This window comes from Protopterus annectens, chromosome 4.part0, assembly GCF_019279795.1.
Source record: "Protopterus annectens isolate FY-2018-M chromosome 4.part0, PAN1.0, whole genome shotgun sequence".
Classification (NCBI taxonomy): domain Eukaryota; kingdom Metazoa; phylum Chordata; order Ceratodontiformes; family Protopteridae; genus Protopterus; species Protopterus annectens.
Genome location: NC_056733.1, coordinates 1,923,069,851 through 1,923,214,029, shown reverse-complemented (window position 1 = coordinate 1,923,214,029; position 144,179 = coordinate 1,923,069,851).

The following is a 144,179-nucleotide window of genomic DNA, read 5'->3' as shown; positions in this document are numbered from 1 at the left end:
AGAAGGAAGGTGACCTATAACCTGATGAAGGAATATATACATAGTAAAGTATATACATATATACAATAGAGGTGGTAGGAAGAAAGGTCACAATCAAACTCCTCTAGGTCTGTCCAGGCTAGGGGGAAGGAGGGTGGGACGCAAGAAAGAAGGCGAGAAGAAGACGACTAACATGGAGCGTTATGTTAAGAACATAACTTCTATATGTTAAGTTGTCCATCTCGCCTTCATTCTTGCTGGATGGGACCGCGTCCCTAGCACCTTGTCCCGGGTGGCCTATCGGAACAGACTCTTGAGTACAGTGGAACCAAAGTTAGCTCTACGTCTAGAAGCTAAATCCAACTTATAATGAGAAATGAAAGTGTGAGGAGTAGCCCATGTAGCTGCTGCACAAATCGTATCAATAGGCAGCCTGTCTTGGAAAGCTATAGAAGTAGCCAAAGCTCTAGTTGAATGAGCCTTAGGTCTGTTAGGCAACTTTTGGTGTCTAATCTCATACACAAAGTAAATCAAGGATGTAAGCCATCTGGAGAGTGATACTTTCGAAACTGGAAGGCCCTTTCTGCCTTCTGCATAAGAGACAAACAATTGGTCAGTTTTTCTGGTCTGTTTGGTCCTATCCAAATAATACCTTAATTGTCGATGAACATCTAGCCAATGTAATTTTTGTTCAGACCTGTTAGAATAGTTAGGAAAAAACACAGGAAGGTCAATGTTTTGATTTAGATTTGCCGCAGAGGCTACTTTAGGTAAAAAGGATGGATTGGTCCGTAAGGATACCCTATCCTTATGAAACAAAAGATATGGTGGTCGACTGCTGAGTGCATGAAGCTCTGAGACCCTTCTAGCCGAAGTAATGTCTACCAGAAAGAGTGTCTTCCAGGATAGCAATTTCATTGAACAGCAAGCTGCAGGTTCAAAAGGGGGAAGAATCAAAGATGTGAGAACTAAGTTAAGGTTCCAAGAAGGAGGAGGATTTCTTATAGGAGGCTTGAGAAGAAAAACTCCTTTCAAGAAAGCTTTGCAAAGCTTGTGAGACATGATGGCAGAATCCGAGATGCCCACATGAAAGTTAGATATGGCTGCCAATTGAACCTTAAGAGTAGAAGGAGACGAACCTGCGTGGAATAGTTCGGCTAAAAAATCAAGGACCAATTGAATGGGAGCAGTGAAAGGATCTATGTCCCTTCCATGAGCCCAAAAGGAGAAACGCTTCCACTTACTAAGATAAATCTTCCGAGTGGAGGATTTATGGGAAGCTATTAAAATATCTCAAACTGAGTGAGATATTAGCGGAAGCCTGGCTAGGGTTGGAATTGGAGGAACCAAGCAATGAGGTTCAGGGAGGGAAGGGAGCGATGTAACTGACCCGACTGATGGGTCAAAAGATCTGGAACTAGGTCCAGATGCCAGGGTTGCTCCAACAGAAAATGGTGTAGAAAGGGGAACCAAACCTGTCGAGGCCAGTAAGGGGCAATGAGGATCAAGGAAGCTTTCAGAGCGATGGCTTTCTGTATCACTTGAGAAATTAGTGGGAAGGGAGGAAATGCGTACAGAAGTCCCCGGGGCCAAATCTGGACCAGAGCATCTCTGCTGGGATGGCCTGGTAGAGGAAAGAGGGTGAAATAATCTCTGCACTTGCTGTTTTGGGGAGTAGCAAAAAGGTCGCAGCAAGGCTGGCCCCACTTCAGAAAAAATTTTTTCAATACTGAATTCTTCAGAGACCACTCGTGAGGCATAAGAATAGCTCTGCTCAATTTGTCCGCTATAATATTAGACTTCCCGGGGATGTGCGTTGCAATCAGAAACCGCTGAGAAGAAATCGCCCATTGCCACAGTCTGAGTGCCTCTCGACATAGGGGGTAGGATCTGGTTCCGCCTTGTTTGTTGATATACCACACTACAGACATGTTGTCCGTCTGTATTGCTATCGTTCCCACCGGAAGAGAGTCTTGAAGGGCTTGCAATGCTAAAAGCACTGCTCTCATCTCTAGAACATTTATATGCAAGTGGCATTCGTGAGGTTGCCATATGCCCTAGACTGTCCTTCCCTGATAATGCCCCCCCCACCCGATCAGGGAGGCGTCCGTCGTCAGAGTAGCAACCGGAGGGGGAGGGACAAAGGGTCTTTCTAAGAAGAGCTGTGGGGAAGAAATCCACCAACGAAGATGATTCCTGCATGCTTGGGTTATCACAATGGTGTGGGACATCGGAAGTTGTTGGTATGACCATTGTGTGAAGAGCATCCATTGTAAGATTCTCATGTGAAATCTGGCTAATAGAAGTAGAGGGATAGCAGCTGCCATTATCCCCAGAAGTTTCAAGACGAATCTGACTTTGATCTTGTTGCTGTGGAAAAGAAGAGAGACCAGTTTGTGTATGTCTGCGATCCTTTGATCTGTGAGTCTCGCTGACATGATGACTGTGTCTAGATTTGCGCCTATGAAGGTAATAGCACGACGAGGCAACAAAACAGACTTTTCGCAATTTATTGAGATACCTAGCTTTCGAAAAATGCGAAAAGTGTAGTCTCTGGCAAGTAGCAGAAGATGCTTGGTGGGAGCTGTAAGGAGCCAGTCGTCTAGGTATGGAAACACCTGGAATCCTTGGCGTCTCAGATTAGAGGCAACCACTGCCATGCATTTGGTAAACACCCGGGGGCTGTGGTGAGTCCAAAGGGCAGGGCCCTGAATTGAAAGTGACTGGTTCCCAGCCTGAAGCGGAGGAATCTCCTGGAGCGTCTGTTCATTTTTATGTGATAGTACGCATCCTGGAGGTCAATAGAGCACATCCAGTCTTCCTTCCCCAGTAGGGGTAGGATGGATTGCAGCGTGACCATCCGAAACCTTGTTTTCTTGACAGACTTGTTCAAGATACTGAGATCCAAGATGGGCCTCCAGTCCCCTGTTTTCTTTGGAACCAAAAAGAATTTGGAGTAGATTCTGGATCCTTGCTGGTCTGCTGGAACTGGTGGAATGGCTCTTTTTACAAGCAACTTTGATATTTCTAACACTGCTTGTTCCCTTTGAGCGGGTGGAACATCTGGAAGGGACTTTTTTGATTGGGTAGGAGAGCAAAAGAATGGAATGGAATAGCCTTCGGAAATGATGGACTGTACCCACTTGTCTTGAGTTAGAGAACGCCAAGCTTCTGGGTACAGTGATAGTCTTCCCCCGACTGCCTCCAAAGGTGGACAGCCGGGCAACACCTCAGGGATGCTGAAAGGGCTTATCGGAAAAAGTTTCTCGATTGCCATGGTTCTGCGGACCCCTCCTGCCTCTAGGGCGGCGTCTACCATTATTGTTCCCCCCTCTGCCTCTAGAGGGGAACTGACTCTGTGCGTCAGGCAAAGCCCCTTGAGATTGCTTGCGGAACCACATCTTTCCACTTTTCTGGCCCTTGGGGTAAGGCCTAGAAGGAGTAGAAAAACGGACTCCAACGGCAGAAAGAGTTTTGCCATCAGTCTCGCACCTTGTCAAGGTTTCTTTCACTTGAGGACCAAAAAGGGATGATCCGTCAAACAGGGAATTAGTGAAAGACGTCTTAAAGGGGTCCGCAAAATTGCATAGCCGCATCCAGGCATGCCGGCGCAAGGCCACACCTGTACCTGCGGCTCTGCTCGCTCCATCAGCTGCATATGAAAGGAGGCGCATGGAGGAGTTTGCTATAGAATTTAGGGTAGCCAGCTGAGCGTTCATCTTGTCCTGAAAACCTGCAGCTGTAGGATCCTTTAACATCTCACTAGCTTCCTTGATCAAGTCTCTTTGAAGACGAGTGAAATGACAGAGGTAGTTCAGCGAACGCATTGAAAAGGTCGCTGACGAAAACATCCGCTTCCCGTACCTGTCCATAGACCTAGATTCCTTGTTAGGGGGATGGACAGGCACTGAAGGATCAGCTAGTTCCTTCTTAGTGGCAGCAGCTACCACCATAGCATCCACAGAAACTCCCTTAGTCAGAAATTGCTTGTCTGCTGGTGCTGTAATAAACTTTGAAGGTCTCCTGGGGGTGGGGTCCACAGAGTCAGGAGCCGTCCAAGCCTTTTTTGCTACCACCTGCATAAGGGGGTCAAAGGAGGGGGGCAGCCAGGATGTGGAAGGGCGAGAGCCGAATGCCTCAAGATACACAGATTCATCCTCCGAAGGGTTAAGGGCTGGCCAATTTCCCCTCTGTCTCAAGATCTCCAGGATGTCTGCAAAGGAGACATCTTCAGAAGGGGAACCCTCAGAATCCTCTAAATCCGTGTCCGAGGTGACAGACTCGGGTGAGTCTATGTGCTTCCTCTTGCACTTTCTCTTCCTCGGGGGCTCCCCTGCCAATTCAGGAGAGGCCTCGGAAGAGGATGAGATCCCCACAGGGGATTCTTGAGGAGCTGGCTCTCTGCAGTCTGGGATGAGGGAGTGAGTAGACCTTACCTGAGGCACCGAGGAGGGAGGGGCGGACGGAGCCGACTGTGGAGTTGAACCAGGTTCCAACACACTCCGCATGACCTCAAAAGCACCCCTGTCAGGCAGAGCCAGAGGTCCCTGCTCCGAAAAGCTAAAAACCTCTCTCGGCACTGACAGTGATGGTTCCGAGGCTGATGTCGGAGCCGAACTCACCAGCGCCGAAGCGCCGAGAGGGAGAGCGGGGTCAGACAAGGGTCCGATGCCACTCACTCCCTCGGAGCCAACGAGGGAAGTCCGGTGCCAAGAATCTTCCAAAGAAGAAATCGGAGCCAACGACGGCACCGAAGACAACTGTATCGGCTCCGACGCTACCACAGTCTCGGGTCCGAAACGCCCCGGCTCCGAGCTCAAAGGAGTTGGAGGAGGAACATTTTGAGAAATAGGATTAAGCATCGACTGATGAGTCGGGCTCTGAAGCATTTGGGCCAGTGCCTCGGACTTAAGAAGTCGACTCACTACCCTCTGAAGGTCATGGTCAGAAAGTCTCGATGACCTAGAGGAGTGAGATCTATGGCTCCGTTCAGACAGCAAGGGAGATGCTGGAGCCGAATGAACGGAGCCGAGAGACGGTGACCTGGACCTCTTTCTAGATGTCAGTTCCGATAGTCTGATCGGAGCCGACTCAGAGATTTCCAATACCTCGGCTCCAGCCGGAGCCGAGGGAACCACAGAAATAGGAGTTCGAGTCTCATCGGCTCCAGCCGGAGCCGATGTTGTAGCAGACTTCGATGTCTTAGGTGTCGACTCAGTTGCTGGAGTCGAAGACCTAGAAGCCTTAGAAGGTTTGCCCGAAGAAACAGTCGGGGGACCCTCAGGCTTTAGCAAGCCCTGTAAAATGAGCTTATTTTTTCTTTCCTGCAGGACTCTAGGGCTGAAGCCATGGCATACAGCACAAGAGTCCTGCAGGTGTAAAGGTCCCAGGCAGTACACACAAGAAGTGTGACCGTCTGTCAGAGACATTTTCTGACAGCACGAGTCACACTTCTTGAAGCCTGAGACCTTCGAATCCTTAGACATTTCAAGGAACAAGTGCAATCACACACAAGCACAAACACACCGATTACACTATGCACTAAAATAAAACTAATTTAAACTAATAAGTTTAGATAGTCTTAAAAAAATCTTTAAAAGTCCCTACAAAAACACATACACTCCAGGAGGGATGGGAGGGCCTGAAGGCCTAAGGGAAGAACATACAAGTTCTTGTGGTAAAAAGAAGAGAAAAACAAGGAGGAAGGGATAAAAATCCTTTAAAAGTAAGGGGATACTGGTCAAAAACTAATTTAGAAGGGATTTTCTAAAGTTTTTAAACTGTTTTCTACACTAACCCGAAGCCGGTTGAAGCAACACACCTCGATAGCTGTAGCGGCAAATGAGATCTGGGGTATTACCGCCTAGATTGTGGAATATAAGGGGAGCCTCGAGCCGGTGGAACCAACTCTCGAGCTTTTGAGTGGCCGAGTCGGAGCCGAGGTTGGCTCCGAACCCATCCAGCAAGAATGAAGGCGAGATGGACAACTTAACATCTGTATTTTAAAGCTCAAGAAACTTCATATTTATACATATTGGGGCAAAAACCTTTTATGACTTAATATTTGAAACTGATGAACTGATGATAATATTTCTGGAACTGTGTAACAAAAAGAAGGGCATCTATCTGTAAAACAATTGTTTGTTTTCTACTAGTAACTTAAATGCTAAAATGTTACTTTGAAGTTTAAAATTGATCAACTGTAAGAAAACAATATAAAAAATATACACAGGGTCTGTGTGAAACTGACAATAATATTGTGATACTGAAAAATGAGAGAAACACATGGAATGGAGAGTGGAAGCTTGTTTTGAAATATTAAAAAAAATGGTGAAACACTTGCCAGCTGTTAGTTTTGTTGCTGGTCATAGAAGGACATTAAGATATGCTGGCCAGCGCAAGTCATGGCTCTTTTGTGGGGAACTTTTGTCATTTAATTAATGATTGTGACAAAGTACAATGTAATCGGTATGGGGGAAAGGAAATGCAGCAAGGTGTGTGCCCTAATGCAGGTTGTGTAAAAAGGGACACTTTTGGAGAGATTTTCAAAAGCAAACAGTAAATAATGAAAAATAAGGCAAAAGGGAAGTAAACATACATGAGGAAGGAGAAACAAGAGGCTGTGGGAGAAGGTGAACTAGGTGAGGGAGAAACTGTGGAAGAAGAAATAAATATGCAGGAGAAAATAAGGAGAAACAGTGGGAATGTAGGGAGACAGGTCAAGAGATAAGATTGATAATATTTTTGAAGTTCTCGCCAGTGAAAAATCTGATTCTGAGAATCAAAGTATTTGCACAGAAACCCAGAAAAAAAATAATATGGGAAAAGAGTAAAAATAAAAAAAATAAAATTTAAAAATATTTCCCCTAAAATAAAACAAAAGGAAAAGTAGCAATTTTAGAGTAATTTCAGTAAAAGTAAAAAGTATTATTAGCACTGTAAGAAGGATAGGGATACTGGAATGGTATGCTGAATGTGATCTAGATGTCATTATGTTAGAGATGTACAATTCTTAACAAGTAAAGAAAGACTGCAAACTAAAAACTTGTAGGGTGAAAATAGAATATGGAACTTAGGAAGTGAACATTAATCTGGACTGACTGTGCTGTGTAAAAAAAACGTGATGATATTAGACATAACATTGGTAAGGATCAGAAGGTTAACTGTTGCAGATGTGAGGTGGAGGGAACATGTTTACAGAATGATAGCATTATATGCATATATAACTAGCAAGGAAAGACAGACCCTAGGATTTAATAAAATCTGTGTAGGCACCATGTTTAGCTTACATGGAATTTATCCATGTAGATGCTCACTGTTCCCCTTCGGCAGCATGCCATGCATATTAATGATGACATCTTGCTGAGGAAGAGCACAGGAACAGGGATATTGAATCTATGTAGGAAGATGTGTATCAGCTACCCGTGGTTGTGGATGCCTGGTTAGATGTTATATACAGAGTAAGGCTCCCTGTAATGCTCCCTGCTACTGTTGAAATGCTTTGAATTATTTCAAATGTGTAATATTTGATTTTATTATTATTTTTTTCCTCTCTGTATGTTTGCATGCCACAGCACAGAGACCAGCAGTGCCAAGCTGTTCTCACATACAGACAGCTGACACCTGCTGCACATCTAAAAATAGAAATCAGATGTAATTAATTATCATAATTATATATTCTTTTTTTTTAATTGCCGTTTGTGTGGGAAGGTGTGCAGCACCTCAGAGCCGAGTAGTGCTTATATATATATATATATATATATATATATATATATATATATATATATATATATATATATATAGTCAACAGCTGCCAGACATCTAAAAATCAAAACTGGATGGAATTAATTGTTTATTTCTGAGTCTGTTTAAGTGTGTTTGAATGGTGCTGTGCTCAGCAATGCTAACAGGTAGCCCAGTAGTATATGGAAAGGTATGTTAGTTTTCATAATATCCAAGTAGCTAAATGGGTAATTTTACAGGTTAATGCTTAGTAGGTCATGGGTTTGAGTCTGTAGCAGTCATAAGATGTATGTAATTTAATTCAGTATATATATATATATATATATATATATATATATATATATATATGTTTAATTTTAAAAACATATTTGTGAAATATGGCACTGTTGCACTGTGCTAAGGACTGCTTAAACATGCTAATGGCTATTACTGTTTGCACAGTGCTATGCTTCGCTAAAACATCTGTTGTGTGAGTTTTCACAATCCTTAGCTCTGCTTAGCTGGTTTGTGCGATGCTAAGTGATGCAGAGCTTTTTTGAATGTTGTCCCATGATGTATAAGGGCAGGAAAACAGCTTATATTATGTGCACGAGGCGGAAATTCTGCACCATTCTTTGGAGTCTACTTATCTCCTGATATGCCAAGTAGTGATGGAGAGGGTGTGCACTTTGGGTGCAAAGGTGGGGTATGGAGGAGGCCAGGGTCTTTGTTGGGCTCCTGGTAAAGAATTATGAGCCCAGGCTGATGCAGGCTGGTTTCTGGAGCTTGGAATGTAAGGCGGAGGCCTGGGACCGGTTGGCCAGGGAATTTAACTGTGCTACAGGTATCCCCCACACTGGTGAGTAGTGTTGTCACCATTATGACAACCTGAAGAGGAGAAAGAGGGGAAACTTGGATACCTAGGTCCAAAAGGCAAGAGCTGGGCATGCCCCACCAATATGTAAGCATATTTTCCACTGTTTTATTAAAATGCATGCTGAATGTCTGCAAAACTGGTATGTATAATGGTGTGCTTCTCTCCTAACAGCTGCATCTGAGAGGACTTGGAATGTTGAGTCCCATGATTGGCACCTGGCCAGGTTGCACAGTGAGTCTGGTAAGTGCAGATTTATTATGCTAATTGTAGTGCAATAAACAAGAAAGAGTAAAGCATTTACTGCAATAAAGTATACACAATAAAAACTGTATTGCATTAAATGGGGAAGTAGAGCTGTAGTGTAATAAATGGGAAATTAGAACTGTAGTGCAATAAATGAACAATAACAACTGTATTGCAATAAACAATAAACAATAGCAATAACAGTAAGTGAAATAGTATACAGCAGGATTATCTTGTCATAACCATTGCAGTAGAGCTGTATGCATTGCTTGTCTATGGTAAGTTTGTTACATTCAAGAGTAACACTGTCTCCAGGCCAATATCAGTCACGTAATGCTCTCTGTTCCTCCTGCTCTTGGTAATAAAGGTATATGGGTAAGGTAGCCCACTCTATGGGCAGATAGTGTGTGTGGACTTCACAGACATTTATCAGCAATACCAATAAAGTGTTAAGCAGCATTGTTGATTCCTAAAGAAATCTGTCTTAATAAATGCAGTACGGCTTTATTCTGTGCATGTGTGTTCTACTGTCACTGTAGTCAGGTATAACACTTTAATAGTTCTAGAATGCAAAATGAATGTCCTGTAACATGTATTGCTGAACTCATAGTATGGTCCAAGGTTGTCTACAGGCCAATATCAGTCACGTAATGCTCTCATTTTCTCCCACTCCAGGAACAAAAGGTATATGGTTGAGGCAGCCCATGTTATGAGCAGATATTGTGTTTAGATTTCACAGACACATATCAGCAATACCAATAAATTGTTAAGCAGCATTGCTGATTCCTAAATAAATCTGTCTAAATATGTCCAGTACAGTTGTATTCCTTGCAAGTCTATGCTAAGTTGCTGCAGTCATTTGTTACATTATTTGCAGATGTCCCCTGCAATCACAGCTATTGGGTTCTATTCCCATGCCTACCAACTAAGGCATGATGGCTGTCTAGTTTATGTACTGCCAACACACATGCCTCTCAAGTGTCATGATTTCTCATAATGTAATTAAAACTGCCTAATCTGTCTCTCACAGGATTACTAAAAAAATGATTACCTGGAATGCAATGTATTACCAAATCCACTTATAGAACACCTTGGTAGTTATATAAGTTCACATTATGTGAAACTGTTCTGTGTAGTAGTGTACCTGCATTTGTTATTGCTTGGCCCATGCTGACTCATGCTAACAGCTTGAGAGGTATGTACATGTTACATCAGCTATAGTAGAATTCTAGTCACTGTACTCCAAACTCACACTACACACCTGTAGAATATTTATTATCAGTGTTTTCAGGGATATAGCCTGCATAGTCAGTAATGGAATGTTTCCCTGTCTCTCCCCACCCCTTATCTTCATTTATTTATTATTGTTATTTATTATTATGATTTAATATTAAAATATTTTGTTAAAGTAACTATATTTTGGTAAAATGTTATTTGTTATTGTTATGTTTTATTATGATTCAATATTAACATATTTTGTTAAACTGTTTTGTTGGCCTTGTGGTTTAATTCTTACTGGCATGCTGTTAACATACTGACTGTTATGTTACTTAATGCTGTGTTACACATAATATACACTAATATGTATTTGGATCAGTAAATATGATGTTCTATTCTGTTAATACTAACAATAGCTTGGTTAATACTAACCTTAACTTATTGATATACCTAATTTACCACAGCACATCAAGGTAGGCAGGTTCCAGCTGATCCAACTATCTTGCCACTTCTGGCTGTGGTACCCAGCACATCTGGGACCCAGACTGGTGGTAACCCCTCTGCTGCTCCTGCACTAACTGTGGCATTGAGTTGTACCACCCTACAGGACGGGGCCAGCCCCCCTCTGGGAGCAGTGGTGGAGAGTGAGTTTTCACCCTAGCTGAGCTGCTGGTTTTGGTGTGCAGGATAGTCTACCATGGTTTGTTTTGACTGCTGACTGCAACATATTGAGGACATGCTGGCCAACCTGGTGGGGCAGCCTCATCCCTGTGCCCAGGCTCCACCACTGCCATCCCTAAGGCAGTGATGAAGCAGTCCTAACAGGCCCATGGGGGGGATGTGAGTCATGCTGTTGCCTTGTGGAGGCACATGGGACTTAGATTCCACAACACCCTCCCTATCCAAGGTGTTCACCCCCTCATGTGTCACAAACCACCCGTGTCTGCTGCTTTTTCTGCAAATGCATCATCACCTACCCAACTTACCTCCCCAATACATCTCTATGTCCCTTCCCCAACATTCCACTCTCACCTTAAAAAAAAAAAAAATGGGGCACCTGTCCCAAAAAACATTATCCCATACATAGCTCTCCATTTCACACACATGTCCACTGGACACACTTAATTTGGTCCCTCTGGCTTGACAATGCAGTTATGCTGTCCTCAAGCCTCTCTCTGGGGGTGAGAGTTCAAAGTCATGTACAAATTCTGTCAAAGTGCACAGCTCTTGCTGTACAAGAAATGTATAGCTATGGTTCTTTCCTACACCCTTCATGCACATCTCTACCTGCCTTTCTCTATGTTTTTTCCCCCTGATTGCACCCCATTTCACCACATACTTATCTCCCTATTTTTCCTTTCTTTATATTTTTAGCATGACACTGTGTGACAAGTTGCATCACACAGCTTCGCTCACCTCAGCTAGAGCTATATTGTCTATATGTGTTTTTAAAAGTGTAATACAGAGTAACAAAATAAACACCTGTCCTATATTTTGAACCTAAGATCATCACACCTGCAACCCACTGCATTAACCTGCCATATCACACAGCTTTCAGTTAAAACAAGTGGTTTAAACAAAACATAGTAATTGCCATTTACAGTCATTAACCACGTTTCAGCAGAGCTGTGTGCTGTACCACACCATGCAAACTTGATTAAAGAGTAACGGAAAAAGTAGGAGTGTACCTTGGACTCTGGTGCAATAGTACACCACTAGAAAGCCAAATACATAAAAATGGATGTAAGTGAGGCATGTGATAGCAGGTAAATGTGCCCTATTATCAGCAACATGTAGAAAGACACCTGCTAAAGTATTAATGGCAAAATACATGTTCAGCTGGGACCCTGGTGCAGAAATGCATCCATATAAACCCATGCACATACTGACAGATGTAGAAAATGTTTGTCAAAGCCTGTATGTGTGCACATATATCTTGCAAATACACCTGCTGTAGCGGTGACTGAGTAGCTGAGTCTTTTACATGCCTTGAAAACAGTACATTTTGCCACACACAGTCCTGAGTTCAAATCCATTGGTGTGTTGTAGTGGTATTATAGTATTGTGAAGCCAGCAAACAATGACTGAGTCATGCACTCTTTACCCACACAATGCATATCAAATTAAATGTCTACATTTCATTGATGGAAGTGACAGGCTTGGAGACAGAAACACACTTCATATATCCTTGTAGCAAAGGTATAAGTGCATAAAGTGTCACGTCATGTATTAATATGCATTCACAGAGAAATTCAACTCAGGTACTGCGAATGAAGGCCATTCATATCAGAGTGCATCACACAATTCTTTCAGACTCACAGTGCCAACTAGCACAGCTGCACACCTAACATACACATTTGAAGTATCTGCTTGTAGCATTGACTGCCCTCATACGTGCTCCAGATTACTACTAGACTGTAACACATGACCTGACAGTCACCCAAATGGTGGCTGTATTGTTATATTTATCCACATGTTGATCAAGGACACAACAAACATGTGGCCTAGTACTCTGTTAGTGATACCATTGCCTAACATTCTTACCTTAAACACATGCCTAAATTGGACTGGAAAGGGTAGCCTCACTCTGGCTCTGCTTCTACAACAAGGCTGACACAGATCTCACAAGTAGTCCTACAGCTTGTTGCCCTCCAAAGTGTTCACACTCTCTGCCTATGCCTATTACCTGCAGCAGCAGCTGATGCAGCCTGTAGCACACCCATCTGTATGTTTAAGTTGCTGCTACAGACCTACCTTCTGTGATGAAGTAGTCTCCTCACCCCAGTAATGTCCAGCACAACATATCAGCAAGGGCCCCTAATCTACATGAAGGCCTTATATGTTGTACTGTGGTTGCATGTGATTAGCTGATGATAGTGCAATTCAGCTGTACTGGCTGCAATTAGCATTTCAGAACCATAGATTGGTTAGGAGGCAATCATCTGCTGATGAGAAGCATGTTAAAAAGACAAGCAGCTGGCTATGCGGAACCATTTTGTATGAGACTTTCCTCACACAGACCACGCATATGCAAAGTATTAACTATCAGCACATATCAGCAGAGGAGTACTGCACTCTATCAGGTATGTAACCATCTTATTTACATCATTATGCAGATGTCTGACTATACTTATGAGGAATAGGGATTATAGCATTAAGCATTTCTTAGAACTGTGATAATGACATGTCAATGATCTCCACATTCGTTACACATGCAGAGGATGGGAAAGACCTCAAGGGTGGGATGTATATTGTCAATGTGGCACATGGGGCTCATGGAACTCTCCCTTTACAGTGGTTGTAATAGCACACTGTTATTTGTTTGGCACAGTTGGCTTGACATATTATTGGCTGGGGTAGCCCCTTGGGTACACACTACAGTAGACTCCAGTGTTGGCTATATGAACATGCAGCAGTATCTGTTGTGGCACACATGGGAATACCTGACTATCACTAGTAACCTAGTTGTATCCACAGGCTTAGTATGTTTGCACACTGTGGAATATGACATTGTGATCAAGCAGTGGATATTGCCAGGCATTTTATCCTTGCTGTAGCTCTACATAGTGTACTTCCATGTATGTGATTCTGGCATGTGTTCCCATGTTGTTGTCTTTCTGGGAAACATGTATGCAACATTGAGTGCAGCTTTCATGGATGCAGAAAATGAGTTAATATTGGAAGAACTCGATCAACACTATGAACTCCTACTGTTCAGGGAAGGCACAACAGGGAAAATTGGGAGGTATTGTGGGTGGACCTTGTCCATGATGTCAATGCCACTAGTCATCAGAGCAGGACATATAAGCAGGTTCAACACTGTGCAATGGACATGATCAATATGGCATGCAGAAGCACAGCAGATGTAGCCAGGGATTGTGGGGCCACTGGTGGAGGGCCTGCAGAGGAACAACCACTCTCAGCCACTGAGGAATTCCTGGCAAATCTAGGCTCACATGACAGCTCCCACGTATCCATCACACCCTAAATTGTGGATGTAGTGCCACAGTGTCCATGGCAGAGGATCATGCAGGTAAGCTTAGCTTGATCAGCATTGAAATACTGTAGTATTCAGTGTGTCAGGACATAAATAGTCTTATGTGGGTGTCAGATCTGTCTGCTTTTGGGGGAGAGAAGGGTTTCACTGCAGTTTGACTACCATGCTCAGACTTTGACCAATATAACAATTAGCACAGTAGCTACTGTAAATGTGATATATATGGATATATAACCTCGTGATGGTGGAATATGTGGTGATACTGACATTACCTCACCCTCAACTTTTCACGGGTCCATCAAGTATTAGCCAAGCCCGTGGTCCTACTCCTAGTAAGTATGACAATGTTTTGCTATATATGTAAGTTTACAGCAGTGTACTCCCTAGACTGTCATCACAGGCCTGCTGCCTGCATTGTTGTACTGTTGACATGATTGCCAACTGCACACATATATTCTGATTGTACACAAGTTAGAATCATACCTATGCCTTGAAGGTGTGACCACACTGATAGATGTGACGGTATTGTCAGGACATTACAGAGTTTCATATGTGCCAACTGTGCAGAGTCTACACAAATATCAACAGTGTACCGCACTGTTGCTGATGAGATTGCAGTGTAATGAGATGCTATTTTCAAATACCTACAGCTGTTAGTGGGAAGAGTACTGTCCTCATGTCCTACTATATGAGGTTGGGTTTTCAACATGTCAAATAAATCCAAACCCACGGCAAGCAGGACTGCAGATTCCAACAAAATATTTTGAATGCACAGCAACCAGTCCAAAGATTCACAGTACACAATTGTACTGGTGAATCTTGGACTGGTTGCTGTGCATTCAAAATATTTTGTTGGAATCTGCAGTCCTGCTTGCCGTGGGTTTGGATTTATTTGGTTTGTATTTGTTTGAGACTTTTCAACATGTCAATCATAGTGATGACAGTGTATACAGCATGACATATATCACAGCATAGTACTACAGAGCATAATACTGCAGGTATTAATGCACTGTTTTTTCCTTTCTTATCACAGGTGAAAGAGGGGGAGTTGTTGTCTGTCCCCTACAGAACCTGATGTCAGAGTCTCCTCAGACTCTGACAATGATGGTGGCCACAGTGTGGCATAGGCAGGAGTTTTGGGAGTTGAATCTGTCCCAGAGGTTGACACCCTCATTGTCACTGCACACACTCAGTATGCTCACACATACTCAGTCCCCGGAGGCCACAGATATTGGACAGTCAGAGGGTGGGGACACTGAACAGGAAAGTGTGACAACTATGGCTCCAGTGAATGTAGACACTGGCCATAGCCAGAGAGCTGGTGAGGTCCCACACAGGCAGATTGACAGGGGTGCTTGTAGGGGGCCTGCTGGCCATCCACCACCTGTTGCAGGTATCACATCATGGGTCACTCATTGCATGTTTTGGGCTCTCATGGAAGCACGGGCACATTCTGAATGGAACACCAGATGTATGCTTAGGGTTATAGAGGCAGCACAGTTTGACATCTGTGACTACCACCACCGCATTAGGGACACCTTGGATCGGTTGACTGATGCAGAGGATAGAAGGTGGGCTGAGACAGAGTCTGTCTTGGACCGCACATTGTCTGTGCTGGAACTTTTGATTGGAGTTGAGGGTTGGACTTCTGGATGTAGTTCGGCAACCCCATCTGCTGAGAACCCATGTGGCCATGCACAATCATGCTCCCAGGCCAGGGGTTTGTGGTCCTGGGCATTCCCGTGGGGACCATGGTCCCAGCAGACAGAAGTCCCCATCAGGTACTAGCACCACGTCTGACCTTGGGCATGGAAGTGCCAGTGCAACTCCTGAAAGAGCCAGTTCCCATGTTCGGGGCTGGAGACAGTGAACTGTCAACTCTACCATGTACAGTCCAAAGCTGTTCAACATACACACATGTAGGGCTAGCACTGTCAAATGCAGGTCACCTACAGACATACACGGCACCTTTACATGGTCCTTCTTACCTGCTTTCCTTCCTGACTCACACACATGCTGTCAACTGTTTGGGTCAGCCTAGGCCTCCTGCACCCCCACACAACACCCTATGCAAGTGATAATACCTGTGCCCCATCCCTGTCATCCTTGCCATTGATGCAGGAAAATTAAGCTATTTGTCTGATGCACAGAGTGACTATATTAGTTAACATCTACTTGTGTAATGCAGTGTTGTTTTGTCATGCCACTTGTAGTAGCTACTGACAGATACTGTATGCTGGCATTTGTCACAAGTACGCTACATACTTTTGTGTATCTTATGTTGTATGATGTAATGGCTGTATAATTACACAATGACAGGTGTATCATGGATCTGTTTCTGTTTCTGTTTCAGGAGTCTTTTGGCATAACCTATGGATACACAGTGGCAATAAAGCAGCGCAGGATGGCATGCCAGCATAGCAGAAATATGTCTTCAGCAAGGTAAAGCACTATAGGTGCATGGCTCCATAGGTTCATATCTGTATAACAGGCAAGCAAGGACAATGGTAGCATTCAGTGTACTCATGCATCCCTAATCTGTGAAAAAGTCTGCCGCCCTTGATAAGTGTCACGAGGGTTTTGGGAATTAACACATCTAGAAGCTGTGGTGATGGAGATGACCCACCTAAAAATATCATGTGTCCAGTACAGACAGATGCCCTACACCAGTTATGATTGTCATGTTATGCATTGCATTTTATAACCTGCACATGATGTGTGTCACAGCTGATGTGTATTTCACATGCATGGGGTGGCTGTTTCATGTAGGGTGTACTGCCTGTGTAACATACCTCTCTCTCCAGCATGTACTATGTATACCACAGTAATACAGGCATGTAGGACAGATGAGACGTGTTAGTCCTGTCATGGATATGCAGGAGGAACACAGTGGGAACTGGTACCTCCCTGTATGGAGCCATACACATCCCCTCCAAAGCATTTAAGAGACAGGCTACACATGTACGGTCATGACATGTTCTCTACACTGTGTATTGGTGTTCATGGAACCTGTGTGGTTGCTATAGTTGCATGATATGCCTGTGCACTGACATAGCAAGGGTGCCATTGCACACAATGATAGGTTTGATGACTGCCACATTCAGTATAGCAGTGACAGTCTGGGATTTACATCCCAAACCTGTCGGTATAGGTTGTACAACAATGAATCCATCCCCACATCTTACTAACCCATGAAAGTCAAAGGAAACATTACTCTCTGTGTCCATAACTCCTTGTGTAATGGCTCACTGTGTGCAGTGTGCAGACACTACAGTATTTTGCAGGGGTGAATGATTTCCCACAGGGTAGTATTGTGCAGTCATTGGCATTTAGCCTTTGTCAGTGGCTCAGTGAACAACTAACTGTGTCTTAGGCCATCCTGGATAACTATTGATTCTCTGTGAGATTCTGCTCCTAATATGCAATCACCTGCTAATATACTCAGTCAGAAGTTACTGACAGTGGCTGTGACTGCAGATAGGGAATAGGTAGACAGGGTATGCCAATAATGGAGGATGGGGAGCTCCACTGGTGACTGGTGTCATTGCAGCACAGGTCTCCTAATGTTATCTTCCCAGAGTATGACTGTCAGACACTTGCTTATCCACCAGCTGACATAACACTCTGTACATGACATATGGAATTTCCAGCAAGGCCTGCTGACCTATTATTGTCATACACCTTGTCAGCCCATGGTTGGTGGAGACAGACCTATGTCCGACATTCATTGCATAGTGTAACAGTCAATGGACTTGGCTGGTTACAGTCAGTAGGCATGGTCTGGTCTTGAGCAAAAGTAACAGTGTTTGGTCCAGTGTCAGTAGGTGTATGACAGTGTTAGTGCATGTATCCATGCTAACTCCTATCATGGCATTTCAAGTGACATAACTCAGAGTTCTGGGGACACCGCTTGGCACTACATGCTAGTTGTCCTCTTTGCAAGTAAGTATTGCAGTTACTTCCAACAGGTTGCAAGAAGAGAGACACACAAGGTGTCTGTACAGAGCACAAACACATTAGGAAAGTATAATATGTATACACTGTGCTGCTTAGTCATGCTGCAGTTCACTTGCCCAAAGGATCGCCCAGGTCTTTATCTACAATGCCCTACAGCAGTGCCTTGACATCCCCACATGGGGAACCAATGTATTGCAGCATGTGTTTAACAATATGGGTGACCAGTACATCCCCCCCCCCAATGTGAGGTCCTCCCTGGTGGAGTCTGGCCACAGATCAGTCTCCATAGAACTGCCAGGGTGTACCCCCCAAGCAGACAATACAGGCATATATGTCAAGAAAGCCATTTATTACCTCCTGTTTGCTGGTTAACATAGCATGACTGCACCTCCCCTTTCAGATGGGACAGGCAAGTATGTAGAACTCTACAGCCATGCATTATGTCAGCAGCATTACACCTGCATGTACTCAGCTGTACGTGACAAGAGGGACACAGGCTATCATGGCTCAGTAAACCTGACTGGTGGACAACTGCCATTAGCAGGCTAATAACAGGTGGACAGTATTGTGTAACAGTTGGAGTAAGGGTGCCCCCCCCCCCAACATGGCGGCACTACCTCCTCAACTAAAAGAAGCACATAGTATTGCTGTGTTGTTGTGTAGACATGGCAAGCGATAAAAGTAGCCACCCACATAAAGTAGAACCACAACTCACAGTATAGTTACATGTGTGACCTCAAAGGACAGGCCCAGATTGCTGGTTACCTCATACATCATGGTGCCATATATGATGGGTCTGTACTTGGATCTACTTCAAAACATTGAATTGCTATAACATTGAACCACAAAACATTAAGACCATAACATCGAAAATTCAGAACACTGAAAAGTTAGAACATCGAAATTACATAACAATGAATTTATTTATTTATTTATTTATTTTGCATTTAGCAGTTCTTTACAATAGCAGTTCTATTCAAATCTGATCTTCAAATAACCATCTTCAACCAAAAACCTCCTCAGGACTCTAATGCTGAGATAATTATTACCAAGCTTCAGCTAAACTCTGTCAAATCTATCTATATTATCTGCATCTATGTTCCTCCAGGCAACAACATTTCTACCATCAAAAACATCCTTTGCTGGTCATCTCAAAACCTTCCCCAAGAAACCATTATCTTCGGTGATTTTATCATTGACTGGAAATGTTGCAACAACAACTTCCCTACTAGCTATATTAATCTCTATGGGTTTACCCAAACTATTACCTCCCCTACTAGAATAAACAAAACTAATAAGAAAGAAAGCACCTTAGATTGAATACTCATTAATAGTCAACCCCAGACTTACGAATCTGGAACTCTCCTTGATGACATAAGCAACCACTCACTAACCTACATTATCAGGCTCAAAACCAATGTTCCCAATCAACCCATATTTAGGACAATCAGAACTAAGAAAAACTTCAACTTGGATCTATTCCAAAGTGAACTTACAACATGTAATTGGTCCCCCTTAAAATACCTTTCTCTTGATGAAGCTGTTGATTACTTTAATACTAATTTCCTAGCCATACTCAACCACCATACTCCTACCCACTCTATCAGGATAAGAACTAAATACGCTCCTTGGCTTTATAAGGAAACTAAGCAAAAAAATCCATCTCAGAATAAAAAACCCTGGAATAAATCATGCTTATCTAAAAACCTCGCTGACCTTCAAAACTACAAACAACTGAGAAATGAAACAAAAAAAGCTATACTGTCCGATAAAGAAAACTATTACCTACAATCTCAACAGACCCACCATAATAAGCCACAGAAGTTCTGGGCAAGTAATAAGCAATTATTACATCCCGGTCAATCTATCACACCTAACCCACAAGGCACTGACAAGGAAAATCCCAAACAAACTGCTAATGCTTTTAATACCTTTTTGACCAATGCAATTCAAACTCCTGCCAGTCAGCTCTCTCCTCAAAATGTAACTATATCTAATTCTGACACTAACTCACCACCTCCATTTCACTTCCAACCTGTCCCAACAGCATTCATTCTCACCCTGATCTGAAAACTCAAACCATGCACTCCCTCTGCTGACCAACTACCTGCAGAATACTTACAATTAGCAGCCAAATCTATTGCTTACCCCATCTCCATTCTCATCAATAGAACCATCACTGAAGGATATATCCCTAAGCTTTGGAAAGTCTCTCATATTATTCCCCTTCATAAGGGGGGAGACTCCACTGAACTCTCCAACTATCAACCCATAGCCCTACTTTCTCCTTTATCTAAGATTATGGAATGATGTATCCACAGGCAATTGCTAGACCACCTTCTCCATCATAACCTGCTTTCCAACTCCCAACATGGTTTCAGACCTTCCCACAGCACTACTACTGCCCTCCTCTCCTTTATAGACACCATCAACAAAAACCATAACCTTAACAAGCTTTCCTCTGCACTTTTCATTGACCTATCCAAGGCTTTCGACATGGTAAATCACAATATACTCATAAACATTCTCAAATCTCTGTCACTTGACAATCCAGCTATAAAATGGTTCCAGTCCTACTTAAATGACAGACACCAAGCTGTGCTCTGGAACACCATTCTTTCTACCCATCTACCTGTTAATATTGGTGTCCCTCAAGGATACATAATGGGCCCTCTCCTGTTTTCTATATTCATCAATGACCTTCACCAAGTAGTTCCCCAAGCTACATGTATACAATACGCAGATTACTCTACACTTATATGCTCAGACACTTCTGTATCTGAACTTCACTCCCATAACACAAGACATATTTAATTCTGTAGAATTATGGTTTACAAAATGTTGTCTCTTACTAAACCCTAAAAAAAATAAACTTCTCCTTTTTACACATACCAGTAAATCTCCCCCAATAGACTTCACTGTTGCATCCAATAATAGTACTCTTATATCCCAAGATCTTACTACCAAACTGCTAGGTATCACCATAGACAACAACCTTAACTTTGACACCCATATCAACAGCACTCTGAAAACTACTAATAAAAAATAGGCTCTCTTTATAGGATCAAACCCTTCCTAACTCCTGCAACCAGAATAACATTTGCCGACACCCATCTAATCTCTACTCTTTTTTATGCCTCACCCATATTTACTAATTTGTCAAAAAATAACCTTAAGAAACTAGAAAACTCCTACAATAGTATAGCCATATTTGCCACAGGTAACCCTTACAGAACACACCACTGTATTAATCTAAAGCAACTAGGGTGGCTTGAATTACAGCAGCAACTGAAATTCAGTCAACTTGCCATCGCCCATAAAATACTTTATCAACCAGCCAAGACACCCATCCTATCTAACCTTATTCACCCCTACTATAACCTGAAGTCCCTAAGATCTTCACAAAAACTTCTTGTAAATATCAATAAATCAAACAATAGAGCTGGAGACTCTCACTTCTCTAATACTGTGGGAAACACCTGGAATCTACTTCCCTCTGAACTTTCTACACTTCCCCCTACTACTCTGTTCAAAAATAAACTTAAGCTCTATCTCAAAACACATTGGATGTGCCCCTGTACTAAACCTGACTGACCAACATGCTCTTGTTACTTGATGCAACTTTACCTTCTCATCTCCGCAACAATTTCATCTTAACAGCCTCTATTCTACCTCTCCATAATTTTCTTACTTATTACGGTATTCTCAAAAGGTGGCATATTGTACTACCAGATGTATTACTCAACTGCTACATCATATTACCTTCTTTTTTTATCTTCCTTTTATCTACACTTATACTTTACTTTTTAGCTATTAATCTTTTGAACATTAAATTGTAACTTATTAGTAATTGTATTAAGCCTAGTTAGATAGTTTCATTTTTTTTATTATACTTTATAAATGTGTGACCACATAAAACATTTTCTTTTTTTTGCAGTTTAAATATGTACTGCTGTATATGTGAGCTTCATCTGAACTGATTGGAGCTTATCTCCCCGGGCCTCTACTGAAAATGGACATATATCCAGCTAGACTAGCCCGGTCAACAAATGTAAAATAAAATAAAATAAACATAACAATGAAAATTTAAATCATCGCATCCCATAACATTGAATAATACAATGCACAGATTAGTAATACCCCCTCCACCTCAAACATAACTAAACCAACATACACACTTGTTTCAACATTTCCACAGGGGGGGCAGGCCCTGCTGTACACCCCCTGCAAATTTAATGTACCAAGATCACACTACAGTAGAGACAAGGTAAATTTCCCATTCCCCACTCTATTGCAATCTCCTCTATTTTTCTGACAACATGTACATACAGCCAAAATAAAAACTTACTCTCCTACTCACTTATCCCATCACTTTCCACAACACTAAAATGACTTTTTTCAAAATAATAAATCCATCACTCAAGCGCAATGATACTTAACCTTTATCTGATAAACTTTTACTATACAACTAAAGAATGTCTCTTAAACTGTGAAACATACCATCTGCCATGTTTTATTTACTGCATACTATAACTTCTTTAAGTGATACTACAACATTAACACTTGAAATGATAACCATGTAACACTTTTTATGATATAAGACTCAATGATTTAAATTTTCATTGTTATGTAATTTTGATGTTCTTACTTTTCAGTGTTCTGAATTTTTGATGTTATGGTCTCAATGTTTTGTGGTTCTATGTTATAGTAATTCAATGTTTTGAAGTAGACCCTTGCACTCATACCTAACCTGTACTCTCACACTGTCTGCGTCAACTACACTCTCTTGCCCCCACCACATGACACATGACATTCCTACAACATGTCCCATAACTTCCATATTTACAGAGCAGTTCATAACTGGCATCTCACTGGAAGATACACAGAATCTATTGCACATGCTAACATTCTAGGCTGTATCTCATGTGTAATCTGACAAGGATTCCTAACACCACTGGGAAACCCTTGCAGTCATACTGACACCACCGGCTGCACACCAGCTGAGTGGACAATGGAACTGTTATACCCTTGCAGAGAGGTGGTGCATCCAATGACCCACATAACTATACACCTCTTTGTCTAAGTATCCATATTTGCATGCCCATAGTGGCAATCATGGAGCTGATCAGCACACATCTATGTGATCTATACACAGTTGATGGTACACAGTTTGTATGTGTGACAGGGGGAGCATGATTGTTACACATGGTGGACATTTCCGAGGCAGTCACCAAGGACCTGGGTGAGGGTATATCAGGGGCAGGTGTACAAACCTCTAGAGTAAGCCAAGCTGTCTGACTATATCCCTTGCACAGGCAACATTTACAAAGCACCCACTTAGGCAAGAGTGTTCAACAGGGCACAGTCCTGGGTCCTCTACTGATTGGAAGCCATTTAACCACAATACATGCAACTACTGATTGACTGTGGTTAGAAATGTTGGCTGATGCCTGCAAACTTTGAGCACTCATAGAGTCTCTGTGGTATATCACTATCCTGCAAGTGGGTATTGTAAACACATTTCTATTGGAATAATGGCCATAAACTACAAGCAAATATATATCTAGTATCATTTCCATCAATTAGACCTATGTACCTGAAGTAGCACATCAGTTTCAACATGTGATGTACATATTCAGGGGTAAAAGAACTGGGCACACAGACCTGGCCACACAGGTTTACAGCTAGTGTGCCTCAGATCACCATGTTTCTACAGTGGTATGACAGGAATCATATGGCATAGCTGAGACCACAGTCACCTATAAGTAACATACTCATAACCTCCAGGTACTCTTCCCTCAGCATGCCAATATCTGAGTACAATGGCCAGTTGCTGATGTACCTTTCCAGTACAGGCAATTGCACACAACAGTATGGTCCCTCACAAGGATAATCCATATCTTCAGTATGTGTTTATGGAGATCATCTGCAATGAGTTTCATTGTCACCTGTGGCATATAGACTACTCAGAGGTGATCTGTTCCTTGCATACAGGGCAATGTATGACCCTGCTTAATTGCATATGCTGCCTATCTATAGGAAGCATAGTAGATGGATAACTTACTGTAAGGACATTAATGTATGTGTATGTGATGTTAGTACTACATTCTTGTGGGAAGATTTGTCTAGCAGACTTAAACACACCCTTAAAAAATAACCCTTCCTAATGGCACACAGACCACCTCAGTGCACCTCAGAACATGCCATTTGTATGACTGGCTGGGTGACCATTATCTCAACACAGGGCATCTGCCTGTGTCCCTCTTGGTCTTGAGCAATATGTGCTGATCCTGTAACTACAGATATAAAGATGTCTATGTTTGTGAGGGCTATATGGCCATTATTCTAGTGAAGTTCAAATGTCCTATGGTTCCATAACATGATGTAAAATGCTCTAACAGACTCACACGCAAACATGGCTACATTGAGGCTAGCGCCACTTCCAATCACTGTGTGCAGGACACACCAAGGCACACACATAGTCCAAGTTCCCTGTATGTAGATGAGAACACTTACCTATGTAATTGTACACACTAATGATCACAGTGTGTGATGCATGCAACACACCTCATGTCCGCTACTACTTTCAGTTTAAGACATACTATGCTTAATGACATCAGCAGGCCTTGTTGGGATCAGTCCTTTGGAAGGGACACATCACACGCTACAAATAAAATACTGCAAAACCTACCTCTTTCTAACTTACCAAGGTGATCATATGCCATGTGGACATATAAACACACACACCAAATAGCCTGGAGTGAGAGGAGAACATCTAACTGTCTAGTCTTACACACTATAGTTCACAGTACTTATCATACATGCCACAGCTTAAGTCTGATACTACACTGACAACTGGTAGCCTTAAGGTGGATGACATCATCAGGCCTTGTAAAAGAGGGCAGTTTGATAGCCAGCAGCAAGTTACAGGGCCAAGAACTGCATAAACATTGCAGGTGGATAGCCCATGAGGGCATGTCAGTTGTTTTTCAGAGGGATACACACACACACACACACACACACACACACACACACACACACACACACACACACACACATAGAGGGCATGTCAGTTGTTTTGCAGGGGGATACACACACAGGGCATGTCAGTAGCTTTGCAGGGGATACACAAGCATATACACACACACACACACACACACACACACACACACACACACACACACACACACACAGCATGTCAGTTGCTTTGCAGGGTTTACACAAACACACACACACACACACACACACACACACACACACACACACACACACACACATATGGGGCATGTCAGTTGATTTACAGGGAGATACACCCCACACACACACACACACACACACACACACACACACACACACACACACACACACACACACACACACACACACACACACACACACACACACACACACACACACACACACACACACACAGAAGGCATGTCAGTTGTTTTGCATAGGGGTACACATGCATGTGCACACCAAGTAGCTTTGAATGAGATTCAAACCCATACTAATGTAGTCTTGCACACTATAGCTCACAGTACTAATCATACATGCCACAGCTTAAGTCTGGTACTGCACTGTCAGCTGCTAATCTTAAGGTGGATGACTTCATCAGGCTTTGTAGAAGAGGGCAGTTTGGAAGCCAGCAGCAAGTTACAAGGGCCAAAAAGTGCATAACCATTGCAGGTGGAAAGCCAATGAGGACATGTCAGTTGTTTTGCAGGGGGATACACATACACACACACACACACACACACACACACACACAAACACCAAGTGGCCTGGAGTGAGATTAGAACCCCTACCTATTTAGTCTTATACACTAAAGATCACAGTACTTATTGCAAATGCCACAGGTTAAGTCTGTTGTATATGTGATTGCAGGCACAGTACTTGTGCATTACACAAACTAGGCTTGTGTTGAACACAATCTGTGACCTGCAGGCTGGCATTGCTTCGTACTGTTATCTGCATCTAGTATCCTAGCAGTGAGATAACTATTATCCTAGCTATGTGTGTACAGTTACCAGTATGGCCATATGTGGCTGTTTGCACTTAGATAGGTAAACCTGTGGGCAGGAACAATGTGCACTGTCCATGTGCACATTGACAACATTATACGTTACACCACCTGCTCACCTGAATCTGTCTATGTGGTGACATCCAGCAGGCACAGGTAGGTAAGTGGATTATGTACTGTTGTGGCCTTAGTTTGGATTCTTTGAGCAACAGTATGCATATGTGATAGTGCAGATTTACACACCATTATTAGGGTATCTAGAAAAATGCAGACATCCACACAAATATTTATGTATATAACAGGGATGTATATATAAATGTAGTGGTGGCATACTTCTCAACCATACCAAATTTCTCAGTATTTACCGGTTTTGAGGGGAAAATACTGGGGTTGCATGAATTCTTGAGTGGCCCCTTTAATTCCCGATTTTTTTCTTTGACTATTTTTTTTTTTTTAGGGGAGTACAACTTTAAATTTATTGCTGATGTCACCACACATGCATCGCCAGCGTATCCTTCAAAGCATTAACGTGCAGGGTCTTGCATGATGATATTCCTTTGTGCTGCAGACTGCCAGCCTGTCAAAGACTCAGACTGTTTTTAACTTTAACTTTAACTTTAACTAGAGGTATGTAGCAAATGGATGCAGTGTATATCACCTTTCATATCAGGACTCAAATCCAGCTGCCATTCATTTTAACACTTGTCCTAACATTTTCACATGGGTAACAAAGTTTATAATTACACTCATTTCTTTATCTCCTTTTAACTGAGATACAGGGATTGATGCCATCTCCAGTAGAGATAAGAGGGTTTCTGCTACCACCAATTTGAGCACCAGCAATCAGTTTCCTACATGTCAGTAAAATAAGCTAAATAAACTTGCTTTGTTTGACAGGACATGCATCAAATCTACCATCCCTACATACTCCACCCAACAAATAAAAAATAATTAATTTCACTCTTAAATCTATTCATTGAAGGTTTCCAGTCTTTTCTTACATCATTATGATGCTAAACCACTGGGCTGGCATTCAGTTAGCAAAGTCTGCTGGGATTTTGGGGCTGTCTTTTTAAAAGTGGAGCGAGGCATAGTTTGCTACTGGTTCTAATTTTCTTAGTACAGTTGTGGTTATTTGACATCTCAGGTAAATACTAATTGCACTGTCTGCATTTGTAGTTTAAGTTAGTTTGTGAGAACTTAATCTCCTTAGTCTTCACAAGCAGCATTTTTTTTCTTTTAAAACAATTTATGTAGCTGAGTACAGCATAAGGTAACTGTTGAATAGCATTTTTATACTTGTACACTCTTTAGCAGGCCTCATGAATACTTGGGTGTAGTACTGCGATGTGAAAGTTGGTAGATGTAAGGTAACATGGAGACCTCATGGTCCCTTTATTTTTTAACATGTTATACATGAGGCTTTGAGAAATAGTAAGGCAGTGGTGGTACCGGCAAGGCTGAAACAGCCTTGAGGCTCAGAAGCCTTGTAATGTCTACGATCCTATGATCCTGTAAAAATGTCATGTATTTACAAATAAATGGAAAGGAACCATACCAATATAAATGCACTGGCTATAGGTATGACAATTAGCAATATAAGGTAAAAAGTCAAATCTATAGATTGTGTGATGATGTTAGACATTTTGCGTAAATGTATTTAAATTGTAAAATGTCACACACCAAAATATTAATGTTGTGGAAACAAATGACTAGTGAAAGAAGAATTGAGCTATGTGGAGCAGAGCCATTTGTCCATGTGACACTCAAAGTGGTTGGTGCCATGACATCTGGTCAAGAAGCACCTTTATAATGTACTGCTGTGAAACCGAGCAGTCAGAATTGTCTAACAAAGTTAAAGTGTATGTCATCTACTGCTCGCTCATGACCAGAGTCAGATTTGTTTCTGCAAGTTCTGTCAATGAAGTAGAGGTAGATTTTTTGTGTGTGTGTGTTTGTGTGTGTGTGTGTGTGTGTGTGTGTGTGTGTGTGTGTGTGTGTGTGTGTGTGTGTGTGTGTGTGTGTGTGTATGTTTGTTGGTCGTGAGTTTCCCTAATGTATATTGGTTGGTGGCTTTTGTTTTAATCATTTTGTTTTAATGGTGTCAGCTCTTCCTATTGGTAGGCTCATTGTCAGAAAGTGTGGTGTAATATAATTTTTGCTCATAGTAGATACTTGCTGTTGGTGATTTTTGAGAGTGTTACATTTTGAGTGTAGGGCTGGGTTGTTTTCCGGGGGGGGGGGGTGTCAAATGTCCAGGATGTTGTTGCTCCCACTCCAGGGTTTTTGTGGTAATTCACGTCACTTAATTATCATTGCCATAAAAAGGGGGATGCTCTATGTGTTGGCATGTTTGGAGACTGGTGTCTTTGGAGAGGGAATAATGAATTACACTCAAGAAGTAATGACAATAATTATAGCAATATCTTTTACTCTGTGATGTATGTGTGTGGCTGTGATTTAATAGAGCTTCTCTTTGGAAGAGTGGATGGTATACAGTTAAGATTATTGATATGTCGTACAGGCTATATTAGTAATGTGCTGCAGTTCAATCTTTATGTCTTATAATAGTGTTTTTGTTGAGGTTCAGTTTCTTTCTTTACTGTTAAGAGTTTACATTTTATTGTACAGCTGTAGAACCATTTCAAGAGTATTTGTCTCTAGTCCCTTTAGGGACATAGCCAGAAAGGTATATTTTGCTCTCAAATCTGATTTTGTTGCCCCGCCATCCACCTATTATTAAAAAGTGTAGTCAGCCATAAATAACCATACCCATGCTCCTGATTTTGACTCAGAGTTTAGCTCTGTCCATCTTAGTCACTCCTAAAACATTATTTTGTGGGAAAAGGTGATGATTTACTTTCAGGAATGCAATATTAATACACATTCTCATATTCCCTCAGTGTCAAATTATTAGCAGTTATTTTTAAGTGTCCCTGATTATTTCTGGATTTGCCCACAATTCATTGGAGAACCATGAAGCATTGCTCCATTTCACTTTGGAAAGGGATGCATTATTTTTGGCGGATGCCTCATCTTATAACATTAAAATAGCAATCTTTACAGGGCACTGGAGCATGGGTATGATGTAATATGCTTTTACTGGACCAACACACAGTGTGTCTCCGAGGTATAGTTATGCTAAACATACATGTTGCACACTGGCATGTGTCAAATGTATTTTTTTTATTTCTTGCCAGTAAGAAAGAAATTGCATACTTACCTTTCTAGGTCCAAGTGGATATTTAAGCAGTGTATCTCACATCTGTAGCTTAACTCCTGAAACTTACTACATATCATACCTCTAAATCTCTCAGAGCAAGAAATCTGGACAAAGTCAAAACTAATGGTGGGACAAAGGCCCAAAAATAGGGACAGATTTTAAATAACTACTCCTGTAAACTCAGATAGCTGCTAGAATAACATTGTTATGTATTTTCTCAGAGATATGAAGTCAGAAATGCAAACGTCTTCCATTATGTATTATTATTTAGTGACTTCAATCTTCATGATGATATCCCACAATTCCATTGGAGTGGTGGAGCTACATGATTATGTAGCAAATTTTATGTTAATTAGCATCCCGAATTGTTGCCAATTGTACCTACTTTTCATGGGCCTTTGTCCAGATTTTTGATGTTTCGAGGTTGAGAGGTATGATGTTATGTATATGTGCTATGTAGATATACATATGAGGAGAATCTATGTATCATTTTAATATATATAGCTATATATATCAGTATACATCTATTTGACACTACATAGAGATAGATATACTATGTATGTGAAAGAGAGATAGTGACAGATGGATATGTATATGTATATGTATATGTCTGTATGTATAGACATATCTATACATAACAGGTCATTTTAATGAAGGGGCAATAGAATTGAGCTCATTTTAACTAAGTGTATGGGCATGCCCAGTGGGACTGTCAGTACTTAAAAAGTGACTCCAGGCCACACCTACCTGTACTTCAGTCCGGGATTTAGTGTGTTACTGACAATGACATCTATCCCTGTTTCTGCAGTACTGCACTTCACTCATAATGTCCATGGCATTCCCCAGTTGTCTCCTGTACTTAATATGTGACTGAGGTTCATAATTTTTCTCCACACACAGACTAACAGTCTGTGAAACGCCAACATAATAATACCTCACATGCAAAAGATGTGACTACTTCCAGATTAGAACCATCAACACCATCACCCATGCTAACTTTCCTGGTCCACTGAGCCACACAGGCTGCCAGGCAGAGAGGAGTCATTTATCATACAATCAACAGCATAAATATGTAGGTTGTTATTCCTGAGTTATGTGTGACATACTATGTGTGATCAAGTTTATGTCACAGCCCTGAGATTGCCTGGTCTGCAGATATACCATTGATGACTTACTGTTAAAGCAGTTATATGGTATCACTGCTGTGTTGGGGGTGGGGGAACAACAGCACATGATCTGCTGGGATAGACAGTAATCCAAATATCATGTGACCCCACTGTTTACCATCTCCCTTGACTGATGTAGTGAATATTCCAACCATGAGGTCTAGTGATTATTAGGGGACACATACTATTGGACTGGGTATTTGTAGTCCCATGTGGATGTTACATATGTCCACATAGCCCACTATATTTCCTTGCATAAATGCACCAGATCCATACATATGATACCATACTATAGTAATCTTTACAAGTAGTGTGTAGGTTAGAGTCTTACCTTGTGAATGCAGCAGTTGACAGGACTATAGTTCAGGGCTGACTCTGTGTGATGCAAGTAGTACACAGTCAATACATGGACCGGTACAGGTTGTATGGGTTGCCTGGCATCAACAATTTTAATAGATGTATGTGAGTAGGAGTAAAGTGTCAGTCCCTAAGACCCTAGGTTGTCAGTGAATGTGCTATGCTTTTAAATCATAAAAAAGGCTCTCATAAGTCACTCAGTCAGGATTTATTGTCCACAAGAACACCAAAAAATAAATGACAATACTTAAAATGACAGTACAAAATGTAGTATTAAGAGCTTTCACCCTCGAAAACATAAGGGCATCCTCTGAGGATGCCCTTATGTTTTAGAGGGTGAAAGCGCTTAGTACTACGTTTTGTACTATCATTTTAAGTATTGTTGTTTATTTTTTGGTGTTCTTGTGGACAATAAATCCTGACTGAATGACTTCTGAGAGCCTTTTTTATGATTTACCAGAATATCCAGTTACGTTAATTGATCTAATGTGCTATGCTTTGCCTGTTAGCCAAAGTCAGGGCATATTGGACATGCCTATGTCTGCCTACAGGGAAATCATCAGGGGGTTCCTCCTTCAAGTCCTCCTGTAACTGTGGCTGTGGTGTCCTAGGCACTGGTGGGGAGCTATGTATCCCTTCCTTTTGCTGATCCTGCTGCAGCTGTTTCCACAGGATCATATTGTGTAGCATGGCACATACTGTGAGCATATGTGCACATGCAGCTAGAGAGTACTGCAGGGCTCCACCAGATATATCGAGGCACTGAAACTGTGACTTCAGAAGCCCAAACACATGCTCTGTTATGTTCCTAGTTTGTGCACATGCCTCTTTATGGCATTCCTCTGTGGGTGGGTGTGCATTTCTGATGGTGTCATTATCCAGGGTACCAGTATGTAGCCTGCATCCCCCAGTAAATGGTCATGTGGGATGTCCTCCCTAGCAAACATCTGGTACAGCTGTGATGTGTGCCAGATATGGGAGTCATGATAATTTCCAGGGCTACCAGCACACACATTCATGATAATCCCCTGGGCATTGCACTTGACCTGGCACTTGATGGAGTGGTACTCTTTGCGGTTGACATAGATTCTACCCTCCTCATCGGGTGGTGACTTGATGTGTACATGAGTGTATTCTATGCCACCCAGTACCTCAGGGTAGTGTGCTAGATGGTAGAAGTGTTGCATACTGCTGGCCCTCGCTTCAGGGGTGGTGGGAGAAGAAATGTGCTCACTGGCATGTGGTAGCATGGCATCCAGGAACTGGTGGAGTACCTTGGATGCTGAATGCCTGTGAGACCCCCACCATGTCCCTAGTGGGTCTTTGGAAAGTACCTGTAGCTAGTATCCTAAGGGCTACACATACCTTTGTTTCCACTGGGATGGGTTCCCTTCTGTTGGCTCTGGGTCTGAGTTGAGGGTTGCATAGCTCAGTGAGTTCTTGTAGTATGTCCCTGTCCACCCTGTAGTGCTCTACAATCTCCAGCTCATGTAACTCCTGGCAGGTTACCCTGGGCCTGAACACTCTTCTCCTTCTCAGTCTTGGCCTTTTATCAGCAGAAGCAGCATTGACTTCAGCATTTAGCACATACAGATGCAGCGGCCCCTAGCATTCTCTAAGTTAACATTCCCAAGTCTGTACTCCCATGGTGCAGATTATGGGGAAAAAAATCAGATTGTAGGGTGTATGCATACTTTATAGTGCTGTACTGTAGGTGCTGCCTGTGTGATTGGCTACCTATGATGTATTCCCCCTGCCTAGTATATCATTAACATAATTTAATGGTCCTAGTTTAAGTTAAACAGGGGTCAAACCTAGCTAATATGTCATTGGCTTTTCGATACACTCAGCGCGGTGGCACACTGCTCAAACCTGTAGGTAAAAAAAGCATTGCTGTTAGTGTACACACACACCCAGACTTTTACGCTCAGTATGGAAACTACACACTTCATAGCCCTATCATGTTAGCAACAGCATGAATGCACCATTGTAGATACTTCACGCAAGGTCCAGTAATACATTTCTGTCACATAATATTAATTTTGTTTTTTCCAATTTTTTTTTTATAAAGCATGTTTGTGCACTGCAGTACACTGTACAAACATGCCCAGATTATTAAAAAAAATTAAATTAATTTAACTTATTCCCTTTAATTTTTCAGACACACAGAAGGATAGTTTTTCTCATATCTGTATGTGGTATGCCATTTCTGTCCATATATCCACATTTTTACAGCCCCTTTTGTCTGTCTACACTCCTGTACATGGAATTTTTCTGTGTACACTACAGACTGACACGGGGTCTAAATAGCTGCCTATCTGCTTGCTGGATTGCTCTATCTGACTCATTTGCATGAAATTCACCTGCTTATGAGGTGATTTGCATGTCACAGAACTTCCCATGTTGGCAAGTGCATGCGTGCCACTCAGCAGTGTTTACTGAATCTAAAACCTGCTTACTTTCATGTAAGGAGCATGGCACGATGCCTACAATGTAAAAAACACCATGTAGGCTTTATTAAATTTCCCCCAGAATCTGTTTCATCAAGTATTAGACTATGTGGTGATTAACATGAAAATTGCTGGGGCTTTGATTGTGATTTAAGAGGAAAATGTGAAAAGAAAGAGAAAGATGTAAAAAATATAGGAAGCAATAACGTTGTTAATTAGATGTGTGGAATAAAAGTAAATTGATTTATATAAGGGGGCACTTGGATCTGAAATTGATTATTTTGTATTACCAAAAGTCTTGGGAATAGCAGATAGTGATATAGTTGTGATGGGTCTTTCTAACCATCTAACAATATGGATATAGATGATAGAAGAAAGGGAGTATACCAAAATAATAAAGGGAATAAAAAGAATAAATAAGAAATTATTGGATGGAAATGAAAAGTGGGAAGTATTGCAGTTATGGGAGGATCACATATTCTGCAAGGACATGTATAAAAATTGATCTGAATGGTGATTTGAATTTACAAAGCATAGTGTTTTTTTTTTCAATGTCATGATGATGTAAGAAAGAAAAAGAAAGTGAAGTATGGGAAAATGAATAGAAATGCATTAGTGAGTTTAGAGAATAATACAAGAGAGTATTATGATGTGGAAAATATATAAAAGAAATCAAGAAAAAATTAAGGCATTACTGTTTAGGCAGCAATATTATTTACAAGGGAGAAGGCAGGAAGTATCTGCATGCTTGGGTAAAACAAAGGAAGGTATTAGTATAATGATGGAAATGAAAAATGTAAAAGAAGAGGTAAAGAACACAATGGCAAATTATCAGTATTGTAGTATAACGTGGAAAATATGTACAAGTGTAAAAAGAAAGACAATAGAAAATGGAAGGTAAAAAAAAATCTAGAATGAGCTATGGACAACTTTGAAAAAGAAAATATTAGTGAGTTGGATTTAATTACTTAGGAAAGTAAATGCTGATTCATTATCAAGCCTAGATGGTATTGGGTATGGAATGTACAAAAAAATAAATAAATAATGGATTGACAAAGAGAGTATTTTGTAAATATACAGAGAGAATGGTTGAAGGAAGGGTTTGTTTATGAAGAGTTATGTAGTGAAATATTGAAATTTATATGGAAGAAAGATGAGAAGAATAAAATAAAAAAAAAATAGAAATAACACAGATTATAACATCTTATGAGAATAATAAAAGGAGAATCATGGGGAAGATGATAAATATAGAAGAAAGCATATATGGTACAAAGGGAAGGGATGACAAAAATCATTATTGGTTCTGAGAAATTGTGGATGATATAAGCAAAAGGGAGGATGTGAAACTTACTTTAAGTGATATTAGCAAGGAATGTAATACAGTAGGGCATGACACAATACCTAGTTGTACACAGGGCAATTAGTTTGCAGTGACAAGCACTGTCCGCATAGTTGCAAACCGGATACTCCTGACAGTTATTGATATTCTCTCTCCAACAGTCTAATCAATAAAAAGGGTCTGTTGCCATGGATATGAACTTTCCTGCTGTCTCGTTACCAGCTTGTTGGATATGGGCATCTTGAGGCAATGTAGAAATTGACTCATGTTTACTGACAACCAGTTAATTCTCAAATAAACTGATATGGTATGTGAGAGATGTATTTACACAATGTCACTGGAGGCAAAGCTCTCACATAAAAGTACTCCTAATGTCAATAAGGTTGTCAGTAGTACACATGCTGCACCCATCACACACAATTCAAATCAAACAAATAGACCCAGATATGCTGAGGAACTTACATGTAACCTTCCTACACCACAAAGGCCTCCTAGGCAAAGTGCACATAAGAAATACCCTCAGCAGTCCCAAATGCACTCTTTCAAAACAACACCCACATCAACACATATAGCTACATCTCATGGAGCCTCTACCTCTAAGCCCATAAAGCAAGTCACCACACAATCCAACATTCTAGTCATTGGAGATTCCATTGTGAGTTACACTGATGTTCCTCTCACCAGGTTGAGTATGGAGAAAGTTACGGTCAGTTGCTTATCAGGGGCTAGTATCCACCACATTGCACATGCACTCAGATCATTGAACCACATTTACCAACATGACTCAGTCATAGTCCATATGGGAGTAAATGACCTGAGATGTACCTCCCTAGTCTATATGAAGAGAAACATCATAGAGCTCTCAGAATATGTGTCTCAGGTTGGTATGAACCTAGCATTGATCAGCATTTTACCTTCTCCAAGGATGATGCCACAATATGAACAAAAGATGATTGACTTTAATAATTGGCTTAGTTTCTGGTGTCATTCTAAGGGGGTTCAATATTTGTCAGCATGGAAGAAGATGGTCAACAGGCCATGCTGCTTTGCCAGGGATGGTCTGCACCTCTCCCCTCTAGGTTTTCAAATATTAGCTAAAACATTGTCTTCCCCCATAGTGCCTTTTTTAGGCAATGCCAAACTGACAGTACTTCAGATATAGCAAATCAAAACCAAGAAACTCTAAAGGTATTACTGCTCAAAGTTAGAAGTCTAAACAAAAAACTCCACTCCCTAGAGGGTCACTTTACCCTAGAGAATGCTGATGACTTTGCAGTCACTGACACATGGTTTAAAGCCATGGAGAGCACACCAACAGTGCAAGGTTATAATGCCTTCTACACATTTAGGCCAGCAACTTCACAGGCAGGAACTAAAGGTGGAGGTGTCTCTATTTACATAAAAAATAAATATACTTCAAGGCTGGTCAAACAGGACAATGCACTTGAGCTGCACCATGTTCAAATCACCATAGGTAAAAATCCAATACCACTTCCTTGAAAACTATAGGTCCCCCTCTATGACCCAGGAAACCCATACCATGTATTTACATTTATTAGAAACATTAATCATCCATCCCAATACCATATTCATGAGTGAATTTAATTACCCCACTATTAACTGGGAATCTTATATGACACCAAACATACATAGGTTCATAGGTTCATACTAGGCTATCTGCCCTAGGGCATTTATAAGCCTAGCCAGAGTGTGTTTGGCTTTTGCCACCCATTTTAAATTAATTTTGCTATGCCCTTTTTCGAGGTTAGTATACTGTGCCTCTGTCTAACAGTGACACAGAAGTGATACCTGGGGTAAACCTACGATCTCCCATCCACTCATCAAGATTCCTCTTGAAGAGAGTCAATGAAGGACTCTGCCTAACCTGGACTGGGATTTTATTCCTGAGTGAAGGGAGCCTCTGGGTTATGAATCTGTCCCTCCAGCATGTCCTATTTATTTCAGTGCTGAGGTTCAAGTCTCTCGAGCGCGTAGCTCAATGGGGTTTGGATTTTCTGAGGTGCAGCATGTCCATTATTTCCGGGTTGGACATGGCTTTATACGTCAGGCACAGATTGCCTCTGAGCAGGTGGTATGCCACTGAGTAGAGCTGGAGTTTCTTTAACCGGGCAGCATATGGCATCTGTTTGAGCCCTTTGATCCTCTTGGTGAAGTACTTTTGGGGTCTTTCCAGTTGCTGCAGGTGTCTGGTAAGGTACATCCCAAAAGGGGCATTGTACTCAATTATGGGCCTGATGAGGGATGAGTAAAGAGGCACGATGACCTCCCCTGATCTAGATGTGAATCCCTTCATGATTAGGTGGGCTATATAAAATGTTTTTCTAACCACTTTGGCCACGTGGTTGTCAAATGAGAGATTGCTATCATCTTGGGTCCCCAGGTCCCTAATTACTTCTTCCATACTTAATGGATTACCACCTATGTGGTAATTTGTGGGCACTTTGTTTTTGCCAAAGGGGATGACTATACACTTTTTGGTGTTTAGCTTGAGGCCATGGCTCTGGCACCAGTTGTCTGTTTCTATGAGGCCCTTTTGGAGGATGCTTGTGTCGGCTGGAGAGTCGATTATGGCACCCAGTTTGCAGTCATCCTTCCATGTTGGCCTGTACCTCCGAGAAATATATACCGAACAAGAGAGGTCCCAGGACTGAGCCTTGTGGGATGCCACTTGTAAGTGGTTTGGAGTCTGACATGGCTCCAGCAATTCAAACCATGTGGGTTCTGTCCTTGAGCCAGTTTGCAGCCCATCTAGTGACATAGGGGTTTATATTTAAGCTGGTGAGCTTATCTATAATGCCCGAGTGGGGTATTGTATCGAAGGCTTTTGCGAGGTCCAGGTAGGCTGTGTGGACCACCTTCCCCTCGTCAATGGCCTTGGTGACTGTTTCAAAGAAATCGACCAGGTTTAAGAGGCAGGATCTGCCCTTAACAAATCCGAACTGGGTAGGATCCAGTGTCTATAGGTCCCCAATATCTTTATTTATGAGGTCCATGATGATCCTTTCCATAGCTTTGCAGACCAAGCTAGTCAGGCTTATGGGGCGATAGTTTCCAGGATCCGTTGAGGCACCACCTTTGTGGAGAGGGACCACTGTTGCTGTACGCCACTCTTTGGGTACATATCCTGTAGTAAGGCTGAGATTGAACAGTAGTTTTATGTTTGGGTTTGGCTCTTCTTGGAGTTCATGTAGGATGCAGCCCGGGACACCGTCTGGTCCCATTGATGCTGTGTTTTTTGCTTTGGAGAGGGTGGCTCTTACCTGAGCATCTGAGATGTCAGGGGGGCAGCACTCTGCTGGGATAGATATTTGCCCTTTTGGTGGGGGGGGGGAGTTTGCGCTGAACCTGTCAGCTAGGATGTTGGCAATGTCTGTGGGTTCGGTGTATTTTTTGTAATTTTGGACTAATTCTGAACATATCTGGGAATTCCCACCCAGGTTCCTAACATAACTAAAGAAAGCCTTTTGCACAGAAATTCCTGGATTTTGTAAACTCAAACTCCCTGGACCAGATAGTCAATACACAAACCAGGGGTGCAACCATACTGGATATGGTCCTTACTAATATGGGAGATTGCTGCACAACCCCCCTACTGTAATGCCCTCCCTGGTAAGCTCAGACCACAAAATGTACTCCTTTGGAGTAAAAATAAAGCCTGGACCCCCAACTAAACCTGGAATATTCAAGAACTATTCTAAGGCTAACCTCTTGCTATTAAGTGAGAACTTTCAAGCCCCCATAAACACTGAGAACACTTCTGCCTATGCAGAACTGTTAACAGAAACACTGTACAAGCATGTTAATAGCTGCATAAAGGCAGTTGTACCCACCAGAAAGGAGTACAGAACTAACTCAAAAAACAAGCCACCTGGTGGAATCAAAAAATCAATTGGATGTGTAACAGGAGGAAGAATAGCATGAAAAAATTTAGGAGGTGCAGCACCCAGCAGGATAAAAGCACTCTCATAAAACTAAAAAAAACAATGCAGAGGACAAATAAAGTCTACCAAAGCCAAATTTGAAGTAAGTTTGGCCTCTCAGGCCAAGGACAACCACAAAGCATTCTTTAGCTATATCCACAACCTCAAAGGCAATACACAGTTGTGTGCAGATCTCATTGTAAATGGAGCCACCTATACCGAGCCAGAAGATATAGTAAACCTCCTGGCTGATAAATTCAGCTCCAACTTTATGCCTCTTCTCCCCCTAAATCTTCCCTCAGGATATATCATCAAATATAACTCTCCCTACTATCACTAGGGAGAGTTATATTTGATGATATTTCCTGAGGGAAGACTGAGAGGGAGAGAGGCATAAATAACTCTCCCTACTATAACTAGGGAAGCCGCGGTTGTACAGTGGTAGCACTGTTGCCTCACAGCAAGAGGTTCGCCTGTTCGATTCTCGGCTGGAGTGCCTTCTGTGTGGAGTCTGCATGTCCTCCCCGTGGTCGAGTGGCCTCTGAAAGACATGCGTGAATGGGCGTGCCTTCACTGAAGGTTGAGTGTCGGGCTGGCTACTCGGTGCCATAAAAAGCTACTGCCAATCATTAGCGGACCAGAGTTCCGCTGTGGCGACCCCTAACCAGGAAAAAGTCGAAAAGACAAACAATAACTATCACTAGGGAACAGGTCCTTAATGCTCTATCTAAGACCAATAACACTGCATCAATGGGCCAAGACAATATCCCAGGATGCCTTATAAATAGCATGAAACATGACCTATCAGGGCCTCTGGATCTGGAATTACTATTTAACTGTAGCTTCCAAACAGGACTCGTGCCTCATGAATGGAGAAAGGTAACAGTCATCCCTCTGCACAAAGGTGGGCCATCTACTGACCCTGGAAACTACAGACCCATAAGTCTCACTAGTCTTATATGTAAAGCCATAGAAAGAATTATCATGGAGATGATCAATAGAGATATAGTAAACCTCCAGACACTGGACTCAATCCAGTTTGCTTTTGTCAAGGGCAGGTCATGCTTACTCAACCTGGTGGACTTCTTTGAGACGGTCACCAAAGCAATGTATGAGGGCAAAATCATTCACACTGCCTATCTTGACCTGGCCAGGGCATTTGACACAATACCCCACTCAGGCATTGTTGACAAACTCAAGAGGTTAAGTACAAAACTGTATGTCACCTCCTGGATAGCTAACTGGCTCACAGACATGACCCAGGAAGTTAGAATTGGGGAGTCCATCTCCACAAAGAGGCCAGTCACAAGTAGAGTCCCTCAGGGATCAATCCTTGGGCAGCTCCATTTTGGCATTTACTTCTCAGAAGTCAAGGCCAATGTCAGTGGTCTCTGGCTGACTAAATTTGCAGATGATAGCAAATTAGGAGCTGTCATTGAATCTCACACTGACACAAATGTTCTCCAGGAAGAGCTGATGCAGACAAACAATTGGTGTCAGAGCAATGGACTAAAACTAAATGCCAAGAAATGCATAACAGTATCCTTTGGGAAGCCATCCATCCCTGATAACTATCATATTGACAACACACCCCTTAGACTTGATTCAGTAGTCATGGACGTAGGGACACATATAGATAGTATTCTAGCCTTTGATTGTCACAATTGGATGGGAGAAAGGAAATTCACCCCGGGGATCACGTCAGTCGCCCTGCTAGACAGGGGTCCAGGGAAGTAAATAGTGTGGGAAGAAATAGCCAGGGAATTGTTATGGCTAGGCTTGTATAGGCCCTAGGGCTGATAGCCTAGTACCAACCTATGAACCTATGAACCTATGAGCAAGTCTACAGTGGTGAGGAAATCATTCTATGTTGCGCAACCTATAAACAAAGGTATGGCATCTAAGTCCAAGGAAGTCATTGTTGCACTGTATTCGACATTCGTCACCATTCATTGAGTACTATGCCCCCTTTGGTATGTACCTAAAAAGGCATATCCAACAACTGGAACATCCACAGAGGTTCCTCACTAAAAGAATACAGGGAGATAGTAATATGTCCTATGCAGACCACTTCAAGGTCCTATCTCTGTATTCTGCCTGCTATAGGCATTTGAGGGGAGATCTATGCCTGGCATACAGGGTATTGTCAGATCCAACTCTGATGGACCTCCTGCATATCCACAAAAATAAAAAAAACAGTACCAGAATTAGCCGTTCTAAAGACTTAAACCTTGCCTGTGATATAAATAGAACCTGCTGGAGATATAGGCATGTATCCCAGAGACTACCCCATCTATGTAACGGGCTCCCCATCCATGTAAAGCAGAGTTCCTCCCCAACCCAATTCAAGTGCAACTTGGACAATTGGATAGGAGACCAGAAATTCATCCCTAGTTTGGCACTTATGTCTCTAATGCAAACAGGTAACCTGTAAATGTTTCATCTCACAGGCCCATGCTTACACTTATCAAGGGTATCAGAACTTGTCAGCGATTTGGGATGCATGGCCAGGATTAAAAAGGCCCTTGTGGTCATTAGCCTAGTAAACACCTGTGAACCTATGAACCTATGAGTTGTGGGATATTATGGAGAAGTATGGAATAGGTAATAGAATTAAGAGAGTGTGTATGTCAGCATATCAAAGACAGTGACAGTGTTAGTGAATGAGTGGTTGAGTAAAGAAATATGCATGAAGTATGATATAAGACAAGGATGTCTGATGAGTGGAATATTGTTTGCAATGGCAATGAAAGTGATAGTGAGAGAAGTAGCTTGCAAAATATAAGATGCTAGATATGTGTTGCAAACGAAGGTGGTGATTCCAGTAGTTTTAATATATGCAGAAGAAATACTTGTAGTTGCAAAGAACAAAATACAGATGATAGAAGTGTTGGCTTGTCTGAATGGATTTTTAAAGGAAATGGAATGACTTTGAATAAAGTTAAAAGTAAGGGTTTGGGTCATGTAAAAATTCGGGGGGCATATTTTTCAACCAATGAAGTGTCTTTGCTGGGGCTGAAATTTGGGAAAATGATGCAGTTATGATGCAATGCAATGGTTTGTTAAAAGAAATGAAAAAAATGTGTCTTCTGTAGAGAACGCATAGATTAGCATTCAAGAAAAAGGTCTAAGGTTTATGTAGTGAATTCTGTATTACTGGGAAAAATGGCTTATATGTCAAATGTTTATAAGATGCCAGAAAAATATGAAAAATAACTTGTGCAATTGGTCTTTTCTTTCATTTGGGGTTCAAGATTAAACCAAGTGAAAAAATGTGTATTGCATATGAGTGAAGATCAAGGGGGACTGGGTTTACCAACTTCAGTTGTTTATTCTTATTCTTTAAACTTATATGGAGTATTAAAGTGTGCAAAGGGAGAGAATGAGCAAGTATTAACAGTTCAGAGCAGATTTACATGTTACCTTTAAGACTGTGGACATATGTGAAGAAAGCATTGTGATTGTCCTTAGTGGATGTGGTCAATTTGGACTAGAAGTTAGCCTTAGAGGATTTTACCAGTGACCTTATTTGATGTCCAGACAAAGGAGAGATTGCTTCCAACTTGGCACCTGCTCCTTCTTGGTCCTGGACAGCAATTTTTTCCTTTTATTATTGAGTTTGTTTATTGTTGCTGTCCACCAGACAGATTTGCTCTTCCTTGAGGAAGATGATTTGGCTCTGTCAGGTTTTGCTGAGTCCATGTAGGTATGTAGGTGCTCATATAGTTTTTTTATGTAGGCTTGGACATTAGTGCTAGTTCCAACTGAAGGGACAATGACTGTGAAACTGCTTATACCTTTTCTCAGGAGGTTGTAGTCAACTTTGGAAAAGTTTTTTGTTTGACCTGGGGGGGTCAGGGGAGATGGTAACTTTGAAAGTGATTGCTTCATGGTCGTATCTTACCAAGGATGATGACACTGTAAGGGTGCTACAGTGGCTACTCATGTTGGTTAGTACCAGGTACAGGATATTTTCACCTCTCATGTGGGTGTCAACCAGCTGATCCAATGCATTGGCACTGATGATGTTGAGTAATCTCTGGGCATTTGTGTTTGGGCTAGAATAGGTCTTCCACTCTATACTTGGGTAGTTAAAGTCACCCAGGATCAGGTTAGAGGGTTGAATCTTGATGGATTCAAGCAAGTCCAGATAGGTAGGTAGTAAGTGTTATTCTCTGGCACATAGGAATGAGTCAACATTCTGAGAGTTATTGCCTTAGTGTAGCAATTACAGGCATACATATCCCTTGCAGCAATAAAATATTGTAAGGCTTTGACATCCCAACAGTATATCTTTTAACTCAGAGATTGTTTACCACACATACATCTGATGTAATAATCTAGCATAGGTGTAGTGTCACAGGTGTGTTTTGATTTCCACTGTGGTGGTTGTGGTTCATCCACATGTCATTAGTCAGTAGAGTCACATACCTTGCTGTTCAATATCTGAAAAGCACAACTTATATGAATGTACTGACATTACACAAACACCTTTGTATTTAGTTATTCTTATCCATTTTTATGTTTGACAATGATACATCATCAAAGGTTGCAAATGCATGGCAGTGAAATGTTTTTTCAGGGCATGCTGTGCTGTGAGTGCTCCTGTGGCATGTGCATTGTTTGCCGGTTTGTATAGCATACCTACACAGCTAGACTATGATTCAATTCTAGGATGGCATGTGTGCTACGCAATGGAAACAGCATCTTTGTCAAAGAAACATTGATATTGTATTTCTCACTGTTGTACGGACAGTAACATGTGTAGCTCTTTTTCAGCACTTTGACTAAATCTGATTGTTCTTTGCTTTGATTCTTGGCTAGGGTGCCTTCTTTGTGGAGTCTGCATGTCATCTCTGCATTTGTTTGGGCTTCATCTGGGTGCTCCGGTTTCCTCCCACATTCCAAAGACATGTGTCTGGAGCATTTCTCCCTGAGCATCTCCTGAAAATAGCCTGTGTCCTAGTCAAACTTTCCCAGTCAACAAATGTTAAACAAATAAAAACAAATAAAAAATAAATGTAACTCCTTTCTTACTGCACAAATTGATTTCAGTTATTTGTAACAGACTCCATTGATATCTTCTGTGGTACATGCAGTCAATACGGAGATCTGTAGGGAACCTTGTATCATAGGTGGGGGGTTGAATCTGGTAACATCTATCTGTCAGACAACTTTGTCAGATAGCAGTGGCTTGCACATAGAGAAGAGTTATGGCACAGTCAGAGAACCACATTTTTCAGGTCTTGTCCTACGGCATGTGATAGGAAAGCATTGCAATCCCTTCAAGGGTGCTCTTCTTGAGATAATCAATATGCGTATTTCTATGGCATCCATGATTGGTATGCATCACTCTGATATCAGTCCTGGCATGTGTTCAAAAATGACATGCTCCAAATGTTTATTATGTCATTCACTGCTCACATGTGTTACCTATTTCCAAACTATTTACACTCAGTATTGCATGTTTTCATCCAAGTATTTCTTTATTACTGCAATTATTTTCATCATACTATACAGCTTAATGGCAGATAAGGGCTTCCATAAATGTGTCTTCCTGTATAGCATGCTGCCAGACCATCAGAAACCATGACTGGTCTTCTGTTATGATACCCTCTTCTGTGTTTGTGCTGTTGAATTGTTCCCTGTAAGTCCATGTGAGCATACCCAGTATAACAATGTCTGCTGTATTTGCAAATTACCAATAGGAATCTTGAAATCATGAAATGTCATCCAATCTGTGTTGTCATATGCCACATATGTATATTGTGTGTTATTATATTACCCTCTAGCATTTTATAACTATACAGCACTTGCTTGTCTATTACATGTTCAAAGGTAATAAACCCCTTTCCTATGGGTGGCAATTACAATTATTTGCAAAAACATGTCATTTTGTGATGTGTACGATATGGCAGCTTAAAGTTGATTTGTTCTTGTGCACACATGCTGAGGTAGAGAATACAGCAGTAGTGCTGGCTTGAATACATCTATTCCCTGCAGATATATTTAATATGGAATAAATTCAGTCTCTACATTCATCCCAGAATAAAAGAAACTTCTGCTCTAAAGAATTCATCTCCTTACTTAAGCATTGGGTCATCAATCAAATATCTCCCTTTACAGGAAACCATTACCTATTCAAATTGTACTTTCTTCAGCATCTTAGACAAGCTAGCCTCTCCTCAGGCAATAAGAATAAAGTCCAACTATGCCCCATGTCTAACTAAGGAAACAAGACATCTATTAAAAACTAGAGACAAAGCTTGGGAGGCATAGCACACTAACAAAATAAAAGCCAATAAGCAGACATACTAAGAACTAAGGAACAAAGCCAAAAAGCAAATTAGACTAGATAAAATTAATTATTACAGTACTATCCAATCCAAACACCAGAACAAACCTCAATTCTGGTCAACAATAAAAAAAAATCCTTCAGCCAGGGCAAGCTAGCACACCTTCCCCATTAATCACCAATGCTAAAGAAAGCATAGCAACTCAATTTAATAAGTATTTCACAGAATGTATCTTAGCCCTAGCAAATAACAATGGCTTTTCTCCTCTATCACCTCCCACAATAAAAAATCAGGACAGCAATAACTTCTCTTTTAAAACAGTCCATATAGATATTATAAAAAATATCTACAAAGCTTGTCTACAACCCTTGCAGCTAACCAACTACCCGCAGTTTATGTTACAATCTCAACTGACGCAATCACCTATCCAGTATGAATCTTATCAATTGGTCTATCTCCGAGCACAATGTACCAGCCATCTGGAAAATATCATATATTATCCCATTACACAATGGTGGAAACTCAACAGAGTTGTCCAACTATTGTCCAAAAGCAATATTATCACCACAATCAAATATCTTAGAGTGATGTATCCACTTTCAACTACTAAACTATCTATTAACTAACAGGCTTCTGATGCTCAACATAGATTCCAACTTAAACACAGCACTACTACTACTGCTCTGACATCCTTCGCTAACATTGTCAACAAGCACAGAAATAATAATAATCTGGCATCCTCTCTATTTCTTGATTTTTCCAAAGCTTTCGACACTGTCTCTCACAACATACTCCTAATTACTGTCTCTGAACTCAAAGTCAGCCATTCTGCACTGGCTTGTTTCCAAGATTATCTTACTGGATGCCAACAGGGTGTAAAATGACAGAAAAATCTCTCACCTCTACAATCGGTCACCTGGGAGTCCCTCAAGGCTCTGTCCTTGGTCTTCTCCTCTTCACACTATTTACTAACAACCTTCAGACGTCTACCCTGCAAATGTTCCTCATCCAGTATGCTGTCGATTCCACTTTAATTTGTGCTGCACCAACATTACAACTTCAATACATAACACAGCAGTCTTTCTTAGCCGTAGAATCCTGGCTAACCAATGTTCAGCTTATTCTTAACCCCAATAAGACTAAGCTTATGCTTTTTCAACCCACAAGATCCACTGACACTGACACTGCCCCCTCCTTCAATATTCCATCTTTAAACAATACAATTATCTCTCAAGTACGTCAGACTAGACTTCTCGGTGTGATCATTGATAGTAATATGATATTTGATATCCACATAGCTCCGACAATAAAGAAAGTCCATAAAAAACTCAGCACCCTATACAGAAACAAACAGTTTGTAATCATACAACACTAAAGCCACCACTTTAAACTTATATGGAGTATTAAAGTGTGCAAAGGGAGAGAATGAGCAAGTATTAGTGAGAATGTTAAATATAAGTACAAAAAGGTCTGGGAGATGATGAGAATAAGATAAGGAGAAAAAAGAACGTAAGTGAAAAACATCTAAAATTATCAAGAAAAAATACTTACATGGAAAACAAAAACTGATGCTATAGAGAAAGATAGAAGGATGTGGTATAATAATGTAATGAAACAGTATTATTATGTAAATCCATGGGAAAGTTTACTAGAAGAAATTATTAAAGCCGTCAAAGTAAAGAAAAAGTGGGGTACAGAGATAGTAGAATGTCAGGATTTCCTATGGATACTGGCAATAAATTATTTACCAGTAAAGGGTAATGTGCAATATAAGAATAAAACTGAAAGAGTGTTGGGCAGATTCAATAAACCCTACATAGTCCACAACACCATGTGTGCATCACTTCATGATGCACATACTGTACCACACTGTTGTGTATTCAGTAAGTGCTGTATACAGTGTGTAGAGCCACACAACCATGGTAAACACTGTGGCATGCTAATTGCAGCATAAGTACCTGAACTGTGTGCTAATCAACCAATCCAAGATGGAGCAGCTATTTGGCAAGCTGTATAGCAACCATGTAGACTCAGTGCTGGTTTTCCCTACAAATTCCAAAACCTATTAGAATACAGCCATGGAAAGAAGTCTACACATAAGAATATTAGGGGCTGCTGTTGCTTTAATTCATGTGTATGTGCAACAGGCTGAAATATATGCTGCTGCTGCTGCTAATAGACAACAGCCAAGAAGGGGAAGAGTTTTCAGACCCTAGTTAACTTCTCTCAATCTGCATAAGGTGGGCATTGCAGGGAGCTACAGGGTAGATGAAGACACACTACAGGAACTCTGCAGCCTCTGTCATCCTCAACTCACACCAGGGCAAACAGAGAGGAACCCATACCAGTGAAGACAAATGTATGTGTAGCACTTAGAACTGTAGATACAGGAACCTTTCAGAGACCAACAGGGGACATGCTTGGGGTGTCACATGCATCAGCATCCAGGATCCTCAACCAATTCCTGAATGCTATGTTCCAACAATGCCAGTAACTACATATATTTTTCCCCAAACTCCTGAGGATAGGGCAACAGATATGCAGGAGTTCTACCCTGTAGTATACTACCATGAAGTACTGGGTGCCATAGATTGTACACATATAGAAATTAAGGCACCAGCCAGAGAACAGGGAAGACTTTACACATATAGAAAGGGTTTCCACTCTATGAACTGCCAAGTCATGTGTAATGCTAAGGGAATCATGCCAAATGTGTGTGCTGGCAACCCTGGCTGTTATCACAACTAAAATATCTGGCCACCCAACTGTATCAGATGTTCACTAGGGATGATATCCCACAAGGTCGTTTACTGGGGGATGCAGGTTATGCAATGGAACTGTAGCTAATGACACCCATCAGAAATGCACACACCCACTGAAGCATACCATAATGAGGCACATTCGCAAACCAGAAATATCATAGAACATTTGTTTGGGCTGCTGAAGTTGTGGTTCCATTGCCTAGATACCTCTGGGGGAGCCCTGCAGTACAAAACACGTACATGTACTGAAATCTTCACCATCTGTGCCATGGTTCACAACATCACCCAGAGAAAGCAGCTTCAGCAGCATCAACAAGGGGAAGGGGCACACATCCCACCACCAATGGCAATGTGAACTCCTGAAGGAACTTAATTTACACTTCCTGGTGGTAAACTTATGAAGGAATTGACTTACACTTTTGGGTGATGAACTCCTGAAGGAACTTACTTACACTCCAGGTGGTGAACTTCTGTAGAAACTTACTTTCTTACACTTCTTGGTGGAGAACTCATGAAGGAACTTACTTACACTGCTTGGTGGGTATTAGACAAGGAGGCACCAAATGTTTGCTTCTGTTACCCTACTACACTAAAGTGAGTCAGTAGCCTCTGAATGTGGATATTTCAGTGCAATGGTTGAGTGATAAAAACATTGTAGCCTTTCCCCTGACTGCTCAAGGTCTAGGGTATTGCATAACAAAGAAACCTGGGAATGTCAAGGCCATTGAAACTGGTCTAATGTTTTTGTACAGTCAAGTCTCTGAAATGAATGCCAAGTCAGTCTTCCACAGCAGGTCAGATATGATGGCATCAAATGTGACGCATACATGGTATTTGAATACAGAACCCTAAACGGGACTACTGGAGTGTTGGTCCTACCTAGCTCTCCCTGAGAACTCAAGGATACCATTGTTTTTTTTTTCAAAAAAGACAGAGATAAACCAGTGCATGTGAATAACAAATGTGTCTATTTTATGGGCTGCAAATCCAGCTCTGCTATCTTCTAGTGTGGGTAAAAATAGAATCCACCTCTGTGTTTTTATAATGCCTAATGTTCTTTACAAACTGAAAGTGCCTTTGGGGAGTTTGGAAGTACCTATCATAAATAGGACAAAAGTCCATTACAGAAAAGTTGTAGAAATGTGGAAATGTTAAAACCAAAAATACAAAAGTTATGTGAATAAAATTATAAAACAAATCTAACAACAAATTCAATAAATAAGAACAAAACATAAACAAATGTGTAAATTGCTAACAATTCAGGTAGAATGAATTTTGTGATAAAGTTTTCTTCCAAGGGGTCAGATAAATAAAGGAGGCCAAAAACATCAAAGTTAGCCCAAAAACGACAGACACCAGTCTCAAAGATTTACATTTGCTCTACCCATAAAGCACTGAATAAAAAGTATGGTGGTGACAGAATAAAGTCAGTCTGTAATAATCATTGCAGTTTAATTAAGACAGAATCAAAGAAAGTAGACATGACTATAGAATACAGAAGACTTTTGAAGACACACTGCTATAGCAGTACAAAATAAAACAGCTAGAGTCAAGATTTACAATTCCAGTCCAATTGAAGCATATGCCAGGAGATTAATCCAGTAAATAGGAAAAGTCAAAAAAAGACATGCAAATTAAAGAAAAGAAAACATAAATTATTCCAGAGATAAATCCTGCAAAATTGGAACTGGCAGCAGATGGTTAAAAGTTGATAGGCTAGTACAACAGCAATAACAGACCAGGACAATGACAAACCTCAACAGGGCAAATGAGCTGATAAGTTATGCAGATCTCAAACAGATTATAAAGAAAACTCCATTACAAAGATCACAAGATAAGTTATCCATGGATTGTGCAATAACAACAGGAGACCCATTCAAGGATCACTAAAAAAGGGAAGTTAAAAAAAAAAAACCTCTTCTATACAGGTTAACACAATATCAGTCAGACAAATAATCACTATATAGAGCCATAGCTTTAAAAGTATATTTTGACAATATAATGTGCCCTGCTCCAGGATCTAATTTAAATTCAACATTTGCCCTTAAAGTCTCAATATTTACTCCCAGTAGTCTGCTTTATATGATTTTGACTACCTGCAATACATTTTCGTTCTTCACAGCATCTGTTCTAGCCACAAACCGTTCATTTTTATGTTTCTGTTTAATGACTTGCAAATTCTTTTAAACACATATGTTTTTGCTTTCACACACCTTCGAAAATGTCCCATTACAACACAGAGTCTGCCGTCATGCTTCATGCAAAGATTATAGCTGCAGCTACTGGAAATCATGGGTGCTTCTCACTGACATGCCATAAATCATGCAGCTCGTGTGGTAACTGTTCTAATGCTTGACTTTAAACAATGCTTTTCATGCAGTTGGTCAAAGCTTATTATCTGAGACATCTGTAGAAAAGAGGAACATTTTTTAACACAGTTTTGAATAACTTTTGAGTCCCCCCCATGATGAAACGGAAGCCCTTTGGAAACCACATTAATGAGACTGAGTTTCAACTGTCCACTAGTCTTCAATGTAACTAAAGTATGTTATGCTAGCTTGGAAGACTTGGACTCTAAATTAAGAATACGGTGATGCAGCCAGCATATCCAGTTTTATTTCCAAACTGGAAATTAATGCTAACACATATAAACAATTTTCTTCCTGTGGCAGCTATCAGATATACCAGTTCAACAGATTCATTCATCCCTTGGTGGGGATCAATCTTCCATGCCCTGCTGTCCATTCCCCCCCAACCTTTAGTGTCACAGTACAATGAGGGGTGCAAGAATCATGGATATTATCTAACTGGAGATTTTTTTATATTTTTATAAAGCCGTAGACTTTTAGGCATACAGTTCATTAAACTGATCTACTGCATGGACAGACTACTACACACACCACTGGCATTCATTAAGCAACCATTCACTCTTTAGATATCCCTGTTGTGGGGTTTAAATTCCAGGCCTTCCATCAGAAGGTCCTCCAGTGGCATGAATCCACAAATTCTCACATCAACTGTGGGATAACCAGTCCCATCATTTGCTCCCTTCCCATTGTAGCCCAGTCCTACAGCATCCAGAATGCTGTTAAAACTTGTGTCATCTGTGGACATCATCACTCAAAGAACCACTATGCAGTGTAGGTGATCATAAAAAAGTGGAAATTACTAACTTGGCCTGCACAGTCTTTGCATAACTTTTATCAGCAAGCAACACTGTTATTCTCTTTTATCCCAAGAAATCCATAAATCGTCACCTAACATTGATCAGGTTGAAATGAGCTTTACTTCAAAGTAAACAAAAACAGTACATTTCATATTTGCCTACATTAAAAATTAAATTTTCACATTAAAAGTACCCTATATGGATGATATAACAGTAAAGTCACCATTATCCAGGGAAGAATAATCCACAATCATTTTTTTTTCCTTATTAATGTCTCACATCTCCAATGCTAAAACTAATGACAGAAAGAAGTAAAGTTCTATTGCCTTTCCCTATTCAGGTCACAGTAATGAAATATAAGCTATATGCAGGTTACCCTGACACTGATGTATTTGTCATGTCTTCAAGCGCCTAATGAATTAAATTCCTAAATGAGTTTCTAATATCTTCAGCAGCCTGACAAGCAGTGTTATGCTATATCTATATCTATCTATGTCTCCGTCTCCATTGTGCTCTCTCTCTCTCTCATATATATATATATATATATATATATATATATATACACACACACACACACACACACATATATATATATATATATATATATATATATATGTATGTATTTATATACACACATATATATTGCATCAGATGTACACTATATAATGTGTGGAGGATGGTAATAAAATAAAATGTGCATTTTTATTTATGTTTGTTAAGTATCTTTTATATGTTACAGAGTATGGGTTTATGATTCATGTTCAGCAAGTTATTCTGAGGTATAATGCTAAACTATATATGTGTGTAAATCATCTCCACATCCTGCTGTTTCTCCACCAACGATTTCTAATTTCTTATCATACAATTAATTGTTGACCATGCAGTATATGTTAAGTGAATCACTGAGCACAGACACTCACTGGGTAACAGTTTGCTCATCATGGCATCAAACAGTGGTCATCATTAATTCAGTGAACTGAATCTGAAAAACTAAAATAATATGTATGTAAATTGCTTCTCGCTTCCATCTAAGGTGAGGATTGTTTTATTCTGAAAGCATAAAAGCAGGAAGTTGAATGGGGTGGTAGACTGTACTGATCTTCAAAATCAAAATATGTATCTATATATTGTATATGCCTACATATACCCTTAAGAGTGTAAAGACTAAATAAGTTGTGGAATAACCTGGTTACACACAGCAGGAGTTATATTCACACCAAATTCAGGAGCAGCTGCATAGGTTTTATTATATTATTATCATTGTCGTGCTATGCACTCTGTATATTTCAGGTGAAAATAAACATAGTACTTGAATGTATTCCCCTTAATTAACATTTGATACATTGCTTTTTCTCAGACTTAGGTTTGCATGCCAAAATGAATCAATACCCCTCTGAATAATGTATCTGTTTGTCTTGGATGCTAAACCAATGTGGTTTGTACCTTAATAGATACATTTTCTTTACAGCAGGAAAAGCAAATGTCTTCTCAGTTCCTGCAACAGACCACAATCACTGCTGCAAGATTTTTATACTTCAGCAACTTAAACTATTGCTTTTATCACATACTAAGTCATTGTTTAGTACTTCTTTCACTAATCCCTCTAATGACTTATATTTGTGTCTATTACTTGCAATGATTATTACTATATACTAAGTTTTTAAACATTTCAGCACTTCTGTTAAATGAAATTTGTTCTGAACATGTAAATATACGTTGTGTTAAGACCTAACAGCTACATAAAGTGCAGCTATTGTTTTGACAGTGTGCCACACCTCCAACATAATAAGGCACTATTTGGTTTTATTAAACAGCTCTACAGGGAATGTAGAGTCACCAAAGGGAAATGGCAGAATATTCTATCAGCAGCATAAAGAGCCAAATTCCATGCTCATCAACCAATCCAACATAGCAGAGCTATTCAAGAAGCTACAAAGCAATCATGTATGCTCAGTGTAGGCATTTGCTTTTACACCAAAACTCTTTGAAATCCAGGCACGATTACACTTAGAAAAAAATGTTAGGAGTTGCTGCGCTATTGTTATGCTGTATGTGCAACTAGCTTTAAATCAGCATTGTTTAGAGTCAGGTATTAGACCCCATTTGTCCTATCATTGATTGCATGAAACAGAGAAGGCTTAGAGATTCAAGATGGCTAGGAAAACACTGGAGGAGCCATGGAACCTCTGCCGCCCTTGCCTCAGGCCCCAGGAAATCATGGAGAACCCATCCTAGTTGAAACAAAGGTATGTGTAGCATTAAATATACTAGCTATTACTACCCTCCAGAGACACACAGGAAATATGTAATGGGTGCCACAGGCATCAGCCTCTAGAATATTACATCATTGTTTAAATGCAATGCTGCAACATGCAAGAGATCACATTTGTTTTCCATACATCCCACAGGAGAAAGCAAGAACCATACAGGAATTGTATGCAGTAGCACACTTCCCTGGAGTGTTGGGGGCTATAGATTGCACACACATAGAAACAAAAGCCCTTCCTGGGTAGCAGGAAAGGGGGTATGTCAAGATAAAAGGTTTCCACTCTATAAATAGTCTGGTTGTCTGTTATGCCCATGAAATCATCTACAGTGCCTGTGCAGGTAACCAGGCACCTTCCACAACTCACACTTATGTCACCCCTGTGAGATGTACACCATGTTTGCTAGAGATGACATTCCTCAAGGTCATCTAGTGGGGGATGCAGGTTATGCACTGAAGCTCTGGCTCATGACACCCATAGGAAACCCATATAACCCAAATGAGCAAGGATGCAATGAAGCCTATGCTTGGACTTGGAATATCATCAAACAGGTGTTTGGATTGCTTAAATTAATGTTCCAGTGTCGGGACACATCAATAGGTACACTGCAGTACAACCCAGGCACCTCTGTTGACATAATGACAGTCTGTGCAATGTTACATAATGTAATTCTTAGGAAATATCTTCAACAAAGACAGCAAGAGGTAGGACCATAGTTTCAAGGACCACAGGCAGGGCCAACAGCAACAACAGCAGATACAGATGAGGAGTCTGAGGGAGGACCACCATCTGCAGATGGTGTTGGCAGACAGTAATTTGGTATTAATGATCTAGCCAGCCATCAGAGTTACTCATTATGCTTTCATATATATTTCTTTTCTTTTTATACTGTACAGCTGCAGATGAAATAGCTGCAAACCATGAGGTGCTCTAGGAGAGATTAACTTGCCTCAGAGAGACATAGAGTAAGTATCGCTCAGGTCCAAATTCAAGCCAAAAAATATTTTCATTCCTTCAATTACTACCATCTTGAACAATAATACTCAACCTTGATCTCAAGCATGCATACCTTCCCAAGTAACTCTTGTTGCTGGTATTAGGTGATGACAACACAAGATTAAATGTGTGTGAATTCAATACCGACAAGCCGTGACTAATTTTTACTACAGGATAAGTATTTCTAAAATATTAAAAGCAATAATGTCAGGAACAATTAAAATATGGTAATTGCAATTACTACATTTGAATGCATACATCCTATCCATCATAGGGAAATAAAGGCTGCTATTTGTTATATTATAATAGTGAGATTTGTTTATTTTATGATGCAGTAATATCTTACAACAACAGAGCAAGGACAGCACTCAGGTTGGCGTGAATTCAATTTATTAAATCCAAATATGAAAAAATGATTACCAAGGGGGTAAAATACCTCTAAGCACAAAAACACAAATCCAGAAAAAAGAAACAGAGGTATACCACGACTATCAAAGCCGACCAATTAATAAAAAATCTATTTATTGCAACAAAGTAAGCGCTTTCGCGTTTCTAACAATGCTTCATCAGACTTATCAAACGCAATATGAAAAGAAACAACTTAATTGGAAGAGTATTTAAGTTGTTTCTTTTCATATTGCGTTTGATAAGTCTGATGAAGTGTTCCTAGAAATGCGAAAGCACTTACTTTGTTGCAATAAACTGATTTTTTATTAATTGGTCGGCTTCGATAGTCGTGTTTTTTTCTGGATTTATTAAATCCAAAACTGAAATAAAAGCAGACAAGTTTCAGCAAAAGCCTTCATCAGTACAATTCAGAACAACTTTAAATAACAGTTAACTGATGCAGCAGCAGCAAATAAATAAATTTAGCAAACAAAATCCCTCCCTAAAAGTATGATTTATCCAATCCAATCATAAGAAATCATTCAAACTCAGGGAAAACAAGGCACCTAATCTAACTATCCAACATTGTTCCATTTTGTTTAAAATATGATGCCATCCCAACTTATTGAGACTATGACAGCATATCTTATCTATAGCAATGAATCTAAAACTGGCAGTAGAGTGTTTGATAGTGTGTTTCTACAAAGCACTAGAGGATCGACAGTCTTTTGTATCACTAAAATGTTCAAAATTGTGCATTTTCTATTATCGATATGCTTTACACATATTAAAATCAGAACAAACGCATCAAGCCTAATAGATTACCCATTCAGAAGTACAAGCACTAAAAGATCTAATATCAAAAACCCGAGCAGTATTGGTAGAAGAGAACTGTTTAGTTTAGTTTGTTTACAGTGCAGTAATACCTTCCCATCATATATGGATGTGTTAAAGGTGTACAATACAAATTATCATAATTATTTATGCATTGCCAAACAACGTTTATTGAAAAAACAATGTGACATGCCATGCAATTAATCATATCTTTTTTTTGTCTCCTCCCTACCCTATCTCTCTCTCTCTTTTTGTTTTTTTTGGGGGGGGGAGTATAATTTATTAACATTTTGCTGTTTGCATACTATGCTTCTGAAAAATAAAATGACTAACAGCACAGAGAGGTAGACTACCCACTCAGCCCTTCATACCTCCAAACATGGCAGCACAGACACCCAGCACTTCAGAATCACAACCTATCTGCATTGCTTCCATGACCCCAGCTATACCTGTTCCACCTGTGTCAAGTAGTTTTGCCCTGGCTGCCAGTGCAGTGGCACAATCCAGGAGCAGCAGTCATGGAGGTGGCAATTTTGTCTCCTGGAAGGAGCTGACAGGGTTGTTGGAGGATATCATGGAGAGGGGCCTTAGTGTACTTAACAGCATGGTCAAAACGTTCCTGTGTTGGATTGCAAAGATGATGGCTTGTCCAGCACTGACCCAGGGTGCTGCTACAGGAGACAGTGATGACATTCTGAGGATAAGGAATATATGCACACTGTTCCCATGCTGGACATGGTTGTACCTCTGATATCCTCTACCTATCCCAATCATGGTACTCTCCCATCACCTTATTGAAAAAGATGATGATTTCACTTTAATTAACAGTGGTCCAGCTACTTTTGTGCAAATGTGATTAAATCTCATGTGCTATAGGAATACAGAGTAAATGCAGTACTTTGAAACAGTAAATGTATCAGTTTTTAGGCTGCTGGATGTAATAAAGTATGAGTTATGTTGGCTGATGAGATAATTACCCTCTTCATAGAATTATGTTTTTGCATAGTGTCATGAGTTCAATTACAGCTGTAGGTCAGTTCATAAGTTCATGACATTTCAGTTTCCTATCATATATGTAACTGCAAATGTCTGTATCTCTCTCCATATACTACATTTTATTAACACACCACAGAATAGTGCAGGAAGACATCATTTGGAAATATAATGCAGCCAGAACAGGGAGACTTATTAAGCTAACCTTATCATGCTTATGTGTTCATGTCTGTTGCCCTCTCCTACCTGTTATTTCTCCCTCTGGCAAGCACTGCATTGTACAAGCCCACATTATGTGCTTGTTTCCCACCTTTCCTGTAACTAGTCTAGTCCAAATACAGATTTGTTGTATCCAGGACTGTTTGTAAGCTTCTGAGCCCCCCAAGCCTTTATGTGTTGGATGGAAAGCCTTCTAGCTTATCAGTGGGAGTGGTAAACAGTAGGTAGCCTATCTAACACAAGAGGAGTGGTTTCTTGCCCAGAAATTGTAGTTTACTGGCTGTTTGGGCAGTTTTTCTATTCCTTTCAACTTTCTGGTTTAAAAGCCTGTGTTTGCGCAGGTTTGCACTTGTTTAAGCTCCATGCAGCAGCACCGAGCTGAGGTAAACTATTACTGGCGCCAGAAAGTCTTCAGTTTTTCCCTTAGATCTTGCTAGCTCTTTCTCTCTTGCACTTTAAATAGCCTAATCACTTTGAACTTCAGCATGTTTTTGTAGTATTTATTGTAGCATACCTAAGTGCCATCAGCACTAGTCGTTGTTCATGGAAATAGCTCCAGTACTTAGTAGTTATGATCACCCCTCCTAGCATGATTAAAGGGCAGTTCCCTGTGCCTTCTCCTATTAACCTGGTGCATTTGGGCATTCTGAGGCAGTGTAGCAATTGCTCATGTACACAGACAACCCTCTCCTCTTACCTCCCAACACTCAGACTTATGAGAGATGCACTTATATCACCAAATTGGAAGCTATGCACTCTCCAGCCAAGACCACACTAACTGGTCAAGAGGAGAAGGCCAACACCTGCACCAAACCACATGGAACACATAGCCCTCCATAACACCCACTATCACAGCTCTCACATAAAAACACAAACCACACACCCACCTTTGCAGAGGCTCTCGATAGAAATTTACCCAAACAGCAGAGACCTCTAAGACAGAAATGCACTAGACAACAACAACACAGCACAAACCACAGGACACATAGCTCACCTCCACAGTGTGCCCTAAATCTTAGCCCCTAAGGCTACACACCTTGCCCAATACACTGATCATAGGTGACTTAATAGTGAGGCACACAGATATCCTACTCACTCGGTTGAATAAGGAGAATGTAACAGTCAGCTGTCTATCATGTGCCAGAATCCGACACATAACACACACACTCAGGTCACTCCACAACAAGTACAAGTATGACTCTGTCATTGTCCATGTGGGTGTGAATGATCTGAGATGGACCTCTCTGGACTACATGAAAAGAGACACGGCGGAGCTCTTGGATTATTTTGCCGAGGCAGGAATGACACTAGCCCTAAACAATATCCTACCATCACTCATAATGATACCGCAGTACAAACAAAAACTGATTGACTTCAATAACTGGCTAAGTTTCTGGTGTCATTCCGAGGGGATCCATTATCTGTCTGCTTGGCATGACATGATTGACAGACCTTGATGCTTTGCCAGAGATGGCCTGTATCTGTCACCACTGGGTTTCTGGGTACTGTATAATGTCTTTTTTAGGCAGTGTTCCACCAAATTACCACCATAACAGCTATAAATAAATGCAATCTGAGGGTCATGCTGTTCAATGCTAGAAGTATAAATCCCAATATGCACTCACTCAAAATACTCCTCAAAATGGAGAACACTGACATTTGTGCTGTAACAAAGACCTGGTTTAAAGCAGCAGGAAGCACCCCTGCACTACCAGGCTATAACTCATTCCACACCTTTCGGCCCTGAAACATGGACCGAAGCTCAAAAGGTGGTGGTGTCTCCATATTCATAAAGGATATGCACACCTTCAGACTAGTAGCCCAGCATAATGCATCTGAGATACGTCAGGTACAAGTAACATTGGGTAAGACGGCAATCCAGGTCATAGCCTGCTATAGGTCATTCCCAACCATGTCCCTAGACTCTCACTCCATGTTCTTAAGCACTCTGAAGTCTATCAAGGTCCAACCCAATAATCTCTTTCTAGGAGACTTCAACTACCCTCCATCAATTGGGAAAACTACTCAAGCACCAATACACTGGCCCAATGCTTCCTGAAATTCATCAGTTCCAATGCCCTGGACCAGATGATCATTCTGACCCCCACTAGAGGAAGTAACATCCTTGACCTGGTTATTACTAGCATGGGCAACCATTGCTCTACACCAATAGTCAATCCCTCCCTGGTCAGATCTGACCATAAACTAATCACCATGGAAATCCACATCTCAGCAACAGCCCCCCGCAAAGGTAACCACCTTGAAAAATTTCTCCAAAGCTGACTTTGGACTCCTAAAAACAGAGGTGGCTAACTTCACGGCACCCATGCCAATGGAAAATAGCTGCATGACTGCCAAATCATACACCAATGCACTGTATGAACATGTACATAAATGCATGGAACTAGCCATACCCAACAGAACCAAGATGCATTCTTCCAAAAAAAGGAAGCCAATCCGGTGGTCCCCTGCCATTAATAAACTCTACAACAGAAAGAAGAAACTGTTGCAAAAAAAGGTGAAGTCCCAAGACTGGAAAAACTCCCTTATTAGCCTCAACAAAAAGTTGAGATCCCTCATCAAATCCTTTAAAGCCAGCTATGAATGCAGAATTGCGGCAGACACTAAAAACAATCACAAAGCCTTTTGTAGCTATATCAAGAGCTTCCACAGCAATACCCAGATTTGCACTGAGGTACTGTACAATGGTCTCTCCTATACTGAGCAAACAGATATTGCCAACATACTGGCCAACAGATTCAGTGCCAACTTTACCCATCCCCCCCAAAGGACCAATCACAATACCAGAAGAATGCCAAGCACCCAGCATTACTGCAGCACAGGTTAAAGCTGCATTGTCCAAGGCCAAGAATACAGCTTCCATGGGACCCGATAATATCCCTGGCTGTGTTCTATATGAACTACAAAGCAAACTGGCACCACATCTGTGTGCCCTGTTCAGTCACAGCCTCACCTCAGGCTTTGTCCCTACCGAATGGTGCACTGCTACAGTCATCCCTCTGCATAAAGGGGGAGAGACTACAGACCCTGGGAATTATTGCCCCATTAGTCTGATGAGTCTAATATGTAAAGCTATGGTGCACATCATCATGGACCTGATAACAAAGATATAAGAAATCTCCAAACTCTAGACCCCACCCAATTTGGCTTTGTGAAAGGGAGATCATGCCTGCTCAACCTGGTTGACTTCTTTGAGTCAGTCACCAGGGCTGTGGATGAAGGTAAGGTGGTGCATACAGCCTACCTCAATCTGGCCAAGGCCTTTCATACCATTCCTCACTCAGGAATTATTGATAAACTCACCAAACTAGGCATCAACCCTATATCACTAGATGGGTTGCAAATTGGCTCACAGATAGACCACAGTGTGAAAGTAGTGGACTCCAAGTCAGAATGCTGACCAGTCTGGAGTCCCACAGGGATCAGTCCTAGGTCCTCTCCTGTTCGGCATCTGCTTCTCTTAAGTTCAGGCCAACACAAATGGACTCTAGCTGACCAAGTTCGCAGACGACTGCAAACTGGGAGCCACTATTAATTGCCCAGGTGATGCAGACATCCTACAGAAAGGCCTCACTGAGACCAGTGACTGGTGTTGAAACCATCACCTTAAACTTAATTCCAAAAAATGCGTCATTATCCCCTTTGGTAAAAACTCAGTTTATACTAATTACCAAATTGATGGGAGCCCACTGAACACTAAAGGTGTTATAAGAGATCTGGGGACACAGGTTGACAGCAACCTCTCCTTCGACCACCACATTGCCACTGTGGTCAGAAAGTCCTTCTATGTGGCACATCTCATTACCAAGGGTTTTGCATCCAGGTAAAAAGAGGTCATTGTCTCTCCCTAATCTTCCCTCATTAGACCAGTCATCGAATATAATGCCCCATTTGGCACGTACCACACTAGACACCTGCAACAGCTGGAGAGGCCACAGAAGTAACTCATGAAGAGGATACTAGGCATTAAACACGACCTACACAGACAGACGCAAAAGACTCCAGCTATTCTCTGTCTCATATAACCTACTTAAAGGTGATCTCTGCATGACTTACAAAGCCATGTCTGACCCAGCTCTGTTAGAAATACTACATTTGAAGAAATCCCAATCTCTCCACACCACATGCTCCAGAGACCTCAATCTCATTACCACAATCAACAGAACATGCTGGAGGGACAGGTTCCTCACCCAGAGACTGTCCATGCTCTGGAAATAGACATTTCCCATACATGTCAAGCAGAGCACCTCGCTGTCCTTCTTCAAGAGAAATCTTGATGAGTGAATGGGCAATAGAACGCTCACTCTGGGGAACGCTCCAGTGGCTCTACTTGATAGAGGCACTGGGAACTAACTTCGGCTGGCACAATGCCAGGGCACTTCTATGGGATAGACTTGTAAAGGCTCCAGGGCCATTAGCCTAATACACACCTATGAATCTATGAACATAGCATCACAGATGAATGATGATTTAATAAGACTAACATTCTATAAAGATTTTCCTTTGTGTCCCACACAACATATAGTTGCTGTTCCTCTCTGCATTTCTCTGTATCATTCTCTGTTCACCCACCTTCAGTAAGTTGTTGATGTGATTTCATTTGTGTTATTTAAATGTTATACAGTGGTAATTCCTTTATGGCATGATGAGATAATGTTCACACATAGACAGATTTGTGCTCCTTTCAAGGTTCTAATCCAGCCATTAGCTAAGTGTTACCGATTACGTTTGGTAGACTATTTTATTTGTACCTGTTGGCTGTATATTGCTATGAGCCAGTATTATCTTTCTTCTCTGATAAGATACTTTGTCCCTGCCTCCATCACACTCTGTTGATATATCTTCTCACTTCTGTATCATTTTTCTTCCGCCTCTACATTTGCACAATGTCTAATGCCAGGTAAAAAATACAACTAAGGCTAAATGGAAATACACAGCTTGTGGCAATATGTTGTGATGTCACTGCTTCAGCCACATTACTGTGGTATGCTTCGTGCTGCTAGGCTTAGATATTTTTATTTAGTTTAACATAGTTTTCAACTAGCTAAAGTGTTGGATGCACAAATTACAGTGGTCAATAGGGTAATGAGGATAAATACATACATTCAATTTTGCTGAAGTCTGCTATCAGCTGTTAACTGTCAGATGCATGACATGTAACTTCTTATGTGGTGTGCTTAGCTAATACTTGGCTATAAATGTTTTTCATAGAATGCTGTAAAGTTTTAAACCCGATGGATGAAAAAATGTTTCAGAATATCTTGCCTGATTCCTGTGGCTATAAATGTTGGCTACACCTTTCCCTAGTACATCATTATCCTGTTGCTATATTAATGTACTTGCTCCCTATTGTGAAGCATGTCATTTACAGATCTTTGTGCAAAAGTAGGCACAGAGCAACACAGAGTATTGCTAATTCCCGTTCTTAGTTTAACAGTTCAAGATGTGATTATGCATGCACTAATACCTTGCCATCAGCAGTGCAATTCAGCTTGGCAGTGTTGTGCTCAAACACTAAAATAAAAAAAGAAAATCCAATAATTACTGTTTTAGGCTATATAACATCTGTAGGTCTGTATTATTTTTTTCAACAAGTTATCTTGATTTGAGACTGATTTTCATTCAGTTGTTTCAGTATGTTAATGTATGTCTGCTGTCCAATGTTCATTCTTGCAACAGTTACAAGCTTGGTTAACCTATTCTCGGATAATTGATTGCTGTTATTCTGCAGTGCACTATCACATGTATGACTTGTATATCTATTTTGTGGTATGAAGCAAGTGTGACACAACAAATGTGTGCAATCATCCTGGCTTTAAGTTGTGGGAAAGTTTGACTTAAAATCCATTGGTTACAACTGAGAATTTCCCATCCCATTCTGTGAAAGCTGTGAATGTGTCTGACAGTAATACAATGTACATGAAGGACAGTATCTAAATATTAGTAGAGAAGCTTGTAATTACATAGGATATTCACACTGATGTTACATTGTCTCGTGCACATATATCCTTTTGTTGCACATCATGTGATGCACAGCACCATCTGTTCCAAACAGTGGATATTCAAGAAGTACAAATGTGTTTTTTTTTCCATCCTTAAAGTCAGACTTCTCCTGTGGTGAAAATAATGTAGTGTTCTCTGGACTGTGAAACTAGGGAGGTGGGAGATCTAAAGCTCACCATGCGTAACGTGTGTGTGTGTGTGTGTGTGTGTGTGTGTGTGTGTGTGTGTGTGTGTGTGTGTGTGTGTGTGTGTGTGTGTGTGCAGGTTTTTTTCTGGATATTTCAGAATTTGACAGGCCATATACAGTTGGTAGTATGCTAAGAGATTGGGCAGTTCTAACCAGGACAGTTAAAACCTTCACTTCCACATAGGAGTTGTATTTGCAGTGGCGCAGTGTTACACTAGCAAATCATATCATCCGCAGGGAAAATACCTTTTTGACAAAAAAGTGATTATATAATATGGATGTGTGTGTGTGTGTGTGTGTGTGTGTGTGTGTGTGTGTGTGTGTGTGTGTGTGTGTGTGTGTGTGTGTCTGTGCATGTTTAACACTTGCTGTATCCACTTCACTTGAGGAGGATATAGTTAACTTTGTACACAGCTCCCTTATCCCACTTTTATTGAAACATGCTTTCTGAAACACACTGATGACAAGGTCATCGGGCCAAAAGTACAGTTTCTACCCTTAAGTCAGACTTTTCCTGTCCTGCTTCTAACTAATATAGTGCACTCTAAATAGGTAGGAAGTTCTATGCCCAACATGGAAAACTTGTGTTAGTGTCTGTGTGTAACACTTTTTGCTGTATCCACTTCCTGTGAGGAGAATACATTTAACTTGGCACACAATTCCCTTATCCCACTTTTTACAGAAGCATCCTCTCTGCAATACACTGATGAGGTTATTCAGTCAAAAGTACAAACTCTTTCCTTAAGAGACATATTTCTCCTGTGGAACATGTTACTAATACTGTGTCTCTAGATTGTGTAAATAAATAGGTAGTAGGTCTGATATTCATTATGAGGAACTTGTGTGAATGTGTGGTGGGAGAGGGTTGTAGAGTCAGATGAGCATGTCCTCAAGCAAAGTTGTGCTCAGTCAACTTCCACTCTGGAGAAGCATTTTAAACTGCTAGAATACTCCACATCCCCTTATCCCACCTTTGACAATCTCATCTTCCTTGCAACATATGATGAAAGTGCACTTTCACAATGTAAATGTCAGATTTCTCCTGTGCCATTTGCATTTCTTACACTACTCTCTAGAATGTGACAAGAGATAGGTAGGCAATTCAAATATAGCAGTGATAAAATGCTATAAGCATGTGTGTGACTGCAAATTATTTCAGGATTAGTATACATAAATTTGCAGGGCAAAGTTGCAACACCAGATGGCTGTAAAAGTCATTTAACCAGACAAATCTCCTTGGCAATACACTGCTGATGTCATCCCGTCATAAATGGTATATGGCTCACTTGGACTCAGAATTCTCCTGTGACACTGGTTTCTAATAATGTGATGTATACATTGTATAACTAGATAAGAAGGGTTTTGAGTCCATCCCTGCCTAATTAGTGTGATTGAGATTGCTGTCATATACCACTGGCTAACTCACAACTACCGTTATGTACACTTCAACTTAGGAGATGTATTTACAGCAGCACAGTGTTATACTAGTAAATCCTATCATCCCCAGGGAAAATGGCAACACACTGATTTTATAATGCTTACACAACTGCAATGTGCTAGAGTTATAGAGTGACCTCTCCTGTGGTACATGACTTTGATACTGTGCTTTGTGGATTGTGTACCTATATGTGTAGGAGGATTGAATCCAGCTGTGTGTGTGTCTTTCACCCTCTTACTGTGTAGACTACTCTTCATATACATATATGATGTGTAGCAGTACAGTGTTATTGTGTCCTTCAAACACTTTTTAACATAAGCATACAGCCAATAAACAGTGGTGATGTCATCCATTCAATTGTGCTCTGTCCCAGTACTGCAGCAGCATGTTGTGTGGTGTTTGCGATTCAGGCATTAATCTGTAGCTTGTGATCTTAGGTAGTTAGTTCAAATCCAGCAATTACTGCTCAGACAATGTTGTGTCAGTCTTACTGCGACTGTACATATCACTAACACTGTTGTCTAACACGTGCTGTGCACACATATAGATATTGATTCATCTTACTAAAAGCTATGATTTTTTCTCACATACCAATCCTTTTATTCAGAGTAATGATGGCAAAACATTATATTTTCCTTATATAACATATAGTTCATGGATTCATAGGATGATACTAGGCTATTGGCCCAGAGGTCCTTATAAGCCTAGCCAAGAATTCAACACATGTTCACACAAAGTCAGCACCTATTTCCCCAGTCCAGCAGAGACACAGGTGGGATCCCAGGAGTGTATTTTCTGTTTCCCATCCAGTTGTCTAGGTTCCTGTTAAAGAGGGATAGTGCGGTACTCTGTTTGACATGGAGAGGGAGTCTATTCCACAGATGGGTGAGTCTTTGGGATGCAAATCTATCCCTCCAAAAGTTCTATTAATGTCACAGGCCAAGTTGAGGCCATGCATGTGTGTTGCATGAATGGAGTTTGACTTATGGATGAAAAAATTACATGGAGCTGCTTACTGCTTGGTGTGATGGATTTGAAGTGTTCTTAAGACACTCAGTCTTGCTGGCTGGATTCTGCTAAAATTCAAAGTCTGGTTATATTTGTATTCACAGTCTGTTGCATACAGAAACTTGCAGAATATACACCGATGAGAGAATATACTTTGCAGCATCAACTTTAGAGAGCAGTAACAAATAACTTTTTATAATAAACCAAACGGAACAACGTTGCAGTTTAAAGTACTGTTCCAACTTTACTTCTCATATAGTACAGATGATGTGAGAGATATAACATTTACCTTAGGACAAATGAGTCCTTACCATACCTCTAACATAACTGGATTTATACAGCTCTTTATATACAGTTTTAGTCATGCATAAACATATACATTTCCTCTTGATATTCTATTTTGGATAATTTCTCATCCTGTAGAAACAATACTAAGCTTCCCTGTTTAACAATGTCTTGTAAGAGACCATATTTTCTGACAGTGTGAACATCCTGTAACAGTGTCCTGTTGTCCATGCAGAAAAACATGTTTTTGAGGAAACACATTGTCCTGTATTCTATTTGGATCTTTGTATAAGAACATCTGTTCTTGTGCCAATGCTGATAAGCATATCCTGTTTTCCATGCAGAAAAACATATTTTTGAGAAAACACATTGTCACAATGTTATTGTCCATTCTTTAAAAGCATATTTTACATTTTTGCTCTTGCATACATCCTGTTTTTAAGTCTGTAAGGGAAAAATGTCCATTCAGCAGGTTCCTTATTTTCCAAGCCATGGTCATTTAGTATGACTGCTGATCACATATTACTAAACTCTGTTTCTGCATTTAAGCAAGCTTTTTCTTTCAGCATATTTACAACATAATTAATTTCAGCCTTATATTCATAATATCTAACAATTCCCTCTGTTTTTAAACATACTCAAAACATTTTATATAGAAAACACATTAAGAAGCAAACCTATAGTCTTCTTTTGATACAAGTCAAAATGCAATTTTACATAGTTAATACAATGATATTAAGTATTACTACAAAACTGAATGTATTTAAAACTTTTTCTTTTGCAGACCATTCTGTGAAAATATTTTATCAATTATGAGCTGTGTCTCCTTTAATGTTATTTTTTTTAACATGATCAATTTATTCTTTTGCAATCACAGAATTTAATTTATGACTTAGAACTGTTCTATTAACTCTTTGCAACTGTTGAATTAACTATAAAAGACAAGAACCATGTGCTACTGCAAGCATTTATACACTGCTGAAAATATACAGTTTTAATGTCATTTTAACCATAACATTGTGGTCATGTCTTTGAACTGCTCATTAACATCTTGGTAAAGTACTGAACTGGGCTTAGATAATAAATATTTGAAAGCAGTTATTTTACTGGGGTAAAACCAATGATATTACAACTTGACAAATTACTTTCAAACTTGTTACAATGTATTCTGTACAGTATGTATTTACATAGACTGTTTGCTGTTCATGCATTTCAATCTTGTAGGTACCCTGGACCCATTTTTTATTTAAATATGTTTTTTCACACATATTTATTACTAGACATTAATTTCATTTGTACTGAATTCTTCTGCATTTGTACATACAAATACTATAAAGTACATTTAGTCTAATCTTACAAATTTAATAACATTAATATTAAGCAAAATCTTGGAAAATGTTTATGTTTCTTTAGAAATATCTAGTGGAATTGACACCAAATTCATATGTCCTGTTATTTTAAACTACATACTCAACAATTATTAAAAATATTCATGCTTTTTATACCAACATTGTTTTGCCAAAAACATATTAAAAATAGTGACCATTCTTGCTATTAGAAACATTTATGCATTTTGCATATCTTTATTCTGTCTTGTATAGCTTTATCAATTTTAAGCCATCTCTTGTTTTTTAAACTATCTCTTGTATAGCTTTACAGTTTAACAGGTTGTAAATACAATTTAATACTAAACAATACAATAATAACCATTATGATAGCTATTAACAACTTGTAAGATATCTTATCCTGTCAGGTTTAATCCAGTTTACCAGTATTTCTAATACACTAATACCTGTTTTCCCCTCATAAAAGAGTATTGTCATGAAGGAATGAGATATTTTTTCCTCTAGCTTTATTTTAGACCCTTGTTGTTTATTTTTTCTGTAGCTTTATTTCAGACCCTTGTTGTTTATTTTTTTCAATAGCTTTATTTCAGACACTTGTTGTTTATTTTTTCTATAGCTTTATTTCAGACCCTTGTTGTTTATTTTTTCTGTAGCTTTATTTCAGACCCTTGTTGTTTATTTTTTCTGTAGCTTTATTTCAGACCCTTGTTGTTTATTTTTTCTGTAGCTTTATTTCAGTCCCTTGTTGTTTATTTTTTCTGTAGCTTTATTTCAGATCCTTGTTGTTTATTTTTTCTGTAGCTTTATTTCAGACCCTTGTGCAGTACTGCTTATACAGTCAGTGTAAAACTGAGAAAATGCCCCTCCTCCTGTAGTACTTCAGCACTGTTTACCTGCCCTATGCTGTGAGAATAGAATGTATGTCAGCCCAACACTTTGGTTATACATTTATTTTATTAGGTTACTAAATAAAGCTTTCACTGTATATTACCTCTAGTAGGTATTTACACCCTCCTGCACAATTGATTTGAACTGTATATATACTATAGCCCATTTGCTGGCTGTACTTGATGCAACTGAGGTTTTTTTTGTCCTTTTAACATTTACTTGCAAACAGATTATAAGTGACATCTATGCACAATTGTGACATTTTATTACAATTACTAAATAGTGTTGCCTGTAAACATTTTAACAATTATGTTTTAATAACAATGATGCTTTAGAAAAACTCAAGCTGCTTGTCTGGCAATCAGTCTTGTTGTTTATCTTATCTTTCCAGCATTTCATGTAACTATTCATTCAGTCTAGGAAGGTCTGAGCTCACATTTTGTATTCTATAAACTATAGTTAATTTTTTTTGGCATTTTTCCTTTAATGTGATTGTGATTTGCATAACTATGCATTTATACTACATTACAATTAGCTTACATGGATTTCAGTAGGTTTTTTTATTATTTATTTAACTATTTAACTGTCCTGCCATTAATTTTACAAAAACTGTTTGAATAATACCATCTGTGATTTTCTTTTTAAAATTCAGAACTTTAACTGTTTGGTGTTACTATATAATTATAAACAAATTGTAAAAAACAAAATAGATATTAGTTTAACCAACACATTTATATTTATATTATTTATATTTGCTGTTGTCTGCCTGTTATTCTTGTGTATTGGGCTGGCTCGCCATTGAAAAAATTACATGGAGCTGCTTACTGCTTGGTGTGATGGATTTGAAGTGTTCTTAAGACACTCAGTCTTGCTGGCTGGATTCTGCTAAAATTCAAAGTCTGGTTATATTTGCATTCACAGTCTGTTGCATACAGAAACTTGCAGAATATACACTGATGAGAGAATATACTTTGCAGCATCAACTTTAGAGAGCAGTAACACATAACTTTTTATAATAAACCAAACTGAACAACGTTGCAGCTTAAATGTACTGTTCCAACTTTACTTCTCATATAGTACAGATGATGTGAGAGATATAACATTTACCTTAGGACAAATGAGTCCCTACCATACCTCTAACATAACTGGATTTATACAGCTCTTTATACACAGTTTTAGTCATGCATAAACATATACATTTCCTCTTGATATTCTATGTTGGAGAATTGCTCATCCTGTAGAAACAATACTAAGTTTCCTTGTTTAACAATGTCTTGTAAGAGACCATCTTTTCTGACAGTGTGAACATCCTGTAACAGTGTCCTGTTGTCCATGCAGAAAAACATGTTTTTGAGGAAACACATTGTCCTGTATTCTATTTGGATCTTTGTATAAGAACATCTGTTCGTGTGCCAATGCTGATAAGCTTATCCTGTTTTCCATGCAGAAAAACATATTTTTGAGAAAACACATTGTCACAGTGTTATTGTCCATTCTTTAAAAGCAGATTTTACATTTTTGCTCTTGCATACATCCTGTTTTTAAGTCTGTAAGGGAAAAATGTCCATTCAGCAGGTTCCTTATTTTTCAAGCCATGGTCATTTAGTATGACTGCTGATCACATATTACTAAACTCTGTTTCTGCATTTAAGCAAGCTTTTTCTTTCAGCATATTTACAACAGAATTAATTTCAGCCTTATGTTCATAATATCTAACAATGGATATGCAGCAACTCCACCAAGGCTGGGTCTGAGACAGCCTTGTATGCAAGACAAAGGTCTCCTATGAGCAGTCTGTATGAGACTGAATAGATGGTCAGGGCTTTTAGCCTCTCTGTATAGGATAGGTGTTTCACACCCTGGATTCTCCTGGTCAGGAACCACTTTGGTCTCTCCCGCTGCTGTATGTGCTTGGCAAGGTACATGCCGAAGGGGGTATTGTACTCGATATTGGGTCTGATAAGGGAGGAGTACAGGGATGTTATGACCTCCTTGTTCCTGGATGAAATACACTTACTTATGAAATGAGCCATGTTGAAAGCCTTTCGTACACTGGATGCAATGTGGTGGTCAAAAGTCAGGTTGCTATCAACCCGGGTGCCCAAGTCCCTCACTACTGATTGTGTGCTTATTACGTTGTTATTAATTTGATAATTGGTGGTGATGCCATTTTACCCAAAGGGGATAATGATGCAATTCTCGGCATTCAGTTTGAGGCCATGCTTCTGGCACCAGTCATTAGTTTGAGTAAGGCCCACTAGGGGAATTTAAGACAGCACCCAGCTTGCCGTCATCTGCAAACTTAGTGAGCCACAGACCACTAGTTTTGGCTTGCACCTCAGAAAAGTATATCCCAAACAGTAGAGGCCTCAAAACCAATCCTTGGGGTACACTACTCATTACTGGTCTACTACTAGAGGTGGCTTCCCCTATTTTGACTGAGTGGGTTCTGTCAGTGAGCCACTTAGCTACCCATCTGGTAACATATGGGTTGATGCCTAGCTGGGAGAGTTTATCTATTATGCCCGAGTGGGGAATAGTATCAAAGGCTTTGGCTAGATCAAGGTAAGTGGTGTGCACTGTCTTCCTTTCATCCGTGGCTTTGGTGACTGTTTTGAAGAAGTTGACCAAGTTTAACAGGCAATATCTCTCTTTGACAAAATCAAACTGTGTGGGGTCAAGCATTTGAAGGTTGCCAATGTCCTTGCTTATAAGGTCCATCATAATGCATTCCATGGCCATGCACATCAGGCTAGTTAGGCTGATGGTCCTATAATTGCCTGGGTCAGTGGACGCTCCATCTTTGTGTAGAGGGAGGACAGTGGCTGTCCTCCAGTTGACTGGGATGAAGCCTGTGCTCAGGCTTTGGATGAATAGGGTGCCTAATGGTTGCCTGAGTTTATGTAGGATGCAACCTGGGATGTTGTCGGGTCCCATGGCGACTGTATTTATTTGCCATTGAGACCTGCTCCCTGGTGATGAAGAGAGGGGGGCAGATGCTGGGGATATCCTGGTTTACTGATGGGGGGACGGGGGGTTAAGTTTTCACTGAATCTGTCTGCCAGCAGGTTGGCTATATCTATGACATTTGTGTATGTGGTGTTCTTGACTAACAGTTCAGAGCAGATTTACATGTTACCTTTAAGACTGTGGACGTATGTGAAGAAAGCATTGTGATTGTCCTTGGTGGATGTGGTCAATTTGGACTAGAAGCTAGCCTTAGAGGATTTCACCAGTGACCTTATTTGATGTCCAGACAAAGGAGAGATTGCTTTCAACTTGGCACCTGCTCCTTCTTGGTCCTGGACAGCAATTTTTTTCCTTTTATTATTGAGTTTGTTTATTGTTGCTGTCCACCAGACAGATTTGCTCTTCCTTGAGGAAGATGATTTGGCTCTGTCAGGTTTTGCTGAGTCCATGTAGGTATGTAGGTGCTCATATAGTTTTTTTATGTAGGCTTGGACATTAGTGCTAGTTCCAACTGAAGGGACAATGGCTGTGAATCTGCTTATACCTTTTCTCAGGAGGTTGTAGTCAACTTTGGAAAAGTTTTTTGTTTGACCCGGGGGGGGGTCAGGGGAGATGGTAACTTTGAAAGTGATTGCTTCATGGTCGTATCTTACCAAGGATGATGACACTGTAGGGGTGCTACAGTAGCTACTCATGTTGGTTAGTACCAGGTACAGGATATTTTCACCTCTCATGGGGGTGTCAACCAGCTGATCAAATGCATTGGCACTGATGATGTTGAGTAATCCCTGAGCATTTGTGTTTGGGCTAGAATAGGTCTTCCACTCTACACTTGGGTAGTTAAAGTCACCCAGGATCAGGTTAGAGGGTTGAATCTTGATGGATTCAAGTAAGTCCAGATAGGTAGGTAGTAAGTGCTATTCTCTGGCACATAGGAATGAGTCAACATTCTGAGAGTTATTGCCTTAGTGTAGCAATTACAGGCATACATATCCCTTGCAGCAATAAAATGTTGTAAGGCTTTGACATCCCAATAATATATCTTTTAACTCAGAGATTGTTTACCATACATACATCTGATGTAATAATCTAGCATAGGTGTAGTGTCACAGGTGTGTTTTGATTTCCACTGTGGTGGTTGTGGTTCATTCACATGTCATTAGTCAGTAGAGTCACATACCTTGCTGTTCAATATCTGAAAAGCACAACTTATATGAATGTACTGACATTACACAAACACCTTTGTATTTAGTTATTCTTATCCATTTTTATGTTTGACAATGATACATCATCAAAGGTTGCAAATGCATGGCAGTGAAATGTTTTTTCAGGGCATGCTGTGCTGTGAGTGCTCCTGTGGCATGTGCATTGTTTGCCAGTTTGTATAGCATACATACACAGCTAGACTATGATTCAATTCTAGGATGGCATGTGTGCTACGCAATGGAAACAGCATCTTCGTCAAAGAAACATTGATATTGTATTTCTCACTGTTGTATGGACAGTAACATGTGTAGCTCTTTTTCAGCACTTTGACTAAATCTGATTGTTCTTTGCTTTGATTCTTGGCTAGGGTGCCTTCTTTGTGGAGTCTGCATGTCTTCTCTGCATTTGTTTGGACTTCCTCCGGGTGCTCTGGTTTCCTCCCACATTCCAAAGACATGTGTCTGGAGCATTTCTCCCTGGGCATCTCCTGAAAATAGCCTGTGTCCTAGTCAAACTTTCCCAGTCAACAAATGTTAAACAAATAAAAACAAATAAAAAATAAATGTAACTCCTTTCTTACTGCACAAATTGATTTCAGTTATTTGTAACAGACTCCACTGATATCTTCTGTGGTACATGCAGTCAATACGGAGATCTGTAGGGAACCTTGTATCATAGGTGGGGGGTTGAATCTGGTAACATCTATCTGTCAGACAACTCTGTCAGATAGCAGTGGCTTGCACATAGAGAAGAGTTATGGCACAGTCAGAGAACCACATTTTTCAGGTCTTGTCCTACGGCTTGTGATAGGAAAGCATTGCAATCCCTTCAAGGGTGCTCTTCTTGAGATAATCAATATGCGTATTTCTATGGCATCCATGATTGGTATGCATCACTCTGATATCAGTCCTGGCATGTGTTCAAAAAATGACATGCTCCAAATGTTTATTATGTCATTCACTGCTCACATGTGTTACCTATTTCCAAACTATTTACACTCAGTATTGCATGTTTTCATCCAAGTATTTCTTTATTACTGCAATTATTTTCATCATACTATACAGCTTAATGGCAGATGAGGGCTTCCATAAATGTGTCTTCCTGTATAGCATGCTGCCAGACCATCAGAAACCATGACTGGTCTTCTGTTATGACACCCTCTTCTCTGTTTGTGTTGTTGAATTGTTCCCTGTAAGTCCATGTGAGCATACCCAGTATAACAATGTCTGCTGTATTTGCAAATTACCAATAGGAAACTTGAAATCATAAAATGTCATCCAATCTGTGTTGTCATATGCCACATGTGTATATTGTGTGTTATTATATTACCATCTAGCATTTTTATAACTATACAGCACTTGCTTGACTATTACATGTTCAAAGGTAATAAACCCCTTTCCTATGGGTGGCAATTACAATTATTTGCAAAAACATGTCATTTTCTGATGTGTAGGATATGGCAGCTTAAAGTTGATTTGTTCTTGTGCACACATGCTGAGGTAGAGAATACAGTAGTAGTGCTGGCTTGAATACATCTATTCCCTGCAGATATATTTAATATGGAATAAATTCAGTCTCTACATTCATCCCTGAATAAAAGAAACTTCTGCTCTAAAGAATTCATCTCCTTACTTAAGCATTGGGTCATCAATCAAATATCTCCCTTTACAGGAAACCATTACCTATTCAAATTGTACTTTCTTCAGCATCTTAGACAAGCTAGCCTCTCCTCAGGCAATAAGAATAAAGTCCAACTATACCCCATGTCTAACTAAGGAAACAAGACATCTATTAAAAACTAGAGACAAAGCTTGGGAGGCATAGCACACTAACAAAATAAAAGCCAATAAGCAGACATACTAAGAACTAAGGAATAAAGCCAAAAAGCAAATTAGACTAGATAAAATTAATTATTACAGTACTATCCAATCCAAACACCAGAACAAACCTCAATTCTGGTCAACAATAAAAAAAAATCCTTCAGCCAGGGCAAGCTAGCACACCTTCCCCATTAATCACCAATGCTAAAGACAGCATAGCAACTCAATTTAATAAGTATTTCACAGAATGCATCTTAGCCCTAGCAAATAACAATGGTTTTTCTCCTCTTATCACCTCCCACAATAAAAAATCAGGACAGCAATAACTTCTCTTTTAAAACAGTCCATATAGATATCATAAAAAATATCTACAAAGCTTGTCTACAACCCTTGCAACTAACCAACTACCCGCAGTTTATGTTACAATCTCAACTGACCCAATCACCTATCCAGTATCAATCTTATCAAATGGTCCATCTCCGAGCACAATGTGCCAACCATCTGGAAAATATCATATATTATCCCATTACACAATGGTGGAAACTCAACAGAGTTGTCCAACTATTGTCCAAAAGCAATATTATCACCACAATCAAATATTTTAGAGCGATGTATCCACTCTCAACTACTAAACTATCTATTAACTAACAGGCTTCTGATGCTCAACATAGATTCCAACTTAAACACAGCACTGCTACTACTGCTCTGATGTCCTTCGCTAACATTGTCAACAAGCACAGAAATAATAATAATCTGGCATCCTCTCTATTTCTTGATTTTTCCAAAGCTTTCGACACTGTCTCTCACAACATACTCCTAATTACTGACTCTGAACTCAAAGTCAGCCATTCTGCACTGGCTTGTTTCCAAGATTATCTTACTGGATGCCAACAGGGTGTAAAATGACAGAAAAATCTCTCACCTCTACTATCGGTCACCTGGGAGTCCCTCAAGGCTCTGTCCTTGGTCTTCTCCTCTTCACACTATTTACTAACAACCTTCAGACGTCTACCCTGCATATGTTCCTCATGCAGTATGCTGTCGATTCCACTTTAATTTGTGCTGCACCAACATTACAACTTCAATACATAACACAGCAGTCTTTCTTAGCCGTAGAATCCTGGCTAACCAATGTTCAGCTTATTCTTAACCCCAATAAGACTAAGCTTATGCTTTTTCAACCCACAAGATCCACTGACACTGACACTGCCCCCTCCTTCAATATTCCATCTTCAAACAATACAATTATCTCTCAAGTAAGTCAGACTAGACTTCTCGGTGTGATCATTGATAGTAATATGATATTTGATATCCACATAGCTCCGACAATAAAGAAAGTCCATAAAAAACTCAGCACCCTATACAGAAACAAACAGTTTGTAATCATACAACACTAAAGCCACCATAGCTAGAACTCATCTTATTTCCACCCTCCTCTAAGCATCTCCAATTCTTACCAATCTAAGGAAAACAGACGTAAGTAAACTGGAGAGCTGCTACAATAAAATTGCCATGTTTGCCACTGAATCAGCTTATAGCTCACATCATTGCCTAGCACTAAGACAACTCTCATGGTTAGAACCGCCCAGTCTGTTAGCATACTACCAACTGTTTCTGGACAACCAAATACACAAATATCCAGAAAGATCCCTGCACTTCAAAACCTCTTACTACCCTATATTACCAATCATGAATTGTGTTCCACCAATAAATCATTACTGAAGATATCCAAAGCCAATAATATAGCTGTAGAATCCCTCTACTGAAATTATATAGCCAAAATCTGAAGTAACTTAGCCTTAAAAATCAAGTATTACCTGCACCACAAGGTTAAAAAAAAGCCTAAAGCCAAATCAAGGATATGTCCTTGTATGACCCTAATTAAGAATTAGATGGCTCACTTATTAACTCACACTTAACGTATCTTTTACCACCTAATTAGTATTAAGAATTAGATGGCACATTTATTGACCCACAATTAACAAATCTCTTACCACTCTAATTAGTATAATTACCATTCTACCTTCACTTAAATTTCTATACTTCCTCAATTTTTCTATTTGTATGCTAACATATCATATGATTTGGAAATATTACTGTTATAACCTAAACTGTACAAATGTTTTACACTGTATTAGACTTTGTTATATCATGTATATTCATTATGTACTACACTGTGTTCTCTGTTATATCATGTATATCCACTATGCACTATACTGTGTTCTCTACTGTACTTAATATTGTGCATTACACTGTGTATTCTGTCTGTGTATGTTATCTTTGTATGTAACCATGGAGATTTTCATCACAGGCCTCCTCTGAAAAAGGATAAATTGTCCAGTCTGACTTTCCTGCTACAAAAATGTAAAAAAAAAAAAAAAAGTAAATAAATACATAAATAAATCCCATAATATATCTTCTTTGCTAACTGTTATCTTAAGTCAACATTTTATTAACATGTATATCACATTTTAAATCCCCTCTGTCACACAGCAGCTTTATATTCCTATCACATCCTTTGCTAGCATGTCCGTATTTAATTATATGCACAACTACGGTATTGTCATTTACATTAATTATCATTACATCAGTATTGCAGGATTTTTGTTCTTTACTTCAGTACATTTGCCTGCAGTTATATGTAAGTACACTTTACTACTTTCCACTTCCCCATTATTTAATTATGCAGTACAAACCATTATTATTTGCGTATAGTTCCCCCATTTCACTCAGCTATGTGCAAGAAGAACAATCAGTGAAGGACAAATGGGGTAAGTATTGATACTGTAAATGGAAATTATAACAGGCCAGAGAAGCAGAAACCAAGGGTAACAGGGAAAGCGAGAGGGAGCAAGATAACATTGAATAGATAGTGACAGGCAAGTCTGTGAAGTTAAATGATATTACAGATGTAGGTGGCCTTAGGTAGGCAGTAGGATATTTACAAGAACAGAAGGAAGGGGGTTATGGAAGCTGGAGCAAGAGGCAGGGGGAAGATAGTGCAGTTGGCACAGTTTGGCATTGTACAGGCCCTTATTATGTAGCTAAAAATCTGGTACAGAGTAACTTAGGGTGAACATGTAAGGGAGGACTGAAAGGTTAACTGGCACTGGGAGGGCTGTTACGACAAGATGCTCAGGTGTCTGAAGAGGACGCTACAGTTTTTGAAAAATAGTCCTTTTAGCCAGAGTTTTCAACAGTTTTAGCTGCCACTGTACATAGTACAGTGAAGAAAGCTAGGTAGAGACTTTTTATAAGTTGCTTTTCATATATTAAGTACAAATCTGTGTATCCTGTGTTTGACAGAGGAGATGATTTCTTATATAGATACTATACCTAATATGAACTGATTAATATGCATTATCTACTTATATATACCCTTGATTAATAAACTGACTTTTGTTGTCGAATAGTATCACATAATATATCAGTTGTGAATTGGAATTTATTGTGCGATTTCTGTTTCAGTTTCCATCTCATCAAATACAGCAACAGAAAACCAAAAATGTTATGTGATCAGGTACCACAACTCCAGGAAAGAGCCTTGCAACCAGGACTGCAAGACACTCACAATATCAGCATAAACACCAGTGATAAAGAAACAAATGTTTGGAACTCAGGAAAGAACAACTCTACTACAACTAAAATCAAACAACCATTTAATAAAAGATTATAAACACTTTTGCCCCAATAAATTGTGACAGGACTTCATCAGAGATAAAAAATGGATAAAACATCACTTCCTTTTATAAACGTAAAACAGGAAGTGCTGAACTTAATTGAACTTTTCAAAATTTAAAGTGACAGTGCCGTATAATTACAACTCAAATATAAAATTAACTTTAATATGTCAGAAAATACAAACCCACCCCAATATTATTTGTAGCACAACAACCACTTCTTAATTAAATATTTAAAATAAAAAAATATAGTAAGTATACAAATACAATGAATTACAAACTATAACCTTTAGATTTCAATTTTAAAATGGGTGAAATAGAGACAGTATCATTAAGACGATTAGGTCCAGCAGCAAATAATTTTTCATCTGCCAGAATAACTCTTTTGCTTCAAGCTTATATTTCCATGGTCAACCCTATAAATCTGGTCCCATAGTGTCTGACTCAAAGAACTTCAATACATGTCTGATGGATATGCTTCCAAAGGGCATTTGTCTGAATTTGTTTTTTGACAGCATACATATGTTCGTATATCCTCTCTTTGAAAAATCTCTTGGTTTTCCCTACATAAAATTTAAAACATATCTGACATATAACAATGTTATAACTCCCTTGGAATTACAGTTAATGTAAACATCCAATTTAACATCACCATAACCCTTTACTTTAATACCATTACTTTGTCATAAAAGAGGACACTGGAAACACCTACCACATCTAAAAGTCCCCTTCTTGGTAACACTAAGTTGTGAACAGTTATTACTTGTATCTCCCATTCATTCAATATAATTTTTAAAACATGAATCCCTCCTAAAAACTATACAGGGATTGTTTCCAACTGCCTCTTGATTTATCCACCCTAATTGGAAGTCTTTCCAATTTCTTCTTACTATATGAGAGATGCCTCACTCTCCCTATTGTGAGTATTAAGTTATGATTATGGTCACTTGTTTTTTTACTGATATTCAGATCTACCTTGGGGGGCTGATGATTTTCCTAAGAGTGGAAAATACAACCCATTCACTTTTTTATGTTAACCTCTATAGAAATGTTACAAGAATGTTATCTGAGTAACATCTTCTTCTAAACATAGACCAGAGCTTTTCAGTTTCTTTTTGGAATAAAAACAGGATCTGAAATCATTTGACATACCTTAATCAACTGCCTTTTTACCATGGCTTTCTTTTGATGCCAGGGGAGACAACTATCAAAATGTAATAAAGTATTTAAGTAAGTGGGCTTTCTGTAAATATTCAAAATAAATCTCGTATTAGCAACATCCTTAGTAATCTGGGCATCCAAATAATTCAGAGTGTTATTTAAATAGTCCATGGTAAATCTTAAAAATTGAGTAGTAATATTGATCTATTCAAAAACTTGCCTTATTTTTCTTCAGTGTCATTCCAAAAGATGATCAGATCATCAAGGTAATGGCCATATAGGTTCCATGCCCCATTTGTATCTCAAATTAAATACATAATAGTGCTCCCAATAAGACTTTGCTATATTTGCAAACACTGGGGCACAACTAGAACTCATAGCTACGCCGGTCTTTTGTTTATATGCCATTTCATCAAAGTATATAAAGTTGCTTTCTAAAATAAGCTCATTACAAACACTGAGTGCATCAATCATCTTCATGTCTATGGACTTATATTCTATCAAATAATTCACAAACCATTCAGTTCCCAAGTCATGTAGGATCATGAAAAAGATATCTTTAGCATCTGTTGTTGCCAAGATCAATTCTTCCTCATACAGTTCCTGTGTAACCTTCCTGAGAAAGTCCCATAAATCTTTATAAATATGTAATTCATTTTCCAAACCCCCCTTTAAGATAATATCAATCAAATTCGCATGCCTGAGGTTTTGGGCCCCTTGGCATCAGCAGTTGGTTTTAATGGTGGATCTATAAGATTTTTATAAATTTTTGGAATCCTAAAAATACCTGGAAGTCTAGGATGCTCCACATTGACCAGATTGTAATCTGCTGATGTTATCTGTTCTTGTATCAATAGATCATACAAAGTTTAATCGATTTTACTGTAAGTTATGTTTAATTAGTTCCTAGATGACTCTTCATACTGATCAGTAAGTAACAATGTCTGCATTTTCATATTATAATCTAACGTATTCATGATAACAAGCCTACCCCACTTGTCCGGTTTCATTAACCGTACCTCTTTACTTTTAGATATATCAGTCCACAGCCTCAATTCATCTTCTGTTAAGTTGAATTGTAATGATCTCATGTGGTTCCTCAATACATTACAAATGTCATACTCACATAATTTCTGAAAGAGAGAAATGACTGGGAGTAAAATGGGGTTATAGATAGTTGTTGTTGTGTCTTCTGGCTTTTCCCAGTTACAGGTCGCCACAGCAGAACTCTGGTCTGCTAATGATTGGTAGTTGATTTTTACATGCCAAGTTACCAGCCCTGATGAACAACCTTCAACGAAGGTACACCCATTCACGCATATCTCCACGCTGAAGACGCTCTAGCTGAGAATCGAACCGGACAGCGTCTTACTGTGAGGTGACAATGCTACCGCAGCACCACCACAAGGGGGTTATAGATAGTACTCCTCTTAAATTCTTGTAGGAAGTCAGTATGTTCTGCATTGAAAGGAGAACACCCAAGTTCAGCTTCATAGTAAACAATTTGATATCCACAATAAACCTCTCTCTGATGTCAAGCAAGTGCAGAAACACAGACACACCAGTTGACTGCAGTGAGATTAGAACCCCTGCCTAACTAAATACACAGACTAGAGAACTCAGTAGTTTTACAAGGCTGCAGGACAATTTTTAGTGTATCACATCATCACTGTATGTTTGAGAGAAGACATTGGGAGGCCTGCATGAAATGGATATCTAGCCATGTTTTACTGTTAAAATATTGGTACTCCATAGGATTGCAGGGGTGACTGCAGGATACTCAATTTTGTAATTCTGACTAGGTACACACACACACACACACACACACACACACACACACACACACACACACACACACACACGCACACACAAACATATATACACCAGTGGGAATGGAACCCCTATCTATCTAAGTAAACTGATGAGAGAACGAGAGAACTCAGTACTTTATGCAACTGCTATAGCACAATTCTGACTTTTATAAATCTGCAGGACAATTTATAGCAGATGAGATTATCATTAGATTTCTGAGAGAAGATGTTTAGAAACATATATGAAATGGATAGCTAGCCATGTACAACTGTCAAGATATTAAAGTTCTGCGTGTTACCAGATTATACAATCTGTAACACTTGCTGTTGAGTTTCTAATGTACAGGTATACTTTAAGAGACAGTTTTACAAACATATGTCCACATTACTACAACTACTGGAAATTCTGAATGTGTATTGTCATTATAAAGACGTGCATGGTATATAAGATAGAATTGTTATTTAGTTCTGTAGTGTAGTTGAGGTTTACTATGAAAATGTCAACAACATTTCAATGAGTGATTACGTACGTGAACTAAAATTTCGTAAAATGGCAGCACCAAACAGTCACATTCATGACACATTCAAAATACTGTTCAATGTCAACATTGTTGACATTTTCCCAATGTACCTTGACTTCCGAACACTGTTGACTCTTGTTTTGCAGAGCGCAAGCTCCCCTGCACCCCCATGTGGGTGGCTGCACCCCCACATCCCCTGCTAATTATATATTACAATTCCAAAATCACACTACAGTGAGGAAAATGGCTAAGTTCCCTATTCCCACTGTAGTGTGATCTCCAGTTGAAATGTCAATCTCACAAAAGTGAATGCACACTAGCATTCACTGTTGCAGGCTCGACATACTTCGAATTGCTGTTATGGTAACTTTGAAAACTGCCTTTCAGTAATCAAAGTTCACATAACAGCATTCAAGATTTTGATTGTAAACCTGTAGTTGATATATTTGTGAACAAGTGCGGAGGAACCATCTTTGCAGTGCGTGGGGGAAGTAACAGATGGCTGCCGTGTAAATATATATTCTTTTCTTAAAAAAGTGCCTTTCACTTGTTTGCGTTTTTACATGTACTTTCATGGGGTGAAGACTAAATAGACAGGAAACATAAGTAATACATGTACATGTTATTGTGCACTTTCAGTAGCACACCACTGATCAGCTGGTTTGTGAGATCAATGGCAAAGTGTTTGCACATGCAAGAGACACATTTCTACTGCTTTCCCTGTTTGTGCATAGTTAAGCGGTGAGCAAAAGTGAACTGCATTGATAAAATGATGAGAGTTCTAAGTACTGAGTGTATACCACAAATCTGCTGCTTAGCTGACTCTTTGGCAGCAAGTGTAAATGTGTTGATCCATTTCTTTAGGAACCCAGATGATAAAGGGTTTGAATCCAGGTGTATCTAAAATTTTTAATTGCACATTTATACTGCAATTACATAATTCTTTGTTTGACAATCACTGTGTCTTACTGTAGCACAGAGTACTTAAGTGGAATTGTAAGGAGGTAGCCACACCACTGAAGAGCCTGTCATTGGTGTGCAATGCCAAAATCTGCATAAACACAGAAGCCAAAAAGTGAAGGGCTCCATAGCTTTTTTTTTTTTTTTTTTTACTTATGTGTGTTGTGTGCATGATTCTATGTTTTGACCAGATTAATGGTGTTAAAATGGTGAAATGTGGGGCAAGCAAGGGGAAGAACAAAGGAAAACCAATATAGGAATGTGCAGGAGGGAGGTAGGAAAGAACCATAGCTATCCATTTTTTCAACAGTGTAAAATGAAAATATGTACAGAATAGTAGCTGAATGTGGACTGTCACCTCAACAACGAGGGGTTACAACAACACCATCATGTTGTATAGTTAATTGGACCAAATCAAGTGTGACAAGAAGACACATGTGCAAAGTAGAGAGCTATGTATGAGACTATATATTTGTTTGTGGGACAGATGCCCATTTTTTTTAGTTCAGTAGGAAATTAATGTTTGGTAAAGGATGTAGGTATTTTTGGGTCAGGTAAGAAGGGTAGGTGAGGTAGTGTATGCAAACAAACAGGACAAGCATGACAAGAAACGGGGATGGTGATGGACATAACAGGTTGGGGGACACCATGATTGGGGTAAGAGAGGAGACAACATATTCCCATGTCTGTCAAACACTGGGACAGTGAGAATCTAGTCCTCATCTGCAGAACTGTCATTAATGTCCCCTTATTCTGCTAGCAGTTGGAGTGCTTGACATCTTCTTCTATGCTGCATGAGGGAGAACAACGTCTCCATCCAGCATATGTACCAGTGGTGCTGTGCACGACCCTATGCACCAACCTTGGCATCTCCTGGTGGATGATAAAATCCCTACCTCTGCCAGCACTACTGAAGGGTACCACAGCACCATCTGCCAGAGTAGTGCTACCTGAGGGCCCAGATAGTGCAGGACAGCAGAGGCAGTACTGCCAGGTTGCGTCCTAGATATGATCAGCATCGGTGCCAGAGCTAATGGAGTGGGGGCAGGCTGAGCCAATGGAGTTGGCTTACCTCCCTGTGCTGTAAAGCATTTTGTCACTTGCCTGTGATGGATGACATGGACATGTTTTGACGACACAGAAAAAAAAGAGAGATAAAATTAGTACCATCATATGTGACGTATAATGCATTATCATAATAATACAAGTATTTTATTTGAACTTTTACATTTAACTGTACTTCTTAACAACTACAAACCATAATTAATGACTGCACAAAGTAATCCTTGCAATGTGCAGATATTGCACATATGCTTGGTCCAATTATACAGATTAAGTTAACAGCAGGGCATTTATGCTACTTGTGAAGAAATTCATTACTGTAATATTTTTAAAGGATTGTACTGTTTTATACTTGCTACTTGTGGTATTTGAAACCACACTGTCTGGCTACAGTCTTACACTTGACTCCTACAGTTGGTTGGTTGGTTGGTTGGATGCTCTGCATGAGCCGCTCTATTTGCAGTAATCTCTGCATTAGTTATGGAATGAAGAGAAGAAAAGAGAACAGAACAGTATTACGCATACCAGTCTTGCCTATATGTGGCTTTCTATTTACTATAAATTCTCTTTATTAGTATGCTTGCACAACTAACTCAGCCACGGGGGATGCACAAGCAAGTGCATTTCTCTGTGCTGGTCCCAAGCCCAGATAATTGGGGAGGGTGCCATCAGAAAGGGCATCCAGTGTAAAATTTTTGCCAAATGACATATGCAGACAACAATACAGATTTCCATTCCAGATCAGTCGAGGCCCGGGTTAACAACGACCTCCACAAGTACTGTTAGCCTACAGGGCGTTGGTGGAAATTGGGGTACTGTTGGCTGAAGGAGAAGTAGAAGAAGTGAGGGGAAGGCATGCCAAAGGCATGAAGAGAGGATGAAGGTTAGGAGTGTGGTCGTGAGTTTGAATGTTGGCAGTATGACTGGTATAGGGAGAGAGCTAGCTGATATGATGGAGGGAAGGAAGGTTGATATATTGTGTGTGCAAGACACCAGATGGAAAGGGAGTAAGGTCAGGTGAACTGGAGGTGGGTTCAAATTGTTCTATCATGGTGTGGATGGGAGGAGAAATGGGGTAGGGGTTATCCTGAAGGAACAGTATGCCAAGAGTGTCTTGGAGGTGAAAAGAGTGTCAGATAGTGTGATGTTTATGAAGCTGGAAGTTGATGGTGTGATGATGAATGTTGTTAGTGCATATGCTCCGCAAGTTGGGTGTGCAATTGATGAGAAAGAAAAATTTTACAGTTGTTGGATGAAGTGGTGATGAGTGTACCCAAGGATGAGAGAGTGGTGATTGGAGTGGATTTCAATGGGCATATTGGTGAAGGGAACAGAAGGGATGAGGAAGTGATGGATAGTTATGGTGTTAAGGAGAGGGATGCAAAAGGGCACATGGTAGTGGATTTTGTGAAAAGGATGGATATGGCTGTGATGATTTCATATTTTAAGAAGAGGGAGGAGCACAGGGTGATGTACAAAAGTGGAGGAAGATGCACACAGGTGGATTATATCCTATGTAGGAAGGCCATTCTGAAGGAGATTGGAGACTGTAATGTGGTGCCAGGGGAAAGTGTAGTTAAGCAGCATAGGATGATGTTAGTGATCAAGAAGAAGAGGAGTGTGAGGGCAGTGCCAAGGATCAAATGGTGGAAGTTGAAAAAGGATGACTGTAAGGTGTAGTTCAGGGAAGAGTTACGACAGGCACTGGGTGGCAGTGAAGAGTTACCAAATAGCTGGGTAACTATAGCAGAGCTGGTAAGGGACACAGCTAGAAAGGTGCTTTGTGTGACATCTGGTCAGAGGAAGGAGGACAAGGAGACCTGGTGGTAGAATGACAAAGTACAGGAGAGTATACAGAGAAAGAGGTTGGCAAAGAAGAAGTGGGTCTGTCAGAGAGATGAAGAAAGTAGACAGGAGTATAAGGAGATGAGGCATATGGCAAAGATAGAGGTGATGAAGGCTAAGGATGAGGCATATGGAGAGTTATATCAAAGGTTGGACACGAAGGAGGGAGAAAAGGACCTGTACCAATTGGCTAGATGGAGGGTCCAAGCTGGGAAAGATGAGTAGAAGGTAAGGGTGATAAAGGATAATGAGGGGAAAGTACTTACAAGTGAGAAGAGTGTGTTGAGCAGATGGAAAGACTGCTTTGAGGGGCTGATGAATGAAGAGAATGACAGATAAAGAAGGTTGGATGATAGAGGGATAGTGAATCATGAAGTGCAATGGATTAGCAAGGAGGAAGTAAGGACAGCTGTGAAGAGGATAAAGAATGGAAAGGCAGTTGGTCCAGATGACATACCTGTGGAAGCATTAAGGTATTTAGGAGAAATGGCAGTGGAGTTTTTAACCAGATTGTTTAATTAAATCTTGGAAAGTGAGAGGATGCCTGAGGACTGGAGAAAAAATGTTTTGGTACAATTTTTAACAATAAGAGTGATGTGCAGAGCTGTAGTAACTACAGAGGGATAACACTGATCTGTCACAGCATGAAGTTATGGGAAAGAGTAGTGGAAGCTATGTTAAGAAGGAAGGTGATGATTAGTGAGCAGCAGTATGGTTTTGTGCCAGGAAAGAGCACTACAGATGTGATGTCTGCTCTGGGAGTGTTGCTGGAGAAGTATAGAGAAGGTCAGAAGGAGTTGCATTGTGTCATTGTGGACTTAGAGAAAGCATATGACAGGGTGCCTAGGGAGGAGTTGTGGTATTGTATGAGGAAGTCTGGAGTGGCAAAGAAGTATTTAAGAGTGGTACAGGATATGTATGAGGGTAGTGTGACAGTGGTGAGGTCTGCGGTAGGAATGACTGATGCATTTAAGGTGAAGGTGGGATACATCAAGGATCAATTCTGAGCCTTTTCTTATTTGCAATGGTGATGGACAGGTTGACAAACAAGGTCATACAGCAGTCTCCATGGACTATGATGTTTGTGGATGACATTGTGATCTGTAGTGAGAGAAGGGAACAGGTTAAGGAGACTCTGGAGAGGTGGAGATATGCTCTAGAGAGGAGAGGAATGAAGCTCAGCAGGACTAAGAGAGAATATATGTGTGTGAATGAGAGAAAGGATAGATGAATGGTGAGGATGCAGGGAGTAGAGTTGGTAAAGGTGGATACGTTTAAATACTTGGAATCAAAAGTTCAGAGTAATGGTGAGTGTGGAAGAGAGGGGAAGAAGAGAGTACAGGCAGAGTGGAGTGGGTGAAGAGTGTCAGGAGTGATTTGTGACAGATGGGTACCAGTAAGAGTGAAAGGGAAGGTATACAAGTGGATTGTGAGACCAGCTATGTTATATGGGGTGGAGACGGTGGCATTGACAAAAAGGCAGGGTTGGAGGTGGGAGAGTTAAAGATGTTAAGATTTGCATTGGGTGTGATGAGGATGGACAGGATTAGGAATCAGTATATTAGAGGGTTAACTGAGGTCTGACAGCTTTGAGACAAAGTCAGAGAGGCGAGATTGCATTGGTTTGGACATGTGCTGAGGAGGGCTGCTGGGTATACTGGGAAAAGGATGCTAAGGATGGAGCTGCCAGTTAAGAGGAAAAGAGGAAGGCCCAAGATAAGGTTTATGGATGTGGTGAGAAAGGACATGCAAGTTGTTGTTGTGACATAACAAAGATGCAGAGGACAGGAAGAAATGAAAACAGATGACCCATTGTGGCGACCCCTAATGGGAATGGCCGAAAGAAGTAGAAGAAAAAGAAGTATGCTTGCACAACTAGTCTTGAACTCATCCAGCCAATGGTTGAGTGAATCCTCCTTGTGTCTTTTGAGGTCATTAACTTGATGCTTACACTGTTCTTCAGTGCGTGTAATGCCAGTCACACTGAAGACAGCTCTGGCCAGACGATTCCAAGCCTAAGACTTGTACTGGGAGCCAGTATAGTCTTCCTGCAAAAACCTTTATCTGTGGCAGTCTAAAAGAAGTCCAGTAAAGATTCTGGACTCCTCAGCACCCCACCTCTGTGCCCTAAATTGGGCACCTTCCCTCCTACCACCACACACGTCTAACCTGTGAGAACAGCAATAACTAATAATGATTTCCCACCAATGCCTGTTATCATGTTTATTGGTAATGTGCAAACCCGAACAATGATGCCAACTGTATTTATGCAATGTTAAGTGAAGAGCAATAGTGCCAAACAGAGAAAAAAGCAGTTTTTTTTAAGCTGGAAGGTTAATCTGACACTTGGCATTAGTTTGAGGATTGTTTCCTGCTGTAACTGTTAGGTGATGTAACTTTGCAGACATACTGGGGGCAGAAGTTTCATGACCTGACACATTTTTGGTTTGGCTTTATACACTGGCAAAATTGATGTTTACAATATGGGATTCAAACCTATGCATAAGAGACAAAACATTTTCTTCCACAGCAGTGATTTTCCATCTTTGCCACAGAAGAAGCGCTTCTCAGACATAGTCATGAATAATGGAAATTCAGTGATGTTTTATTCCTTTGTTTAATACCAAAATGCTATTTGCCCATTGCCTTGGGGGTTGGGGAGTCAAGTTCCATTTCTGTGTTGGCACAAACAAAATTGTTTGTACAGAGGTTTGTGTTGCTATTGTTACTCCCCTTGTTTTGGATAAAACCTTGCTTTGTGTGTGACTGTTATATGTTACAACCACATAAACCTTTTTTTTATATTTGAATATCCTGAAAGTTTTTTTTTTATTTCTGAACTGGATAATATTGAAAAGTACTTATGTGTTATATCTAAGCAGGACTTTTATTTATGTAATATTTATGTGCAGTGTCCTTCTTTTGGGTTTTATGTCAATTATGACGATGGCACCTAGGCATCCCAATCCCTGCAAACCCCCCTTCAGTGACCCTGAGAATGATGTAGTGTCCAAGCAATTAGGTGGCATGGTGGCTTTCTGCTTGATAGAGGATGACAGGATATGTCTGCAAGAATGGGCAGCAGACAGTGACAAATGTAAATGCTGTTGGGGGATGCAGCAGAACATATGATCAGGTGCGTTATAGGGCCACTGACATGATTTCATTGTCCTGGAGGAGAGAAGCTGCAGTGGTCCATGGACAGATGGCTACCTGGGGGGGGGGGGCTGCTACAGAGGCAGCCCTGACATGAAATGATGAGTTCCTGTTCACTGCCAGGGATCCGGAGAGCTCAATGGAAAGTGGACAACAACATGTGATTTATGTTGGTGTTGCTGTTTCAGGGAGGACAAGTATTTCCCAGGAGGCACTTCAAGGTAGGATTACCTATGTCAGTTGTTAAATATTTCTTGTACAGTAAAATATTGACAGCAATACTTAAGTTTGTTTAACAATTTTTTTTTTTTGAGAGTGGGTACTAGTTATAGAGTGATACACTTAACATCACATTCTGGCTCATTATACATGGGCTTGGGGTGGACATGTCATCCTAGTTTCTGTTAAATGTATTGGTAATGGACATATAAAGACCCCCCATTTTTTCACCCTGTGTTTCTGTTATTGTGATGATGGTGTCCTTACATTTTTCTTAACTTCTTATCCTTCCAAGCAAGTGTGGAGTCAACTGCACATGGTACAGCAAACATTTTTATTTCAGTACTAATGAACAGTTCACAGAAATATGTATTTTATCCATCTGTGTGATGTGGGTGCAAAGATTGCATGTGTATTACTGTACGATCTGTGATAGTGGTAGCAGTGTTAGTTTATTAGCATATATTGAACTGTAGTAGTGTAGCTATTAATTTCTTTCTTGTGTTTGTTGCTTTTTATCACAGGTGATCCTGACAGTGGAAGAGTAGGACTATTGCCACCTGATGTCAGAGTATTGGCAGTCTCTGATGATGATGGTGGGCAAACAGAGGCACAGTCCGGGGGGTGTACACAGGTTGACTCTGATACTGAGGTTGACATTCAGCCATCACCTGTAATTCCATCGGACACAGCCTCAGAGCCTACTCAAACCCATTCCAGTGAGCCCTAAGATATTGGACAAGTGGAGGGTGAGACACTCAATCAGGGTAGTGTGGTTACTGTGGCTTCAATGCCTGTTGACTCTGACTGTAGTCAAAGTGTGGGTAGGGTGGCACATAGAAGGGTTGTTAGGGGTGCTCGGAGGGGGCCTGTTGTCAATCCTCCACCTGATCCAAGTATGTCTTTCAGTGCCACTCATGCATGTTTAGTGACATCATGGAGGAGTAGGTACATTTCAATAGGGCCTTCAGGGAAATGCTTAGAGTTGTAGATGTGGCAAAGGCTCACATACATATCTACCTCCACTGTGTTTCTGATTCAATGGATTAGATGAATGACACATTGGAATGGGTGGTGTCTGTGATGGAACATCTGCTGGGAGAGGGAAAACGTCCATGTGGGTGTAGGTCAGACACATCATCTGATGTCAGCTGATGTGGCCATGTCCAATCACACTCTCATGCACTACTTTCACTTCTCCATTAGTGGTTGAGGTGTCCACACCCAGATGTGGGAGACTATGGGGTCATGGTCCTGGGCATACTCATGAGGAGAGCTCATCCAGCAGATATCAGTCACATTCAGGTAGCAGCAGTACATCTGACCATGGGAGTGGACATGCCAATGTAACTCCTAGCAGAGCCAGTTCTTGTGGTCGGTTATGACAAAGATGAACTGCCACCTCTACCATGCATGGCTACACCTGTCCGACATGTCAAGATGTAGAGTTAGCACAGAGCTTGGTTGTGTTATTGCAGCACTCATGCACCAATTTCTCCTAGAGTGCTCATACACACACACACACACACACACACACACACACACACACACACACACACACACACACACACACACACACACACACACAAAAACAGTTACATGGGTCTGTCGTGAGGCTTAAAAAGCTCATTCTGTCTCAGTGGCCATTTGATACTTTATCCAAATGCCTGTCTTTTTCTTTTTCTTACTCACACAGACTCACTTACCTTTTGTCCCAGTCTACGCTTCTTGCCCCCCTCCCCCCACACAACACCCTGTGCAAATGATGATAACTGTGATTACAGTATCCTTGATAACTATCCTTGTTTTTGTCTTTTGGATTCAGGGATACATAAGATTTGAGTCTGATGCTCAGGGTGCATATCTGACAATGCTTAGTATATCTGTGTTTGTGATGCTGTTTTGCTACTTGTACTGTTTCTTACAGGTTTTTGTAACATGCACATGCCTCCCACACTTTTACAGCAAGAATGCTAGACCAAGTCATTAATAAAAGTGAGATAAAGGCTGAACAATATGGAGACATTTTACATATGTTGGTCTTAAAAAGTTAGACAGTTGATAGACTCAAACAGCTTTAGCATCACTAGTTTTACGATTTTTATGAAGGATATGAAGTCTGAAACTGAAATATCTGTCATTAATTTCTAACTTCTATCTTTAATGATTTGCTAGTACAAAAGTTCAAAGTCAAACTGAGGACATCCTGTAACAATCAGTACTTTTGAGAGGTATGAATGTGTGAATCACTGATGCCTGAGACCTATTATTTGATACAGGACACATGCATTCACATAAGTCACTGATCTCACAAGTTGAAGTCATTGCTGTAAAAATCAACCATCTTTTACTTACTTACATTACCAAGTAACAGTATGCAAGGGTATGCCATTCATTTGTATTATTATACTTTTTTTTATATTCCAGGTTCAACACTTACCTTGTAAATCTGGCAGTTGTTACATTTTTAGTTCAGGGCTAACTTTGTCTGAGGCTAGGAATGCACGGCAATTACATGGGAAGGTAAAGGTTGTGAGCATTGCCTGGCATCAATGTTACTGTATATATGTGTGTAAGATGAAGGTTTTAGCCCATTACGTGGTGAGTGACTGTGCTATGCATTCCCTCTTAGACAATGTGAGGGCATATTGATTATGCCTTCATCTGCCTACACCCACAGCAGTTGCTGGTTCCCTCTGATTTCTCACTTGCATATGGCTGTGGTGACCTTGCCAGTTCTGGTGGGATGTGTGTCCCTTCCCCTTGCTGATCCTGCTGAAGTTGTTTTCTCAGGATAATGTTGTAAAGCATGGCACAGACAGTGATGATTTCAGTACATGTGCATGGATTGTACTGCAGGGCTCCCCCAGATGTATCTAGGCACCGGACACATGACTTTAACAGCCCAAATGCACATTCTGTAATATTTCTTGTCTGAGCATGTGCCTCATTATAGTGTTCTTCAGTTGGTATGCATGTATTTCTGATGGACATCAGTCAGTTTTGCAGTGCATACCCTGTATCCCCCAGTAAATTACACTGTGAGATATCACCCCTAGTAAACATGTCATAAAGATCGGAGCTGTGCAAGATGTGTGAGTCATGGTAACTGATTGGGTTACCAGCACACACATTCAAGATGATTCCCTTAGCATTACACAAGACTTGAAAGTTAATGGAGTGGAAGCCCCCTCTATTTATGTATACCCTTCCCTGTTCTCCAAGTAGTGCTTTGATTTCTATATGTATACAGTCTATGGCACCCAGTACTTCAGGGTAGTGTGCTATAAGGTAGAACTCCTGCATATTTGTGGCCCTCGGGTGTACGAGGGAAATATATGTAGTCACTGGCATGTTGGAGCATAGCATTCAGGAACTGATGTAGGATTTTGGATGCTTATGCCTGTGACACATGCGGCATTCCCCCTGCTGGTTTCTGAAAGGTTCCTATAGCTACAATTTTAAGTACTACACATACCTTTATCTCCACAGGTACTGGATCCTCTCAGTTTGCCCTTGGTCTGAGTTGAGGGTGACATTGGTTGCAGAATTCCTGTAGTGTGTCTCTGTCCACTCTGTAACACTCTACAATTTCCACCTCATGCAGATTGTGATACGTTAAATGGAGTCTAAAAACTCTTCCCCTTCTTGGTCATGGTCTATTAGCAGTAGCAGCAGCATACACTTCAGCCTATTGCACATACACATGAATTAAAGCAACGGCAGCCCCAACATTCTTTCTGTGTAGACTCCTTTCTGTGACTGTGTTCCAATAGGTTTTGGAATTTGCAGGAAAAAGGAGCACTGAGTCTATATGGTGGCTTTATAGGTTGTTGAATAGCTCCTTCATCTTGAATTGGTCAATTAGCATATGCTGTAATTAGAATGGCACAATGTTTACCATGTTTGCTTACTGAATCTAAAATGGTGCACTATCATGTATACGTTGTGCCACAATGGGCACATGGTTTTAGCTGCCCATGTAGGGTTTATTGAATCTAGCCCTAAGTGTTCATGATATATATTTTAGCCTATATTAAGTAGGAATTCAAACATTTTTTTTTTCAGCATTAATATTATACAGAAAAGACAACAGAAGAAAAACTGATATAGAAAACTATTGCTAACACAAATCTAACTATTGACTTTTTTGCACATATGATTGTTTGGAATTTAAACATTTTAAGTAATCTGTCTGGCCAAGATTAAAAAATAGTTGACTGTCTAGGAAATCTTAGAATAGTATGTGAAATGTGTATTGCTATGACATGCATTATTATGATTTCTTTTGAAGAATACCCAGTCAAAAATCATATTAAGGTCTTGTTAAATCATTTTTATAGAATGGAAGTCTTTAGAAATGGGGCACAGGAAATTAACTTTCTTGGGGAGTGTAAGCCAGGGAACCTTGTCGGCTTGGCTTACTTAGGCACTTGGGCCGATAGCCTAGTACCTACCTATGAACCTATTAAGGTAACAAACATATGCCCTGTGCCACTAGGTTGTAAATAACACATTTTATTTACCTAAGCTTTTAAATAATTATTTGCATTTTCATCCATTTCTCACTATATTAAATGTTTTGACTAAATTTCAATAGCCACAAACCTTAAGTAAATTATGTACCATGCTTAAGTGACAAAATTTCCTTCGCTAAATTTTAAATAAGTTAAGGCCGCTTTTTAAAATATTGATCATTACTTTTTTCTGGCAAAGCTATCATTAATTCTCAAGTCAATTTCAGAATAAAAGGCTTTCCTTACAGTTTTAAGTCACTTGAACACTTTGGCTCATAAGTAAACATGGTACCATAAATAATGCATTGCAATTCCCTCCAGTCAATTATTCAGAAAGGATTCAGAAATATCAGGCAGCTCAGAAGAACATTTATCATGCTGAACACTTCCTTTAGTTTCTGAAAGAACATCTAAGCTTACCATTCAATCACCTGCCAGGAAGATGCAGCAACGTAATACATAGACTACTGCAAAACATAAGATAATCAGTCATCAAACAATGTAATGCAGAGTTAAAGACAAGTATTAGCATAGACACCAAGAGATTCATTGTGTAAGTTTCAGAACTAAAAAAAAGATAACTAGAACTAAAGCATCAGTTTCTAAGACAATCAGTAAAGTATTACTAAAAACCTTACAAATGTCTGTTATACACTTTTAGGAAAGTTTAGAAAGATCTCACTGCTTCATAAACTCTTTATTGGAAGTATTATAAAAACAAACAAGTTTTCATTGTGTTTCATGTTTTTTAAGGTATAACTAATTCTAAATTGTGTGCAGAGTGTTTTACTTAGCACTTGGCAAGTATAATTAAGTGGTCTGTGTTTCTTGCAAGCCATCAGATATACAACACGATTAACAGCCAGAAAATAGTTACTTTTGCAATGTTCCTGTTCTCAAGTCAAACAGGGATGCCTCATAATAATTGTCATTTTGCGACAGTTTTAAACAGCATATCCAAGGCACTGACTAGGGATATGAAGAAAGCACTGTAGATTTAGAACAGGAAATATATGTTTGATTCCTACCTGCCAGCACAAGAGATACCAAGTAAATTACTTTGTGCTTCCAGGTCACACCAGGAAAAGTGCTGTTTCATCTCACTGCAGATATCTTGATTGTCAAAAAGAAAACCAAACTAAATGGTTAATAAGGAATTAAGCTATCCATTAATACTACATAGCATTAATTACTGTGTCACACTTTGCACAATAACAGCATTTTTTAACATTTCAGTTATTTTGAACAGATGGGCATTTACCTTTGTAAATTCCCATGTTTTTAGCTGCATGAAATGCACCCCTTCACTCTGACAGGCACATACTTTCTGTCAAACTGTAAACAGTATAGTTTGACCTTCTCCACAAGTAGGGAGATTGATTGGAAGTCACATATATACGGCAATACTCTCTGTCATGGCCCACAGCAAAACAGATGTGTATTTAATTATTCAAGATTGATAATGCTCTTTATAAATTCCAAATGACTGAATAGAAAATCATCTGAGAGTGATTAATTTAGTGAATTTACTGCCTAAATTACCCACAGGAATTGTGATATCCTTAATAGGGGAGGGTAGGATTGTGAAAAGCAAGCAATGGAAAATCACTAAAGAGGTGTGAAGGAATGATTGTACATTGCTAAAAGTTTGTCATACGCACACAAGGTGAGAACAGACACATAGGGATATACTACAGGTACATAATGTTATTAAGGGTCAAGATGGAGGGGTAGAGTTGAAAAGTTACAGCTGACAGAAGGGTGAGGAAGAAGAAGGATAATGGAAATCAACAGAAACTGGGAATCAATGCAAGCTGATGGACTGAAGATGAGGCTTTAAAGCATTCTTGTCAAGCACTAGAGGCGACTACATGGCAAAAGACAGATGCAAGGGAAACTGGAGATGTGAGGCACATGAAGTCAGGCTTAATGGAGCAAAAATGTATACAGACACTTAAATTTTGTACTCACACTGCCTACTATTGCCACTACCACCCACCCATCATTTTAAACAAAAATGTACATAACCCAAAAAATGCTACTTATATATATATACTTTGGAAATGGGGCACATTATTTTGAATGTTTGCAACTAATAACAGTAAAAATGCATACTTTGTACAGCTCCATATTATTTTAGACAGTTCAAAACATTCCATGCTCTTGAAACCATATTTCTTTCTGAGACATGGTCTGAAAAAATGTACACATTTGAAAACACTGAGTAAGCCTAGCTACACCATTGTAATGGAGGATCAGGTATATGAGGGATATTTGTAACAGTCTACAACATTCAAGAGACAAAACTGATCTCCAAGTGCTTTGTATATCTGCATGTTCCTATATTTCCATGCATAAGAGTAAACTATAATATTTGGGACACAGCATTTTTAAGTGTTACATTGCAAAACAGTGTTCAGAAAATACATGCACACACTCACAAACGCATGCACAAACACACACACACACACACATGCACACACACACATGCACAAACACACGCACACACACACACACACACACACACACACACACACACACACACACACACACACACACACACATATCACATATTTGAAGAATCTATTTTAATGTCTTTAGTGTTTTACTAATTATTTTGACACTGACTTTTCTGACATTATTCAGAAGACTGTAAAGTGCAGTCACAAGAAAATAAAGACCTTCCCCAAGATTTAGCAAGATCTGTGTAGGCACAGTGTAGAGCCTACATGGAATGTATCCATGTACATGGCCATGATTCTTCCTTGGCAACGTGTCAAGCATATTAATGATGGCGTGCTGCTGAGGGAGAGCCAAGGAACATGGATACATGGATATTGAATCAGTGTAGAGAGAGGAACAGCTACATGACTGCAGATGAGTCTGAGGCTCCCTGTAATGCTCCATACCACTGTTGTAATGTTGTGAAGTGTGTTATCTGTCTAATAAGTCATTTTTATGATGGGTTATGTTTTGTTTAACATTTTTATATTTATTTCTTTTTTTATTGCATGTTTGTGTGGCATGGCGGGGAGTGCAGCAATGCCAAGCTTTGCTCATATATAGACAGCTGACACCTTGCAGACATCTAAAAATAGAAACTGGATGTAATTAATTATCATTATTGAATTTATTTTTCTTTTTTTTTTTCCTCTTTATTTTTTAAATTTATGTTATTTATGTTTATGTGCCATGGAGCACATTGCAGCCAAGTGGAGCTCATGCATACATGGCAGACACCTGCCAGACATCAAAAAATAGAAACCAGATGTAATTAATTATTTATTTATAGGTGTGTTTAAGCATATTTGGGAGGCGCAGTGCTCAGCAACACTAATAGGTAGTCTAGCAGTATATGTAAAGGTATATTAGTTTTTATAGCATCCAGCTAGCTATGTAGATAGAATTACAGTCTTATGTGTAGTAGGTCTTGGGTTCGAGCCCATAACAGACAGAATATGTCTATTATTTATTTATTTATTATTTATTTTTATTTACATTTGTTGACCGGGAGTGTCCGACTGGACATAGGTCCATTTTCAGCGGAGGCCTGGGGAGAAAAGCTCCACAGTTAAAATATACAGACAGTAGTTACACCGGATTTACATAGCGGTTAACAATTTGATTAACAACGCAATTAATTACAAACATAGTCTATAAATGAATGTACTATTTTTCTTTAATTTTATGACAGTATTGTGAATTTTGCACTCTGCCAAGCACTGCTCATTCATGCTAAACAGTGCATAAATATGCTAACAGCAACCAATGTTTGCGCAGTGCTAAGCTTCACTAAAAAACATGGTTCTGCAAATTTTCACACTGCTTGGCTTCACTTAGCTAGTTTGCATGCTGCTAAGTGATGCAACGCATTTTTGGATGTTGCTTAATGACATAATTGTGGGAAAATCACCTATATTAAGCCCAATAGGCAGGAATTCTGCAACAATCATTGGAGTTCAATCAATTAGTGGTATGGCTGGTGGTGTTGGAGAAGGTGTGCGGTTCTGGATGCAGCGGTGGGGCATTCAGGATGAAAGGGTTATGGTCAATCTCCTTGTTAAAAACTACAAAAACTTGGCTGATACAGCATAGATTCCAGGGCTCAGAGTGCAAGGCAGAGGCCTGGAACCATTTGGCAAGGGAACTCACCAGTATTACTGGTATCCCCTGCACAGGTGAGCAGTGTTGTCACCATTTTTATAACCTGAAAAGAAAGAAGAAGAGAACCCTGGACACCTGGGTCTAGGAAGCTCGAGCTGGGAATTCTTCACAAGTAAGTATGTCTTCCTCTGTCTAACCAAAGTGCAAGTTGAATGTCTGCACAACTGGTATGCATAATTGTGTTCTTCTCTCCTAACAGCTGCAGCTGAGAGGGCTCATAATGTCAAGTCCCATGCTGGGTGCCTGGCCAGGCTGCGCCATGTGCATAGTATGTATGGATTTAGTATGCCAACTGTAGTGCAAAAAGCAAGAAAGAGTAAAGCATTTAGTGCAATAAAGTATACACAAGAAAAACTCTACTGCAATAAATGGACATGTAGAACTGTAGTGCAATAAATGGGTGATTAGAGCTGTAGAGCTGTAGTGCAATAAATGAAGAATAAAAAACGTATTTCAATAAAAAATTAGCAATACAGTAACAGTAAGCAAAATGTTGTTCAGCAGGATTGTGTTGTCAAAACGATGGAAGTAGAGCTGTAGGCATTGATTGTCTAAGGCATGGTTGCTGCAGTCATGTGTAACACTGTGCTAGCTGTAGCCAGCAAATCTAATGGTATTGCTCATCTGATAGCACTGTCTAAGGCAGTCTTCAGGCCAATATCGGTCACATAATGCTCTCTCAGACATCAGGTAATAAAGGCATATGGGTGAGTTTACCCAGTCCATGGGATGATATTGGACTTCACAGATATTCAAAACAAATAACAATAAAATGTGTTCACTAGCATTGTTGATTCTAGACTACAGCTTTTTTCATATATGCAGTATGGTTGTATTCCATTCATGCATGTTCTGTCACTGTAATAATACTAGAATGCCAGAGGAATGTCCTGTAACTTATATTTCTCAATTCATAGAATAGTTCTAGTGATCTCCAGGCAAGTAGTCACTCAATAGTTAGCAGTAGCTCAATCTGTTAAATGTTTTGTATGCAGTACATTTTGTCACACACAGTCTTGGGTTCGAACCTAGTGGTATGTAGCACTGAATTTTCAGTATCAGTCACATAATGCTCACATTTCTCTCTTACCAGGAACACAACAAATATATGGGTGAGATAGACCATATTATGAGCAGGTAGTGTGTTTAGATTTTACAGAATGTTAACATCAATACCAAGAATGTGTTCATCAGCATTGTTGAGTCATAAATAAAGCTGTGTATTCCCAGTATGGCTGTATCCCTTGCATGTCTTTACTAAGTTACTGCAGTCAATTATTACATTATTTGCAGATGTCCCCTGCCATCACAGCTATTGGGTGCTACTCCCATGCCTGCCAACTAAGGCATGACGGCTGTCTAGTTTACTTACTGTACACAAACATGCCTCTCAAATGTCACAATTTCTTGCAATGTAATTAAAACATTCGTCTGACACATAATTAGCAGATAAATTAGTACCTGGAATGTAATGTATTACCAAATCCATTTACAGAGCACCTGGGTAGTTATATAAGTCCACATTATGTGAAACTGTTCTGTGTTGTGGTGTACCTGCAGTTGTTACTGCTTGACCCATACTGACCCATGCTAACAGCTTGAGAGGTATGTACATGCGACATCAGTTATAGGAGAACTGTAGTTACTGTACTCAAACCTGACACTACACACCTGTAGAATATACATTTCAGTGTTTTCAGGGATCTAATCCACAATGTCAGTAATGGAATGTTTTTCTCTCTCACTTTCCAACCCTTATCCTCATTTATTTATTACTGTTATTTATTATTATGATTTAATATTAACATATTTTGTTAAACTAACTATATATTGGAAAATGTGGTTGATTATTGTTATGTTTTATTATTATTCAATATTAACATAATTTTAAACTAACTGTTTTGCTGGCCCTATGGTTTACTTTTTATCGGCATGCTGTTACCATACTGACTGTTATGCTACTTAATGTTGTGTTGCACACAATATACATTAATATGTATTTGGATGAATAAATATGATGCTCAGTTCTGTTAATACTAACATTGGTTTGGTCATTACTAACCGTAACATATTGCTATACCTTATTTACCACAGCATGTCAAGGTAGGCCAGTTCTGGTTGTTCCTCCTACCTTGCCTCAATTGGCTGTGGCACTGGTGGTGCCCCCTCTGCTGCCTCTACACTACCTGTGACTTCAGGTAGTACTGCCCCAGGGGATGGGACACAGTCCCCTTCTGAGAGTGGTGGTGGAGGGGGGGTGTTGTCAACCCATGTGGTGCTGCCAGTCATGGTGCACAGGATAGTCCACCATGGCTATAACCACCACCTGCTCTAGATTGATGGCATGCCGGCCACACAGGTGGGGAATCCTCACCCTGGTGCGCAACCTCCAGCACAGCCACCCTCAGGGAGTGATGGAGTAGCGTTGACAGTCCCATGGGTGGGGATGTGAGTTACACTGCTGCCATCTGGTGGCACGTGGGACTCGGAATCCACAACTCCCGCCCTATCCAAGGTGTTCACCCCGTCATGCGTCACATACTGCCTCTGTCTGCTGTCTTCTCTGTCTTGTCTGTTTGCAAATGCATCCTCACCTACCTAACTTACCTCCCCCACATGTACCTATGTACCTTTTCCAACATTTCACTCTCTCCTTAAAAAAAAAAAAAAGGGCACCTGTCCTATAAAAGAAATATCATCCCATACATAGCTCTCCATTTCATACACGTGTCCACTGGACACATGTAATTCGGTCCAATTGGCTTGACAGCGCAGTTATATTGTCCTCACTCCTCTCTCTGGGGTTTGAGAATCCAAATTCATCTACAAATTCTGTCAAAGTGCACAGTTGTTGCTGTACAAGAACTGGATAGACATGTTTTTTTCCTACACCATTCCTGAAGTGTGTCACCCAGCTTCGCTAAGCTCAGCTAAATATAGCTATAATGTCTATATGTGTTTCTAACATTATAAGACACATGAACAAAATAAACACCTCTACTGTGTTTCGAACCGAAACTCATCACACCTGTAGCATGCTGCATTAATCCACCACATCATCCAACTCTTAATTAAAACAAGTGGTGTCAACAAAGCATACTAATTGCCAATTACAGTAATTAGGCATTTTTCAGTAGAGCTGTGTGCTGTGCCACACTGTACAAACTTGATTAAAAAGTAAAGGAATAAATGGGAGAGTATATTGGTCTCTGGTTCAATAGTATACCACTAGACAACCAAAGACATGATAATGGATGTAACTGAAGCCTTTGATAGCAGGTAAATGTGCCCTTTTATCAGCAACATGTAGAAAGTCACCTGCTAAGCATTCATGGCAAAATACATATGCAACCGGGACTCTGGTGCAGAAATACGTCCATATAAAGCTATGCACATACCAATGGGTGTAGTAAATATATGTCACAGACTGTATGTGTGCACATATATCTTGGAAATTCACCCCCTGTAACAGTGACTCAGTAGCTCAGTCTGTTAAATGCCTTGCATACAGTACATTTTGCCACACACACACAATCCTAAGTTCAAATCCAGTGTTGTGCTGCATTTCAATTACATTATTGTGAAAACAGAAATTAATGAATGATTCATAAACTCATTATACACACAAAGCATTGCAAAGTAAATAACTGCTTTTCACTGCTGGAAGTCACAGGCCTGCAGATACGGACACACATCACATAAAGGACACACATCACATATCCACATAGCATTACTATATGTCACCTAGTACACTGTTATTGACACAGTTGCCTAATATACGTACCTTAAACACATTCCATAATTGGAGTGTAAACAGTACTCTCACCCATTCTCTGCCTCTACAACAAAGCTGACACAGCTGACACAGATACACCTATAGCTTGTTGTCCTCCAAAGTGTTCACACTCACTACCTATGTCTATTACCTGCAGCAACAGCAGTGGTACACACAGCTGTATATAAAGGCTTCTGCTACAGGCCTACCCTCTGCGATGATGTAGTCTCCTTACCCTAGTAATGTTATTCTCAACAGCTAAGAAAGGGGCCATGTTCTACATGAAGGCCTTATATATTGCACAGTGGTTGCATGTCATTGGCTAATGATAGTGTAACTCAGCTGTTTTGGCTGGAATTAGCATATCAGAGTCACATATTGGTTTAGAGGCAATTACCTGCTAATGAGAGGCATGTTAAAATGCAAGTAGCTGTCAACGGGCAAACATTCTGTATAAGATTTTCCTCACACAGAGCACACCTTTGTGAAACAGTACCAGTAGCACATTTCAACAGAGGAGTACTGCACTCCACTAGGTATGTGACTGCTTTTTATGTATAACAGGATATAGATGGGAGGGCAGAGGTATGGGAAATAGGGAGTACATCAGTAAGCCTGTCTTTGACTTGTGATAATGGCATGTCATTGATACCCTGCTGTCTTACACATACAGGGAACATACAATATATCAAGGTTACATTGTTTTTTGTCATTGGGGCACACTGTTGTTGTTGGACTGTCCCAATATAGTGGTCATAATAGCATACTGCGATTTGTCTGCCACTGATCTTATGATATATTATTGGGTGCCTAGCGTTAGGGGACATATACAGTGGATCAGAGTGCTGGGTGTATGATCATATGGCAGAATCTCTCATGGCACACAGGGAACTACCTTAGTAATGATTCTATCTTGGTTGTATCCACACACATAGTATGCAGTCACACTGTGGGGTATGACATGTGTAAGCAAGCAGTAGATAGTGTGGGCTATTTTGTTTTTGCTGAATCTGTACATTGTGAACATCCATGTATTTAATCCTTCAATTTGTTTCCCTTTTGGTGTGTTTCAGGACTAATGTATCGCAGAAGACATGCTCCCTTCTCAGATGTGGAGAATAAAATAATACTTCAAGGACTACGGCAGCATCATCACATCCTCCTATCCAGAGGGAGGCTAAATAGGGAACAGTGAGCTGTTCTATGGGCAGACCTTGTCTGGGATGTGAATGGCACTGGCCACCAGGACATGACATATGAGCAGGTTTGACACCATGCTACAGACATGGTGAATGGTGCATGATGAAGGGCAGTTGATATAGCAAGGCATTGTGCCATCACCGGTGGAGGGCCTGCAACAGAGCTACCATACATGCCCACTGAGGAATTCCTAGTGAACTAGGGACACACGACAGCTCCCAGGTTTCCATCACACCATACATCATGGAGGTGGGTGCTGCAGTGTCCACAGCAGGGGAGTGTGCAGATAAGCTTACTGTGATCACCATTGTAATACTGTAGCAGTCATTCTGTCAGGCAGTACATACCTCTACATGGGTGTCAGGTCTATATGCTGGGGGGAATAGCTCAGTTGTGCACTTATACTCAGAATGTCAGCAATACATCAAGTAACACAGTAGCTACTGTATATGTGAGATATACTCAGGTATTACCTTGTTGTGCTGCAACATGTGGTGGTACTGAAATTACCTCAACCTTACCTTTTTACAGGCCCATCAGGAGTTGTCCAAGGCCATGGGCCTACATCTGGTAAGCTTGATACTGTTTTGTTATGAAACATACATATGCTATTAAGGGTAAAGGCCAGGATAATTCCCTATGTACAGGTAATGTTGTGTATAACCAGAGCATAACCTTGACTGCCACCACCGCATTGGGGACACCCTGGATAAGTTCACTGATGCAGTGAGCAGATGGTGGGGTGAGACAGTATCTTTCTTGGACTGCACATTGTCTGTGCTGGAACGTGTGGTTGAAATTGGGCATCAGACCTGGGATGTAGGTCAGCAACACCATCTGTTGAGAGTCCACATAGCCATGCACAGTTATGCTCCCATAGGGGCAATACATCCAGCGCTACAGAGGGGTATGCTGTCCATGACAGACCATGGGCATGTGGTCCTTGGTGGTCCCATGGGGGACATGGTCCCAGCAGACAGCAGTCACTGTCAGGTACTAGCACCATGTCTGACCTTGGACATGGTGGTTCCAGTGCAAATCCTTGCAGAGCCAGTTCTCATGTTCAGGGCTGGAGATGGTGAACTGTCAACTCTACCATGTATAGTCCACAGCTGTCCAACATACAGACACATGTAGAGCTAGCACTGATCTTGACTGTGTACATGCACACAGTCACACACGACTGTCACATGCAGGTCACCTACAGACACACATGGCACCTCTCCATGCTCCATCTAACTTGCTCCCCTTCTTGACTCACACACATTTTATCAACTGTTTGGGCCAGTCTAGGCCTCCAGCATACCCACAAATCACCCTGTGCAAGCGATGATACTTGTGCCACATTACTGTCATCCTTTCCATGAATGCAGGGGAATGAAGCTATGTGTCTGATGCACAGGGTAACTATATTATTTGACATGTTCTTGTGTAATACAGTATTGTTTTGCATGTCACTTGTAATGGTCACTGACATATACTGTATGCTGGCATGTGTCATGAGTACACAACATACCTTTGTAGACCTTATGTTACATGATGTTGTACTGGCAGTATTGTTACATGATGACAGGTATGTCACAGACCTGTGTATGTTTTTGCTGCAGGCGTCTGAGGGGATTACCTTTGGACACATGGCAGCAGTGAAGTGACACAGCATGGCATGGCAGCAAGGTACAGCAGTATACATGCATGGCTCCATAGGTTCACATCTGTATGACAGTCTACGAAGGACAATGGTGGCATTAAGCATACTCATGTATTCATAAATTGTGATAAGGTCTGCTACAGGGCAAGGTGTGACCTTGCTGGAGTGCATATGCTGCCTATTTGTAGGGAGCATAGTAGATGGATGACTTACTGTAAGGACATTAACCTACTATGTGATGTTAGATGTCAGTACTACATGCCTGTGGGAGAAATTTGACTAGCAGACATAAACACACCCTTAAAACAGAGCCTGTCTAATGGTACACAGAGCATCTCAGTGCACTTCAGCACGTGCTATCTGTTTGATTGGCTGGGCGGACATCATATCAAAGCATGACATCTGCCTGAGGCTCTTGGACTGGGACAATATGTGCTGGTCCTGTATTGAGGGGTATACAGATGTATGTGATTGTGAAGGCTGTACGGCCATTATGTTAGTTAAGTTCACATGTCATTATGGCCCCATAACATGATGCATATTGCTCATACACAAGCATGGCTGCATTCAGGCTAGCACCACTTCCACTCACTGCATATAGGACTTGCCAAGACACAAACATACTGCAAGTTGGCTGTGTATAGATTAGAACACTTACCTATGTACTGGTACACACAACAGATCACAGTACCTGATGCACGCAGCACAACTCATGTCTGCTAGTACTATCAGTGTAGAACATATAATGTTTGTTGATATCAGCAACCCTTGTTGTGGTCAGTCATTTGGGGGGGCCACATCACCAGCTACAAATAAAATGATAAAAATCCCTGCCTATGTCTGCTTTACAAAGGTTGTCAGATATGTGCCAGGTCAATATACATAGCACCATCTTGGGCAGAGTGAGATTAGAACCCCTACCTATCTAGGCTTATATACTATAGATCACACTACTTATTGCATGCACCACAGCTTAACTCTTGTTACTACACTGTCAGCTGGTAGTCCTAAGGTGGTTGACATCATTAGGCCTTGTAGAATAGGACAGTGTAAAAGCTAACAGCAAGTTATGGACCAAAAAGTGCATAACCATTGCAGGTGGATAGCCCATGAGGGCATGTCTGTTGCTTTGCTGGGGTATATACACACATCAGGTAGGCTGCAGTCAGATTATAACTCCTATCTATCCAGACTTTTACACTATAGACCACAGTAGTTATTGCACATGCCACAGGTTCAGTCTGCTGTATATATGACTGCAGGTACAGTACTTGTACATTACACACACTAGGCTTGTGTTGAACAACATCTGTAGCCTGCAGAGTGATATAGGTTTGTAATGTTATCTGCATCTAGTATCCTAGCAGTGAGATAATTGATGTTATCCTAGCTATGTGTGTACAGTTACCAGTATGGCCATATGTGGTTGCTTACAGTTAGATAGGCAACACTCTGGGCATGGACAATGTGCCCTGTCTATACGTGCATTGACACCATTATACATTACACCCCCTGCCACCTGTGTCTGTCTCTATGGTGACATCCAGCAAGCATAGGGGTCTGTAAGTAAGTGGATTATGTGCTGTTGCACCCTTACATTGGATCCTTTGAGCAACATTATAGCTGTGTGATACTGCAGTATACTCACCATTATTAGGGTATATTGGACAATGCAGATATCCACACACATATTTCTGTATATAACAGGGATGTATATATAAATGTAGCTGTGTGTGTATGATATGTATATGTGTTCTGTAGATAAATAGGGGATTCTATGTATCATTTTAATATATATATATATATATATATATATATATATATATATATATATATATAGATATATAGATAGATAGCTATATATATATCTATTTGATATTACTTAGGGATAGATATACTGTGCGTATGAGAGACAGATACAGACAGACCTACCCTTCAGTACTCATACTATCCTACGCCTAAACCCATATAATCTGTTACCATATTTTATAACCTCTAGAATATTAATAATCATTATGATAGTAATCTATTATGTAAATAATGCTGATGGATACGTATACGTATATGTCTATATGTATATACATTTCTACATAATAGGTCATTTCATTGAAGGGCCAACAGAATTACGTTAATTTTTACTAAGTGTAAGGGCATGTCCAGTGTGACTGTCAGAACTTATAATGTGACACCAGACCACACCTACCTGTATTCCAGTCTGGGATTTTGTATGCTACAGACATTAACATTCACCCCTGTTTCTGTATTACTGCACTTCACTCAAAATGTCTATAGTATTTCCCAGCTGTCTGCTCTACAAAATATGTGACTGGGGTTGGTAATGTTACACTACCAACAGACTGACAGTCTGCATACTTCACAACTGTCCTGAGTTTCACAGAATGTCCAGAGTTTTGCCTCATATGACTGTTCTGTTCCTCACACATTTGTGGATTTCTGGTGATTTATTGAATGTTGACATCAATACATTCTGCTAGCTACAGACAAACAATTTTGTGTCAAACTTTATATCCATCAAAATATATGTACTTCTACACTACAACACCTTTACTTCCAGCAAGGTTTATGTGACCAATATTTAAACTCCATCCCTATGTTTGAGCCTTTGTCCCCCAGTCTTTCTGGCTTTGTTCAGATTTCTTGCAAGAAGAGGTTGGAAGGTATGACATTCTGTGAAAACACCAGCATACTACTACCTCACATGCAAAAGATGTGATTAATTCCAGATTAGAACCATCAATACCATCATCCACGTTAGCTTCCCTAGTCCACTGAGCCACACAGGTCACTAGACAGAGAGGGTCACCCATCACACATTCAACAGCATACATATGTACATTGTTTTCCTGTGTGAAGAGAGACATACAATGTGTGAGAGCTATCTATGCTACAGACCTGAGATTGCCTGGTCCACTGATATACCATAGCTGATATTCTGTTAAAGTGGTTAAATGGGTATACCACTGTGTTGGGGGTGGTGGAACAACAGCACATGATCAGCTTGGGTAGACAGTAGTCCAGATATCATGTGTGCCTACTGTTTAACATCTCCATTGCCTGATGTCATTAATATTCCAACCAAGAAGCCTAGTGAAAGTTAAGAAACACATACTATTGGACTGGGTATCAGTTGTTCCATGTGGATGTTAACACTGACCAAAAAGCCCACTATATTTTCTTGCATAACAGCAGCAGATCCATACATATGATACCTTATTATAGTAATCCTTACAATTAGTGTGTAGGTTAGAGACTTACCTAGGGAATGCAGCAGTTGACAGAACTGTAGATCAGGGTGACTCTGTGTGATGCAAATGGTACACAGCCAATACATGGATAGGTACAGGTTGTGTGGGTTGCCTGGCATCAGCTATTTTATTATATGTATGTGAGTGGAAGTAAGGTGTCAGTCCCTAGGGCCCTAAGTTGTCAGTGTATGTGCTATGCATTGTTTCTTAATCAATGCCAGGGCATACTGGGCACACCTACATCTGCCTGGTTACAAGGACATCGTCAGGTGGCTCCTCCTCCGAGTCCTACTGTGAGTGTGACTGTGGTGACCTAGGCACTGGAGGGGGTCTGTGTATCCCTTCCCTATGCTGATCATGCTGCAGCTGCTTCCACAGAATCAGTTTTGTTTGGAAGGTACCTATGACTATTATACTAAGGGCTACACATACCTTTGTTTCCACTGGGATGGTTTCCCTTCTGTTGACTCCGGACCTGAGTTGAGGGCAGCAGAGCTCAGTGAGTTCATGTAATACATCCCTGTCCATCCTGTAGCTCTCTACAATCTCCAGCTCATGCAGCTCCTGGAAGGTTACCCTGGGCCTGAACACTGTCCTTCATCTCTGCCTAGGCCTATTGTCAGCAACATGAGCAGCAGCATTGACTTCAGCATCTAACACATACAAATGTAGCAGACCTGTAGCAGCCACTAGCACTCTTTCAGTTAAAATTCCCAAGTCTGTACTTGAATAGTGCACAGTATGGGGCAAAAATCAGATTGTAGGGTGTATGCATACTTTATAGTGCACTTCTGTAGGTGCTGCCTGCATGATTGGCTACCTATGATGCAGTGCACCTGCCTAATATATCATTGATGTAATTTAATGGCCCTAGTTGAAGTTAAGCAAGGATCAACACTAATTAATACATCATTGGCCTTTTAGATACACTGAGCACTGCTGTGCACTGAGCAGATGCACACCCCATGATCAAACACTGCTTAGTAGTCAGTGCACATCCCTCCAAACTTCCACGCTTAGCATAGTGGCGCACTGTACAAACACACAGAAATATGTGCCCCATTGGTAAACAAAGCTTAGACATCAGTACACACACACCCTCAGGCTTCCACACTCAGCATGGCAGTGTGCCGCACAAACAGGCACAGCTAAGCTCTAATCAGCTTAGAAGTTATTGGACACATCCTCTCTTAATGTCAGCTACCTCCTCTGTGGACACCAGCATGGTTTTCTGCGTACACAGAAGGGATATGCGGACATGGTTACCCCATTATGCTATTCAGTAACTGGACCTCATTTACATGAGATCCGTGGCCACAACCTGGATACTACACACTTTCCAAGTCCTTCCACATTAGCAACAGCACCAGTGCACCATTGTAGATACTGCATGCAAGGTCCTGCAATACATTTCTGTCCCATGATATTAATATTTGATTTTTCCACATTTTTTTTTTTATAAGGCATGTTTGCACACTGTGGCATACTACGCAAACATGCTAAGATTATTGAAAAAAATATTTATTTTAATATATTTACTGTAACTTTTGGAAAACACAGAGGATAGCTATAGCTCATATCTGTGTATGCAATGCCATTTCTATCTACCTACATTTTTACAGCCCCTTTTGTCTGGCTACAGTCCTGTACATGGAATTTTTCTGTGTACACTATGGACACTGGCATGGAGTCTGCAGAGCTGCCTATCTGCTTGCTGGATCACTCTACCTGTCTCATATGCATGAAATTCACCTGCTTATAAGGTGATTTGTATGCCACAGAAGTGTCCATGTTGGCTCGCTCGTGCACACTGCTCAGCAGCACTTACTGAATCTAAAACTGTTCTCACCCATGTTAGCAATGTGGTGAGATACCTACACAGGAAAAAAATGTGTAGGCTTTATTAAATTTCCCCCTTTGTTTATTTATTAATTAGATATATCAATCGCCTCTTTTTTTACCCTTTTCTTCCACGACATGGGCAAAATGACAAGTCAAGTATATATATACACACACACACACACACACACACTAAAATATTTATCAAAACAAAAAAATAAGATTTGTCTTGCAATTTATCAAAACAAAAAAATGAGATTTGTCTTGCAATTTTTCCTTATCACACAGTGCTTCCCTAAGACCTGAGCTGTGTGAGGAAGTTCTCTACAATTAAGAGACATCTGAAGAAATTCTGTGTTATTATGATGAAAACGCTTAACATTTGGTGTATAAAGTGGTGTGCTGCATGTTAATCTCATTTGATTCACACGTGTGTGTGTGTTTGTTTGTGTGTGTGTGTGTGTGTGTGTGTGTGTGTGTGTGTGTGTGTGTGTGTGTGTGTGTCTGTGTGTGTGCGCGCACGCGCATGCGTGCATGTGTTTATGAATGAAAAAGAGAGTTTTATTCCAAGCAATCGACCAGTCTGTTTTCTAAGAGGAAACCAGAGTATCCATAGAAAACCCAGGTGCAGGGAGAAAATACAAACACCCCTCAGCAAAGTTCTGACCATTGAGCTGCCAAGCTATCCACTTTTATTTGGAAAAAGAAAAAAATAGCTTTCAAAACTCATGACAGGGAAAGTAAAGAATGCTATCTGCCATCAACATGTGATGTATGGCGATACAAAGACACAAACAATATGATTGCATTTGCAGTTTTCCAAGATCTGTTTTAATTAAACAGCCTATTGCACACAGAACTAAAGCTCTGTTTTGCTTAGCAAGTGTATTAAAGGTGTTTTCCTTTCTATCACAAGTATGTGTCGGAGACCATAAATTTTAATGCATATAATTCATTCACTTCAGTGACCCAACAAAGTAATAGCTAAACTGTAACTGTTATTCCTTGCAGTTAAAAATTATAGCACGGTAATTATTAAATTCTTGTTTTCTCACTTCAATTTTTACCACAGTAAATATGGTTAATCACATACTTATTCAGCTGTGTAATTATTTACAGTTAAAATTCTATCACTTTCACCCTGTCTGAAAACAGAGAAACACAGCCTGTAATTAACAAACAGTGCCTCTGGCATTTTTGTTTGGATGAAAGCCACATTTCATCACCTATGCAAGCAGAGAGCAAAGCCCTTTTATCCGTAATCCCAGTCTGTATTCTGACCCTCAGGCAACAGTATCATCAGTGTGTTGCTATCAAGAATAAGGAATGTGTCTCAGAAATAAAGCCTTGGTCAAGAAAATATATTTAAATTAAATTTTATATTTAAAAGATATATTTAAAATCATCACTGTCATTCTAGATCAATGCAACTGAATCATGACATAAAATGCAAATTATTTTACTTAAGTCTTTGGCATTAGCTGATATTTGCTTGGCCTATGAAAAGAAAATTATGCATGAACACAGTGGTTTTGTAAATTATCAAGTACTCTGTGTTTTCTTTCCTAAGCTCCTGTTCTTCTAAAGGAATAATAAAACGCCACTAAGATACTGATGTATCTTAAAGAATATGTGATTTGCATTTTAATGGGGTGTTTTTCTGAAACGGAAATCAAAATATTATACTAGAGATGTCTTAAGTCCTCTGCTATTTAGTCAAAACCTTTCAAATCTATACTTCACATTTTTGTCTAGATCTATAATTACCCATCATTGATCATAGTGATTGAAATCATTATCCTTGAATAGAATTCTATTGATAGAGTAATTTACTTACTGTTTTTAGGTAAATAAATGAGCTGGAATAATGAATATTGCATCTGTAGTTAATCATGTGTGTAGTTTGTAATGACCAGAAAATGTTGCCAGAAAAATACATTATGCATATGCTAATGCTGCAAATCTGATTTTAGATTAAAATGGTCTCTCGAAGCAATATGGAAGGAAAAGGTTAAAATCAGTCAAAACTACTATTGCATGAGATAAAAAATGTAGCTGCATGTGCCACAACTTGGAAATAGATCTGAATTCTTGAGTTACATATCAATGACTTGAAGACAACCATAAAAAAGGCTTGCATTTACACACATAATAAGAGAATACAGTAATATCTTTCGACTGTTTTTAACCTTTTTATGTATTTCATTATCATAGTCAGACATCCAGCTACAATATCCCAGCCATTGTATTTACCCACTACCATAAGTTTATCTGTTCTGCCTCTGGATATCACCTTCTAAGGTGAATTAACAATGACTGTTTGTCACTCATTTATATGAAACCACAAATAATTATTAATTAACATTTCAAAAGCCTCAAGACCCAGGTACCAAGTCTGAAATTAAGAACAATACAGAAACCCTTATCATTCATCTTTACAAGCTGCAGAAATGTACTATTTTGGAATCTCAGTTCTCCTCCAACTGTCAAGAAACAAAACTTTCTAACTGTAAAAGTTGAGAGACACTGACTAATCCTTATAAAATATAAAATATGTGGTCAAGTGAATAGTATCAACAAAGTGTATATAAGCTTAAGTGATAAACTGCATTTGTTTGTAGCAGTTTTATCTTAAGATAAAGACAAGGATTCTATAATTATAATTATGGTTAGATTTGAAGTTGATACGACTCATGCATTCATGAAACAAGAATAAGAAAGTATAAAAAAATTATATTCACATTAATATAGCACTTGTCACTGAAGTATTTCTTGCTTGTCAAAAATGATGCCTATTGGTACAATAAGCTATGTTGATGTGTTGTGATGTGAAACACCTACTCTGTAATCAAAAATGACATGTATGTCAAAGCCAACAGCCATATTATGATGAACACCACCAAAGAAGGCATGTGATACTGCAGGTTCACAACTGACAGAGGAAAAAAGGACACAAAACAACAGTGCACCATACTGAAAATATGGATCTACTGGGCAGGATTCATCAACAGATATGTGAAGTGTAGCTATCATGTAGGTGCTGCACCATGCCACCAGCACAACATCAGACTATTTGGTGTTCATAAAGCAAAGGGGAATGGTAAAATATGCTATTGAAAGAATAAAGCAGAGAGAAGAGCCCTTTTATCGGTAAACTCAGTTTGTATTCTGACCCAACATGGCAGAGCTACTTAAGAAGCTATAAAGCAATTATATACACTCAGTGTAGGCTTCTACCTTGTACACCAAAACTGGAATACAGGCATGAATACACGTAGAGAAAAAAAAGCATGTTAGAAGTTGCTGCTGCTGCTATTTTAATGTTGTATATGCAACAGGATTTAAATCGGTGTGCTGCTGCTGCCAGAACTCAGGCAAGAAGAAGAAGAATGAGGGTGATTAGACCGCGTTTGACTTATCATGGACTGCATGACACAGAAATTGCTGAAAGATACAGGGTGGACAGGGAAACACTGGAGGAAATATGCAACATCTGCTGCCCCCACTTCAGGCCCCATGAAAATCATGGGGAACTCATCCCAGTGGAGAAAATGTATATTCAGTATTAAGTATACTAACTACTGGTACTTTCCAGAGACTCACAGGGGATATATTAGGGTAGTCACAGGCATCAGCCTCTAGAATATTACATCAGTTTTTAAATGCAGTGCTACTATATATATAAAGGAGTATACCTGTTTCCTATGAACCCTACAGAAGAGAGATCAAGAACCATGCAGGAATTCTATGCAGTAGCACACTTCCAGGAAGTGCTGGCAGACAGAGCATGCACACTCACAGAAATAAAATCCTCACCTGGGGAACAGGGAGGGAGGTACATCAACAGAAAAGGTTTCCACTCTGTAAACTGACAGGTTTTCTGTAATGCCCAAGGGATCATTTACAATGCCTGTGCAGATAACCCAGGCAGTTTTTATGACTCACACTTATGGCACACTTGAGAACTGTACATCAGGTTATGCTAGGCATGACATCCCTCAAGGGCATCTAGTGGGGAATGCAAGTTATGCACTGGAGCCCTGTTTCATGACACCCATGAGAAATTGACACAACCCCACTGAGCAAGGATACAGGTGAGGCACATGCTCAAACTAGGATTATCAGAGAATGTTGGCTTGGATTGCTGAAATCAAGGTTCTGGTGTCATAGACATGTCAGGATGTGCACTGCAGTATGACCCAGGTACCTCTGCCAAAATACTAACAGACTGTGCCATATTATACAACATAATACTCAGGAAACAGCTTCATCAAGGACAGCAAGGGGCTGAACCACAGTTTTAAGGACCACAGGCAGGGCCAGCAGCAATAGGTGCAAATGAGGAGTCTGAGGGAGAACTACCAGCTCCAGATGGTACTGGCAGATGCAGGCATGTACAGTTTGCCCTAGCCCCAGCTAAGAGACAATGGATAGCACACACACTCACTACTTAGCTCAGAGACTAACATCCTACCCAGTTGCAAATATGAAAAGTGATGCCTTTTAAACAGCACAATCTTTACTTAACCATGTGATGGCTATGTTCTGATACTGACAACCCCCAGGACTCAGTTTGTATCTTCACTAACATAGGTTCATAGATTAGTACTAGGCTAATTGCCCTGGTGGGCCATTTTAAGCCTAGCCAGTTAAACATGTGAGAATCAAGCCCTACACCTTCTGTCTGCAAGGTAAACACCTTAACCACTATGCCAACAACTAAGTGTGAAACTGTAAAAAAAAATAAGTAACATAGATGATTACTCTCATATGGTAATATGTCTATGCCCCTATGTAGAGCATTTGTCTGAGGTGTACAGCTATGTCAATAATATCTCCTCTGTCAGATTTTTGCTATATTCACTTATGTATTATAACGAATACTGTGAATCAAGTATTTCAGTTGACCATCAGCTATAAAACATCAAACAGGTGAATTACATCCTCATTTGCACAACTATACCAAGAAGAAGACTGAAGTACAAACATTTCCAAAGCTCTAATAACAATAGTAAATGAAATACAATGAAGTTCAATAATTATAGAAACAGTCATTCATTGTGAGTATGAAGAAGAAATCAACAACTTTTCTTCTGTGATACATATTGATAAATGCAAACTTGTGAATAAGGAAGCATCAGCTATTCACTGTGTACATTAGACATATATATGCAACCCTAAGTCACAAAGACATGTACAAAGGGCAGGGTGCAGTCATCATCATTTGCCCTAGGGGAAGTGGGGGTAGGAGTGCAAGGCTGACACCAAAGAAGTGAGCATACAGTGTACAGGATTAGTAACAACAGATGTTTAACACTCAACAGTACTATTTACATAGTTTGCATGTGTGTGATGTGGTATGGGCAAGTGATTTTTTTTTTGTATGTCTGTGTGTCTGCATAAGCACAATCAAGCACTGTGCTAGCATTACCTCTTAGCATGTCAGACAGGTGTGAACCATGCATGGCAGGGTAGTCAGTTCAGTGTCATCATTCCCCAACCATGAGAATCACCTCTGCCAGGAGTTGCACTGCTACATCCAAGGCCTTGGCTAGAAGTCTGGGTGCTACCTAATCATGAGCAATGAGCTCTCCTCATAACTATGTTCAGGTCATCTGAGTGTGGACACCGCAACCACTGATGGAGCAGTAGATATAGTGTCACTATGAGAGTGGGATCTCACATGGCCACATCTATTAAAACCAGAAAATATAGCAGCTCTACAGCCAGATGGATACCCACCTTCCCCAAAAGATGTTCCATCATAGACACTGCCTGATGCAATGTGTCATTCATCCTGTCCAAGGAGTTGCCAGCACAGTTCAGGGAGTCACTTGCATCAGAATGTATGATGTTTAGTAGTCACACTATCGGTTTTGAGGCTCTGGTTGAACATGCATGTGCCTCCACTATGACCCTACACATATATCTGATGACATATCTGATGGCATCTAATGGCAAACGAGTATCAGGAGGATAGCGGATAGTACACCTCCTCTGAGCACCTCTACCAACCTTCCTGTGTGGCACGATGACTATCAGGAGAAGAAACCAGCTGTTCAACTGGAGTAACCACACTACCTTGGTCAACTGTATCACCATCAACATGTTCTATATTAGAGGTCAACGTGACATTGGTGTGCATAAGCATACTGACTGTGTCCAAAATATGGGTAAGGAATATGTGAGTCAGAATCCCAGTGACAGACTAACCCTCTGCACCTCCCAGACTGTGCCTCTGCATTGCCACCATCATCATCATAGGCTACTGATACTCTGACATCAAGTGGTAGGAGTTCCACAGTACCACTGTCAGGATCACCTGTGATAACAAACTATAAACACAACAAACAGAAAAAGAGAGAATAAAACTAATCACATATTTTCTTTATACAAAAAGTATGCTAAACTAACAGATGCAAAAACAACACAAACGTTTCTCTCATGAAGACCTGAATCTATTTTATATACAGTAATAGCAATAACAAAATGTGTGCTTACCATGTTCAGGTGTGCTGGCAGCCTGCAATCCAGATGTGCCTCTATGTGAGGAATGGAAAGTAAAGAAGTCTGCTAAGTATCACAATGCAAATAAAACAAGAAAAGAAAATAATCTCCCTCACAAGTGCACATTAAACGTGCTGTCATACAAAAAAAGTAATGAACAGTTGGATCTCTTCCAAAACAGCCTTCACTATTTGTCTTTTTTTGCATTTTCTACATGGGGTCAGGGTATTATGTTAACTGTCACCATATCTCTTGATTCAATGCCACTCTTCTTTGATACTCATGTCTGACTGTCGCAGATCTTCTTTCACACAATCCATCCACTTCTTTGCTGGATGTCTTCTTTCCTCTTTCCTTCTTCCTGTCTGTCCAAAATCTTCTTCACCAGATTGTCTTCTGCTTTAAAGCACATGTTCAAAACACTGTAATCTGAACTCTTTGATCTTTTCTGCAATTGGATTTACTTTGGCTTCTGCTCTTATGTCCACATTTCTTTGTCTGTCCCACAGTGTGCATTCTACCACCCTTCTCATGTACTTCATTTCCATCACCTCTTGCTTCCTCGTCTGCTCTGCCTTTACTGCCTAGATTTATATATCATACAGTAGCACTGGTTGCACCACTGTCTTGGACACCTTACTTTTCAGCTACTTTGGCATTTTTCTGTCATGGACTACACCTGATATTCTATGCCATTTGGCAGCAGCTCCTCCAATTCTAGTTTTCACCTCTTCAGCAAATCTATCTACCTATTCCACTACCTTCCCTTTTATCTCAATTCTCAGCTTTTTCTGATTGCCAAATAAAAAAAACAGAAACGACCAGGCTCAGTGTAAAAAAGTCAATCAACCACAAAACACCAATGCTGCACAAAGAAGACTGACCTCAGGTTAGCTTTTAGTGTAGTCCAAGTTTAATATTCGCTATTCATCCACAAAGACTTCCTCAGAAAGTTTCTGAGGAAGTCTTTGTGGATGAATAGTGAATATTACATTTTTCTGATTTCCCCAATTTGCTGCCATTACCATTGTCTTATCTGTGCTTAGTTTCACCCCATGTGCCTTCAGACATCTAAGATATATGCATATAGAGCTATAACAATAACATTTGCATTTTGGAAAGCTTGCTTGTGATACTCTAGGTCTGTCGTCCACATATGCACCAATATCAAGGCTTCTGTAGGAAACCTCTGCTGTGCTATCTGCATCGCTGATAGTGAAAAGGAACGCCTCTATTTCAGTTAGTGGTAGTTTGGTAATAGGACCACCCCCACCCCACCCCTTAGTCACCTGTTCCCAGGGAATTGTAGCCACCTTAGAGTGGACAGAGGTTATAATATCTCTTGCCCATTGTCATATCTGGGACTAAGTTCTCCAATGCTTTCTGACAGCATTAATGTCATTGATCATTAGTCCCCTCTGGCCTCCCTTAACAGAATAACTCTATGGCAACATAAGGCCTGGATAATGACCTATTTTTCTGCATCAGAGTATGGTAGTTTGCAGGTATGGATTTCTTCTTGGGTCAATATCCCTGTATGAGGTGAAATAGAAAACAGAAGCACATAATTATATATTTAATACACAGACAAGATGTTTGTAAACTCAATTATTTGTAGCTGAATGCATCCAACATGCACACAACAATGTAAAGGTTAATGGTCCCTATGACTACACATAAGTTAGGCTATCCCCCACAAAAAAAAAAAAAAAGAAATATATATATATATATATATATATATATATATATATATATATATATATGATTTCTAAATCAAATACCAGCAAGGATCTGTAACAGTTCTGTAAATCATCTGTGTAATACATTGCAGCATTAACATTAAACCACTAAAAATGAAGCATTCAGGAAATGTAAGACAAAACTATTATGTGTCATCTCTCCTATAGATCATGTAACATTTTGTAGCATGCTTTTTGTAATGCAGACATGACCATGCCAAAAGAAAAGGATAAAGGAAAAACAATTAAAATATAAACAATGCTTTTCAGTGGTCATCACAATTCACCGTTTAATGTTAAAATAAAAGCATCATGTAAAAAATAACAACATACCTTAACAATAAAAAAGAAAGAAAGGAAGAAGTTCACTGCAAATAACAAGGAAGAAAAAGAAACTGATAAATGTCTGTAAAGGAAAGAAAATATGTAGTAAAAAGGACTTTGCTATGTAACACACAGATTACAGGGAATAACATTTTTCTACCAGGAAACCTTCAGTCTCCATAGAAGGGCAGCATTTTTCCAATAAGAGAAAGTAGAAAAAAGTGACAATGGATAGGTGAAAAGGAAGAAATTAAAACTGAACATGGAAGGATTAAAGAATATTAAGAAAAAAAAACAGGTGAAAGACTATGACAACATGGCTGTATATATACAAAGCCAACCGGATGAGAATTGTATGCTTGCAAATGTAATACACAATGAAAATAGTGGGATTAATAAGACTAATGGTGATGAATATTATGCCTTTGTAACAACTGATAGAGCAGATATTATTGAATTATTACTTGAAGATTCTTCAGATCTAGTTGCCAAGGATATTCTTGTATTTGGAAATTCAGTTATTAGAGCAACTCATATTCACTTCTGCAGAGAAGATAATGAACATCAAATAGTGTTCTGCTTACCAGGAGCAAAAATAGATGATGTGAGACAAGCCTTACAAGGGCTTAATGTAAGGAAATACAGATATGTTTTTATTCATGTCAGTACAAATTATCTCATCCACAAGGACTCCCACACTGTTAGTAAGGAACTTACAACCCCCATATATAGTATAGCTTGTACTGGTGTTAGGACATATTTTTCACAGATCACATATAGAAAGGAGAGTCAGGTCACCATAAACGAAAATATTTTTTGGGTAGATGTATACATGAAAAAAATCTCCCGTTTTAAACAATGGAGATGTGTAGAGCATCTGAGCCTAATTCCGGACATAAGTGTTGAGACAGAATGGTATGCATTTATCAAGATCCAGGAAGAGAACTTTTGCAGTAGATATTTTGCAATATTTGGCAAATACAAGGCAGGATTTTTGCCAGGTCAAAAATGTAACAGTTCATAGATAGCAACATTTAATGCATCCTTGATGGCTGTTAATGCTAGAAGTATTAATAATGAAGCTTTTTTATTGGAAAATTTGGTACATTCCCACAGGACTGATGTTGTTTATGAAACATGGTTAAAGAACAATGACTTGGAAACCAGTTCTGTCAGGGTATATATATGTCTTTATTGAAACAGATATTGTAACAAAAATTATGATAGGAATCAAAGATAGTTTTGAGACCTGTGATTATTAGATATTCACTGATAACACCAATACTATAGACTGTGTAGCTGTGACAATAAAGACAACCCTGGAAATATAACAGTTGTTAGAATATATAGACCACCAAAATCAAGTGCTGATGACTTAGAGGAGTTCAAAAATTTCATGTAAGAAACAGGAGGGAAGAATAGTGGCTGAGGACTTAAATTTACCAGAAACAGACTGGAATATTATTGCTTCAACAACATTAGCAATGAAATTATTCACAATGTATGTTCAAGGACAACAATTGCTTCAGATTGTAAAAAAAAAAAAAACTACTAGGGAAAGGAACATACTATACATTGTTTGTGTTCCTAAAGAAATTACTATTATTTCATGTCAGGTTTTACCACTGTTGATGTGCAGTGATCATGGGGTTATAAAGCTTAATTTGTTGATAGATAATTCTGCCAAACTGAAATTTAAACCAATGCACAGAAGACTAATTACAGATTATTTGGAGGCAAATCAGTCACTATGTAAAACTAATTAGAGTGATGTGTTCAGTAGAAAAACTGCTGAAGGTATGTGGAACATTTTGAAAAGAAAGTTGAGTGCAAAAAATCAGTTTAACATCAGGATCTAGGGATACAATGTTAGGGAGATATATTTCCATAATTACAATATACCTGAATAAGGTGGCACAAAAATATAAGAAATGGAAAAAAAAGGTAAAACTACAACTTTGAAAACTAAAATAAATAAGCTGGACAAACAAGTTAAGCAATGTGTGAGACAAGATCAAGAAAAATTTGAAGAAAATGTATATAAAAATAATGAACATAATAGGAAACCATTTTATAGATACATAAGATGTGGAAAGAATAATGACATGCCAATCCATAAATTGTGTGTAGATTCTAAAATGCATTCTCAGACAAAACAGTTTGGCTCCACAAAGGGGTGATAAGTTGCTCTAGTGATATCCAGGCAACCTTATATACTGGAATTAAGTTAGATTATACTGAAAAAGAACTACACAAACTGGATATAAAAAAGGGACTGGGAGGAGACAGAATTAGTAATAATGACCTGAGAATACTTCAGCAAGAACTTAAGTATTATATCTATTATTTACTAGGTTGTATACATATGTGGAGATTCCTCAATATCAAAGAAATGCAGTTATTAAATCTATTTTTAAGAGAAAGGGGAGTAGGACAAACCCAGATTCATACAGATGCTTAATTCTACCTTCATGTTGTGAAAAAATAATGGAGAACGTAATATTGTTATTATCAGAATTTGAAAGGTTGGGACCTGAACCATATATCAGCATGCATATGTTGAAAATATATCTATTATCACCTGTAACATGATGTTCTATAACAATATAATAACAGCTATGAATGAAATATTGTGCTGTGATGTAATTTATATAAATTTAACTTCAGAATTTGATGGGCCATACACAAAACACTGATCAATAATTTAGAACAACTAGGTGTTGATTTACTCTTGATAAGATGAATAGCCGCATGGCTTACAAATAGGACATGGCAAGTATCATACAACAAATGGACAGATGAAATTTTTGGTTACAGTTAGGGTGTCCCACAGTGCTCTGGTTTAGGCCCTTATTTGTTTACGCTGTATTTTTCAGAGCTATCTTTTTCATCAGAGGTGTTTTATGGTCTGTATGTAAATGACCTGAAATTGGGTAAGCTGATTTCATGTGTAACAGATAGGACATTTTTAGAAAATAACTTGACTAAATTGACCATTTGGGCACAGGAAAACAATATGCTGATAAATACATCAAAAACTAAGCATATGAGGTTTGGGAGACATACATTGAAAAGTGAATATTTAATGCAGCACACAGTGATTGAAATTGTAGATTCATTTAAGGACCTGGGCAGAGATTTTCTAATCATATTAACCGATTGGCTAATGATAGTTATAGAATCATAAGTTGTATAAAAACATTTATAAAGTCTAGGAAATCAGAAATGGTGAAGTCATTGTTTATTAGTTACATTTGACGTAAACTTGAGTATGGAATAACAATATGGAAACCTTGCAAGAAAACTAGCATGCATAAACTGAAAGGAGTACAGCAAAAATATACTGAGTGCATCCATGGATGTGAAAATTTAGGTTATTATGAAAGACTAAACTATTGGAACTTGTACAGTGTCTCTAATAAATATTTAAGAGGAAATCTTATTCAGGTATATAGGTTATTTAGAGACAACTACTTCTGTGAATGTTTGAGGTTATCAAAGAGTTGCAGAGAATCATTAGACAACCTATGCAGAAGATTCTATAGGAATGATAAGTGTACTAAATGATTCTCTGAGTGAGCTGCTGATGCATGGAACCACATTATATTAAAGCAAGCAATAGTTCAGATATTTTAGGAACATCCTGGACACATTATGTGAACAACTGTTGTTGTATATTGGCAGGCTAGAATTGTATTAATTCTCTTGCTTTAAATATCTGTATGTATGTATGTATGTATGTATACAGCACTGTAGAAAAGAAATTATTCCCCACAGGTATTTTATCAGTACTGAGAAATCTGGATGAAAGCAGTCTCCCAAGTACAATACAAGGGCATTAGCTACATGATTACCTTTATATAGTGCAGATTCAGCCCTGTGAGCACTGTGAGAGACAATGAGGTGTCAAATCATTAATATTCCTGATTTGCAAAAGTTGCAATAAGTGTAATGCATGAGCACACTAGGCAGTTGTCCAAGATTCCCACAAGCATAGGGGCCCCATGGTAATTTATGTATGTTGTGACTTGCTGTCAATAAATAAATAAATACTGCACTACACTAAATTAGAAATATTTGAAAAATTATGAAAATTATAAATATTAGAAAGCATTGTACAGTAGAGCATTGGTCATATGAAACATCAATTATCCAAACACAGCATCAGCCTTTCTAAAAGTTGCATCTGTACCTGCATCACCTGTTCTTACCATGCAGAATTTAACATTCCATTTTTTGCTGTCTTGCTGCTTCCACAGTTCCACTTCAACAAGTAAGTGTCATCTGGATTTGCTCAGGCTCAAACCTTGTACCTTAGGTACAAGAGCCTGAATTCCCTACCCCTACCATCACTTGTGTTTCAAGGATTTGAGTGCATATGTCTCAACTGTCCAGAGTTTTCACATAATGTCTGGAATTTTTGGCTCATACTTTTGGTCTATTCCTCTTAAGTTATGTGGTTTCCTGGCATGATTTTTAATGTTTAAACACTGACTTTGTTGGAAGTATCAATAAATATATGTTTAATTTTATTGGCCATTTTAATTTTTAATCCTGTGAGTGGTTGTATAGGTAGGAGCCCCAGTGCACTGCTTTGTCCGGGGGCCAATAATGCTGTTAAGATGGCCCTGAGTGCAGGGAATGTAAACATGGTGTAAGGACCTGCATGAATACATGCATTTGCTCTAGCAATGCAATGATAAGCACTGAGAAATGTTCTCTATTAATAGCTTGCAGGTGTCTGTGATTACTCTGACTGCAGGAACAATCAGCTTTCACAGTCCCCCTTTTTCAATGTACACCTACTTAGGCTGTGTTTGTCAGACGAAAATGAACAAACTTCAGCTTGGCCAGCTAAGAACTTGGTTATATTCAACTGGACGTATAAGAGAATTTAAGTACCTTTATCTGCTCTTTTTTTAAAAAAATACAGTATTATACAGTATTTAATTTGATTTAAACTGTGTATGAAGGAGTGTTGAAGGAATTTTTAACTGAAGTTATTCTGCTCTTCAGTAACTTGAACTGAAGCTAGTGTTGGCTGAATTTTGTTATTTGCTAGTAATTACAGGTGTGGGGGTAGCCACATTCTTTGATTTCCTGTCCTTGCATATTTAAACTGGTGCATGTGAAATAATTCCTGTTTTAAAACTTCAGCTTGGCCAGCTAAGAACTTGGTTATATTCAACTGGACGTATAAGAGAATTTAAGTACCTTTATCTGCTCTTTTTTTAAAAAAAAATACAGTATTATACAGTATTTAATTTGATTTAAACTGTGTATGAAGGAGTGTTGAAGGAATTTTTAACTGAAGTTATTCTGCTCTTCAGTAACTTGAACTGAAGCTAGTGTTGGCTGAATTTTGTTATTTGCTAGTAATTACAGGTGTGGGGGTAGCCACATTCTTTGATTTCCTGTCCTTGCATATTTAAACTGGTGCATGTGAAATAATTCCTGCTTTTAAACTTCAGCTTGGCCAGCTAAGAACTTGGTTATATTCAACTGGACGTATAAGAGAATTTAAGTACCTTTATCTGCTCTTTTTAAAAAAAAAAATACAGTATTATACAGTATTTAATTTGATTTAAACTGTGTATGAAGGAGTGTTGAAGGAATTTTTAACTGAAGTTATTCTGCTCTTCAGTAACTTGAACTGAAGCTAGTGTTGGCTGAATTTTGTTATTTGCTAGTAATTACAGGTGTGGGGGTAGCCACATTCTTTGATTTCCTGTCCTTGCATATTTAAACTGGTGCATGTGAAATAATTCCTGCTTTAAAACTTCAGCTTGGCCAGCTAAGAACTTGGTTATATTCAACTGGACGTATAAGAGAATTTAAGTACCTTTATCTGCTCTTTTTTTTAAAAAAAATGCAGTATTACACAGTATTTAATTTGATTTAAACTGTGTATGAAGGAGTGTTGACAGAATTTTTAACTGAAGTTATTCTGCTCTTCAGTAACTTGAACTGAAGCTAGTGCTGGCTGACTTTTGTTATTTGCTAGTAATTACAGGTGTGGGGGTAGCCACATTCTTTGATTTCCTGTCCTTGCATATTTAAACTGGTGCATGTGAAATAATTCCTGCTTTAAAACTTCAGCTTGGCCAGCTAAGAACTTGGTTATATTCAACTGGACGTATAAGAGAATTTAAGTACCTTTATCTGCTCTTTTTTTAAAAAAATACAGTATTATACAGTATTTAATTTGATTTAAACTGTGTATGAAGGAGTGTTGAAGGAATTTTTAACTGAAGTTATTCTGCTCTTCAGTAACTTGAACTGAAGCTAGTGTTGGCTGAATTTTGTTATTTGCTAGTAATTACAGGTGTGGGGATAGCCACATTCTTTGATTTCCTGTCCTTGCATATTTAAACTAGTGCATGTGAAATAATTCCTGCTTTAAAACTTCAGCTTGGCCAGCAAAGAACTTGGTTATATTCAACTGGACGTATAAGAGAATTTAAGTACCTTTATCTTCTCTTTTTGTTTAAAAAAAAATACAGTATTATACAGTATTTAATTTGATTTAAACTGTGTATGAAGGAGTGTTGAAGGAATTTTTAACTGAAGTTATTCTGCTCTTCAGTAACTTGAACTGAAGCTAGTGTTGGCTGAATTTTGTTATTTGCTAGTAATTACAGGTGTGGGGGTAGCCACATTCTTTGATTTCCTGTCCTTGCATATTTAAACTGGTGCATGTGAAATAATTCCTGCTTTAAAACTTCAGCTTGGCCAGCTAAGAACTTGGTTATATTCAACTGGACGTATAAGAGAATTTAAGTACCTTTATCTGCTCTTTTTTTAAAAAAAAAATACAGTATTATACAGTATTTAATTTGATTTAAACTGTGTATGAAGGAGTGTTGAAGGAATTTTTAACTGAAGTTATTCTGCTCTTCAGTAACTTGAACTGAAGCTAGTGTTGGCTGAATTTTGTTATTTGCTAGTAATTACAGGTGTGGGGGTAGCCACATTCTTTGATTTCCTGTCCTTGCATATTTAAACTGGTGCATGTGAAATAATTCCTGCTTTAAAACTTCAGCTTGGCCAGCTAAGAACTTGGTTATATTCAACTGGACGTATAAGAGAATTTAAGTACCTTTATCTGCTCTTTTTTAAAAAAAAAAATACAGTATTATACAGTATTTAATTTGATTTAAACTGTGTATGAAGGAGTGTTGAAGGAATTTTTAACTGAAGTTATTCTGCTCTTCAGTAACTTGAACTGAAGCTAGTGTTGGCTGAATTTTGTTATTTGCTAGTAATTACAGGTGTGGGGGTAGCCACATTCTTTGATTTCCTGTCCTTGCATATTTAAACTGGTGCATGTGAAATAATTCCTGCTTTAAAACTTCAGCTTGGCCAGCTAAGAACTTGGTTATATTCAACTGGACGTATAAGAGAATTTAAGTACCTTTATCTGCTCTTTTTTTTAAAAAATACAGTATTATACAGTATTTAATTTGATTTAAACTGTGTATGAAGGAGTGTTGAAGGAATTTTTAACTGAAGTTATTCTGCTCTTCAGTAACTTGAACTGAAGCTAGTGTTGGCTGAATTTTGTTATTTGCTAGTAATTACAGGTGTGGGGGTAGCCACATTCTTTGATTTCCTGTCCTTGCATATTTAAACTGGTGCATGTGAAATAATTCCTGCTTTAAAACTTCAGCTTGGCCAGCTAAGAACTTGGTTATATTCAACTGGACGTATAAGAGAATTTAAGTACCTTTATCTGCTCTTTTTTTTTAAAAAAATACAGTATTATACAGTATTTAATTTGATTTAAACTGTGTATGAAGGAGTGTTGAAGGAATTTTTAACTGAAGTTATTCTGCTCTTCAGTAACTTGAACTGAAGCCAGTGTTGGCTGAATTTTGTTATTTGCTAGTAATTACAGGTGTGGGGGTAGCCACATTCTTTGATTTCCTGTCCTTGCATATTTAAACTGGTGCATGTGAAATAATTCCTGCTTTAAAACTTCAGCTTGGCCAGCTAAGAACTTGGTTATATTCAACTGGACGTATAAGAGAATTTAAGTACCTTTATCTGCTCTTTTTTAAAAAAAATACAGTATTATACAGTATTTAATTTGATTTAAACTGTGTATGAAGGAGTGTTGAAGGAATTTTTAACTGAAGTTATTCTGCTCTTCAGTAACTTGAACTGAAGCTAGTGTTGGCTGAATTTTGTTATTTGCTAGTAATTACAGGTGTGGGGGTAGCCACATTCTTTGATTTCCTGTCCTTGCATATTTAAACTGGTGCATGTGAAATAATTCCTGCTTTAAAACTTCAGCTTGGCCAGCTAAGAACTTGGTTATATTCAACTGGACGTATAAGAAAATTTAAGTACCTTTATCTGATCTTTTTTTTAAAAAAAAATACAGTATTATACAGTATTTAATTTGATTTAAACTGTGTATGAAGGAGTGTTGAAGGAATTTTTAACTGAAGTTATTCTGCTCTTCAGTAACTTGAACTGAAGCTAGTGTTGGCTGAATTTTGTTATTTGCTAGTAATTACAGGTGTGGGGGTAGCCACATTCTTTGATTTCCTGTCCTTGCATATTTAAACTGGTGCATGTGAAATAATTCCTGCTTTAAAAACGTAAAGTACCTTTATCTGCTCTTTTTTTAAAAAAAAAATACAGTATTATACAGTATTTAAGTTGATTTAAACTGTGTATGAAGGAGTGTTGTAGGAATTTTTAACTGAAGTTATTCTGCTCTTCAGTTATTCCCACCCACCCGCCCTGAATTTGTTTTGGTGTTAATCTTAGTGGCATTGAAACTGCCCACCCCTCAGCCTGCCTCTGGGCCCATCTCATTTGCTCACTCAACTGAGTGCAGTGAGATCATATTCTGATTTCAGGCACTCCTACTGTGTACAAAGAGAGCATCTGGGAAATAGAAAAAAAAAAAATTAAGCTTATTTCCTGCCTTTCTTGTTAAGTGGTACAGACTATTTGTACGCTTCTGAGCCCCCAAGCCCTTCTGTGTTTGAGGGAAGCCTTCTAGCTTGTTTTTTTTTTTTCTTATAACTAGCCAGTTTTCTAGTTTCAGCACTCAAATCTGTTTCTTTGATCTCAGCACTTGTTCAGGAATAAAAAAAAAAAAAAAAAAATTTCATCTGCTTTTACTGTACTTGTGTTTTTACCTACTTCTTTTTACTTTTGCGTCATCTTAAAATACTCAATTGTATTTATTACTGCTTGGTGTAACTCATTCTAAGCCTTTTGGTTTAAACACTTGGGCTTCGGACCAGTTAGTTGTTTTGCACTGAGAGGGTTTGTGGTCTGCACTGTTGTGGCAGAACAGGTAGCTTACATCCTTCTAGGTTGAGAACTGCTGATTGAGGGATCAGTGTCTGTTATTCTAAAAGTGTATTAATTCTGGTTTAAGCACTTGGGCTTTCAAGCCAGTTATTTTACATTAAGAGGGTTCGTGGTCTGCACTCTTGTGGGAGGAGAGGCTGGACACTGCCCTTCTGAGCTGGGAATTTCTGGTTAAAGGCTTATAGTGCATGCATATCTGAACTGTTTCTTACTGAAGTTGGTGTGCCTTGTTTGCTGTGGCATAGACTGGATTCGGGGCCTGCTGGATCTAGCTTTGTTTGTGTAACTTGAACACTAATCCAGACATTCTCTAAAGTATTCAATGGTATTTATTACTGCTTGGTTGTAACTTGATTAAAGTGTAGCTATCATTCAAGTCTTTTGGATTAAGCACTTGGGCTTCAGACCAGTTGTTTTACATTAGGAAGGTTTGTGGCAAGCACTGTGGTGGCAGGACAGGTAGCTTTCATCCTTCTAAATTGGGAACTGCTGATTGAGAGCCCAGTGTCCAAGTGTATTAGTTCTGGTTTAGGCACTTGGGCTTCAGGCCAGTTATTTTACATTAAGAGGGTTCGTGGTCTGCACTCTTGTGGGAGAAGAGGCTGGACTCTGCCCTTCTGAGCTGGGAATTTCTGGTTAAAGGTTTATAGTGCCTGAATATTTGAACTGTATCTTACTGAAATTGGTTCACCTTGTTTGCTCTAGCATAGACTAGATCCAGGCCTGCTGAATCTAGCTTTGTTTATATGCTTGTTGTTTGTTTGCTTGTTAATTCCCTGGAAGCTAATTCCACCTAATACGCAACTTCTCAGCGCTTCTGTGGATCACTAGTGATATCTGCATTGCTTACTGTACTTATTTCCTTGTTTCACTTGAAAGAAAGTTACTGTTTGTCGTTTTGCATTTAGTTACTTGTAACACATTGCACTCAAGTTACCTGGCACTTGCTCACTAAAGCAATTATATAAGTCAGCACTAAAAATTAAAAGCACTACACCCTCACTCCCCACTGGCCCTTGTTTTCAATTAAGGATTTCCCAATATTATTCTAGCATGTCCAAAGGTCAGTTGTCAATCTCCTCTCCGGTCCAGCTGGTGAATCTGGGAATCTTGAGGCAATGTTATAACTGCCTCATGTACACAGACAACCCTCTCCTCCTCCCACATAACACAAATACTTGCGAGAGATGCAGCTATTTAGCCAAACTGGAGGCTGAGCTCTCTCAACTCAGGGAGTAAAAATTTACCTAAACAGCAGAGGCCTCCAAAGCAGACACCCAAACAACTGCTACCTCAAGACACCCCACAAGCAACACATAAACCACAAAAGCAGTGTGCAAAGCAGTCACAGCCCTTAAGGCCAAATACAACACCAAACATACTTGTCATAGGTGACTCCATAGTCAGACACACTGACGTCCCACTCACCAGGCTGAACAAGGAGAGGGTCACAGTAAGCTGCCTATCGGGTGCTAGAATCCGCCACATAACACAAGCACTCGGGTCACTCCACGGCAAGTACAAATATGACACAGTCATTGTACATGCTGGTGTGAACGACCTGAGACGTACCTCCCTGGACTACATGAAAAGAGACATAGAGGAGCTCTCTGATTATGTAGCCCAGGCAGGTATGACCCTAACCCTGAGCAGTATCCTTCCTTCACCAAGAATGATGCCACAATATAGAGACAAGATGATCAGCTTTAACAATTGGCTTAATGTCTGGTGTCATTCAAAGGGGATCCAGTGTCTGTCTGCCTGGGATGACATGCTTGACAAGCCACGCTGCTTCACAAGGGACGGCTTGCACCTGTCACCCCTGGGATTCCGGATATTGGCTAAGGCTCTTGCCAACCCCATAGTGCCTTTTTTAGGCAAGGCTCAAATTCTAAATCTACCACCCTAGAAAACAAAAATGGGAAGAAACTGAGGGTAATGCTGCTCAATGCCAGAAGTCTAAATCTCAAAATGCACGCACTCGAGGCCCTTCTCAGTATGGAGAACATCGATGTCTGTGCTGTAACTGAAACCTGGTTCAAGGCTCCTGAGAGCACCCGGCACTATTAGGTTTTACCTCATATCATGCGTTCCGCCCCAAAACCCAGACCACACCACAAAAGGAGGGGTGTATCCATATTCATAAAGGATACCCACACCTCCAGGTTGGTGGCAACGCATCAAGCTCGAAACCATCCAGGTGCCACTAACCATAGGCAAAACTGCTCTACAAATTGTAGCATGCTACAGGCCACCCTCTCAAACTCAGGAACCCCACACAGCCTTCCTGAAGACACTGGAGGGTATAAATGTATCTCCAAACACCATCATATTGGGTGACTTCAACTACCCGAATATAGACTGGGAACATTACTCAAGCCCTAACTTTCTAGCCCAATGGTTCCTGGAGTTCATAAATTCAAATGCCATGGAACAGCTAGTCACTGTTCCCACGAGAGGAGAAAATATACTAGATCTCATTGTCACAAACATGGGGACAAAATGCTCCACACCGAAGTATATCCCTCATTGGTGAGATCTGATCATAAACTAATCTCACTGGAAATCCACATCCCGCCCCACCCCAAACAAAAGACCATAGTGAAGAACTTCTCTAAAGCAAACTTCACACTACTCAAGACTGGTGTGGTATCCTTCAAGGCCCCTGAGCCAGAGGAAACCACAACCCAAGCTGCGGAAGCCCTTACAAATGCCTTCTATGAACACCTCCAGGACTGCATGGATCAGGCAATCCCAAATAAAACCAAGACTCTTTCCACAAAGGGCAAACATCCAGTCTGGTGGACCCCAGCCATTAACAAACTTTACAATAAGAGGAGAAAGCTATTACATGATAGAACAAAATCCATAAAAGGGAAGTCACCCCTGATCATTATTAGTAAAAAATACGAGCACTCATAAAATCAACTAAGGCCAATTTTGAGAGAAAAATTGCCATGGATTCAAAGGACAATCATAAGGCCTTTTTCAGCTATGTTAGGAACCTGGGTGGAAACTCCCAGATATGCTCAGAATTAGTCCAAAATGATACAAAAATCACTGAACCCACAGACATTGCCAACATACTGGCAGACAGGTTCAGTGCAAACTTCACCCCCCTCCCCCCCTAAAGGAGAGATAACTATCCCAGCCGAGTGTAGCCTCCCGGACATCTCAAATGCGCAGGTGAAAGCTGCTCTCTCTAAAGCTAAAAATACAGCATCAATGGGACCGGATGGTGTCCCCGGCTGTGTGCTACACGAGCTAAATGAGGAATTAAACCCGCACATAAGGCAGCTGTTTAATCTCAGCCTTACCACAGGATACGTGCCCAAGGAGTGGCGTGACGGCAACTGTGGTCCCACTCCACAAAGGTGGCGCCTCTACGGACCCTGGTAATTACCGCCCCATAAGCTTAACAAGTCTAGTCTGCAAAGCTATGGAGAGGATCATAATGGAGCTCATAAACAAAGATATAGGGGACTTGCAGACATTGGACCCGACCCAGTTTGGCTTTGTCAAGGGAAGATCATGCCTTTTGAACTTGGTCGACTTCTTCAAACAGTCACCAAGGCCATTGATGAGGGAAAGGCAGTCCATACAGCCTACCTTGACCTTGCAAAGGCTTTACACAATACCCCACTCGGTATTGTAGAAAACTTACCAGCTTAAATGTAAACCCATATGTCACAAGATGGGTTGCAAACTGGCTTAAGGACAGAACCCACAGGGTTAGAGTTGCTGGCGCTGTGTCAGACTCCAAGCCGGTCACAAGTGGTGTCCCACAGGGCTCGGTCCTTGGCCCCTATTGTTTGGCATCTACTTCTTAGAAGTACAGGCCAACATGCCCGGACTTTGGCTGACAAAGTTTGCAGATGTCTGCAAACTCGCTGCCATAGTGGAAAGTGCATCGGACACGGATATCCTTCAGAAGGGACTCACGGAAACAGATAGCTGGTGCCAGAGCCATGGCCTGAAGTTAAACACCAAAAATGCATAGTCATACCCTTCGGGAAAAACAAGGTAACCCCAAGCTACCATATAGGTGGCAATCCACTAAGCACAGAAGAGGTTATCAGGGACCTGGGGACCCAGGTTGACAGTGGCCTTTCTTTTGACACTCACATTGCTAAAGTGGTTAGAAAGACCTTCTACATTGCCCACCTGATCATGAAGGGATTCACATCCAGATCTAGTGAGGTCATTGTTCCTCTGTACTCTTCACTTATCAGACCAATGATCGAGTACAATGCCCCATTCGGGATGTATCTCACCCGACATCTGCAGCAATTGGAGAGACCCCAAAAGTTCCTCACCAAAAGGATAAAGGGACTCCAAAATCTGTCATATGCTGCCAGATTGAAGAAACTCCAGCTCTATTCAGTCGCATACCGTCTGCTCAGAGCTGACATGTGCCTGACATACAAGGCCATGTCCAACCCGGAATTAATGGACATGCTCCACCTCAAAAAATCCAAATCCACCAAAACCACTAGAGCAAGCGACTTAAACCTTAGCACGGCTATAAATAGGACGTGCTGGAGGGATAGATTTATCACTCAGAGACTCCCTATGCTGTGGAATAAAATCCCGGTCCATGTGAGGCAGAGCACCTCACTGACTCTGTTCAAGAGAAATCTAGACCTGTGGATGGGAGATCGTAGGTTTACCCCGGGAATCATATCTGTGTCACTGCTGGACAGAGGCACAACAAACTAATGGGCACAGTATTTTTTCATATAAGGGGTGGCGTGAGCCACAAAAATTTGGGCTAGGCTTATAAATGCCTTAGGGCAGATAGCCTAGTATAAACCTATGAACCTATGAACCTATGAACAAATAATCTGAAAATACATTGATTGATTTAAAAGGTCAGCAGTCCAAACATTCAAATGTTGGCTTTAATAACCACAGCTATTACCCTTTAGTAATATATGTTGTTCATATTCAGGGGAGTACTATAAGCATTGATAAAGATAACATATGCAATAAAATGGAAGTAGAACTACTATTAAGAAAGCATAGCTAAGGGAATGAGACACAATAAAGAAAAATACACCTCATTGTTTGCAGCTTTGTTTAATATTGTGTGAGTGCATGGGTATCCTAGCTGTTTGCAATATCACAATCATCTAGACATTTAATATCAAATGAGAAAGGGCAACTTTCATAACTTGCGCCCACCACACTTTTAATTTGACGATGCAATATTGCATTATCAGTACATCTAAATAGCTTTGTTCCTTGTTAATACACATATTTGTCTGTGACAGCTATGGAAAATGCTCTTAAATGATTGTCCTCAGTACTCTTGTTTGAGTGTTCAAATCTATACAGGTTCCTATTCCCAAGTTGCTTAAACACGTGATATGTACATTTAAAGTATTTGAAGAAAATTTTCCTTTTATCATTTGAGTGCCATTTAGCATGATCTCTCTGTTGACTGGCAGTGGTCAATAGCAGTGAACAGCATTTCCCTACTTAAGGTAAAACGTGACATTTTTTTATTTGGGTTGCCATCAATAGTGCAAGAAAGACTGGCATTGTTGGTCTTTCCTCAGGAGTCTGGACAGTAATAAATGAAGAAATCCAAACTGTCACACTCCTCTCTCTGTGACATAATGGGCTAGATTCATGAACAGCTAAACTTCATGCTGCTGCCATGTTATTTTGCATTCCTTAAATGGCTCTACATATCATGCAAAGACACAAAGCAAAAAGCAAATGGCAGAGTATGCAAATGAAAGCATGACTAGCTGAATTACATCCTAATTAACTAATCTAATATGGCAGAGCCAATAGGAAGCTATAAAGTAATTGTATACATTTCATGTAGCTCTTTGCCATGAACTCCAAAACCTATTGGAATACAACTACCATCACACAAAAAAATGAATGTTAGGGGCTGCTGCTGCTTTCTGTCATGTGCAACAGGTTCAAAACTATGCTGCTGATGATAGACCTCAGCCAAGGAGAAGAAGGGTATTCAGACCACATTTAACATATCATGGACTGCATAATATTGAAATATTAAGGTGATACAGGGTTGATAGGGAAACACAACACAGACTCTACAACCTCTTCTATCCCTACTTCAGACTCAGGGGAAATTGAGAAGAGTCTATTTTATTGTGCTGTGGCACATGTTCCTGATGTTTCTGGGGTAATAGATCACACTCACATTTAACTAAAAGCCACAATGATGAACAAGGAAGAACATAAATCAACAGGAATGGATTCCACTTATTCAACTGCCAACTTAATGTATGTGCAAGCAACCCAAGAAGTTATCATGGCTCACACATATGGCACACCTGACAGCTTTACATGAGGAGTGCTATGGTTGATGTCCCACATGACCATCTACTGAGTGATGCAGGTTATGCATTGGAACCATGGATCTTGATACCCATAAAAAATGCACACACACCCACAGAAGGATGCAATGATGTATACACTCAAACTATAAACATCTTAGAGCATGTGCTTGGCATGCAGAAGTCACATTTCCATTGTCTACACATATCAGGTTGTGTCCTGCAGTATGACACAGACACTTGTACGGAAATTTTCAGTCTGTCCATTGTTGTACAATATCATCTTGAGGAAACAGCTGCAACAAGAACAGTAAGGCCCAGGACCACACATTCCTGGGCCACAGGCAGGGCCAGCACCTCTGAGGATTCTGAGGGAGAACATCCAGCTGCAGAGGGAGCTGGCAGATGTAGGTGTGCACAATATGCCCTTGCCCTAGCTAATAAGCAAAAGATGGCACACACACACTCACCAGTGAAGGAATACACATAACAACTTAAGTCATGTAAATATAAAACTGATGCCAGCCAATGTCCACAAATTTTACTTCCCCATGTAATATCTGTGTACAGATAGCATCAGACAGCGATAGCCCCAAAGGGCATGACTCATACCTGCAGTAATGGAAAGGTAAGTGGTGAACCTGTAGTATACAAAGACATGTGTAAGAAGATAAATGTAACTGATATACCTGCATACAGTAGTCATACATTTACTTGAGCAGATCCTGCGTGAGGTGTCTTCCAATGACTTTATTAGCTTACAGAAATGATACCTGGAATGTACAGCTATGCATTGTATACAATAACTGGTATCAACCCAGTAACTTGCCCACTGTACCAAGAGGACGATCATATCAACAGTTTCACTAGTAGGCAATAAGCAGGAATGCAATATCAGCAATTTTTAATGCAGGACCTACAATACTAACTGAAAAAGAAAATCCTTCAGGAATGAACATATACAAAAAACATCCCACATTTTCTTATGTAATACATATGCATAAAATCAACATATTGTGAAAGACTCACTTAGCTACCTACTCTGTATATATGAATACAGATGAATACATATATATGAATCTCTAAGTAAAACCCAAATGAATAAAGGACATGGCACAGTCATCATCATTTTCCGAAGATGGAGGTGGGGGGGGTCAAGAGGCCAAGGCTGACACCAAAGTAGTGAGTGTGTGAGAGAAAGATAGACAGAACATTCAGTAAGGTAGGAAATATCTCAGGGACACTATCAGGAGATATATCCTAATCAACATTAGAGTTTGCTTAGCTTGTATGTATGTGTGAGTTGGTATGTACAGTTTTTGGGAAATGTGTGTGCATGTGTCTGCATGAACAAAAAAAGCTCTAAGCTAGCACTATATCCTGGCATGTCGGATAATCATGTGAGCTGTGCATGGCAGAGTTGTCAGTTCATTGTCACCAAGCAAACTGCCTCTGCCAGGAGTTGACTGCCACTTCCACATCCCCAATCAAAAGCAGGGGTGCTGCCTGAGCTTATCAATGTCTGCTGGATGAACTCTTCACAACTACTTTCTGGACCATGACCCATTGCCTACCATGTCTGGGTGTGGACACCTCAATCACTGAAGGAGCAGAGGAAATAGTGCCACTAAAGGAGTGGAATCTGGTATGGCCATATTGGCTAACACCAGAGGATGTTGCAGCTCTATGGACACATGCATGCCAACCCTCCCCTATCAGATTTTCCATCACAGACACTGCCCGATCGTGTCACTCATTCTATCCAAGGAATTCATCCATACAGTTGAGACAGTTGAGGCAGTCACTCATGTCAGACTGTGTCACATTTAGGACTCACACTATCTCTATTGAGGCTCTGGTTGAACATGCCAGTGCCTCCATGATGGCACTACACATATGTTTGGTGGCACATAATGGCACACTAGCATCAGGTGGTGGGTGGACAGTAGGCCTCCTCTGAATACCTCTAGTAAATCACCTATGTGGTACCATGTCCTCACAATGGCTATGGGCAGACTCAACCAGCTCTGGGACCAGAGTATCCACACTATCCTGATCAACTGCATTGCTCTCAACCTATCCTATATCTGAGGGCTCAGTGTAAATGGCACACACAAGCATACTGACTGAGTCCAAAGTAAGGCTAGGGGATGTGTGAGCCATAACCTCAGTATCAGACTGACCCTATGCAACCTCTGACTGTGCATCTATGCCAACAACATCATCATCATCAGAGGCTACTGATACTCTGATATCAGGGGATACAAGTTCTACACTGCCACTATCAGAATCACTTGTGATAACAAGCAACAAATACAAAAATGATAGAAATGGGGACTAAAATGATGCAAACTGTGTTCTAAACACTAATGTTAAGCAATTTTATATGATTAAGAAATACAATCATCAGACTTACATCTAATGGTTATTACCAATCAAATAAAGTTTGCATCAGTCTTGTGCAAGTGGTCTTTCAGGTGGTAATTCTGAAGAATCTAGAAAAAGGGTAAGGAAGTAGAAAGAAGGCTAAAAGCATCACAATGGAAATGTCACAATAACAAGAGAATAATGCTCTGCCTATCTTCCCCTTAAGAAATATCTCAGAATCAAGCAGACTGACAATTCCCCACCAACGCAATCTCTTTTGGGCTGTATCTTTCTAAGCCAAACATTTCAATATTTCCAGATATATCAGAAGTATATAAGTATTAACACATAACAATGTCTGGAATAGCAGTAAATGCCTTAAATATAGCATACATGGAAGTTGTTCTTGGGACACGCTTGACCTGTCGTTCACATCACCATCAATTTCAAGGAGTCTGTGAACCCACTGCTGATTTGTTGGGATCTCTGACAGTGGACAAAAACTGCTCAGTTTCAGTGAGTGGTGGTTCAGTAGTAGGACCATCCCCCTCTACAGCCATCTATTCTTGTACTACCACAGCTGCCTTACCGCAGGCAGCTGTAATCATATCAGTGGCATGGTGCTGTACCTGATTATACAGTGACCACCTGCTGCCATATGCTTTTTCGGGCAGACATATTACCTCTGCATTTGTCAAGCAGGAAGAATCCATGGCAGCATAAGACTTCAATGATGACCTTTTTCTCTACATTAGTGAATAGTGTCTTTCAAGGAACAGATGGGTGCCATAATTCTGGATGACATGAAACAAATGACAAACACATTTGTAGCACATACAGAAATTATTCTCCTCAAATAAAATCTGTACAACCATCCTCAACACAAAACAATTGAACACACAGCACTTATTTCAGACTACGCACAAGCTAAGGAAGTCCTCCCTAAAAAGAAAAATTTTAATACATTAGCATTAAACTCATTATGTTAACATTTTTGTAATGAGGACAACAGTTGTATAACTGACTACTGAATGGCAAGATTATCAAAAAATAGGTAAAAATTCATAGTAGAAATGCCAGGTTAATTTCCTTGTTCTCTCCACTGTTGTGGTGATTGCACAGGACAACTGAGAAGACTAACACCTCTGTTAGCTACACGTGGACAACCCATTGAAGTTGATAATAAACAGAATATACTTATCAACATTAACTGGTGAAATTCCAAAAGCAAAAGGTAACACAATACTGTGATGTAACTCTATCATGCATTAAGAAACTTGAAGATGATGATGATACATTTAGAGCACAGAGGTGGAGTGTTGAGTAGTCCAGAATTTTTCTGGCACTCCCAGTGAAGCACTGCCGCTATAGGGTGCTTCAGGAGGGACTGTATTGGGTCTCAGTATTAGACTGAGGCTTGAAACAGCTTAGCCAAGGCTGTCTCCAGTGCAACTGGCATTCTGCACACTTGACAGAATTGTAATCACCACTATAGTGACCTAAAACTATGCCTTGAAGAACTTCCTTATTCAATGGAAGGATGAGTTTAGTCATGCTGACACCCCTCAGTTGTGTAAATATACTGATCCATCAGCATTCAGTTATATAGAATGCAGTAAACAGCTAAGATTGGTATTCATTATGCTTTCATGTCTCGTCTTACCTACTTCTCTACTGTACAGCTGCTAGAGACATTGCACCAAAAAGGGAGGTGCACCAAGGCACGTTAAATTGCCTCACAGAGGCATGGGAAAGTATGCATCAGGACTTAATTTAAGCCTAATAAGTACTGTAATTATATGCAATATGGCAATACTGAAATAAATACTTGTATTTATGATATCATAGCAGAGCAATTGATTAATGCTACAAGACAGTAAGACCTTCCCATCATATCTGAATGTGGCAAGTATGTATAGACTGGATAATCATAAATGTATATGTAACCACAAAAAGCACACGAAGGTAACTAAAACAAAAAATGGATAAAGCAAGAAGATGTCTCCCACACTTAAATGTGTTAACCATTCGACAACCAGACTTAGTGCTTTCATCTTATAACATTCAATAGGACTTCATCAAAGTAATAATTTGCACTGATCTCACTGGTGAAATATTTTGGATCAGCCAATTGCAGCACTCCATTTATCATGTCATGAATAATGAATATGGATATTTTGAAAAACACAAAAAAACTAATAAATATAATGTTCTAAATATGAACTTGTAGTTGTTGAATAAGTGTGGAAGACATCTTTTTGCTTTATCCATTTTTGTTATACTATATAGTCATGTGACATGCCATGGCTCTAATTCTCTCTTTTATTTTCTCATCCTACCCTTTCTCTCTAATTTTCTTTCTTTTTTTATTTTTTAACATTTTATATGGCTTAAAAATGTTCTGCTGTCAAAGATTTTTGTTCACTAAAAATTACATTCAGCACAGAGAGGTAGACGGACTACTGTGGATCGGCCTGCCATCTCTCCCCAAGTTGCAGCAGCAACACCTAGCACTTCAGGGTCTCAGCCTGTCACACAACCCCTAACCCTACTGGCAGCTCTGTCCTGGCTGTTGGTGCTCTGGTAACCTCCATAAGTAGTAGTAGTAGTAGTAATGGAAAAGGCAAGAGCTTTCAGGGTTGGTGGAGGGTATCATAGAAAGGAGCTGCCATTCCAACTCGGTTGTGTAGAAAAGGTGCTGCATCATGTTGCCAAGACAATGCCACACTAAGCACTAAGAAGAAAAATGTGTTACTGCAGAGACTCCAATTTGTGGTTCCAGCAGGAAGCAATATCAAAAAACACTCAAAAGCTGCTGAAACATTTTGTTTTAGTCCTTTCATTTTAATAAATGTAAAACATATTCAGATAAAACAGTAAAAATCCAAATACATTTGAAATGGAGCTTATATAACATCCTAGGTCACATGAGAATCAACCCCTCATGAAATTTAAAGCTATATACCCCTATAAAAATCTTTACCCCATAGCTTAAATTATATAGTGTTCCAGGGATATTAAGCATTGCAAAAAGACGTCACTTAAACTTAGTTTAACATAACAAACCATAGACAGATCATGAAAGACATAATAAAAGCATAAAAAATTATCTCCCAAAGTTTTGTGTTGACACACTTTATTTTATATTTGTTTATCGGGAAAATCCAACTTGGAACAAAGCCAATTTTCAGCAGAGGCCTGGGGAGAAACACACCAAATGTATGCCTTCGTGACGAGGCTGGAAACCAGAGCACCCAAAGGAAACCCACAGAGAACATACAGACTCCACACAGAAGGTACTCCAGGTGAGAATTGAACCAAAAAACCTCTTGCTGGGAGGTGACAACACTACCACTGCACCATCCAAACACCCCAAAACAATTCATATAAACAGCAAAATACAGTAATAAGGAACTATAAGAAGAAAACTGAAAATTGAGAAATAACATACATTTTTATTTTATCTTTTTAAAGGATTAAGTTTAAGTAAACAACCAATGAAGATGTGATCATTAAGTCCAGGCCAGCTTTTAGCATGGAGATTGAGTTGCCAAAATATCTTACATTTTCCTAGATACAGCGCCCGTGGACCCCTACATTCATCCTGTATTATTTTCTCAATGATCACAAATTTGAGAAAATGACCTGGAATGTCTGCAGTGTGTTTGGCTAAAGCATTTGTGCCCTTGTTAATTCTGATGTCATTTAGTTAGTCTAATATTTCAATATTTCCAGCACGAGGAATAGCATCAAAAGTTTGTCTATGTCAAGATAAGTAATGTGCACAAGGTGACCACATCCACAACTTCTGTAACCTTGTGGACAGGCTGTGGCTGAGCAGCTTAAGTAGAGGCTGAAATAGCGCATACTTAGCACTGATGTGAATGTGAACTTGCATGTTGCATGTTGTCTGTTGCTATAGAAGCATTATGCCTTTGACAATGATTTTAAGACTTTTTCTAAGATGACTTCAGAGGAAACAATGTTCTTGCACAAGATGCATGGTAGCCATATTACATTTATGGGGTCCTAAGGCTAATGTACAAGAACTATACATGCACATATGCTGTGCAGCTGAGGTGAGAATGATTGCAATGAACAAGAATATCAAACATGCGTAAATATGCAACTGTGTGCTATTTTACTTCAGCATCTCGCTTTGAGTATTTTGCAAGGCAGAGATGACGTCCACTGCCTAGAAACATAGAGCTCCTGGTCATCATGTGAAGAAGAAAGGTTTTCTTAACTCCTTCTCAGGCACCACAATTAACAGCTAATGGGTCATTATAATGACACTTCAGAAAGGTAGATGCCTGTAATGAACTGGGAAAAAAAGCTATCAAAACATTCTATCATCTGCAAAATAATGCAGGCACTATTATGATGAATTCAAATAATCCATGTCTAACTTGCTGCAGGGCAGAAAGCAGAGGAGTGAAGACAGCACCTTCTTTCTGTTTTTTTAAAGACTTTTCCTCCTTAATGCATAATCAGACAATCAAGCATTCTTTCTTTGTGTACTTTCCTCTTTCAACTTGTGGAAAGATGTACCTGAGCCAGGTAGGCTGTACCAGGAGGCTGGAGATGTTGTCTATTTCAGACTTGAATGTATTTCTATTATATGTCACACTCAACAAATGTTCTTCATTTCATCTTCGCCATGCAAGTTCATCTGATGAGGAAAAGAATGTCCTAGTCACCTTTACCACCACCCCCTCCTAAGGTTTTGTAGTAGTGGGCCTGATGCTAGCAATGCAATTGACTCACTATATAAGAGTAAAGACACCTTACAGGTGGATATTCATGTCCTGCAAACTGTAGACCAGCCAGAGCTTCAGCTGCCAGTTGACGCAGTGGTGAAGCAAACACCTTGGCCACACAGAGCTTATAACAAATTCATTATGGTGGCAGGCCCTGACCAATGGACCAGCACAGGTCCAAGAAGGCCCAGCTTTCAGCTTTGTGGAATTAACTGGTGATGGATCTCAATAGGCTGATCTTTAAATCACCATAGCACCCCATCTTCAGCCAGCACCCTATTCTGGCTTCTGTCCAGTGTGAAACCTTTCCAATTGTGTCTTGCCTCTTTCCTTGTGCATGGTCCAACCCTTCCCATCAGCATTTGTCCACAGTCGGTATGTATGTGTTTAGTCCTGTTCACCCTAGCCTTATGTGAGCAGAACCCACCTTATTTCTCTGTACTGTTACCTTTTTCCTCTGTTTGCCCTTCACCATACTACACATTCAATCCATACCCAGTTTTCCCTTTATACCTGAGCCCTTATTCCATCTTTGTCTTTATATAGAAAAAAGGGCTTCTATCAATGCACAATAAATACATAAATAAACAAATTCATTAATTCTACATTCCTACACCCCAGCTTGAATAAATAAAATTTACCTTACCTATTCACACCCCACATTACACTGTCTTATGTGTTTTTAATACATGGTTACTTCAGCCTACTCTTATCACATAATCTGCTGTTGTATACAACTAGATTTCATCCCATTTTTATGCTGAAAGTATAACATTGGCTACACCAGGATTACACAAACTATACTTGAAAGACACATATCCCAGCACATTGTGGTACTTTGTACAACAATTCACACACTAAACTATGTTTCACCATTCTCAATGATTTACTAACCCTCAGTTTGTTACTTTATATCATTTTATATTGTAGGACCACAATCTCCAGTGTATAACCAGGACCCACCTGCACTTCATGCTCTCTCGTTGCTCTGCTGGATGGATTACCACAAGAAAATAAAATACTGCCACAGCTACCAAGTGAAACAAAAATAGCCACAAAATCAAATGAACATTAATGCTTTCTTCCACTTTATTTTCACATGGACTTCTTCAGAAAAACCAGGACGCCTCCCTACATCCTGGTTTTATACTTGTTGTACAGGAAATGATGTTATTATTTGATAACAATGATGTTACACGTTATATTTTAAAGTGAAGAATCATATGAATGAATTTCATAAAATTTATCGAAATATGTTTATCCTAAAACATTTCATTGTTTTTTAAAAAAATGTATAGTAAAACATAATCTTAAAATCTATTTTAACTCATGTATTCAAACATTATACAGTTGCTTTAAAATCGCTGATTGGACATTTGAAACAATACATTGAAATATTGTTAGTTGTTTATTTATTTATTTAGATAAGTGTAGGGAATGTTTATTTGATGACTCTATACTTCCTCGCAAAAAAGATGATAAGTATACATGATATTCAATAATATACATTCCACCACAAGTCCACTGCCACCTACCCACGGACCCACCAACTCTCTTATACATTGAATATCATGTATACGTATCAGCTTTTTTGCGAGGAAGTAAATAAATAAATAAACAACTAACAATATTTCAATGTATTGTTTCAAATGTCCAATCAGCGATTTCAAAGCAACTGTATAATGTTTGAATACATGAGTTAAAATAGATTTTAAGATTATGTTTCACTATACATTTTTTTAAAAAACAATGAAATGTTTTAGGATAAACATATTTCGATAAATTTTATGAAATTCATTCATATGATTCTTCACTTTAAAATATAACGTGTAACATCATTGTTATCAAACAATAACATAATTTCCTGTACAACAAGTATAAAACCAGGATGTAGGGAGGCGTCCTGGTTTTTCTGAAGAAGTCCATGTGAAAATAAAGTGGAAGAAAGCGCTAATGTTCATTTGATTTTGTGGCTATTTTTGTTTCACTTGGTAGCTGTGGCAGTATTTTATTTTGTTACAGTTCATTTCGGGTAACCGAAGGAGTTTTGGGGTTTGTTTGGATTACCACAAGAGCCATACAGCTTGCCACATTTGCTACACCGTAACACTACTTTTTAGAATACATAGAGCTGAGCAATGATTGCTTAGAATTGCTACTAGCTAAATACACATTTATAATTAATACTGCTCATACTAAGCAGCATGACTTTCTCATGCAAGAGCTGTGCAGTGAAAGTCTATGAATTCCACCTCATGCATTTAATTTTGTGTGCTAAAGATCACTAAAACTATCCTAAAAGCTGGAACACTTTTAATAAATCATCTTCAAGTTGTTACACTTCTGTATATAGAACTGTAAATTTAAATCTCAGGATTTACAATGACTGGTAGCAAAGAACTTAATACTCCTACATCACTATTTTGTATGCTGATGAGATACTTCTGATTCAATCCAACAAATGCCCACCTATATCTCTTACAATCCCAGCTTCAGAATTCCTTCACTGATCTGTGCCACTGGGCTGAGGATAATAATCTCCTTATTAATCATAAGGAAACTAATGTCATGCAGTTTACATCCATCTGCAAACTGCCTAACCTCCCTAATAACCCTATTCCCAAGGTTTATGAATACAGATATCATGGCCTAATCATTGATCCAAACCTTTCCTTCTCATATCAGACTAATAAAGTCACTACTTGGACACAGGCACAATTTAAATTATGTTATATGATCTCACATCTCCTCTCCCATGTTGCTCACTCTGCCCTGACCAGAATGTCCTCCCAGCTAAACTTGGCTGTGGGATTGCAACCCTCACATTCAGTACTTCCCATACTACACAGTGAATAGTGAATTCAATCAGTCATTTTGGCCTACTTGTTGATGCTTAATCTCATGACAGTAACCCATTAAAAAACCTAGACCGTCTCCCTGTCACTGCCAAATCAAAATATTTGTTGGCAACTTTCTTCTTTAAAATTGAAAAGGAGGTTTACTGCCCATTCTTATAATGGAACTCCTTATAACAGGAAAAAAATACTCCTTGAGAAGCACCCAACAGAGTGGTTTCCTTTATCAAACCAGTTTTTAAAACCATCAACAGTGAACGTGGTAGGTCCAGCTGTTTGGAATAACACTCCACAAGACAGTGCTGAGACCTCTCTTCTAAGTTAGAAAAAATCTTCTCAGAACATCTTTACAATGAGACCAAATACAGATGTTATAAGCACAATAGGTAACATCCACTGCCAACTGTCACTGACTTCTTATGTTATTAATACGTATTACAGTATTGTAGTTGTCTTACTGATGACATTTGCTATGACTTCTTCATATAAGCAGTCTTATCTGTCTTTCTTATAACTTATGCCTTTGCAAACGTATGTACTTAGTTACCTGTGTTTGCTGTGTACATGATGTGGTCACTTGCGGCTGTCCAGATTTATCACTAGGGCTTTAATTTCCTGTACACTGCCACTTTACCAATGGTTACTATGGACATTGTGCTACTATTTTCATCCTATATACAAGACACCTTTTCATTGATATCAGCCACTTTGCCTGTGGTCTTTACATATATTACTGTTGCCTTCTGGTCTTAGACTGCAACTGGGTACATATTACTGTTATTTTTTTCTGTACATGTTGTTTTTCTGCTTGGGTCATGTCTGAAAAGGGTTATTATACCAGCTCAATTTCCTGCTCATTTAATACTAAATAATGCCTCATCAAATGTATATTGATGGTGAAGACACTTGCAATAAATGCAAATACATGAGGAAATTGTTTGAGACCGTTAAAGTACAAATAAATAAATAAATACCATATGCAAAGGATGCCAGACATTAGTGCTAAGCTCAGAGCAGTTATTGATTAATGGTGATATTACATAAAATGCTACAGTTTCAGAAAACAGTTTAAGTAAAAAAGTAATGCTAGAGAATGGTACTCAGAATTTGTTAATGGAACAGGAGAAAGGTTATGATATCAAAGATAATACAGTCCAGGGCAGTGACGCTGAATAAAACAATACATTGAGAGGTGAAGTTATAAATATGGATGACAACTGAATGTGAACACTTCTCTCCTAGTTGCTGAACTTACTGTTAGAGCCACTCCAACATAAAGACATAACTCAAAGATAAAGTAAATATAACAAAAGGAGTCTAAACAGTTGAAATGGGGATGAAAGCAGAGTAATTAGGTTGAGGAAAGAGGAGGGTTTAAAACAGTCAAATATCACCAGCCAAAAATAAAAGAAAATGTGCTCTTAGGGAATGAGATCTATAGGCACAGATTTGTGTGTGGAAAATTTGCTAAGAAGCAATGATGAAGTGAGACCAAGGTATATGTGTGAAGTTATCAAAGGGATATGGGTCATTCCTTCAGACTCTTATGCCTACAGTAGCTGTCAATAA